The 144,179-nt window shown below is 35.1% G+C and overlaps 1 protein-coding gene across 1 annotated transcript; it reads left to right on the top strand.

Moving 5' to 3' along the window:
* The first annotated feature begins 37,906 nt into the window (after positions 1-37,906).
* Positions 37,907-140,753, top strand: Cdh19 (cadherin 19). Its single transcript, XM_057770503.1, has 13 exons — positions 37,907-38,022; positions 47,812-47,860; positions 52,467-52,689; positions 64,352-64,643; positions 78,341-78,460; positions 80,300-80,464; positions 81,644-81,828; positions 82,303-82,556; positions 83,615-83,736; positions 108,243-108,364; positions 116,281-116,398; positions 135,267-135,518; positions 140,046-140,753. The coding sequence occupies exons 3-13, from the start codon at positions 52,498-52,500 to the stop codon at positions 140,534-140,536; spliced, it is 2,313 nt and encodes a 770-aa protein (XP_057626486.1). The 5' UTR covers positions 37,907-38,022; positions 47,812-47,860; positions 52,467-52,497; the 3' UTR covers positions 140,537-140,753.
* The last annotated feature ends 3,426 nt before the right edge of the window (positions 140,754-144,179 follow it).

The raw sequence follows: 144,179 nt of genomic DNA, 5'->3' as shown, positions 1-144,179 counted from the left end.
GGAAGAGTCACCTCAGATAAGGCCAGTTTTGCCAGTTACTGTGGATTAGCATTTTTAGCATTGGGAGAGACAGAACAGGAATGATAAAAGGAATAGGAGCTAGAAAATAAGCACTTACAGGCAGGTGGGGGTGGTGCTTCCCAGTGGAAGGAAAAGAAGATGGGCATGGAGTGCAGGCAGGGCATCGACAGTGCAGAGTATGATTGAAAAGAAACTTTATAATTAGCCTGTTTGCTGATAGAAATTTAAAAACTCCCACTTTAGGTTAAGGGATATGTAGGTCATTTGTTAATGCAAAGACAAGTAAGGTTAGAAAAGTATAAGTAAGCAAGAGGTTTTGGGGTCTGCAAAAGATATACTGGGGGAGGTTGGACTGATAGTTTTAGGTCTTTTCCCCAAGGAAAGAGCATGAGGAACACAAGGATTCAATGGTTATGTTTTCATGAACATCTTCAGGATAGAATGAGTCAAGAGATAGGTCAAGGCCACCATAAGACTTGTCAGCTCAGAGGGTGGGGACTGGGGACCACTTTGACCAGATGAGGAACTACAGTCTGGGAATGATGAGGACTACATCTAAAAATGAGAAGCCAAATCTTAGTATCAGCCATGGGGAATAACCAAAGATGAATGTCAGCATGAACTGACTTGGAAAAAGGGGACCTTAACAGTTGAAGTAATAGAGTCATCACAAGATGTTGAAAAAGGGTCCATGTCCATGGTCCCCATGTGTCCACAGCTGGCCAACTTGCAAGTGGTAGGGAATGTGGAGAGAAGCTGGCTGAGACACAGAACCAATGTTATCATTTATAAATGTGACGCAGGTGACTTGAGGTCGGTCCCAAGAGGGGCAGCAACAGGTCACTCAACGCTTCGGCAGTGGCAGCATGTGGGAGACCACATCCATTCAAAGACAGACAGACAGATATGACATTTAGAGAGAGCATGGGTATAGAGCTTATTTAGTGGGTTATGGAGGGAAAAGGGAACAAGACAATAGGAGAATAAGGGGAGAAGATGAAGAAGGGAAGACACACACACACACACACACACAGAGAGAGAGAGAGAGAGAGAGAGAGAGAGAAAGAGAGAGAAAGAGAGAGAGAGAGGAGATCACCACTGTAGAAGAGTCAGGAGAACTACTTGCCTTTGAAGAAGTGGTGAGGTTGGGAGTGAGTGGAGCTTGTCTCTTAAAATAACAGGGTACCCCAGCAACAGATCAGGCCAGTAGATTACAACAAGTGTAAATCTAACCCTTAGAGCTTTTCTAGGTATTATGTGTAAGATAGATAATAATGACAGTTCTTTATTTTTACTCTTTCTATAGCACTTGACATTTATATAACTGGTAGACTAGAAATCAAGAAAATATCTTGATTCACACGGGCTTAAAAGTGTAGGAGTTCCTTCTGTGTATTTGTTCCTTTCATTGGTTAATCAATAAAGAAATTGCTTGGCCTGAAATGGCAGAACTTATGTAGGTGGAGAAGACAGAACTGAATGCTGGGGAAAAGGGCAGAAAAGGAGAAGCCATGGATTTCCTGACTGAGATGGATGCTGGTTAGAATCTTGCTGGTAAGCCATAGTCACATGGCAATACATAGATTAATAGAAATGGGTTAAATTAAGATGTAAGAAAAGACAATAAGAAGTTAGAGCTAGAGTCCCTGTTCCTGTGCTGAGGAGATCCATCTAGATGGCATGCCCTATTGTCTCCAAAGTCCTTAACAGAACACCTGAAATCTCTAGAAAAAAAAAAAAAGAAGCAGACTCACCCAGGATGCATAGAAGACTGGAAATAATCAAACTGAGGCCCGAAATCAACAAAATAGAAACAAAACAAAACAAAACAAAAAAAACAATCCAAATAGTCAATGAAACAAAAAGCTGATTCTTGGAGAATATCAACAAGATTGACAAACACCTATCCAAACTAATCAAATGGCAGAGAAAGAACACTAAAATTAACAAGATCAGAAATAAAAAGGGGGACATAATCACAGACATAGAGGCAATTCGAAGAAGCATTAGATCTTACTACAAAAGCTTGTATGCTACAAAATTGGAAAATGTGAAAGAAATAGACATTTTTTAGATAAGTAGAATATACCAAAATTAAATTAACACCAAGTAAAAAATTTAAATAGACCTGTATGTTGTGAGGATTAGAAACTCTCATCAAAAACCTCCCAACGAAAATAAGCCCAAGACCTGATGGTTTCAATACAGAATTCTACCAGAACTTCCAAGAAGAGCTAATACCTATACTCCTTAATGTGTTTTACAAAATAGAAACAGAAGAGTCATTGCCAAACTCCTTTTATGAAGCTACAGTTACCCTGATACAAAAACCATACAAAGAATCAACCAAGAAAGAAAATTACAGACCAATCTCACTCATGAATATTGATGCAAAACATCTCAATAAAATACTAGCAAACTGAATCCAAGAACACATCAAAAAAAAATTATCCACTATGATCAAGTAGACTTCATCCCAGAGAGGCAGGGCTGGTTCAACATATGAAAATCTATCAATGTAATCTATCATATAAATAAACTGAAAGGAAAAAAAATGTAATCATTTCATTAGATGCTGAAAAAGCATTTGACAAAATTCAACACTGCTTTATGATAAAGGTCTTGGAGAGAAATGGGATACAAGGTTTATATCTAAATATAATAAAAGCAATATACAGCAAGCCTACAGCTAGGATCAAATTAAAGGGAGAGAAACTCAAAGCTATCCCACAAAAATCAGGAACAAGACAAGGCTGTCCACATTCTCCATACCTCTTCAATATAGTGCTGAAAGTTCTAGCAATAACAATAAGACAACATAAGAAGATCAAGGGGATTCAATTTGGAAAAGAAGAAGTCAAACTTTCATTATTTGCAGATGATATGATAGTGTACATAAGCAACCCCAAAAATTCTACCAAAGAACTCCTATAGTTGATGAATACCTTTAGTAATGTGGCAGGGTATAAGATCAACTCCAAAAAATCAGGAGCCCTCCTATACACAAAGAAAAAAGAAGCAGAGAGGGAAATCAGAGAAACATCACCTTTCATGACAGCCACAAATAGCATAAAGTATCTTGAGGTAGTTCTAACCAAGGAAGTGAAAGGTCTATTTGACAAGAACTTTAAGTCTTTGAAGAAAAAAAAAACTGAAGAGGATACCAGAAAATAGAAGGACCTTCCATGCTCATGGATTGGTAGGATCAACCAATTCTACCCAAAGCAATCTATAGATTCAATGCAATCCACATCAAAATCCCAACAAAATTCTTCACAGACCTTAAGAGAACAATAATCAACTTTATATGGAAAAACAAAAAATCCAGGATAGCCAAAACAATCCTATACAAAAAAAGTACTTCCGGAGGCATTACCATCCCTGACTTCAAACTCTATTACAGAGCTACAGTAATGAAAACAGCTTGGTATTGGCATAAAAACAGAGGTGTTGACCAATAGAATCGAATCAAAGATATGGATATTAATCTACAAACTTATGAACACCTGATTTTTGACAAAGGAGCTAAAATTATACAAGGAAGCATCTTTAACAAATGGTGCCAGCATAACTGGATGTCAACCTGCAGAAGAATGAAAATACATCCATATCTATCACCATGCACAAAACTCAAGTCCAAATGGATCAAAGACCTCAATATCAATCTGACCACACTGAACCTGTTAGAAGAAAGTGGAAAGTATTCTGCAACACATGGGCACAGGAGACCACTTCATATGTATAACCCCAATAGCACAGACAATAAGAGTAAAAATGAATAAATGGGACCTCCTGAAAGTGAGAAGCTTCTGTAATGCAAAGGATGCCGTCATTAAGACAAAAGGGCAACCTACTGACTGGGAGAAGATCTTCACCAACCCTGTGTCAGAAAGGTCTGATCTCCAAAATGTATAAAGAACTCAAGAAACTAGACAATAAAACTCTAATTAACCCATATAAAAAATGGGGTACTGAACTGAACAGAGAATTCTCAACAGAAGATGTTCAAATGGCCTAAAGACAGTTAAGGTCTTCCTTAGCAATCAGGGAAATGCAAATCAAAACATCTTTGAGATACCATCTTACACTTGTCAGAAAGGCTAAAATCAAAAACACCAATGATGGCCTATGCTGGAGAGGATGTGGAGTAAACTTGTGCAACCGCTTTGGAAATCAGTGTGGCAGCTTCTCAAGAAACTGAGATTCAACCTACCTCAAGATGTAGCAATTCCACTCTTGGGAATATACCCAAGAGATGCCCAATCATACTACAAAAGTAATTGTCAAACTGTGTTTATAGCAGCACTATTTGTAATAGCCAGAACATGGAAACAACCAAGGTGCCACTCAATAGAAGAATAGATAAAGAAGGTGTGGCACATATACACATTAGAGTTCTACTCAGCAGTAAAAAACAGTGACATCCTGAATTTTGCATGCAAATGGATGGAAATAGAAAACACTTTACTGAGTGTGATAACCCAGACCCCAAAAAAGATTAATATGGTATGTACTCACTCATAAGTGGATTCTGGCTATAAACAAAGGACATTGAGCCTATAAGTCATGATCCTAGAGGAGTTAATAAGAAGCTGAACCCAAAGAAAAACATATATTTATACTCCTGGATATTGGAAGTAGATAAGATCGCTCAGCAAAAGTTGGAAGCACAGGGCTAGGGGTGAGATGGGGGAAGGGGTGATAGGGAGAGAGAAGGGAGTAGGGGAGGATTGGGGAGTCCTTGGGGAGTCCTCGGGGAAATGGGATGGTTGAGATTGAGGAGGGGTAGATCTGGGTGCAGGCAAGAAGATATCTTAATTAAGGGAGCCATTTTAGAGTTAGCAAGAGACTTGGTTCTAGAGGGGTTCCCAAATGTCCAAGGAGGTGTCCACAGCTAGGTCCTTGGGCAGCAGAGGAGAGGGTGACTGAACTGGCCTTATCCTATAGCCACACTGATGAATATCTTGCATATCACCATAGAACCTTCATCTGGCGATGGATGGAGATAGAGACAGAGACCCACATTGGAGTACTGGATTCATCTCCCAAGGTTTAGATGAAGAGCAGGAGGGAGAACATGAGCAAGGAAGTCAGTGCTTTGAGGGGTGCGTCCATCCATGGAGACATTGTGACTGATCTAATGGAAACTCACCAAGTCCAGCTGGACTGAAACTGATAGAGCATGTGATCAGACTGGACTCGCTGAATGTGACTGACAATAAAGGCTGACTAAGAAGCCAATAATAATGGTACTTGGTTTTAATTCTACTGCATGTACTGGGTTTTTGGGAACCTCCTCTTTTTGGAGGAACACCTTCCTAGACCTGGATGGAGGGTGGAGGGCCTTGGACTTCCCACAGGGAAGGGCACCTTGACTGCTCTTAGGACTGGAGAGGGAGGGGGGTGTGGGAAGTGTGAGGGAAATGGGATGAGGGGAGGAGGAGGAAATTTTTAATAAATAAATAAATTTAAAAAATCCAAAAAGGATAAAAAAACTGACAAAAAACTAAACATAAAAAATTATGTTATAAAGTCACTCTAATTTTAAATTATAAGTTAAGTAATAACAACTGGTTTGATAGACAACAGGTAAATGACTGATGTACAAACTGAAAAATAAAAAGGATTTGAATTAAAGAAAAAGAAGTTAGAGCTAATGAACCAGGCAGTGTTTAAATGAATACAGTTTCTGTGTGATTATTTTGGGTGTAAGATAGCTGGGCAGCCGGAAACACAAGCAGCCCGCTCTTCCCGCTACAGCTTAATAGCAATAGTATTACATATTTAATGTTTGTCACTGAAGATTTTTGAGAACTTGTTATAAAATTTTGAGGTTGGTCATTCTAGCAGTAATAAGCATGCTATTATTGAATATATCATGCCGATAGCTGCAACCATTATATCTTTTAGTCCATGTTTAAGAGAAGTCCATGATTTCTTACAATGTTGCCAACCGTGGAATTACAACAGATGCTATAGTTCTTCCTCATGTAAAACTAAGTTTACATTATAATATCTTTTGATTTAAAGATCTTCTATCTGTTCAACAAAACTTACACAGAGTGATGTCATAATGTTGTATTCTTCCTGCCTACTATTCCTACCATTCCTTCCTCTATGAACATGTTTTGGCATTGTTCCCAATTCTCCTCTCTACCTCCTTTTGTAAACAATTATTTTGAAGAAACTTCCTACTGTGAACTTCTTGGTCATTTATTCCTCTTTAGGAATACAAACCTATGTAGCTGTTAAATTGCTTGATCAGGAGTCAAGTTATTAGTAGTGAATATTTTAAATATCAGTTCATAAATCAGTAATTTGGATATATTCAGTTTTTAAAACTACTTTCAAAGAAACACACATTCATGAGGTGTTCACAAAGAGTACATTAATCAAGCACTGTTGCTTAATCCTTATGCCAGATTTTAACTGTTTGCAAGGCCAAATGAAATAATCTTTCTATGATTTAAAATTAAGTTATATCCAAGGAATATGGTTTACTTTAAGGAATTGCATACCAGTATATTGATCTTTGTACTGACTAGATATAGTATTCTCATATATTAACCAGATTTATGAAATATTATTTAGTCTTAATTTAAAACTAATTGGGAGAATTATATTTTGCTCCCATGCTGCCTACTTTACATGAATTTTTTAATAAATTCATGTGGCTATTAAGCCTTATTTAAAGTTATTGTATGGAGTACAAGAGACCACTGACAATGTTTGAATACAATATGAATTAAGAATAATTGTTTTCTATGGTTATAGTGCACAGCAATGGGAATGGGGGCTTGGAGTAATTTCCACAATTAATGTGGGAAATATTATGCTTAAATAAATTTTAAGCACTCCAGTCAAAGATCAATGAAATTATTCAGTAAAAGATTATAAAAAAGTAATATTACAATGTGTAGTAGGGCAGAGGTGATAAACTTTTTTAGTGATAGCTCACGGGAGGCAAAGGCAAGTCAGTCTCTGAGTTTAAGCTCAGCCTGTTTCACAATGCCTGGAAATCTACAAAGAAGGTTCCAGGATAATCAGGACTACACAAAGAAAGCCTCTTTCTTAAAACAAAATAAAAACAAAACACAAAAAGAAATGTGGATAATATAATGTTTAAAAACAAAAAAGTTATTAATTTTTTTTGAAATGGTAAGTTATAGTGTATAATGAATATCAAACTTAAATTTGAAAATGCTATTAAAGGAGGTAATTCCTATATACCAGTTTTATCTTTTGTAGAGTAGTAAAGCTGGGCAGTCTTCTTGGAGGAAACTAAAATTATAAGACACCAGTGTCTTTAAGTTCTGAGAGAAGACCCATGTTATTTAGATTAATGTATCTATCAGAAAAGGGTCATGCACAGAATATTCAGGGTTTTGAACTTTCCCTTTACCAGCAAGGGAAAACTTCTCATAGTGTGCAGAAGGTAGGTAGAAAAACAGATAGATTGCTGGCCAATCTGTATTATCAAAGTGGAGACTGAAGATGCTGCTCATAAATGATGCCTTAGAGCAGGAGTATTCAATGTGTGGATCATGTTCCTTTGGGGGGGTAAATGATTCTTTCATAGGTGACACATATCAGCTATCCTCTGTATATACTGTGAATATCAGATATTACATTATGACTCATTTATAGTAGCATAATTAAATAATAGAAAAAAAAAACGGTATGGCTAGGAGTCACCACAAAATGGGGAAGAAGAATTAAGTGTCACAGCAATAGGAAGTTGAGAATCACTGCTTCAGAAAATTTTGCTCATTCATAAATATATATTCAGGCAGAAAATCAGACATCTGTGGCTTTAAATATCAGGTAATAGGGATAGATTATAAGACTCAGAGTCACTATGATATAAGTAGATTTAAATATAGCCATTTGGATTAGACTCCATGACTCATGGGCAAAGTTGTGCAGTCAGTGAAGACACATAGAACCTTTCAGGATTCCCTAATACATGTAGATATATAAGCTACTCATTTCCCTCTTCCTGAGATAATGTGAAAATTGAAGTTTGGGCAACCAGAGATTGAAGTCTTTCAGAGTCTCATTCATTTATATTAATATAGGCAGGCTCTGTGAAGGGAGAATTTTACCAACCCATTCCTTCCTTCTTCTTTCACTGAAACATATTTGTCAAATATACCAGACTTTTGAGAAAAAATAGCTTAGGTTGAAATGAAGCACAGTCTCATTCTTTTTTTTTTTTCTTTTTTCTTTTTTGGTTTTTTAGAGACAGGGTCTCTCTGTAGCTTTGGTGCCTGTCCCAGAACTAGCTCTTGTAGACCCAGTCTCATTCTTTATCATACTAGGAGCAAAACATTAACTTGAACCTGAACAAAATCTGACACCTTATCATAATGAATAAAATGCCATAACAATTTTATTCATATTATGTAATCTAATATCCATGGTGATTCTATCCATTTTACAGATAGCAAAAACACTGAGTTATCTGCAGCCACTAATCTAGACCTGGAAGGAGGGAGGGGAGGCTTGGACTTCCCACAGGGCAGAGCACCCTAACTTTTCTTAGGACTGGAGAGGGAGGGGGAGTTGGGGGAGTGGGAGGGAAATGGGTGGAGGGAAGGAGGTAGAAATATTTTTATTGAAAAAATTTCTGCCTCCTCCCACCGCCCATTTTCTTCTCCCTCCCCCCACTCCTCTCCCCCTCCCCTCACTCCTCTCACCTGCCCCCCACTCCTCTCCCTCTTCCCCCACTCCTTTCCCCCTTCCCACAGGGTTCCTTGCCCTGTGGGAAGTCCAAGGTCCTCCCACCTCCATCCAGGTCTAGGGAGGTGAGCATCCAAACAGGCTAGGCTCCCACGAAGCCAGTTCATGCAGTAGGATCAAAACCCAGTGCCATTGTCCTTGGCTTCTCATCAGCCCTCATTGTCCGTCATGTTCAGAGAGTCCGGTTTGATCCCATGCTTTTTCAGTTCCAGACTAGCTGGCCTTGGTGAGCTCCCAATAGATCAGCCCCACTGTCTCAGTTGGTGGGTGCACCCCTCGTGGTCCTGACTTACTTGTTCATGTTCTCCCTCCTTCTGCTCCTCATTAGGACCTTGGGAGCTCAGTCCGGTGCTCCAATGTGGGTCTCTGTCTCTGTCTCCATCCATCGCCAGATGAAGGTACTATGGTGATATGCAAGATATTCATCAGTATGGCTATAGGATAGGGCCATTTCAGGTTCCCTCGCCTCAGGTGCCCAAGGAACTAACTGGGGATATCTCCCTGGACACCTGGGAGCCCCTCTAGAGTCAAGTCTCTTGCCAACCCTAAAATGGCTCCCTTAATTAGGATATATACTTCCCTGCTCCCATATCCACCCTTCCTTTATCCCAATCATCCATTCCCCCAAGCTCCCCCCATCCTCCCCTTCTCACTTTTCTCTCCCCATTCCCCTTACCCCATCCCACCCCACGCCCAAATTCCCAATTTTTGCCCTGCAATCTTGTCCACTTCTAATATCCAGGAGGCTGACTATATGTTTTTCTTTGGGTTCACCTTTTTATTTAGCTCCTCTAGGATCAGAAATTATAGGCTCAATGTCCTTTATTTATGGCTAGAAACCAATGATGAGTGAGTACATCCCATGTCCATCTTTTTGGGTCTGGGTTAACTCATTCAGGATTGTGTTTTCTATTTACATCCATTTCCATGCAAAATTCAATATATCATTGTTTTCTTCCACTGAGTAGTACTCTAGTATGTATATATTCCACACTTTCTTCATCCATTCTTCCATTGAAGGGCATCTAGGTTGTTTCCAGGTATTGGCTTTTCCAAAGAATGCTGCTATGAACATAGTTGAATAAACGCTTTTGTAATATTATAGGGCATGTCTTGGGTATATTCCCAAGAGTGGTATTGCTGGATCCTGGGGTAGGTTGATCCCAAATTTCCTGAAAAACCGCCACACTGATTTCCAAAGTGGTTGCACAAGTTTGCATTCCCACCAGCAATGGATGAGAGTACCCCTTTCTCCACAACCTCTCTAGCAATTGCTACCCTTGGTGTTTTTGATTTTAGCCATTCTGACAGGTGTAAGATGGTATCTCAAAGTTGTTCTGACTTGCATTTCCCTGATCACTAAGGAGGCTGAGCATGTCCTTAAGTGTCTTTTGGCCATTTGAACTTCTTCTGTTGAGAATTCCCTGCCCCATTTTTTAATTGGGTTAATTAGCATTTTAAAGTCTAGTTTCTTGAGTTCTTTATATAATTTGGAGATCAGACCTTTGTCTGTTGCGGGGTTGGTGAATATCTTCTCCCAGTTAGTAGGTTGCCTTTTTGTCTTAGTGACAGTGTCGTTTGCTTTACAGAAGCTTCTCAGTTTCAGGAGATCCCATTTATTCAATGTTGCCCTTAATGTCTGTGCTGCTGGGCTTATACATAGGAATTGATCTTCTGTACCCATATGTTGTAGAGTACTTCCCACTTTCTCTTCTATCAGGTTCAGTGTGTTCAGATTGATATTGAGTTCTTTGATCCATTTGAACTTGAGTTTTGTGCATGGTGATAGATATGGATCTATTTTTATTCTTCTAGATGTTGACATCCAGTTATGCCCGCACTATTTGTTGAAGATGCTTTCTTTCTTCCATTGTATACTTTTAGTTCCTTTATCAAAATCAGGTGTTCTTAGTTTTGTGGGTTAAAATCTGGGTCTTCTATTCAATTTCATTGGTCGACTTCTCTGTTTTTATGCCAATACCAAGCTGTTTTCAATACTGTAGCTCTGTAATAGAGTTTGAAGTCAGTGATGGTAATGCCTTCAGAAGTTCCTTTATTGTGTAAGATTTTTTTTCTATCCTGGGTTTTTTTGTTTTTCCATATAAAGTTGATTATTTTCCTCTCAAGGTCTTTGAAGAATTTTGATGGGACGTTGATGGGGATTGCATTGAATCTATAAATTGCCTTTGGTAGAATTGCCATTTTTACTATGCTGATCTTCCCAATCCAAGAGCAAGGGAGATCCTTGCATTTTCTGGTATCCTTTTCAATTTCTTTCTTCAAAGATTTAAAGTTCTTGTCAAATAGATCTTTCACTTCCTTGGTTAGAGTTACCCAAAGATATTTTATGCTATTTGTGGCTATCATGAAAGGTAATGTTTCTCTGATTTCCCTCTCTGCTTCCTTTTCCTTTGTGTATAGGAGGGCAACTGATTATTTGGAATTGATCTTGTATCCTGCCAAGTTACTAAAGGTGTTCATCAGCTGTAGGAGTTCTTTGTTGGATTTTTTCGGGTCGCTTATGTACACTTTCATATCATCTGCAAATAATGAAAATTTAACTTCTTCCTTTCCAATTCTAATCCCCTTGATCCCATTATGTTGTCTTTTTGCTATTGCTAGAACTTCAAGCACCCTATTGAAGAGGTATGGAGAGAGTGGACAGCCTTGTTGTGTTCCTGATTATAGTGGGAAGGCTTTGAGTTTCTCTCCCCTTAATTTGATGTTAGCTGTTGGCTTGCCATAAATAGCTTTTATTATATTTCGGTATGACACTGTATCCCTAATCTCTCCAAGACATTTATCATAAAAGGATGTTGAATTTTGTCAAATGCTTTTCAGCATCTAATGAAATGTTCATGTGTTTTTTTTTTTTTTTTTTTTGCTTTCAGTTTATTTGTATGATGGATTACATTGATAGATTGTCATATGGTGAACCAGCCCTGCATCTCTGGGATGAAGCCTAATTGATCATAATGGATAATTTTTCTAATGTGTTCTTGGATTTGATTTGCCAGTATTTTATTGAGGATTTTTGCATCGATGTTCATGAGTGAAATTGGCCTATAATTCTATTTCTTGGTTGAGTCTTTGTGTGGTTTTTGTATCAGCGTAACTGTAGCTTCATAAAAGGAATTTGGCAATGACTCTTCTGTTTCTATATTGTGAAGGATTATAGGTATTAGCTCTTCTTGGAAGTTCTGGTAGAATTCTCCTTGGAAAACATGTGGACCTGGACTTTTTTGGTAGGGAGGTTTTTGATAACAGCTTCTAATTCTTCATGACTAACAGGTCTATTTAGATTGTTCACCTGGCCCTGGTTCATCTTTGGTCTATGGTACTTTCTTAAAAAAAATGTCCATTTCTTTTACATTTTCCATTTTTGTGGCATACTATTGATACCGTAGGTGATTTATGTTGCACTAATAATTCCTAAGACTGATTAATTTGTAATTAATAGAAAATTATTAACAGTCTAAGATCAAACTTCCAATATGCAGAGTATCTGGTGAAAGATGCTTCCTGCTTACACAATGGTGCTTTATCTGCAGCTAATTCCAAAGGTGCTGTGATCTACATGGAAAAAGAAATGACAAGGGTAAACCTGACCCTGAAACATTTATTTTTCTTGAAAAATGACTTACAATGACTTACCTAAATATATTCACATATTAATACTATCACTCCAAGATTAAAATTCAGTGTAATTTTGGGAAAACAAAATCATTCAAAGCCTGAGTAGGAACAATTCCCTTTTAAGATGATACACTTGTTTTTCATGGGACTCATATCTTTAAGGACTGTTAGATTAAGCCTTTCATTATTCCATAGCATGTGACAAGGAATTATATTCATATTCCTCATCATAGACTTTTAATAATTTTTTAGAACAAGAACAAGAGAGTAATTCCTAAAAGAGATGAATACAGATAAATCAGTTCTATCAAAAGAAAAAAAAATCAGTGTTTTGAAACTTATTAATTAAAGTGGTTCCCCCATTAATAAAATTAATCATTTTTAACTTACCACATTTTAATTATTAGATATAGCCTACACTTAAAAATTAGTAGTTTTATATGAAAAGAATGAACAATAAAACCTGAAATACAATTGAAAGACACTAATTTGAATTATTATAAAAGAATACAAATTTTCTGAGCAATTACTATATGTAGTTTCTTATAATAGCTATCTTACTGATTTTATGATCACTAAATATTAGTTAGATATATTAAATGATAACAAAATAATGCAAGTGATAGCAAAAAGGCATGTATCATACTCATTCCATTACATAAAAAGTGACTGAAATGAACTGTCATTGCAAGAAAAAAGTACCACAATGTGACTTTTCAGCAATAGTGTATAAAAATAATTACCAGTTATAGTATATTTTTCATATGAGGACAGTAATACAACTTTTGAGCAATGTTCAATGATAACATAAAGGGGAATGACTTCTTATCATCAGACAGATTTGCATAGTCACTAAAATAAAGGAGAATTGTCTCTTTGTCCTGTGTTGTTTAAGAAATCAAATTTTCCAGTAGTACCATGTCTTATTCAATGATATGTACCACACTTAGCTCTTTTTTATGGTTCTACAGTTTCTATGCAGTTTTTTTGCACAGATCTTCTCATTTATTGAAAATTAAGAAATCATTGCTGAACTTCTATTTCATTATGGAGCATGCATATATAGTGTACATAGTAAACACTTGTTTCTCTGATTCCATATGTGTGTATGTGTGTTGCTGGGTCCAATACCTTTTCAGAGGAGGGAGTGAAAGAGCACAACATCAGTGATCACAGATGCTGGGAGTCAGGTAGAAGGTTTACAGCAGACTCATTTATTTAACAGCAAAGAAAAACTTATACACCCTCCCTGTACCTAGGTGTTCTGATCCATTGAGAGTTGACATTTCATGTTAATCTCTCATTGAGTACACATGATTAGGATCTCTGACAATGCCTGTTGCTAGGCACTCCGGGAGGAGGGCTTAACCAATAAGGAGCAATCAAGCTCCTTATTGGTTAAGCAAAGACTGGAACTTTGACAGTTCCAAACAGGCTACAGGTTGGCTCCTTTTGGCCTTGTGGGCATTAACTTCTTACTTATTTACCCTTTATTATTTATTACATGGAGCACTCAGTGGGACCTATAGTTCTTTGCTCAGGCCTTATTTATCCTGCCTCAGGAAGGCTCAGAAACTGCACAGTGCCTGTCTTATGTGGGCCTACCAAACAATTTTGGACCAGTCTTTGACTACCAGCCCTTGAGGAGCATTCAGTCCTGGAGAGCTGCAAAGGTGTGTGTGTGTGTGGGGGGGTGTACTAGGTAAAAATAGTGTTTTGAATTACAAATAACCAGGCATATATAACCTCCTGTGGGGGATTTTTAGAAGGATTCCTAAGAGCCATTAAAACCTGAAGACTCACCTTAGCTGCTGTCTACTTGTGTTGAATCTGCTGCATGAGACATTAAAGGAGAATAAGGGTTAACAAGACCACCCTACCAATTAATGCATATGGATACATCCATTAGGGATTCAATAGCCTTGTTATATTATGCCAAACATTTTTAAAATGAGGAATCATATTAATTAACCTCTGTCCTTACTAAATCAATTTTTAGGGGGACAATGAGAGCAAGTAAGGTGAGTATATACACTACCCATCTTAGGTTACTCCCTCCTTGGGGGAAGCAAGTGGATCCACAGCTGGATATACATGTCTTACTGGGACCCACATTGGCATTGTGGCAGTCTGAAGAAAAACACAAGCATACCTTCTCCCACAAATTAGTAGGGATCTGGAGGCTGCCATTGGAGCAAAATAGGATCTCTTCAGGGATAGGTGTGTGTTTCTTGGAAGGGATATCCAGTTATTGAATGCTGGACTGGACATTTGTCATCACACTAAGGAAGTTCATATGGAAAAGGACCTCTGTTAAGGCAGATGAGGATCTCTCCTAGTCTATGGTGAGATAGTACTGGCCAACAGCTCCTTATAGACTCTGGTCCTCTCCACAATGGCTTGTCCATGTGGATTATAGGGTATGTCAGTGGTATGGGAAATCTTTCAAGAGCCCAGAATGTCATTGAATTGTTGAGAGAAATAGGCAGGGCCATTATCATTGTTAAGTGCCCAAGGTACCCCACAACTACCATAGGTGACTTAGGCCCTTGATAGTATTGACAACTTTCTCTCCAGAAAGGGTAAGGGCATAGACAAAGGAGAAACACATATCTCTTATCACATGAACATATTTAAGATTGTCAAAGGTGGCATAGTGCATAACATCCATCTACAAGATGGCATTAGGCAACAAGCCCTAGGCACTAATCCCTGATCATTGAAGTGGTCCTAAAGGAGTAAGAGGGGCACACGTGGCACATTTTGTGGACAAATGTTAAATTGGGAAACTGGTAATCTTGGAAGAAGTCTATGCAAGTTTTGCAGAGATAGATGAAACTGCTGTTGTAGAGTCCTGACATGCTCTAGGAGATCCATACTGGCTGTTAATATGATTCTATCTCTGATCTCATTTCCTCGAGTCACTATTCATGGTAGTTTGGAATGAGATCTAATATATGACAGGTACGAGGACTCATTTTTAAGACATCTTGTATAAATAACATAATGCTCACATAAGTGAGACTTTGATTCCAGAAAAGGCCAGCACATGAAATGTCTGTACAGCATTCAGGCTGTCAGAAAAATATGCTAATAGGCTCAGTCTGACACTAAAATAAAATTTTGAGGAGGGCAAATATCTCACCCAGGTGAACAGAACTAGGGTTAGGGATAAAATATGTAACATCTTTGGAACTGGAAAGCTAGATAAGAACACCATATTTGTTTTTATTGGAATCTGGAAAGGCCAGGGTGACATGAGGGATGAGAATGGTACTGCATGGGGCTGTATTTATATTGGAAGTGTAAGGAGCTTTCTTAAGAACTTGTTTTTTGGCAAGTGATTGTCAATTGTTTCTGTGAATTCTGCAACCATATCCTGGAATGAGATAGTCTGCCCAGAGAGACTGGTTATTCTTTAAAGAAAAGGGGAAGAAAAGTTTATCTGGTTCTTATCCTCTGTTCCAACATCCATGCTTAAGGCCAAGATAGGATTGTTCAAACTTAGAGGTGGTTTCACACAGATTAGAATGCACTTGATATATCCATTTTGTTATAATACTCCCCCCCCCAAAAAAAAACCTGGGTGTCTAGAACATCATTGTCAACAGGGGCTTCTGAAGGTCGTGGTGTTGCAGGCTGGAGGTAGTTAAAATGGCCATACCCAGTACTTGTTGTAGTAGATCTCTAACCTCATGAGTAAGCCTAACTTTGATAGATGGGCAGGTAAGGCACTCCAACAATGAGGTGTCTCATCTCTTGATTGGAAATGGGTAGAAATGACTTAAGCCAATTAACTGTGCCACATAATTGTAATTCTGATAATGAATATAATTCCTTCCTTTACAATTTAAAGGAAAAAGTGTAAACATGCATAGAAATGACAAATCCAAAAAACTCAAAGGAAGGTACCATTTGAACATTATCTGGCACCACCATCAGATGTAATGATGCAAGGTCTTTTAACACATTTTAGCAGTCCTTTGCCAATAGACTACATCTGGATGTGCCAGAAGGAGATCACCCGTGTAATGGATTAAGAAGATGTCTTTGGGAACATTCACCAAGGCCTGAGAAACCTATAACTGTCATATTGTGGGGGATATTTTTCATTCCCTGGGGTAATATAGTCCATTGATATCTCTTGGTTGCCTTATGTATATTAGGCCCCCATACTGTAAAGGCAAAGTGATCTCTATTCTGTGGTGCTATGGGAATTAGAGAAAAGCAATCCTTAATATCTAAAACTAAAATATAATAGAATGGAAAATAGCACTAGGGTGTGTGAGGCCTGGTTGTGTGAACTCCATTTGTTTTCCATTTGATCATTAAATTCACAGATATCTTGCAGGAGGCAGTAGCATCCTGATCTCTTTGGAATAACAAATACGTGAGTATTATGTTTACTAGTAGGTAGTTCTATGTGTCCTGTAGATTTTTTGATTATCAGAGTCTTCCCTTTCTTAACGGTGGGTCTGAGGAGTGCCCTGCCTGGAATTTAAAAAAAGAGGTACTTCAGCAGATTGCCCAATAAAATGCCTTAGTGCAACTGGGGTATTGGTTCCTAGGTTTTCCTCCAGGGGCAGTTACACCACAGAGGGCCTGGTTTTCCATACCCCCAACAAGATCTATCTACTTGGGGGCCCTTGGGTGTATTGTAGGTGTGCTGCCTGTCTGCAAGGAGGGTATCCAGGGAAGCAGTGAGGGCAGCGATGGGACTGCTGCTAGGATCAAGATCTCTTGCGGCCAATACCCACTTGTGAATGTCCTCATTGCTGACCACTGCAACAGCATTGTGGGTTGGGGCTTCCCAAACAAATTGTTTAATTAACATTTCCCTAGTGGGGCCTGGGCCTACTCTCTACTCCACTGCCTCATTGAGATATGTGAGAAAATCAGTAAAAAGTTCCTCTGGTTGTTGCATAAGATTGTAGAATTACAACAGGCATCTGTCTCTAGCAGCAGCTCCATGGCTTCTTCCTGTTTTCACCTTCTTACTTCCAGCCTTCAGTGTAGTTTTCTTCTTCTAGCTTTATTATTTTGCCCTATCAAAGAGACTAAGACAGTTAATTAATCAATGGTATTCACAGCTTACAGAAGGGGAATCCCACATCACTGTGCTATACTGTTAATGATGCTTCAATGAGATTGGTATTAAAAGAAGACAGTTTAAAATATCATAGAGAATTTATAATAATAAATTCCATGAATAAATATTTAAGTAAACATAAAATATGAAACATGCTAAAAGTAGCATAGAAATTTAATTTTGTCCTCATATGTAGTTTTTTGTTTTATCAGAATAAAGAATATACAAACACTGCTTCAAGATACTTTTTCCTTTAGCTTTTTATTTATACCAAGTATTCCATTTTCTAGATTATGCTGTGGTAACATATTAAGTTTCTTTCACACTTTATTTTTTCCTATTTTGCTTAATATAAATTATTTTTTCACCAGATTTAATCTGAACAGAATTTTCCCTCTCTTTCTGCTTCCAGATTTTCCCCACCTTCTATTCCATTCATTTTCAACCAATTTCTTTCTCTCATCAGAAAAATACATGCTTCAAAAAGATAACAATTACTTTTTAATATATAGCTTCATTAATTTACTCTCCCACAGATGAATTCCAAGTATTACCATACTAAATTTTGGCATATTTGTTTACTTCTGACTTTTTGACACAAATTTTCTTGATTTGAGGTGCTATATTACTCTTTTCTTAATTTGCATTCTTTTGACAACAGTGATGTTTAACACTTTTATATTTTGCTGAAAATACTATGCACATCAGACACAAGGAACCCCTAAGCTGGAATGACTTTAGAACCTATTTGGAGGGTGTTGAGCCAAAATTATCTCAGGGCCTGTACCTTGAGTCCTATAGGGCAGAAAAAAAGCCTGGCTCAAGTTTGAGTGAGGATGAGACAGCAAAAATTAGGGAGATGTCCCACTAGGCAAAGAGAGGGTTTGGCTGCCTCTCATTGGATGGAGGTACCCCCACATCATACCATATCACTTAAGCTACATAAGCTGATTCTCACAGTAATAAACTGAATTCCTGCTTTGACTTGGCTCTCTATCACATCTGATTGTCCTATGTCATGGGGATGCCAAACAAGAGTCATGTATAGTGGGCCTATGGGATGGGCAAAGAGTGCACACACCTTTCCCTGGGAAAAAAGAAGGCTCAAGAAGCCTAGTAAGAGGGGCCTAATTTTTACTAAAGCAAAAGATATTATGCATGCTTCAAAGGATGAGAGCACCTAACAGTTATACATAGCTGTGGTGCCTATAAATCATATCAATGTTCTGAATGACATCAAACGATTAGGGTGCAGTAGTGGTTCACAAAATTTAGTGGCAACCAACAGCCTTTCAATTAGACATATGAAATTTTAAAAATGAGGTAAACTGTACCTGCTACTGAAACCCTAGCTAACTACTTTATGAAATGATGTCATGGATATTGGAGAGCTTGCAACAAATAATTTACTAGACCAGCATAATCTCTCATAAAAGTCTAGACATTTGTACTTATATCCATAGATAAGTATAGTCTTCACCCCTCATTAAGTAAACTTCTCTACAACCAATAAGAACCATTATAGAAAATTACAACTAATCAAGCATAAAATGTGGAATCCAGTGGTTGCGGCTCTACCTCGTCCCGCAAGGATGACGCGACCACCGGAGCTCTTCTCACTGCAGTTTTATTCAGGACCTTTTGACAATTGTAAAATATCTCTATCTCACATACTCTCTCTCTCTCTCTCTCTCTCTCTCTCTCTCTCTCTCTCTCTTCCTCTCTCTCTTCCTCTCTCCCAGGGCAAACCTCTCTCTACCCTTAAGTAGGCATGGGCTACCAATCCTGGATTGCCAGGTGGGCACTACTCATAGGTGCACGCATATGCAAGCAGCTGATAATCATTGCGTGATAATAGCATAAGTCAGGCCTAGTTGATATTAGGAGTTGATTATCACAGAGAGCACTCGCTTTCGGGATCGCGGAGGGCAGGAGCCAGCGCCATCAGGTGCAGCTCCATTCAGCTCTCTACACATAGCAATCAGGTGTGACTCCACACGGCTCTCTACATCCAGTCCCAGTGGATATATTTGCAAACTGGGCAAAGACCTAGGTTTCAGGGATGATTGTTTAAGTACAAGTGAAAAGATTCTCAAGCAAGAAAATTAGAAATTTTTTTGTTAAGTTGCTTCTCAAAGAATGTCAGAAGCCACAACCAAAAGTCTTACCAACATGATTCTCTGAAGACTAGCTGAACAAGGCGACATCAACAAACATGTCAAAATAGATGGAGAAAAGCCCATAAGAACTCAATTCCACACAAAGCCCTGTAGGCAACTAAGGAAAGTTAAGAGTGGAAGGAATAGCTGTTTTCAAGAAAGAACACATGAACTAGTAAGTTAGCATTAAATGTGAAAATACACATACAACTAACATATAACTACCATACTGAGGAGTTTTCATCAAGGAAAAATATGTATATACACATGATAAAATATACATTTATGCATATAATAACTATAAAAGGGGTGGTTATTTTGAAATATAATAAGGACCCTGTATGGGAAGTTTTTGAAGGAGGAAATGGGAGAGAGAATGTTTTAATAATATATCAAAAGTAAAAATAAAATATTTTTATAAGTAAGTCATTAACAATTTCTTGAATTAATATTATTAGATTGTATTTTATAACATAGTGTTTCACAGATTTAATGCAATTCCTTACAAATTCCAATAATTTTTACAGAAAAACAGGAAGTCTAAATTTTACATGACCAAGTCTTAGAGGTCTCCAAATAGTGAAAAAAATTAAGCAAAAGAACAATATTAAGTGAATCATAATAATTGTTTTTCAAATACACTACAAATTTAACAATCTGAACAACAGGGTACTAGCCTGAAAAGTAAATGGGCAACTCAGTAGAGCAAAAAAGAAGATAGAATATAAACCTATATATAAGTATTTATGTTCAATTTATCTTCAACAGGGATAGCAGCATCTCATTTGGGTAAAAGACACCTACAAAATTAAACTCAAGTGTGATAAGTTTTAGTATAAAATAAATTAATAATACAGGAATAATATTTTACTTAACTTAAAATTTCTCATCCAACCTGATAGTCTTATTGTAACTTATTCACACTATGTTTGGTTGAAACCCCGTGAGGCCTGCTCTTTTCTGAAGGGAAATGGACAAAGAGTAATCTGGCAGAGAAGGGAAATTGGGTGCTAGGAAGAGTGGTGCCACAGAAGGTGGGGTGTAAAATGAACTATAGAAGAAAGTAAATATAAGAAAATATTTTCTGGCATTCGCATAGAACTAATATACTTTTTTTTTTTTTTCAGAAAAGTTCGTGGAAGATGTCAGCTACATAGCAAACTTAAGAACAGTTCAGGGCACTTAGGAACCTTTATCAAAAGAAAAAGTCAATATGAAAATTCATCTGTATGAAGGTTCTATGGTAATATTTAAGAGTCACATCAGTCTCACTACAGAGCAAGGCCATTGCAGGAACACTCTCCTTTATTGCTTAGGGTCTTAGCTGGGGTTTTCTTTGTGGATTCCTGGGAATTTCTCCAGAGCCAAGTTTCTTGCTAACCCCAGAATGTCTCCCTCAATCCTTGCTCTCATCTCTGTCTTTCCTACAACTTGACTATCCTGTTCCCTCAAGTTCTCTCCAACCCTCCCCTTCTCTCCTCTTCTTCCCCTTCCACCCTCCTTTCTGTCCTCACCCCCACGCTCCCAATTTCATCAGGTGATCTTTTTTATATAAAATTTCCAGGGATATATATATATATATATATAATTGTCTTAGGGTTCATCTTGTTATTTATCATTCATCCCTCTTTTTGACTGGTCTCTAGCAGCTCAGCTCAGCTCATGGATGTGGATCTCTGCATATGCTTACAATAGATACTGGGTGAATATTCTCTGATGACAATTTGACTAGTTATCAATCTTATTATAGGCGAAGGCATTGTCTTCACTATTGTTTGAAGTTTTAGCGTACTTACTTTTTTTTTTTTTTTTTTTTTTTTTGGTTTTTCGAGACAGGGTTTCTCTGTGGTTTTGGAGCCTGTCCTGGAACTAGCTCTTGTAGACCAGGCTGGTCTCGAACTCACAGAGATCCGCCTGCCTCTGCCTCCCAAGTGCTGGGATTAAAGGCGTGCGCCACCACCGCCCGGCTTAGCGTACTTACTTTTAAGATAACAAAGAAAGGAGTTGATAGTGGACAATGAATGGTATTTGAACCTAACTAATCAGGTGACATGACTTATCCTCTTTAATTTCATGTTTATGTATACCATTTCAAAAGCTTTTTTAAAAAAAACTTTTATTTTTCTTGGCTTTTTTTTAAATCAGGTTGATAATCAAAAAATTCTTGTTATAGTGACATGTGGTTAATACTGTAGTAGGAGCTGAGGGCCGCTTCCCACCACCTGTCTCCCAGTCACTGGTTAGTTTTAACCAAAATAATTACACAGAAATTGTATTCTTTTAAACACTGCCTGCCCCATTAGTTCTAGCCTCTTATTGGCTAATTCTCACATCTTGATTAACCCATTTCTAATAATCTGTGTAGCACCATGAGGTGGTGGCTTACCAGGAAAGATTCTAGCCTACATTCATCTCGAGTCAAAGAATCATGGTGACTGCCTGAATCTGCTTCTTTCTCCCAGCATTCTGTTCTGTCTACTCTGCCTATCTAAGCTGCTGTCCTATCAAAGGCCAAGGCAGTTTCTTTATTAACCAATGAAAGTAACACATAGACAGAAGACCCTCCTCCATCATAATACACTTAAAAATGGAGCTTACAATAATTCATTTTGTAACATAGATCTTGAATTATATTGGTTTGACTGACACCGATAAGTATAAGTCCCAATTTATTATTAAGGACATTCAGTCTGCTTATGAAGGAACATAAACAGATAGTACCTTGCTGAATAAAATGCCTATTTTCAGGAAGACAGACTCTATTTTGTTTGCCAAAATAGTTCAGGACCTCAGTAGTTATGTCTGTCTCTAGTTTGCATTACAATTTAAGAAAATGTAGTGCTTTTAGGATATTGATTAATTTTAATGTTTTGTTTTTCTAATTGATATTATTTCAAAATTTAGGCTACCCAATTTTCACAGTCAATTCATATTAATACAGATTCCCTAAATAAATATGAAAACAGCCAAGCAATATTTGCCAGAATGTTCAATGAGTTATGAAACACTATTGTGATAGAGGAATTGTCTGCATTCTTTTGTGTTTTTGTCATGACATAGTGCCCTCAAATAAAGCTCAGAGTGAAAGTTGTATTTTTCATATGGACAGAAGCACGACTGGAAACAAGTCTCTCCATTCTGAGAGACATGTTCTACTACTCAATTATTTTGTTCTCTCCCATACTGGGATAGTGCTTTTTTTTTCCCAAATGATATGTGATAAATAATCATTAAACTCATTGAAAAATTTCTTCCATCCAAACTATGGAGTTTAAATTCTTGGTTGTTGATCACTAAAAAAAAAAAAAGTACATGTTAGTCCACCCACCATTACCAATACTCCACTTGCTTTGGGAAGGACATATAGCTGTGTGTTTAGGAGAATTCAAATTGATTTCTTTTCATCATTTTATAGTTGTGTCCTAATAGATCTCACACCAAATATAAATATTTGCATAGTTACAATTCACATATACTTTACATCTACCCTGAGTCTTGCTTTGTCTTCTACATTCCAACTTCTTCATGGATCAGTGATTTAGTAATCAGTGACAAAATTAACCACATCTGCTCCTAACCATCTTGAGGCACATAGTCACATATTGAATTGTGAACAGGAAAGACATAGGTTCAATTAAAGGTCAGCATGATATTATATAACTATAAAGGTCAAAATGGTATTTCATGAAACATTATTCCTAAAATAAATATCAGAATATAATACAACAGTGAAATAGTTACAGAGAAATTTTCTCAGCATAATGTTTGTTTATTGAAAATCAGCAAATAATGAAGAAAATATCTAAAACTTGCTGATATTCTTAGTAATGTTTATTGTCTTTTTCCTACCAACAAATGTTCTAAATAATGTTGAAATAATTAATACTCTTTAAGGTAGCATTTTTGTATATTTCATTGTGTTGCTCTCTTTATTTCTGTATTCTCAGAGACACATCTGTAAGGATAGTTCATAGGGGGTGCTGGACTACATCAGCACACCTTTTAGAAGTCTCCAAATCCAGCACTGCTCTGTCCATCTTACTCCATCATACCCAGATCTATTTGACACCAACATGGTCTGATCAGTTTCTCCCATCTCACAATTATCACTGTGCCCATGTGAAGAAGGGGAATGCTATCTCATAGAAGTGGTGATTCTAGCACACCAGACAGAAAATCACAAAATCAAACAGACAGAAGGGGTTGCTAGCAATTCACAGAATAAGATTTTAATAGAAGGTGGAATCATATATTCCTCAGCAGGTCATATACTTTGACATTTTTCAAATTACTCATGTCCTAACCATGTTCTTTGAAGACATATTCATAAAACTAGAAACAATACTATTTCCCTTATCTTTCTCATACTTTATTAATTTATAATATTTTAAGAGTTTCTAAATTTTGATATCTCAGATGTTTGCCTGTATTAATTTAGCTAACATCTCACATAAGTTTAAGATATTCTTTCCTTCCATTGAGGCTAACCAAAATAATTTAAGACATCAAAGGGAACTTTAAGATAATGAAGAAAATACCAGGAGATAGAAAAATTCACACACATTCAGACTGCTTTGAAAATGGTTATATTGTTGCAAACACTCTATATCCTCAATAAAATCTCCATCTAAATCTCAATGAGTTTCTTCACAGAACAAGGTAAAAAAAAATCCATACATAGATATTAAAACATAAATGAATATGACTAGCCATGGAAAGATTTTAGTACAAGAACAATGATGGTGACTCTAAATACCTGGTGCCAAAATATATTTCAGAATTATAGTGAAAAACAGTAACAATAACAAAACACACACACAAACAAAATCTCATATCTGGCATAGAAACAAACATGAAGACAAATGGAAAGCAAGACCCCCTCCAGTTGACATATCTACTCACAGTTATTTTGACCTTATATTAATGTATAAGTAGTGTATGTGTGTGTGTGTGTGTGTATGTGTGTGTGTGTCAGTATAAGCCAAAATAAACATTAGGTGCTGTCCTAAGGGATACTATACACGTGGCTTTTGTTTATCTCTGTGTTTGTTTGCTATGCTTTTGAGATAAGGGATTTTATTTTCCCTTAAATTAGCCACTTGGGCTAGCAAACCTTCGAAGTTTACATGTTCTAACTCCTCGAAATTAGGACACCATGCCTACTTTTTTCTCTCATTTTTTAATGGTTTCTAGGGATATGTACTCGGGTTCTCACATGTAAAATTATAGCAATTTTTGGACAGAGCATATCTTAGGCTGTAATGTTGGGCAATAATAAAAACGTATATTTGCAAAGGAGTTAAAAAGGTTTCTGGTGGAACAGATTGCTTATATGTATATGAAGTAAATTAAAGTCATATATATCACCACATGCAAAATTCAAAATGGAGCTTCTTCCTCCTGTCCCCTTTCCTCTTTGGCCACATAACACCATCCAGCTCAGTCTGTCTGGCGCTGGGGGCAAATCCTCAGGGCAAGCAGGCAGGCGAGACCTCCTTTGTCTCACTGGCCCGCCTGCACCAACCAAGGTAGGCGCTTTGTTTACAAACTACCCAACCTGCATGGAGATCTGATCTCGGCACCAGGAGAGACACCAGTGCGGTGAGTTTGTGACCAGCGGAGGCGGAAGCAGCCCTGGACAGGGAACTCTGAAGTTCCTCATCCCCCTCCCTATACTCCCCGGGCTCCCTGCAGGGGCTCTACCCCCCCATACTGCCTCTCTCTTCTTGTCCCACCCAGCTTGCATCCAGAACCCTTCTTCCTTCTGTCCCCTTTCCTCTTTGGGCACATAACACCATCCAGCTCAGTCTGTCTGGCGCTGGGGGCAAATCCTCAGGGCAAGTAGGCAGGCGAGACCTCCTTTGTCTCACTGGCCTGCCTGCACCAACCAAGGTAGGCGCTTTGTTTACGAACTACCCAACCTGCATGGAGATCTGATCTCGGCACCAGGAGAGACAGCAGTGCGGTGAGTTTGTGACTGGACAAGGAACTCTGAAGTTCCTCATCCCCCTCCCTATACTCCCCGGGCTCCCTGCAGGGGCTCTACCCCCCCATACTGCCTCTCTCTTCTTGTCCCACCCAGCTTGCATCCAGAACCCTTCTTCCTTCTGTCCCCTTTCCTCTTTGGGCACATAACATCATCCAGCTCAGTCTGTCTGGCGCTGGGGGCAAATCCTCAGGGCAAGCAGGCAGGCGAGACCTCCTTTGTCTCACTGGCCCGCCTGTACCAACCAAGGTAGGCGCTTTGTTTACAAACTACCCAACCTGCACGGAGATCTGATCTCGGCACCAGGAGAGACACCAGTGTGGTGACTTTGTGAACAGCGGAGGCCGAAGCAGCCCTGGACAGGGAACTCTGAAGTTCCTCATCCCCCTCCCTATACTCCCCGGGCTCCCTGCAGGGGCTCTACCCCCCCATACTGCCTCTCTCTTCTTGTCCCACCCAGCTTGCATCCAGAACCCTTCTTCCTTCTGTCCCCTTTCCTCTTTGGGCACATAACACCATCCAGCTCAGTCTGTCTGGCGCTGGGGGCAAATCCTCAGGGCAAGCAGGCAGGCGAGACCTCCTTTGTCTCACTGGCCCGCCTGTACCAACCAAGGTAGGCGCTTTGTTTACAAACTACCCAACCTGCACGGAGATCTGATCTCGGCACCAGGAGAGACACCAGTGCGGTGACTTTGTGAACAGCGGAGGCCGAAGCAGCCCTGGACAGGGAACTCTGAAGTTCCTCATCCCCCTCCCTATACTCCCCGGGCTCCCTGCAGGGGCTCTACCCCCCATACTGCCTCTCTCTTCTTGTCCCACCCAGCTTGCATCCAGAACCCTTCTTCCTTCTGTCCCCTTTCCTCTTTGGGCACATAACACCATCCAGCTCAGTCTGTCTGGCGCTGGGGGCAATTCTTCAGGGCAAGTAGGCAGGCGAGACCTCCTTTGTCTCACTGGCCCGCCTGCACCAACCAAGGTAGGCGCTTTGTTTACGAACTACCCAACCTGCATGGAGATCTGATCTCGGCACCAGGAGAGACAGCAGTGCGGTGAGTTTGTGACCAGTGGCAGCGGAAGCAGCCCTGGAAAGGGAACTCTGAAGTTCCTCATCCCCCTCCCTATACTCCCTGGGCTCCCTGCAGGGGCTCTACCCCCCCATACTGCCTCTCTCTTCTTGTCCCACCCAGCTTGCATCCAGAACCCTTCTTCCTTCTGTCCCCTTTCCTCTTTGGGCACATAACACCATCCAGCTCAGTCTGTCTGGCGCTGGGGGCAATTCTTCAGGGCAAGTAGGCAGGCGAGACCTCCTTTGTCTCACTGGCCCGCCTGCACCAACCAAGGTAGGCGCTTTGTTTACGAACTACCCAACCTGCATGGAGATCTGATCTCGGGACCAGGAGAGACAGAAGTGCGGTGAGTTTGTGACCAGCGGCAGCGGAAGCAGCCCTGGAAAGGGAACTCTGAAGTTCCTCATCCCCCTCCCTATACTCCCTGGGCTCCCTGCAGGGGCTCTATACCCCCCATACTGACTCTCTCTTCTTGTCCCACACAGCTTGCATCCAGAACCCTTCTTCCTTCTGCCCCCTTTCCTCTTTGGGCACATAACACCATCCAGCTCAGTCTGTCTGGCGCTGGGGGCAAATCCTCAAGGCAAGTAGGCAGGCGAGACTTCCTTTGTTTCACTGGCCTGTCTGCAACAAGCAAGGAGAGACATCACTAGAACAACAGGAGAGCTAGCACTGCAGAGAGCCATCACTGGGAAGGTACATCAGTAGGCAAGGAGACCTGATCCGGTAAAAGAACATCCAGAGGGGAGCATTTGGAGAAAGAGATGGGCAGGCGCCAATGCAAGAATTCACCTAACAATCTGAAAAACTATATGAAACCACCAGAACCCAGCGACCTCCGAACAGGTGGACATGAACACCTTAATCATGAAGAAGTAGATAAAATTGACTTTATGAAAGTGATTGACGCCCTTAAACAACATGTAAAAAATGCCCTTATAGAAATGGATGAGAAGTATAACAGAAAGTTTGAAGAATTGAGTAAATCAGTGAATGATACCCTAGGAAACCAAGGAAAAACAATCAAACAGATAATGGAAACAGTTCAAGACTTAAAAACTGAAATGGAGGCAAAGAAGAAAACACAAACAGAAGGCCAGCTGGACAGGGAAAATCTAGGTAAACGAATAGAGACTACAGAAGCAAGCATAACCAACAGAATACAAGAGATAGAAGAAAGAATCTCAGATTCTGAAGATACCATAGAGAAAATAAACACGCTGATCAAAGAAAACAGCAAGGCCAACAAATTCTCATCACAAAACATTCAGGAAATATGGGACACAATAAAAAGACCAAACCTAAGAATAATAGGAATAGAAGAAGGAGAAGAAGCGCAGCTCAATAGTCCAGAAAATATATTTAATAAAATTATAGAAGAAAATTTTCCCAACCTAAAGAAAGATATACCTATGAAGGTTCAAGAAGCATACAGAACACCGAATAGGCTGGATCAAAAAAAAACATCCTCTCGCCATATAATAATCAAAACACAAAGCATACAGAATAAAGAAAGAATACTAAGAGCAGCAAAGGAAAAAGGCCAAGTTACTTATAAAGGTAAACCTATCAGACTTACACCTGACTTCTCTATGGAAACCATGAAAGCCAGAAGGTCCTGGATAGATGTACTGCAGAAACTAAGAGACCATGGATGCAAGCCCAGACTACTATACCCAGCCAAGCTTTCGTTCACTATAAATGGAGAAAACAAAATTTTCCAGGATAAAAACAAATTTAAACAATACGTAGCCACAAATCCAGCCTTACAGAAAGTAATAGAAGGAAAATCACTAACCAAGGAGTCCAACAATGACCACCATATCTCAGACAACTAGAGACCCTTCACCAGCGCAACACAAAGAAGGGGAACACACAAAATTTACAACTTAAAAAATGACCAGAGTTAACAACCACTGGTCATTAATATCACTTAATGTCAATGGACTCAACTCTCCTATAAAAAGGCACAGACTAAGAGATTGGATATGAAAACAGGATCCAACATTCTGCTGTTTACAAGAAACACACCTCAACCACAAAGACAGCCACTTACTCAGAGTAAAGGGTTGGGATAAGGCTTTTCAAGTAAATGGACCTAAGAAACAAGCAGGGGTGGCCATACTAATTTCTAACAAAGTTGACTTCAAACTTAAATCAATCAGGAGAGATGGAGAGGGACATTTTCTACTCATAACAGGAACAATTCATCAGGATGAAGTCTCAATCCTGAATATCTATGCCCCTAATATAAAAGCACCCACGTACGTAAAAGAAACATTGTTAAAACTCAAGGCAGCCATCAAACCACACACATTAATAGTAGGAGACTTTAATACTCCTCTCTCACCAATGGACAGGTCAAGTAGACAGAAACCTAACAGAGAAATAAGAGAATTAATGGAGGTAATGAATCAAATGGACTTAACAGACATCTATAGAATATTCCACACAAATAGGAAAGAATATACCTTCTTCTCTGCAGCTCATGGAACCTTCTCAAAAATCGACCACATACTCGGTAACAAAGCAAACATCCACAGTTACAAAAAAATATTAATAACCACCTGTATCTTATCAGATCACCATGGATTTAAGCTAGAATTCAGCAACAATGCTACCCCCAGAAAGCCTACAAACTCATGGAAACTGAATAGTCAACTACTGAACCATACCTGGATTAAGGAAGAAATAAAGAAAGAAATTAAACTCTTCCTTGAAGACAATGAAAATAAAGAAACAACATACTCAAACCTATGGGACACTATGAAAGCAGTTCTGAGAGGAAAGTTCATAGCACTAACTGCCCACTTAAAGAAAACAGAGAAAGCACACATTGGAGACTTAACAGCCCACCTGAAAGCTCTAGAAAAAAAAGAAGCAGACTCACCTAGAAGGGGTAGAAGACTGGAAATAATCAAACTGAGGGCTGAAATCAACAAAATAGAAACACAGAAAACAATTGAAAGAATCAATGAATCAAAAAGCTGGTTCCTGGAGAAAATCAACAAGATTGATAAACCCCTATCCAAACTAATCAAACGGCAGAGAGAGAATTTGCAAATTAATAAGATCAGAAATGAAAAGGGAGACATAACCACAGACACAGAGGAAATTCAGAGAATCATTAGATCTTACTACAAAAGCCTGTATGCCACAAAACTGGAAAATGTAAAAGAAATGGACGCTTTTTTAGATAAATACCATTTACCAAAGTTAAACCAGGACCAGGTGAACAACCTAAATAGACCTGTTAGTCGTGAAGAATTAGAAGCTGTTATCAAAAACCTCCCTTCCAAAAAAAGTCCAGGACCAGATGGTTTCAATGCGGAATTCTACCAGAACTTCCAAGAAGACCTAATACCTATTCTCCTTAATGTATTTCACAATATAGAAACAGAAGAGTCATTGCCAAATTCCTTTTATGAAGCTACAGTAACTCTGATACCAAAACCACACAAAGACCCAACCAAGAAAGAGAATTACAGGCCAATCTCACTCATGAACATCGACGCAAAAATCCTCAACAAAATTCTGGCAAACCGAATCCAAGAACACATTAGAAAAATTATCCATTATGATCAAGTAGGCTTCATACCAGAGATGCAGGGCTGGTTTAACATACGCAAATCTATCAATGTAATCCATCATATAAATAAACTGAAAGAAAAAAACCATATGATCGTTTCATTAGATGCTGAAAAAGCATTTGACAAAATTCAACATCCCTTTATGATAAAAGTCTTGGAGAGATTAGGGATACAAGGGTCATACCTAAATATAATTAAAGCTATATACAGCAAGCCGACAGCTAATATCAAATTCAATGGAGAGAAACTTAAAGCCATTCCACTAAAATCAGGAACACGACAAGGCTGTCCACTCTCTCCATACCTCTTCAATATAGTTCTCGAAGTTTTAGCAATAACAATAAGACAACATAAGGGGATAAAGGGGATTCAAATTGGAAAGGAAGAAGTTAAACTTGCATTATTTGCAGATGATATGATAGTGTACATGAGCGACCCCAAAAACTCCTCCAAAGAACTCCTACAGCTGATAAACGCCTTTAGTAATGTGGCAGGATACAAGATCCACTCCAAAAAATCAGTCGCCCTCTTATACACAAAGGATCTGGAAGCAGAGAGAGAAATAAGAGAATCATCACCTTTCACGATAGCCACAAACAGCATAAAATATCTTGGGGTAACTCTAACCAAGGAAGTGAAAGATCTATTTGACAAAAACTTTAAGGCATTGAAGAAAGAAATTGAAGAGGATACCAGAAAATGGAAGGATCTCCCTTGCTCTTGGATTGGGAGAATCAACATAGTAAAAATGGCAATTCTACCAAGGGCAATTTATAGATTCAATGCAATCCCCATTAAAATCCCATCAAAATTCTTCACAGATCTTGAAAGGACAATAATCAACTTTATATGGAGAAACAAAAAACCCAGGATAGCCAAAACAATCTTATACAATAAAGGAACTTCTGGAGGCATTACCATCCCTGACTTCAAACTCTATTACAGAGCTACAGTAATGAAAACAGCGTGGTACTGGCATAAAAACAGAGAAGTCGACCAATGGAATCGTATAGAAGACCCGGATTTTAACCCACAAACCTATGAACAACTGATTTTTGATAAAGGAGCTAAAAGTATACAATGGAAGAAAGAAAGCATCTTCAACAAATGGTGCTGGCACAATTGGATGTCAACCTGTAGAAGAATGAAAATAGACCCATATCTATCACCATGCACAAAACTCAAGTCCAAATGGATCAAAGACCTCAATATCAATCTGAACACACTGAACCTGATAGAAGAGAAAATGGGAAGTACCCTACAACATATGGGCACTGGAGATCGCTTCCTATGTATAACCCCAGCAGCACAGACATTAAGGGCAACACTGAATAAATGGGACCTCCTGAAACTGAGAAGCTTCTGTAAAGCAAAGGACACTGTCATTAAGACAAAAAGGCAGCCTACTGACTGGGAGAAGATCTTCACCAACCCCGCAACAGACAAAGGTCTGATCTCCAAAATATATAAAGAACTCAAGAAACTAGACTTTAAAAGGATAATTAACCCAATTAAAAAATGGGGCACTGAACTGAACAGAAAATTCTCAACAGAAGAAGTTAAAATGGCCAAAAGATACTTAAGGTCATGCTCAACCTCCTTAGCGATCAGAGAAATGCAAATCAAAACAACTTTGAGATATCATCTTACACCTGTCAGAATGGCTAAAATCAAAAACACCAAGGATAGCCTTTGCTGGAGAGGTTGTGGAGAAAGGGGTACCCTCATCCATTGCTGGTGGGACTGCAAACTTGTGCAACCACTTTGGAAATCAGTGTGGCGGTTTCTCAGAAAAATTGGGATCAACCTACCCCTGGACCCAGCAATGCCACTCTTGGGAATATACCCAAGAGATGCCTTATCATATGACAAAAGCATTTGTCCAACTATGTTCATAGCAGCATTATTTGTAATAGCCAGAACCTGGAAGCAACCTAGATGCCCTTCAATGGAAGAATGGATGAAGAAAGTGTGGAATATATACACATTAGAGTACTACTCTGCGGTAAAAAACAATGACTTCTCGAATTTTGCATGCAAATGGATGGAAATAGAAAATACGATCCTTAGTGAGGTAACCCAGACCCAAAAAGAAGAACATGGGATGTACTCACTCATAATTGGTTTCTAGCCATGGATAGGGGCCACTGAGTCTATAATTTGTGATCCTAAAGAAGCTAAACAAGAGGGTAAACCCAAGGAAAAACATATAGATATCCTCCCAGCTATGGGAAATAGACATGACTGATGGGCAAAAAATTGGAATCTTGGGGGTGGGGTGGGATGGGGATGAGGGGTGATGGGGAGAGAAAAGTGTGAAGGAGAGGATGAGGGGAACTGGGGGAATTGGGGTGATTGGGGATAAAGGAAGATTGGATAGGGGAGAAGGGAAACTCATACCTTAGGTAAGGGAGCCACCTAAGGGGTGGCAAGAGACTTGAACTTGGAATGGCTACCAGGTGCCCAGGGCAATGTCCCCAGTTAGTTCATTGGGGCACCTGAGGATAGGGAACCTGAAATGAACCTATCCTATAATCATACTGATGAATATCTTGCATATCGCCATAGAACCTTCATCTAGCGATGGATGGAGATAGAGCCAGAGACCCACACTGGAGCACCGGACTGAGCTCCCAAGGTTATAATGAGGAGCAGAAGGAGAGAGAACATGAACAAGGAAGTCAGGACCATGAGGGGTGCACCCAACCACTGAGACAGTGGGGCCGATCTATTGGGAGCTCACCAAGGTCAGCTGGACTGCTATTGAAAAAAAACATGGGATAAAACTGGACTCTCGGAATGTGGCGGACAATGAGAGCTGACGAGAGGCCAAGGAGAATGGCACAGGAACTTTCAACTGGCGATAGATCGAGAGAGAGACAGAGACCCAAATTGGAGCAACGGTCTGAGCTCTTAAGGTCCAAATGAGGAGCAAAAGGAGAGAGAACATGAGCAAGGAAATCAGGACCACGAGGCGTGCACCCACCCACTGTGACAGTGGAACTGATCTATTGGGAGCTCTTCAAGGCCAGCTGGACTGGGACTGAATAAGCATGGGTTGAAACTGGACTCTCTGAACATGGCGGACAATGAAGGCTGATGAGAAGCCAAGGACAATGGCACTAGGTTTCGATCCTAATACATGAACTGGCTTTGTGGGAGCTTAGCCTGTTTTGATGCTCACCTTCCTGGGCCTGGATGGAAGTGGGAGGACCTTGGTCTTCCTGTAGGGCAGGGAATTTGGACTGCTCTTCAGTATCGAGAGGGAGGGGGAATGGACTGGGGGGAGGAGAAGAGGAGTGGGGATGGGGGAGGGGAGTGGGGAGAGGGGGCAATGTGTGGGAGGAGGGGAGGGAAATGGGAAACGGGGAGCAGTTGGAAATTTTAATTTAAAAAGAATAAAAAAAGAAAAGAAAAAAAAGAAAAAAAAAGGTAAAAAAAAAAGAAAAAAAAATTCAAAATCGATCAAAGACATCAATGTAGTACCTACATTTTGAGAGTTATAAAAATTCAGAATGGAAAACTCTACAGTTATAGTCATGGGCAAGGACTTTTTGAACATTACTCCAGTAGTGCACTGAATAATCTGGTGAAATGACAAAAATATTTATATTAAATTTAAAAGCATATTAATACATAAATGAACCTATAGACAGCATTATCAGACAGCTGAATTGATGAAAAAATATTTCCAAGCAATAGGTTGGAAATATTTTCAAAATTATTTTATATTCTAATTATTAAGCCCTCACACAAAGGATTAATATTTAGAATATAAAATATTTCAAAAAACCGCACAGTAATGTAAGCAAATCTTTTAGACAAAAAGTCCACCATCATGTGCTAGGCAGTTTTCTAAGGAAGAACTAAAATGGGCCAATAAATATGTGATAAAATGCCAGCATCTTTAGCATTGGGAAATACAGATTAAAACTGTTTTGAGTTTACATGTCACCTCATAAGAATGGATTTGAAGACACAAATGATAACAGTGCTTGTAGAAATGTGTAAATAAAAGGAGCCTTTAGTCACCACTAGTGAGGAAATAAACAACAGAGCCACTAATGACATCAGTGAGTTTTCTCAGATGACTAAAGTTATAATTATCATAAGACCTAGCTATTAGAATGCTGACTGTTACTCAGTAACTTTGAAATCTTGGTGTAATTTTCCTTAAAATTCTGTTTCTTGTTCTAATACAAAACCAATCAATGGAACCAATTTTGAAGCCCATCAATAGATGAATATACAAGCATTAATTTATAAGTATACATATTGTATACAAAATACAATTTTATTCATTCTAAACAATAAAATCTTTGGCAAAATATATCTACATTTATCAAATTAAACTTTAAGACTCAAAAAATCAAAATGCACAAGTTTCTCTCTTATCAGAACTTGAAATTAAATATGTGTGCAGGATGTATGTGTGTGTGTGGTGTGTGTGTGTGTGTGTGTGTGTGAGTGACTGTGTAGTTCATAACCTCGAAAGACCCTCATAAATGGGGGGAATGAGATTTAAGTAAAGAATGATTGGGGTGATTGAGAACAAAAGTCTTGGAATACATGTCATGTGTCAGTAAAAGGGAACTATTGAAGAAAGATGGGAGAAAATGGGCTAGTAAGAGTTAACATGAATGGTGAAAGTTCAATGTTGAAATGATAAAAAAGAACATCTATAATGATACATGTATGAAAATACCATAGTTAAATCCATTAATATTATGATAACTTATTTCTTAGAAAGACAGTTCACAATCCTAATTACTTTACGCCATTAGTGAATTTCCACTTAAATGCTATTTTGAACATTCTGAAGGTGAGAAATATGTTCTTAGATACTTGAATAATGTTTGGTTATGTACTTTATATAGTACAACATTGAAAGTTTGTCTTTGCTTTCTGTGAGATAATTTCAATACAGTTAAATATAAATATAATTTTGAGGTTTATATGCCACATTTGACATTTAATAAAATATTACAGAAAATGCTCCCTTAGATTTAGAAAAATATTAGCACCTAATAAATTCCTAATAATGAGAATCTGGCTATTGGGTAATTTCTAAGTGCTGTTTGGAATATGTTTAGAAATGACCAGATCAAACAGCAAAGACATGAAGAGGAAGAGGTGTAGACAGGTCTGAAAAAGACATAAATAAAGATTAAATAGCAATAATCACTAAAATTAAAGTGAAAATATCATCCCTATTTAAACACCTACACTGTGTCTAATGCAAGCAATAGACTGGGATGTATGTTACATATTCATGAATTAGCAGATGGCTAACAAAAAAACATAAGCACTTGAGCAAATTTCCAAGCTAAAAATAACCACAGAAAAGCAATCAACAGAGTTATCAGAAAAGAGAAAACATGGGCAGAGACTTGGAAAATATGACTGATGAGCCAAGATCCATTACATTAGTATAGAATGTTCAACAGTTCCTTGAACAAAAGTTGAAATGTTTTTAAGCTTGTAATACACACTGGATAATTTGATGTATATTTGAAATTTTATTTAATTTTTCTTGATGGATATCATCTACATCCTCTGTGACATCTCTCCTAAAGAGGCAGGTGAATTAAATCAAAACAAAACACTTGTGGCAAAATCAAATGTTGTTTGAAATGAATATCAAAATCAGTGGTTTTGTTTGTCTGTCTTTAAGCCAATGATTTTGATTTACCATCATTCAGCTTCAAGAGACATACTACAAGTTATACTCATATAATGTTTGTTGGCTTTGCTTTCACATCTATGAAAGATGTGAAGTGTGGAATTTATAATTTTGTGCAGATCACACTTTACATTTAGGAGAAAAGTAAAGCATAAATGAGTGCAGGGATTAAAACTGATGTTTGGTGATACCAACACTAGAACCCAGATGACATTGTTAGGTAGACTGGATAAAATGTGAAGTAATGTGTGAATGGTACTCAGATGAAAAGTGGCATTTTTTTCTCCTAAACTCTCTTAGTCAGTCTTAACTGTGTTAAATGACTATAATTATTTTGGGTTTGGTTAGCATGTTCAGAAAGCCAGAAATATTGCCGAGTCGTAGACTAAGGAAATACGCTGAGGCTTCAAGAGAATCCTTGTGGGCATTATAACTACTAATTCTGAGTAAAAAGATTATTTAGGGACATTTGTGAATAGATTCATGACTGTATTGTCTGGGATAACCAGCTTAAAATCTATCGACATTCTAAATCCTAAGCATTTAAAACTGACCAAAAGCACATTTGTGACTGCAGGCTGGCCAGAACTGAAGAAGAAAGCTGTTTATTCCAGCAACTGTCTCTTTCATAACAGCACTATTCATAGGAAACACTGCCAAGGGCACCCAGCATTAAAAAAAAAACAGTTTCTGCACAGAGAAGACCCATCACCACCATTAGACGTTGGCACGTTGGATTCTAGTATGGCAGGGCAAAAATGAAATGGCCATAGATACTCTGAAAATCCCTAGGGAGAAAAAAATGAGACTATTTGATTTTTAGCGTGATACCCCAGTAAAGATTTGAAAAACTGTCATCAGTAAAAGTAAGGACTCCTGAGTTGATGGGTGTTCCTTATTATGTGTATTAAAAACCAAGTGTTTTCATGTGTATTTACATAAATGCATATAAACATTTTAGACTGCTGTTGCTTTGTAAATTTATTCAGTTAACCATCAGGAATTAATAAATACTCATTCAGTTGTGATTGTATATTTTTCAATAATGTCTGCAATATGTCAAATGTACTTGTCATAAAAGTATAAGATAATCAGTAAGTACATGAGTACTACTATTTGCATAAATGCACAGAACTTAGTTTTGCTTAATGTTAATAAGGCACATAACATTTTTGTCTAATCAAAACTAATAAACTTTGTTTTTCACATTTACAATATGAAAGTGTAAATTGATAAGCATATACTTTCTTACATTAATAAACTACTAGCTCTCTTCTACTACATTTGCTGCTGTATTTTCATGGTTATGATAAAAATGAACCTGCATGCAACACAAATTAATTTCATGTCTTAAATGTTGGTCCTGAAATTGAAGGTTGTTTAATAAATAAGCCAAGGGAAATAAAAGTATTAAAATTTAAAGAATGTCTTCTCCTTATGCAATATATATGATTCCTAAGTAAAAATGGTTTAATTAAAAAGAATCTAGAACCCTAGACATAGAGTTCAGGATTCTTCTTCTTTTAGTAATTTTTTTCACAGCATTAAAATGATCATTTGTTTGCTGGGGTAATCCTCAAGGAGAGGGTGTGTCTTCTCCATTTGTGGAATTCTGTTACATAAGTTCCCTCATGTCATCTTAAGCAAGTTTTCTTTTGCTTGTTTTTAGCAAAGATTCAAAACAGGAAAGATATAAAGAGATGGGGGTGGGGAGAAAATGTTGCCTCAGACTACTTGTTTTGTTGTCTCCATTTTAGCCTCAGACTAAGAAATGACATCAGAATGCCCTTATGGTATTTTGCACAAAAGACTCAGTGTCCATTGCTCTACTTGGAGAAGCAGAAATAGCATTGAATTTGCAGTAACATACTGAGAGTTGTTGTGCTACTAAAAGAGCAGCAACCCTAACTCAGAGCACATTGAACAATGAAGATTTTTCTGTGAAGCCTGAAAATCTAAGATAGAAGATCTTTCCGTTCTTTCTTCTGTAACTGCTACCAAGTTGTAATACCCACTTCTTCAGGTGCCCTGGGCTTTGCATCTGAGCAGGTGAGACTCTGAACATCTGTTATAGATTGAAATGTATAAGATATACATTTATATATATTCAATAAACCAATTCAGGAAGAAGTTGAAAAATGATGGCTAATCAGCATTTGCTAAAGAAATTCAATCTAGAAATAATTAAAGTGAATAAATTTTTGGATATTTCCTAAAACTATTCCACATAATCAAACTTCTATTATCTTAACACTAATTCAGAAAAAAATTCTTAAATATTAAAAAATTAGAAAGCTAGGTTTCTTCTATAAATAGGTAAGTCTGGACTTTATTTTAAATTGTCATACATTTGCTTTTTAACATTATGAAATATGGATAATGAAGTTGTGCTCCTATAAATCATGAAAAATAAACTTCATTTCAAAATAAATATTTAATATGACAATTTATTCTTGTTTAATACTTTCAGATTAAAATTTTCACATATTTCTATAGCATTGTTTATTAGAAGATTAAGAATTATCAAAATCAAGGAATAATTATATAATTTGTTATTCTATATTTTTCAATTTTTAAAAAAATTATCAAAAGAAATTAAGCAGTAAATATTATTATGTTTATATTAAAATAAAGATATTGAGTAGCAAGAAGATACATTTTTGAATTCACGTATTTTCAAAGGCATTTATATATCTCAAATTAAATGTTAGACAAAAGATAATGAAGCAAGCAGAAAATTAAAAAGTCAAAATTAATAGTGAAGGTTATTTAACATCTTCTGAATAAAATTAATTCATAAATTTTAATTATGATTGAATTATTATTTTAAAAATATCCTAAAATAAATTTCAAAAGTTATAAAATCTAGAATATTACATGTAAATGAAATGCTTCGTACCAAAAACATTTTCTGCATATAAATTTACATGTTAACTTTATAATCAAATTATAGTTAAGATAAGAAACATTGATGTAAGTTTATAGCATATTTTATTTGAATGTATTTATAACTAATAAAAGTTTATGTAACTTATATAATAGATGTATTATTATTAATATAAGCTTCATTATGAGATTCAACTTTGAAGAAAAATATTGTTTCATTTTGAAATTTGACACACATAATATGAGTATATATAAGGCTTGAATTTAATAACCAGCAAAATAAGTTTTTAAATAGAAAAATGATTCTAAATTACATATGTAGGATCATTTAAAATTAAGTATTTTATTTGTATTTCAATAATTACACAATTACTTGTTCTTTAAATGAGTTTACTTTTTTATCAAGACTTCTTTAACACTTAATGTAGTATATCTTTCATTGTATGAATAAGATCTACATTTTTAGCTTAACACTTGGGTAAGCTTTGTTCTTTATTACGTCCGAATATTTTTCTACCTACAAGCACACAGTCTCATGCACACACATACACATACACCCTCCTATAAACATTCCTTTTTTTTTCAATTTCTATAACTATTAAAGTAGTCCTTCTGTTTACAGTGTTGGTGTTGTTAGTTTGTCTTTTTCCCATGTTGGAATCTTTAGAATGGTTATCCAAAGAAATTTTACAAATTGATTTAACAATGACTTAAGATGATATATCTTTTTAAGGTTTCCAATATCAGAAGACATTTGAAGTTAATATATAATTGTAACTGAATTTAAATATTATGCTGTGTGTATATTACCTTGTTTATATGTACAATTTTATGTTTCACATAAGAGAAAATAATTTTAACTTACATAAAATGTAAAGCATGCATAAAAGTCTCCATGTATTTTTCAGAAATTATTTTTTATTATATTCTATTAATAAATATTAACTGAAACTGGTTTTACCTTTTATCATTTTAGAATGCATCTATTAAAGATCTTACACATTGCAAGTTATGGTTAGTAATGAACACTTCACTGAGTCTGAAGAAACTAATAACAGTTGGTTTAATCCTAAAAAGAGTATGTTTGTTGTCTTTTCATCCACCTTCCTTTGGAATTATTACTGCCAGCCGGTTAATATTGAGACCCAAACATGCAAATAAATACAAGAAAGAAAATACACCTTTTAAATGTTCTAGTGATACTCTTTTAAGATTATGATCTTCCAGCTTGTTTACTCACTTTTGTATAACAGATTAAGGCTGGAATAAAGCTGCAAGGAGCCTCCTAATATCTTTAAAGGAATCATTTTATGACTCCAACAACAGCTCACAGAAATGAGAGATGATGTTTCCAAACTGGCTGGGAAGATGTTTGACCTGGGAAATCAAAACAAAACCAGACACAAGGGGAGATTTACTAACTGCAGTAAACACTCAAGAGAGCAAATGCGGATCAATAATAATAAATTTAAAAATCATTAGCCAATTAATTCTTTCTTTCAAATACACATATTTTGTTGAATATGTTGGCATGGTCCTTTAAGAAGGTGTTTGTCTCATCTTAGACAGTGTTTACAATTGTAAAACACTCAAATTTTTACTGAATTTTCCAAACTAATTATTAAAGTATATATAAAAGCAGTGATAAATGACTTAATAGTGAAGGAAAAATATGATGTTGATGTTCAAATGCTCTACTTTGATATGGAAAATGAAATTTAAAGAGTTATTGAGTACAGTAAATTATTGATGAACTATCAATACTTGATCTGTGCTTTACTTGTACCTTATATTATGAATGAATTGTGTGCTTTACAATATGGTATATTAAACTGAGAATACTTTTAACTCATTATTATGCCTTAAAATGAGAAAGTTAAATTTTTTCTATGAATTAAATAAAAATCATACTTCTTTGGGAATGAACAAACTATACATAAGTTACAGGGATATAAATATTTCTGTTTTTGTCATATTGTAGTTAAACAGTCTCAACATTTCTATTATCTATTTTGTTATTAAAATATGTACTTAAAAATACGTAAACTCCCTTAATAAAATGTTAGCACTCTCAAAATATACAAATAAATAATGAAATGTGACTAAACCATTCAAACATTAACAGGGAAATGATATAGTCTTTGCTCTGTAAAACTGAAGTAGAGCATTGTCGATTATCCCTAAGAAAACACTCACTGACAGTAATAAAATAATTTTTAACTGATAAAGATAATGCTGCCCTTTTTGCACAGTGTTTGAAAAAAATGTAGCCAGGCTACAATAATCTTTTAGTTCCATACAAATAATCCTTTCTAAATAATGCTTCCCATGGAAAATGTTAGACATGAGCATTACTTTATGTATTTTCACTCTTAAGTGCTTATAGATTACATCAACTATAGAGGCATATAAGGTTTTTTAGCTAATAATAAAGAAACATTCATAGATACAAAAACATATGTCTAAATATATGTCTAAGAATGATTATTTTAAGTTGTATTCATAATACTTTTATAAGTTCAATTTTATGGTTACTGTTATTACTAAAATACTATTTCATAGAATGCATACTTTAGCATTAATTATGGTAAATACTGCTTAAATTATATGAATAAATATTAACCAAGGTTGTTATTATTACTAAGAACATGAGTGTTCCTGTTTATGTATCTGTCTAGGACACTTTTTCAAATTAGACTCAAATACAAATAATATTTATACTTTTATTATACAGTTTGTGAGCTATCATGACACTATTATCCATGTATTGGTTGCAAAAAGTAGTCTGTATCACTGTTATACTTTTTACATATACTTCTAATAGAAAATGATAATATACACCTCTCTAATCACACTCTTATTCTTTTATTTCTAACTTTTTTCCATAAATGTTTAATGTTGCTATTACACCCATGTATTCTCTTTTTCTGAACTTCTCATATGAGAGAAAATATCTCCCAACCATCCTTTTCCTTGGGTTTATTTCACTTTATATGATGACCTCCATTTTCACCCACTTTTCTGAGAATGACATTATTATAGTCATTGAATATTGAATACAAACCTGAAGTTATATTCTAATGCTAATGTTTGCATGGATATACAAATCTTAGCAAACCAGTAATAGTTATCTAAAAGTTTAAACTTTTATAAAATATTGTTAATGTATTGTACTCAAAATATAAGTGGAAAAGAATGATATAAAGCATAAATAATGGGAAAAATCTCATAGTTTTCCTTAAGTCTTTTCTGTCACTTATGGGGTTTGGAAATGAACACAGAGTAGGAAAAAGCATAACATAGTCAATGTACTCATAAGCAAAATAAGACTTACTTAAGATATCATATTTCCTGAGATCAAATTATAATCCTCATAATAGTAACATAATAACAAACAATGGACCAGAAGGCATGCTGAAAATAAAAACCATCATAAATAGTTTATTATTGTTTAGTTACCTCCTCTTATTAGAGATGACCATTTTACTTGACTTAAATGCTAATCACTAATTAATGACTAATTCAAATTATCTGAATTCAGCATGCCACTTTTGTACACTTACAATGGTAACCTATGCCATGGTATCAGTGCTTTCATTAATTCTTTTTATTTAAACTATAGTTTTAATTGACCTCACTTTCCAACAACCCCAACTATATATTCTTCAATTCTTAAAAAATACACCATGTCAGATGATGGTGACGCATAACTTTATTCCTAGCATTCAGGAAGCAGAGGCAGGTGTATCTCTGTGAGTTTGGGCCCAGCCTAGGTTACAGAAGCTATTTTCCCAAAGCTACATAGAAATCTTGATTCAACAAAATAAATGCCCCAAAAGAAAATATTATAAAATAAAAATAAAAAAGCAAAATATAAAGAAGATAAAATAATTTAAAAGTACAAAAAATTATGGAATTAATATTGCATTGGACAACCAATCTTGGAATGCAGTTGATATATACCAGCAAAATCTTATTTGAGATAATTGGTTTTCACTTTGCCATCAGCTATCAATTATGAATAGCTTCTTGGTTATAGTTGAGATTTTTTTGGTAATGGTATGTACTCCTTGTATGTACATATGCTGTTGCTGTATGCTGCCATAGTTTCTGTGAGGTCATGTCTTCCATTATTTACTGTATATTCCATTGACAGATTAAGTTTTTTTTTGACAGATACTAGGTTTCCCTTTAGGCCCAGGACATATCTAGCTTAAGGTGGTTGGCCACTTGATTAATGTTAATTATGGGGTCCATCTCATGAAGTTAGCCTTAAATACAATAAAAAAGAAAGCTTACATGCAAAATGTATGGGGGAACGCACATGAGGCTACAACCCTACCCAAAGAGCTATTGGCAACTGAAGATAGCAGGGACCTGGAGAATTTGCCTTCCCTAGGAAAGAGCACATCAATTGGCAATCCAGAATGAACACATACAAGTAACATTATACACTCTGAGCTTTTTATATTAAGATCTCTCTCTCTCTCTCTCTCTCTCTCTCTCTCTCTCTCTCTCTCTCTCTCTCTGTGTGGGGGGGTGAAAGAGAGAGAGTGAGAGACAATCCTGCAAAACCTTGCAGTATTTTTACTCTAAACACTTAGATTTTAATATAACACCTTTGAATTTTAGAGAAACTTTTCATGATCTTTTCTGAACATATTTTGAAGAGTATTCTTAATATTTTAAGTTTTAGAAATTCCTTCCTGGGTCATATCATATTATAAGTCTTATAACAGATCATTTTTGTCAAGCCTTCTCAATAGTTTTCCAGGAATAGACTCTTTGCTTTAAACACTATCTTATTTTCTTCACCAGAAACTGGGTTTAGTGGACTTAGAATTTCATGTTTCACAAGCCTTTCAGAATGTCATAATTTTATATTTACCTAATAAATATTTAGGTAATCAAAATGGGTCAAAGAAATTACAATTACTAATAAAATTCAGTTTGAAACTGTATAAGTGAATGTATAAAAATATTTTTTCATTCCTAAACTCATGATTAATCTTTTTTTGAAAACACTTTTTTTTACTTTTCAGAGTCACGTTGCAATCATTTTCTACTTATATATGTCTATGCAATATCATGTATTGCTTCAAGCATGATTGCATCATTTGTCATAGTCACTTAAGCATGCTTATCACAAAAGAATGAATTCAACTATCATAAACTATATTTGCTGCTGGCACTTATAAAGGGGTGTGTGTGTTGCAGAAAATAATGATTGCTAATTCAAAATTGAGAACATGAAAATTGCTAGAAATTTACTGTTTATATGTGATTTGCTGTATTTAAGTATTTGTTTAAATATACAAATGTACAAATCAATACCTACCCACACTTATGAAATGTAAAATAGGCCAGTTAAAATTCTGAGTATAACAGCTCACATAATGAACCCATTGCCTGTCTTTGCTCCCAAGAAAGCAGTTTGTGACACTTGAACCTTTCCAGATCTGCATTTGAAAGAACATTTTCACTTTGATGAGGTTGAATAACAATCCTATCATCAATAGAAGTTACATAAAATCATTTGCATATATGTATTATGGAAATAGATATTATAATATAAAAAAATACCATGGGTAAACATTCTTTCATTTTAAAATTTCTGAATATATATATATATATACATACATACATACATACATACATACATACATATGTGTGTGTTCTGATCATATGCACCTCAGTTACCCTCTTATTATATTCCCAACTAGCAAGATAGTGTCCTCCTCATTAGTGTGTATGTGTCTGTGTGTCTCTGTGTGTGGTTTTGTATGTTCATGCCTCATAGATGCAGCTGTAAATTTTATATGTCCCTGATTAAAGTCATTTTCCTAATTCAGACATAATTCCCTATATCATAAAGTCATAGTATTTCATCAATTCCTTTCAGAATGTAAATAAAATTCCTCCTTTAAAATAAATATATTATTTGTTCTTATTTTCTCTTTCATTCATCTTACAAAGTATTTCCATGGACCAGACTTAATGGATGAATGATATTAATTTTATCTTTAAATGTTTTATATGCTGGCTTTCTGCTCAATTGTTATACCAATCTTATTTATCCTTACAGATGGATAAATGTGATATATTAAGGGAGATATGTGTTTTTGAGAGCTTGTAGAAGGCAAGAAAAATGAGAGATAGATTTAAGAAAATTAGACTGTTTCATTGTATGTTATATCCACTGCATTCTGTGTTGCAATTTTAGACATATTTTTCACCATCAAAATCGACCATGTGTAGTGCCTCAAATGCACTGCTCATTCTTCCAGCATTCATCCTCACTGAACAAGCATTGAGGGAGTAAATTACACACTAAGAATGGATGGCACTATGAGTCCCATTATTTTCTATGACATCACTCATACAGTTAACGGATGGGATGCAATGTCAAAAAAGGCATCACAACCCTAATGAAGCAATTATGACTCTGCATGACTTATTATACACATGAGTAGTAAATAATAAAACATAGATGGCTCATCCACCCTCTTGTTCTGTTTAATGGGTATTTTAGGACCTGAAGATGATGTGTGAGCAATGACAATACAGAGTCCAGAGACACTGTTTCCCTCTTATGAACAAGAGCTCATTCCAACACATTTTCCCCATTTTCTTCTATGGTCATTTAAGGGCTGTATTACAGTGCCATTCTGTGATACTGCCAAGTTTCTCTTGATTTTTAAGAGATCACAAGTAGTATTGAGTTTCTATATTTATCCCTCCTACTTTCACCAGTTTCAGCTTTTTTTTCATATTGCCACCACATCCATCATTCTGACTTTTCTTTTCCCTCAAGACTTCAATCTCAGTATTTAAAAACTGTCTTATGTGAGGTAACAGGAAATACTTTACCATGTCTTCTTTAAGAATGGTCTAGAGGATAAAATAAAACTTATAGAATTTTATTCAGTGTAAAAAACACAAAACATCAGCTGGAAGTGTCACATTATTAAATACTGTCTTTTTCATTTTTCCATCCAGGAAAACACAGGAATGGCTTTTACACATGTGTGACTACAAATAAATACTTAATAGTTGATCAGACATTCAAAATTTCTGGACATAGTTTTTTTTCTGCATGGTATAATATTGGATAAAATGTGGTTTTTATACAATGTTTTTATGATGCTTTTATATTTTTTAATATTTAACATTTATGGTGTTTTAATATTATTTAATATTCTGTATAATATTTAAAAATCTAAATCACATTTTACTTACAAGCATAAATATCATGAAATGTATATTATATTCTGGAACCTAATTAATAAATACAAATAGGCCTATATACATTTGGGGATAAACTTAAACACATTGAAATACCAGATTCTCATGTTTTCCTCACATAATATATTCTGGAGTTTATTCTAATATATTCACAGGAATGTAAAATATAAGCAGGATTGCAAATGCAGAGCAGAGATGCTCCTCTTAGCTGGTATTTTATTGATATAACTAATTGTTATGTTTTTTTTTTTTTGCCTGGATTGCACTAGTGACAGATGCCATCATCTTCAGTCACAACTGGACAATTATTTGAAAAGTTTTACCATTCTCCTGAAAAACATAAAAACTTTAAACATAGCAGAGAGTATACGAAGAAACATTTCACAATTCAGATACAACTATTGTAAACTTTCTACACCACATACTAATAATTAACAATTTGTTCAGAACTGTATTGCTAGATTTTGAATTCTAAAGTGGTAATATTTTAAGTATCTGTTACTATAAAATTGACAATATCTGGTATTATATATTTTTCTTTTTAAACATTCAAAATTTACATGTAAATGTACATATACAATCTACATTACTTTCATCAAGTTTTATATGCTCAGTATAAAAATTTTGAAATAATATTTGCATCATAAATTAATTTATTTAAGAATGGAATGACAGCACAGTAGATAAAATTTTTGTAATCAAAGCATAAGTACTTGATTTTAAATTCCAACCACCTGTGAAAAAGATTGGGGTGTAATAGGTGGTAGAGAAAAGAAGAATCCTAAGGATTTCTGTCCACCAGACTTGGCTCAAGTTCATTGAGGTATCTATCTAAAGAGAATATATGGAGAGTGAAAAGGCAGGCCACTAATAGTCATATTCTAACTTCTGTTCTAGCATACAAAGTGCACATACACACTACACACATGAACCACACATTCTCTCACACACACAAAATATTTTTAAAGACAAACTAGTACTCCAACCTAGTTATGAAAGTATAGATTTACAATCTGACCTGGCTGCAAGATGCTCTGTGTGCAGTGATGACAACGATGATACAGACTTTGTGGGAATTAATGACAAAAGGTTCGTTTAACTTAAGGACACTGCTAGTAGAGAATCCCACACCACATATACTCTGGAATTCAAGGAACTAAAGCCTTGAATAGCCTGAAAAAAATGTAGAAGTAAACACAACATTACTGGCAAAAGAAGAAAAAAAGAAATTATATCCTGCTATGTTCGTAGATTGATGTCTTGTCCACTGGTCCAATAACAATTAGAGTTATTTCTTCCTGAAACATGGGGGAGCAGGTACGGAGACCAATATCCAGATCTTATGAAGCAGAGTCTAAAGTGGTAGTCTGCCCTGAGTCCTTCCACTTGTCCATATAGGAACACCTAGAAAGAGGGCAAGGAAAGACTACAGGAGTCAGAGGAAATGGAAGTTAAACAGACTCATATGTTCTCAAAGTGACCGCACTGGCAAACATGAGGCTGGCATGAGTCTGCCCATGCACCTTTGTAAATATATTGTGGTTGTCTAGCTTGTTTTTTCTAATGGGACTCCTAACAGTAGGAGTGAGTGTGTCTTTGACTCTTTTGGATGCTTTTGAAACTCTTTTTAGCGTATTTATATGTGCTGTCCAACCTTGATATGAAGGCTTTTGCCTTGTCTTATTTTATCTCCATTTTCTTTTGCAGTTTTAGTGATAGTCTCTTTGAGGACTGCTCCTTTCTGAAGAGCAAGCAGGTGAGTGGATTTTTGGGAGAGGTGAGGTATGTAGGGAAAGTTAGGAGGACTGGAGGGTGGAAAATATGGTTGGAATATAATGTGTGAGAAAAGAAGAAATCAGTTAAAAAATCATTCCTCCTATAATACTGAATTTTATTACAAGATCAAAAAACACTGTAATGCTCATTACATGCTTTTTACCTCAGAAGAGTTGCTCTTTTAATTGTTACTGTTCTAACTGCAATAGTATGAAATGCAACTAAATTTACAATACTATTGCAAGACAAAATACTTACTATTGTATAACACATTGCCCTTTGGTATTTTCATGAAAATTCATTCCAATGCTCATACATACTGCATTTCATAATGACAATTATTGTTGCATTTTCAACATTCTCTAATATCTTACAGTACTTTTAATAGATATAATCGACAATCATTTGCTCTAAGTCTGTGTCTTGTCTTCTTGTTTTCTTATTAGTTTCTTATAGGCTCTGTAATGGTGATGAAAATTCCTGAATTCTATGAATATTGCATTATGGTACAAGAAAAGACTTTGCTCAGAATGCTTCCATAGGGATTTGAATGCAATATTTCACTGAAAGATAAAGGCAGAAAAAATTCACATAATGTGAGAAAGCAATGTCCCAATAGATCAAAGAGAGTTCTAATGAGTTCTGATGGTGCCATGCTGTGGGTTTGAAGATGCACATGAGTCACAGAAGGCAATCAGTGACATGCACACCTACCACCCACCCACCAACCCCCCGACAGAAACAAACAACCACATGAAATACTATAAATAATAAGTAAAAATTCAATTAACACAATGTATCAAACTATAGACTTAAGAGAAAAAAGTTTACACAAATATTATAATTTAGTTTTCATATTAACTCTTTGGATACTTTTCCAAATTAAACAAAATATAATTCTTGTGTTCATATCATATCCACCACTTACCTATAATTATTCTTTTTATCAGATCTATTGCATCTAGCATCTATCTATCTGTCTGTCTATCTATGCATTGTTCATTCAGCTAGGGACTGGATTGTACCTCAGTAGTAGCAATTCAATTATTTATGAAGCAAAACAAATCTTATTGATAATTTTTGGTAGTAGTGTTTGTGTGTTTCCTTTCTTTGGGTTTTGTTGGTGAGGTGTTATCTGTTTTTGTATGGGTGCTGTTAGCTTCCTTGGGTTGGTATTTTCCTTCTAGTGCTTTCTATAGGGCTGTGTTTGTGATACATATTAAGTCTGTTTTTGTCATAGAATAGCTTGTTTTCTCCATCAATGTAATTCAAAGCTTTGCTGTGGATAGTCATCTGGGATTGCATTTGTAGTCTCTTAGTGTCTGCAGGACATCTGCCCAGGACCTCCTGTATTTCATGGTTTCCACTAATAATTCAAGTGTAATTCTGACAGATCTACCTTTATATGTTACTTGACCTGTTTCCTTTGCAGATCTTAAAATTCTTTCTTTATTCTGTGTATTTTGAGTTTTGATTATTATATAGCTAGGGGACTTTTTTTGATCCAGTCTATTTTGTGTTCTGTAAGTTTCTTGTACTTTCATAGGGATATCTTTTATTAGGTGGGGAAAGTTTTATTGTATGATTTTGTTAAATATATTTTCTGTGCCTTTAAGCTGGAGTTCTTCTCCTTCTTCTACCCCTATTAATTTTAGGTTTGGTCTTTGTGTCATGTCCCAGATTTCCTGGATGTTTTGTTTTAAAAATTGGTTGGATTTAATATTTGCTTTGACCAATGAGTCTATTTCTTCTATAGTATCTTCAACACACTTCAGATTCTTTCTTTTCTCTTTCTTCTCTCTGTTGCTTATATTTGTCTCTGTAGTTTTTGTTCATTTTCCCAGATTTTCCATATCCTGAGGATATTGAGCCTATAGTTCATTATCCTAGAAAAGCTACATAATAAGGTAAAACCTAAGAAAAAAATATACAGACTCACCTGAAAAGTGGAAACAGACAAGGTTGCCTGAAAAAAAAAATGGAAGTATGGTGGTGGGGAAAGAAGGGAAGGTAGAATGGGGAAAAGAGAGGAAAGGGGGAGGGTTGAGAGGAGAACTTGAGGGAATGGGACAGTCAAGAAGGAGGAAGGACAGAGATGAGAGCAAAGAAAGAGATATCTTGACTGAGGTAGTCATTGTAGGGTTGGCAAGAAACCTGGCTCTGGAGAAATTCTCAGGAATCCAAAGGATGACCTAAGCTAAGGCCATAAGCAATGGAAGATTGAGGGCCTAATCTTGATTTGCCCTGTAGTCAGAATGATGAATATCTTAGTATCACCATAGAATCTTCATCCAGCAACTGATGGAAACAGCGGCAGAGACCTGCATCGAAGCACTGGACTTAGCTCCCAAAGCCCAGTTGAAGAGTGGAGAAATGAGACTATGAACAAAAGGATCAAGTATACCCACTGAAAGAGTTTATTTGAACTAATGGGAACTCACCAACTCCAGTTGGACTGGGAAAGAACAAGCATAGGACCAAACTAGTCCCTCTGAATGCGGTTGACAGTTGCATGGCTGGGGTAGACTGGCGGTCACTAATTGTGACACCAGAAGTTATCCCTACTGCATGTAGTAGCATTTTGGGAACTGCGTCTCTTTGAATGATACTTTGCTCTCTCTCTCTCTCTCTCTCTCTCTCTCTCTCTCTATATATATATATATATATATATATATATATATATATATATATATATATATATATTAGAGGGCTTTGAATCTTTCCCAAAGCAATATGCCTTACCCTCTTTGAGGATTGGATGAGGGTAGGGGTGGAGGGTATGTAGAGAGAATGAGAGGAGGGGACAGAGTGGCAAGTTAAATTGTTATGTATAATAAAAAAAGATTGTTTTCTTTTTAGAAAATTAAAAATAAAAAATAAATTTAAAAAATAAAAATAAATTCTTATTGAATCTCTCTCTCTGTTTCTCTCTCTCTCTCTTTCACACACACACACACACACGTATAAACACTCACACACACATAGTCATGCAATTTTCAACAAAATGGAACACAAATTTTGAAACTTCAATCTAAGGGTGAAATTCATACTATTTTTACTCAAGCTGAATATCTTTGTTTATCTTCATTAAGTAAATATGTAGCAAAAATACAGCTGCTTGGAAGAAATACATAAAAATCACAGAATTCGTAATTTCTCAATTAAATGTTTTGTAACAACCTTTCTTAACTAAAGTCAAAAATAAAAGTAGTCTCTCCGGAGCAGTTCAAAAATAAATTTTTACAGGCACCAAAGCTACAGAGAAACCTTGTCTTGAAAAACCAAAAATAAATAAATAAATAAATAAAATAAAATAAAAAAGTAAATTTTGAGTATTCAGAGCAAAATCATTCAAAAAAATCTTGTAACCTGAGATGCTGTGACTTTTCTCAATATTATCATGTTAAACTCTTATGAGAATTCACTAGACTATTTTTCTTCAAGAAAATGATTAAGTCTGAGTTTGATTCCTCAATGTACTGTGCAGATATTGCGCATAGGTGGAGAAGGTGAGAGTGGCTGCTGTCTCAGAGTGGAGGAGGGTAGCCTAAGATCTATGAGGTTCTGAATAGAGGAAGTAGGCCTGAGTTTGTGCTATTAGTTAATGGGCAATAACATTCATATCCAATTTTCAGTTTATATATTTCCCTGGTTCCATCTGCTTGCATTTTTGTTTAAAAATATCATTTATTTAATATTATAATAATGAAAATTTCCCTTATTATTCCATTTTGAACCATAGCTGTCTTTATAAGCTATAATTATTAAATTTTTAACAATAAATAATTTTTCATTGATTTTTTTAGTTGAGGTTATCTGTAACATCAATCTCACTAATTATTAAGTTTCTCAGTTATAGGTAAAAATTAATTTGTACTACAAATATTTCGCATACTATTATAATGAGAAATTGTAAGGTAAAACTTATTTCTAGCAAGCAAAAGGAGGAGGTTTTTTTTTAATATCTTGACTTGTGTTTTCCTGAGATAGAAATAAAAAAGGAAGTAAAGCAGTTAAATGATAATAAAATTGGATATATTTCAATGTCAGCTGTCAGGCAAAGAGATTATTATTTTTTTTTTTTTGATTTTTTGAGACAGGGTTCCTCCATAGCTTTTTTTGGTTCCTATCCTGGAACTAGCTCTTCTAGACCAGGCTGGCCTCGAACTCACAGAGATCCGCCTGCCTCTGCCTCCCGAGTGCTGGGATTAAAGGCTGTGCCACCACCGCCCGGCTCAGTCAAAGAGATTCTTAAAGAAATCCTAAAACCTTCGGGCTGATTTATGATTGCAGTTTAAAACAAATGATACTTAACCTAAAATCTTTATCATTACTATCAGATCATTGCTGAGCCATAAAATACAAATAACTAATTTAATTGAAAGATAAATAAAATGTCTGTTTTATTTCCTTACTCCCAGCTGCAAATGTTATAATCAGTCTTTATTAATTATATGATAATTTTTTTGGTAAATGTCAGTTTTTGTTCTGTTTTTTTTTTATGTTTTAGGAATATACATGATACGATTGAAAAAGAGTACTGAGAAACAGCACAATTTGTTTACATCATTCCTATTCTTCTTTAGAATTACAGGTGGAATTCAAATAAACACCAAAATGAATAGCTGCTTCCTGAAACACTGGATATTGGTCATTCTTCTCCTCTGGCCTTTCATTAAAGTTACAGAGAACTTCCAAGCTAGGATGACTCAGAGATCAGCATCATCTACTGGGAGAGCTAAGCGTGGCTGGGTGTGGAACCAATTTGCTGTACCAGAGGAAATGGATACTAGACAACATGTTGGAAGGGTACTTATTTTCTGAAAGGATTATAGTAGATGACTTTATAAAGATGTAATGTGAATGTGTATTAAAGTCTAATGACTTTCATATGTTTAAGGAGCAAGTAGAAAATATTAAACACAGGAATAATTATTAATTGAATTTGCAACAACCACTCTGAACTTGAAGAAGTAACTCCAGATTTTAAATTTTTCTTTCTCTCTTTTCAAACAATTGTTATGTCCTTTCACTAGCCTTTAGAAATGTAATGATGTTATTTTAGAAATTGATCAAAGCAGTCAGAGTCAATTATCACTTATCAGCAGTACTCAACTTGGTATACTGCTATGTTAAGTAACTGATGGTTTACCTTCATTTATTTTTAATTATGCATACTAACTCCATCCCTTTTACAAACTTGGAAACTTAAGGATCCTACACATGCCATGTAATTAGTGAAGTTCATGTCCATGGAATGATTATATATCAATGTATATATATTCAGCCATCTATTTTAAAAGTCTCCCCATGTGTGCCTGTGTATCTGGCCACAAAGGATAACTTTTTGTCATTTTGTTTTCTAAGATGTCTGCAGGCAAATCACATATATAGGTATGGCACATAAATGAAAGATTCTGTATGTTATATTCTTAGTTCATTTTTTAGTGATATGTACAAATGTTTGCATGAATGTGCTTGTAAAACATGTATGCATGATGAATGTACATGCTATAAGTCATCAAAACCCCTGGAACTGATGTTAAAGACTACTTTAAGACACCTGGTGGTTTTTGTAAAATGAAAAGAGATCCTCCCAATGAGAAAAAGCACTTAAACCTTGAGCTATGAATGTAGACCTTATTGTTTTAATCCTATATAATTAAAAAACAGTTTAAAAATTTCCAAAGCATTTTAACATGATTTCTTTCTAAATAATTTTACAAAGTTCCTGAAACATGCAAAATTGTTTTAGTATAATACTATACTCATTCCAAATGCTTGTAATTGAAGAACTAGTAAAGATAAGATATAGTGAGGATGTCCTGTATTTGATAGACATTAAAGGATAGGAAATCATTCAGTTCAATTAGGTAAATTTTTACATTGATATTGGATTGCCAACATGACAAAATCTACCTCCTACACACAATATTTTTGCTCAAATAAACTATATTTTACAACATACCTGTTTGCCCATAGGCTGGAATTTGCTTAACTTGATTTGGGGAATATTATAAGGCAAAAGATCCAACCAAACTTTTGGGTGTGTACTTACTCTGTGAAGTGGCATGTTTGATCGGTATTTAGAATTAACCAGACCAGTTTAATATAATAGATTCAGCTTTTAATAAACAGAAGAGAGAGAACTTATAAACCCAGGGTTCCAGCGATCCAGGAGCACAGGGAACAAAATGGAAGGAGACAAGCATACCTGGATGTTTTTTCTGTGTTTCTGCGGCCCCAAGGAGACACACCCTAAACAGAATGTGATTGGCTAAAGTTCCCCATCATCTCCCCCTTTGTCTAAACAAGATCGAACCAAACCCAATACAACTATATACAATAGGAATAAATACCAAATAAAAAATTACAAACAACAAACAATATTAAGCAAGAAACATATAACAAAAGTTTTACTAAGCATTCTATTTCAAGGAGTCTAAATAATGTAGATGGTAACTACAATTATCTAATCTTCAATTCCATCAAAGATCTGAGAAGGGAAGTAATATTACTCGAGCAACCAGGAAGTACAAATGAGAAACTTCCAAAATGTGCAACAAATGACAGAGACAACTGACTACCTGGGCAATCACCCAAAGTCTCGTATGCAATGTTGAGGCAACCAACTTTGGTTGAGGCCTAACATAACTGACATACCATTATCAAAGGCAAGCAACTTTTTTAGAACTATCTTACCCTGTCTTCGCAATATAAGACAATCCTGTTTTTATCAATTTACGGATACTCTGTATCTTTGTCAGTAGTCGAGGTATGGGCTTTTATTTGCCCAAAGGCCAGTTCTGCCAAGAAGAAGACAAGCTCCAAGTGGAGTGTCTTTGGTGCTCAACGTTCTCTCGGGAGTAGAGCGGTGTTGCCAGGAGTAATCGTGTCTTGTTAGCACGGAACTCTAGATTAGATTAACGGCCATTTTCAACAGCTGTTCAAAGAGGTTGAAGATTATACTATCTATACTACATATAATCTCTATGTATCTAAAGAACCTGCTTAGCCTAAATATAAATATGACAAACATATAAATAATGTATGACTATTGATTTATAATTCTCGATACTTATCTAACTTGAAGACTAAGAGAATAAACAACTGTACAATAAATGAGGACAATGACCTCCAAATGTAAAGAATGTATATCATTATATAAATAATATCAAAGGTAGAAATATGCACTGTAATATGGTAAATATATGTGTATATATATATATCAATACAATATATATCAATACATAACAAATGTTTTATACAGAGGTAGAAGCATACTCACATACAATATTCAATATACTTTAACTTTTGTGTCAATATACAAGAATCAATACCAATATAATTTATTAAAAAATAACTCACAAATACCATTTATCCCATTAAACCAGTTAATACCCCTCTTTTTTTTCAATAAACACCCTGAGCCTATAAAATACCTCCCCCATCCCCTCAACCCTATACCAACCCCTAAATGATGTCCCTAAACCTGAGGGCAAACTCTGCTGGGAGAGAGGATGTCATCCTCTAAGATTGCTTCCAGCTGTCATGGGGGCTATGTTCTTCTTAGGGGGTCCTGTAAAAGTAAATGATGGTAAAATTCCCAGATTAATATTTGATTTGAGTAAAATTGCAAATAGTCTCTGAGTGTTTTGAGGAGCCCAGAGTGTTGCCAAAAATGTGCACTATTTGGAACTGTCTTGTGCAGCTGGTACCAAAAACAGGTCTAAAATTAGCGCTATCAATATCATGATGTCATAGTAACCAGGTGGAGTTGATGTTGTGGGGCCCCATCTTCATCCTGGATACTTTAAAGATTACTGCAGGAAAATTTATTGTTAGTTATGGGAAAGTTAAACATTATCAACAAAGACATATACAGACATATATATTCAATGAAAGGTGTAATAAAGACAGAAACAGATACGAGGAGAGGAAAGTTTGTCTATTTATTATTATTATTATTATTATTATTATTATTATTATTATTATTCTGTCCCATATCATGGCTCCTGACATGAGACAGAAACTCTGAGATATCTCTTATCAACAGGCATGGAATTGGAGAGGGACTGAACCAGAGTCCAACTCCAAAACCAGTTCTATATATTTATAAATAAATGCACATTAATACACATTTTTAAAAAAATGTTCATACTTACTGAACCTATTTAGTTTTATTGCTGAACCATATTGGGTTGTAACTAGTTTCCATCCATCAGTATTCAAATATCCAGGGTCCCTTAAATTCTTTGAAGATGAGTGTTTTCCTGTGGGGAAAAGAAGAGAACCCTGCCCCCAACCTATATGTTTTTCTGACCATTGGTATGATTAGTATCCTTGTGAATGAATTGTTATTTATCTTTTCTGAAAGGCTTCTCTTCTTCAAACTGAACCTTTATTAATTTTGATGGTATCCATAATTTTTCCTCTCCTGTGGAGACAAGAACAAAACCCCTTCCCCAACGCAGTACATCTCCTGGCTTCCATTGTGAGGTCAGTACATCCTTGAAATAAGCTGGTTGATTTAATTCAGCAGACTTTTCCACTATCCAATGTCTGTCTGTACCTGTTGTTCCCTTCTCATTAGTGCTGAAAAAATTCAACCTTAATAAAGCATTATGTAACCTATTTCTGGGGGTATTTTCCACCCCTTTTTGTTTGTTTAGTATATCTTTCTATGACTGCTTGACCTGTAGGATTGTAACATGTTTAATATTGTAATAAGCAAAAAAAACTTGTCATTTTCCTAGAGACATAAGCTGGACCATTATCCGTCTTTATTTGTGAGGTATACCCATGATGTCCATAACTTCTAATAAATGAGTGATTATTGAATCAGCCTTTTATGAGCTTAAAGCAGTTGCCCATTGAAAACCTGAATAGGTATCAATGGTGTGGTGTACATATTTTAATTTGCCAAATTCTGCAAAGTGGAACACATCTATCTGTCAGATTTTGTTCCTTTGAGTACTCTTTGGATTAGTCCCTGCAGGCAGTGGCGTTTGGTTATAGAAAGAGCAAGCAGGGCACTTCCATACAATCTTCTTAGCTTGCTGTCATGTAATAGAAAACTCTTTCTTCAAGCCTTTGCTATTGATGTGATTTTTTTAATGAAATTCAGAGGCCTGCAGAACACTATCAATCAACAGTTGATCAATGTCTGCATTACCTTGTTCTAGAGCACCTGGCAGACCCGTATGGGATTGGATGTGTGTTATGTACATAGGGCAAAGCCTGTTCCTGATCATGTCTTGTACTTGGATAAACAATGAAGTCAGTTCTGTATCATCTGGTATAAATTCAGCAGTTTCAATATGCAAGATAACTCTTTCTGCATATTGCAAGTCAGTAACTACATTAAGAGGTTATTTAAAGTCTCTTAGCACCATAATAATTGTATATAATTCTGCCTTCTGGACAGAATCATAGGGACTTTGCTCCACCTTACTCAATTCTTCTGATTTGTAACCTGCCTTCCCTGATTTATTATCATCAGTATAAAATGTATGGACTCTGGTTATTGGAGCATCATGGATGATTTGAGGAGGAATCCAAGAAGTTCTCTTTATAAAGTTAAGCCTATTGCTTTTGGGATATTTGTTATTAATTTCTCCTAAGAAATTAGCACAAGCTCTTTGCCATGGTTGATTGTCTTCCCATAACTTTTTTATCTCATCAGTAGTGAAAGGTACTATAATTTCTGCTGGGTCTATGCCTGCTAATTGATGAAGTCTCAATTTACATTTTATAACTATTTCAGAGACTTTTTCCTTGGTTTATGTGGTAAAAAGATCCATTCTAAGATAATATCATCTCTCTGCATTAGAATACCTGTAGGAGAGATTCTGGAAGGCAATATGACAAGAATACCACTAAGCTTTGGATTCACCATATCCACATGTGCCTCTTGTAATTTTTCCTCAATCATTGTCAGCTCCTTTTCTGCTTCAGCTGTTAATTCTCTGGAACTGTTTAGTCTTTATCATCATCCACGGTTTTGTTTAAATGAACTATTAGATCAGGTGTTATCCCAACAGCTGGTCATAGGAAATGTCTCCTAACAATTTGAAAGTCATTAAGAGTCCATAACCAATGTCTACTAATTTGTGCCTTTTGTGTCCTAATTTTTTGTAAATCTATTTTATACCCTAGACAATTGACAGACTCTTCTCTCTGTATTTTTTAGGAGCAATCTGCAATCCCCATTTAGGTAAAACTATCTTCACTTCTTCAAACAGTCTTTCTAAGGTATCTCTGTTTGAATCAGACAACAAAATATCATCCATGTAATGGTAAATGATAGACTTAGGAAATTGTGTATTATTTCCGATAGTTGACTTACAAAAATATTGACACAAGGTGGGGCTGTTTAACATGTCCTGTGGGAGGATAGTCCACTGGTACCTCCTAGAAGGCTAAGCGTTATTATAAGTAGGCAATGTAAAGTCAAACTTTTATCTATCTTTTTCTTGTAAAGGTATAGTGAAGAAATAATCCTTTAAATCAATAACTATGAGAGGCCATCCCTTTGGAAATAGAGAGGGCAAAGGAATTCCAGATTGCAGAGGACCCATAGGTTGAATGACCTTGTTGATAGCCCTAAGATCTGTCACCATTCTCCATTTACCAGATTTTTTTCTTAGCAACAAATACAGGAGAATTCCAAGGGCTGGTAGATTTTTCTAATTGCTCTTGTACCAATTGTTCTAAAGCCTGCAACTTTTCCTCAGCTAAAGGCCATTGATTGGTCCATATTGGTTTCTCAGTCAACCATTTTAGAGGCAGGCCTGTTGGAAACTCTGAAGGGCCATCAATTGCTTTGTGTACTTGTACAGCCCGAATGGCCAGTTTCCACCACCTGTAATATCTTTTAATATTTTCCTCAGAAATGTAGGCTCTAAAAGCAGCAGGAATGTTAATTTGGGTATTCCATTGCTGCAATAGGTCACGACCCCATAAATTCACTGCAATATTGGCTACAAATGGCCTTAATTTTCCTATTTGTCCTTCTAGCCCTATGCATTCAACCCATCTCTTGCTTTGTCTTACTCGAGATGTGGTTCCAATTCACAGGAACGGAATATCTACCTCCTGAAGAGGCCTCTTTGGATGCTTACATCTGCACTTGTACAGTAAGCCAGTAATAAAAATACCATTTACACACACTCTTAGCTTTGGTCTTTGTTCATTTATAGAAGTCTGCAAAAATATATGTTTACTCTGTCCTACCAGATTTCTTGATTCATTCTCCACATTTTACTCATCCTTCAGGCTGTTATTGCTTCTAACAGCAGGCGTGGGGATTTCTAATTTTCCTGATGAGGCATATTCTCTGCAGTAACCAGAAATGCCTGGACCACATTCGCCATGTGGGCCTGCTAGAGGCCTCTCATTGTGTTTCCCAATGGTAACAGGTTGCCTTGTTTATCTCTTGTTGATCTACATCCATTCGTCCAATGCCTGCCTTTGCCACATCTCCTACATAAACCTGAAGGCTGAGTCCTCCTATTCCTGTTATTTCTAGAAGAGGCATTATTATTATTTCTGGAAATCCGTTGTCTGGAATTCCTTTTCATATGTCCCATTTTACCACAATTAAAACATTTGGTATCTTGATGCCTTCTTTTACAATTAGAAATTGCTTCTTCTACCCATGCTTCAGTGCCATAGTCAAATGTATCAACATTCATTGTATACAAGACCCATTTGTTCAAGGGCGCTGATCTGATATTTAAAGGCCCCAGAATCCTTTTGTACTCTACATTAGCATTCTCATAAGCCAAAGATTCAATTGTTATACATCTTGTTTCTGGGTCAGGTATCCCTATTTGTACAGCTTCAGTTAGTTTTTGCAAAAAGTCACTAAAGGGTTCTGTCTGACCCTGTTTAACCCTGAGGTATGATTCCACTCTCTGTCCTGGGTCTTGAATCCTGTCCCAAGCCTTCAAGGCTCCTGTGGCATATATGGATAAGATGTGGTCATTATAAAGAGCTTGTTCCTGAGGATCAGAGTAAAGTGCTTCACCTAGAATTTGATCTAGGGAAATCTCAGTTCCTTTCGCTCTTTCCTGCTGTTCTAAAACTCTGGCCTCTTGTTTGAAAAGACATTTCCAATGTAATAGAGGTCGACTTTCTAACACAGCAGAGGTTAATGGAGCCCAATCGTGAGATATGGCCTTGTTACTGAGAGCCCAGGTTTTGAGCATCTCTCTAACAATGGACGAATGTAGTCCATAATTCACGATTGCTTGTTTAATTTCTTTCAGATCACTCATAGTACAGGCTCCCATATATGTTCCTTAATGATCCTAGGGTTTTTGGAGCTGGTCACCTTTTCAAATGTTATTACTGGAAAGGCAGTTAGAACTCTGGGGAAACTATCCTGGAGAGTTTTATTCACTGACTAAGTTAAAATTTGCCTTTCTACCTTTGTCTCCTCTTTATCAGAGTCTATAATTTCCTCAAACTTTTTAATCTGTTTACCATTGCCTTCTATAAGGTATGAATTTCCTGTCCAGTATTATGCTCCAAAGCCTTCATTGAGGATTCTAAGGTATGAAGTTTGTCCTTTAGAGATAATATCTCATCCTTGGACATAATCCTCATGGCATGGATTGTGCCTTCTTGTATGGAAATTCTGTCCATTAATTTTTCATACCCCTTTGATAAAGTCCTATTAATATATTTAGTGGTTTGAATCCTTTCAGATAATGTTTCAGCACCTACAGACAGGGACTGAAGTTTACCAGCCAAATCAGCTGTTCCCTCCTCCAGAGCAGCAAAGCTCTCTTTAAATGAATTAATATTAGACTGCACCTTCTTAGAATTTTGCTCAGTTGACCAAGTCATATCAGACAAAGATCTAGTCTCCACCGTGAGAACTCCAAACTCTTTCTTGAGGAGGTTAGTGTCAGTCTGAATTGTTTTTTAAATTACCTCAACCGACTGGAACTTACCATTCAAATCAGTCGTGTCCTTCCTTAAGGTTTCAACCTCTGTCCTAAGAATCCTGGATTTAGTCTGTAAGTACTCCATCATTTTTCTATTATCAAACCATATTATAAAGAAGCTGGCAAAAACATTTAAAATGATAAGGCCCAGAAATAGTCAAACGAGTGGAATATCGTAGACATCTTGTAAAATCTCAGACATGGTACAATTAAAGAAAACCTTCAAGAGTTATGTTGTCTGACATTTTTAATCAAACCTTATGTATTTTTATTCATTTATTTATTTAATCAAAAGAAATCTTACCTGTAATGACCGTTGCCTGCTAATAGGTGGTTGGGTGCACCTGAATCCACGTGGCCAGGGAGTCAGAACCGGAAAAAAAATTCTGAAATATTTATACTCAAATCTAGAGGTTAAACTCACAGACCATATGCTGTGTGAATTATTTAACTACAGGAGGGCAGCAGCTTAGGTCAGACTCAGCCAGGGAGGCAGGGAGGGGACGCAGAGTAGTAGCATGCATGGAGGACAGCTAACAATGGTGCTGTGTGCACAGGCCGTGCTGCTGCTGCTGCTGCTGCTGCTGGGTGCAGGCGAGTATGGCGGGCGGTCTGGAAGCCAGGCGAGGCCCAAAGCCGGGGCCGGGGCAGTGGCAGGCTGGCGGGGCATGGACGGGGTGCAAGATGCAAGGTGCAAGGGAACAGGAGTGTGCAAGGTGCAGGGGAGGGCAGCCTAAAAGCCCAACACTGAATCCCCGTGGAAATTAGGTCAAAGGGCCCCTCGTTGGAGCGCCAAAATGAAGGGATCGGTATTTAGAATTAACCAGACCAGTTTATTATAATAGTTTCAGCTTTTAATAAACAGATGAAAGAGAACTTACAAACCCAGGGTTCCAGTGATCCAGGAGTGCAGGTAACGAAAAGGAAGGAGGCAATTGTACCTGGATGTTTTATCTGTTTTTCTGTGGCCCCAGGGGGACACACCCTAAACAGAATGTGATTGTCTGAATTTCCCCATAAACTCTGTTCAAAGGTCTTTGGAAATTATTTCGCAAATGGAATACATTCATTCATTTCTAAATTTAATTAATCTTCTATTAGTTATTGAATAAAGTCTCAAGTTACAAAAATGAAACTTTTTATCATTTTTATCATTTGCCACATTGGTTGTTATATAAATTTATTTCTATTAATTTACCACACTATGAAATAGAAAACTCCATTCATTTATAAATATTTTTTATGCTTAAGTGATGTAGCCAGAAATAAAATCTGTTTGGTAGTTTCTTTATTTCATTACATAAAAGTGATATGAATTTTATTACTAAAACAATATACTGATTGTTTAAGCAATGCAATGGTTTTTCTCATAGTCACATATAATATTAATTAACACAGAACAATAATTTACAACTTGTAAAATCAGAATCACTGTGAAATGTGCTTCATGGTTGAATGTAATGACTTGGAAATTTTTCTCAGAGGAAGAGAATACACAAAAATGGTGACCCACAGACAGACATTTGCTCAATAATAATAATATCTTTGAATTACAATGCAATGACATCTTCATTTTAGAATAATTTCAATATGAAAAGTCCTGTAGCCAATTTACTTGTATAAAATAACACTTGTATTTTTGCATAGAAATTTGAAATTCATATTAATTCCTTAACTGTATAGATTTTGACAAGTGAGATTTAAACAGAATGGCAGAATAATCATAAGAAGGAAATGTGCATGTGAGGATTTTGTATGTAGTGCAGTGAAATGATTTTTAATTCTTAGCTGGATTTCTATTTTTTTAGGTTTTTAACTTATTTATTGATTTTCTCTTTGACATATTATCTAGAGACAGGCTATTCTTGGAAGAATATGGAAAAGAGGGTGATCTTAAATTTCTGATATCCTGTTGCTCCTGTGCTGTAGTTAGAAGGCCTCCATTGCTGTCCTTTAATTTAAGTGATGCTAGTGATTAAACTCAGGGAAGTGTGTTTGCTACACAAGTGTTGGGTGGTCTAAGTATAGTCCCCAGCCCCTTGAGGTTTAAATATTTGTAATATAGTGGTCCTTAGGAGAAGACATTGGCCCATACAGGGTATTTTTGTTTAGTTTTAAGTATACAAAAATTAATGCAACACCAAAAAAGTATAAATTGTTTTGCTATTTCCTTCTCTATAAAGCAGGTGAGGATGTACAGTGGATAAATGTCCAAGAATTAAAGTCTGAAAACCTAAATTTGATCACTGATACCTAAATAGTGAAATGAGAGAACTGACTTTCACTGCTGTCATTTAATGGGCTACACAAAGCACTATGAACAATCTCCACACACAAACAATCACACAAACACACATACATATGCGAAGAATAGAGAAAATATTTTAAGAGATGCAATGATCACAAAGATAACATTTATAATGATTATAATAATTTTTTATAAAAGTATAATGATGCTCGAGATTTCAAAATAAGCAATAAATGTTTTGATATAATTATTCTGTCTTTTGCTTCTTAATTATATATATATGATTATATATGTGTATATATATACAAAATATTTGAGATAATCTTTTTTACTAAGACTACATTATAAATAATTGAAATAAGTTTGACTTAGTTAACTCAATGAATAATTTTACAGCAATCTTATTTCCTTTTTGCTGTTTCTTAATTTGTTTTAATTTCATGTGCTTTGGTGATTTGCCCCATGTATGTCTGCATGAGGTTGTTGGATCCTTTATAACAGTAGTGAAAGAGAGTTGAAAGTTACAGTGTTAGTCCTGAGACTTGAACCTGGTCCCCTATAAGAGCAGTTCAGTGCTCTCAAGCACTGAGCCTTCTCTTCAGTCTAAAAACCCTATGTTAATTGGTCTAAACTAATTAGAAGTATTTATAAGTATAATATAAATATATACTTATTATAATATAATAAGTATAAGTTTAATTATAAATTATACTAAGTTATAATTAGACTAGCTACAAATAGTATAATTATAATTAGTTGAGTTATATTTATTCTAATTATAAATAGACTATAATTAGTCAAATTATAAATAACTCTAATTAGACTTATTTGTTTAAAACAATGAAATTTTGGTACGTCATTATATGGGAAATTTGGAACCACTCCAGTGCTTGACATGGATGTAAATATTACATTAGTATTTTTTCTCATTTGATATTATGAAGAATTATAAACTGTGGTGGTGGTTCAAGCTTGTAATCCTAGCACTTGGGAAGTAGAGGCAGGTGGTTCTTTAAGTTCAAAGCCAGCATGACCTACAGAATGAGTTAAAGGACAGCCAGGACTACACAGAGAAACCCTGTCTCAAAACACACACACACAATAATAATAATAATAATAATAATAATAATAATAATAATAATAATAATAATAATAAAGAACTATATAAGATTGTTTAATTGATAGTGATTAAAATAAACGAAAACAGTGAACACTAAGTAAAATTTTCCATATGTAAGAAAACTCACTTGTCTATTTTTACTTTCAGCTAATATCTGAATTAGACAATGGAAATCACACTTTCCAGTACAAGCTACTGGAAACTGGAGCTGGAAGTTTCAGCATTGATGAAAGAACAGGTGACATATTTGCTATACGGAAGCTCAATAGAGAAGAACAATCTCTCTACATCCTGAGAGCCCAGGTAATAGACACCACCACTGGAAAGGCTGTGGAACCCGAGTCTGAGTTTGTCATCAGAGTTTTGGATATCAATGATAATGAACCCAAATTCCTAGATGAACCTTATGAGGCCACTGTACCAGAGATGTCTCCAGAAGGTATTGAATATTAATTTACATCAGAGCTTTATTAACATGACAATATATTTAAAATTTTGAGTATATGATTGGCAAAACATTGATTTACTTTCCTTATTAATTCTTCCTGTGACAAAATTTTAAGTAAAATATTTGCAGAATCATCAAATATAATAACATTGTATAAGGTAAATTTAGAAGAAAAATTACAAAACAATTTCTAGTGAGCTCAATTTAGTTAGTACTTTATTATTGTTTCAAAATGGCTTTTTCTCTATGGGATAATGTGATGGATTTATTTTTCTATACACTGTATGAAATACAAACTTCTTTACATATAATGCTCTTTTTGTTAGTTTTATTTATATCTGAAGTGAATTTGATTTCAATTTGAACATTCAAGTGGAAGTGAGCTAAAATTTATATGTTTATCATTTGCAACTCCATATTACAAAGTAATTTTTCTATAATTCTTCAAATCATGTTTAAAAGGTTTAGATATATATTTAATATATTAACAAATCTATAAGATATGCATGACAACTTAAAGAAAATAATCCACAGAACTGAAACTAGTACAATCATCAAAAACAAGGAACACAAAGATAAAAGAGTGCTTAAACATTTACATGTGTCTTTGCTCATTTCAAGTTATTTTCCAACATGATTTACATTAAAGTTTAAATTGAGAAGATTAGTAAGAGATGGTTTCAAAGGGACAAAGCTGTCATCTTCTTTGCAAATCAAAATAACTGAAGCCAAGGAAATTTACGTTTATGAAAAAATTTTGTCTTAAGTTAGCCAAAATAATGATATCACAATATACAGGAGAATTTAATTCAAAATTTTGCTTAAAATGATATACAAATGCTTTAGCTATCATCATGTTAAAATTGGCTAACTTATTTTGAAGCTCATTTATGGAAAATTTGCATAATTATCCATTGATTATAAAATGTATTTCTCATTGTATTTTTCTTTTTAGATTTTTTTATGTTAGGCTTACCAGGTATAAATTAATGGTGTCATCTTGAATTGATTGTAAGATACTATTTTTATTTGGATGAACATAATTACAACATAAATGACACATAAATTACATAATATGTGTCAAAAACAAATTTTATTAAAATATTTTAAAACTCCTTTAAATTTGTTATTATGATAGCTCAACAAACAAATTTCTTGTACTTCTTATTTGATTCTCCCCTTCCCATATTCCTTCCTATGTTCTAATTTATTTATCTCTTTCTTCTAGTCTCTTATCTAATAAAGTTTGTAGTATTATCATGTACTGAGAACATTTTGTTTAAAAGTAAAAAATAGAATCATAAAGGAATATTATTAGTTAATTTCTAGAATGGCATTTATGCCAGTTAAACACACATCAATGAAATATTTTAAATAAGAATGACTTACAATTAGTATGGGATAAAAATGATAAGTATGGGAGAAGTATGACAGTCATTATGCATCTGGAGAAGTGGAGTAGATTTTCTAGAGGGAAAAAGTGAAGGAAATGATAAAGAGAGGCCAATCATGTGTTCTCGGTGAAGACCTCCATAGAAAAGTGACCACAACCACATGTGTGAATAATTCCATAACATGCAAAATGCATACATCTTAGACATATACACAAGCACATACACAAAGATAGTATGTGAAATTATTTAAATATAAGTAATTAGAATCTAATATAATCATATTTAGGGAGTGCCAGAGAAACAATGTAACTGTTACCAAACTATTCTTAGAAAAAAAGGTTTTCCTCTGAATATGTTTAGAAAATTCATAAAAGCTAAAGGATTCCTTATAAGTCAAATAATGTGTCGTTGTTTATCTTTAATATTTCTGTGATACTTAACACACAGAGTAGAATTTGGAAAATGGTCTAATACTTTATATGGAGATGAGGAGAAATGAAATGAATAGTTACTTACAGAATTTGAAAGCATATAGTGATTAAATGTGTTTTGTTAATAGTATTACTGCATAACTAATAACATTTTTTTTCATGCTGTTTATGTTGTCCTAAATTTTCTATTTTTATGATACTCATCATGACAAAAATGTAACAATAATGTGGGGTGAAAAGATTATTTCACTTTATAATTTCATCAGTGAGTGAAGTCATAGAAGAAACACAAAGTATGGCTGAAACTTAAGGGTATGAATTCAAGCAGGAGCCATGGAGCCAGGCTTGCTTGCTTCTGGTTTCTTTCTTATGTCTTACTCTTCATTCTAACTGATTACCCAGGAGAACCTCCTGAGTGGAGGAATCACTTTCCTACAAGGCACTATTATAGAGGCATTTTATCAATGTATATACCCTCTTCTCAGATATGTCTGTGCTTGTGTCAAATTGACAAAAAATACAACACATTTGGTGACTGTGTATCTTTGTTCATCATATTTTTTTCTTTTTTTATATTAAAAATTTCCACCTTCTCCCCTCTTCCCATTTCCCTCCCCATCCCCTCACTTCCCCTCCTCCTCCCTCTCCAGTCCAAAGAGCAGTCAGGGTTACCTGCCCTGTGTGAATTCCAAGGTCTTCCCCCCTCCATCCAGGTCTAGGAAGGTGAGCATCCAAACAGACTAGTTCATCATATTTTAAAGTTAATTTACAAACTATTCAGTTAATCTGTGTGATACAGTAGATATTTTAGGGTATCAAACAGAGTTAAAATTTATGTGGAGTCCAAATATTAACAACTAGAAATTTACATTTTTGGAGAGGGCACCAAAGGAATGAACAAAAGTTTTTATTAAGCTGGTTACTATTGAAGTCAGGGATTTTAACACTGTTTTGTTCTTTTAACAATGATTCCTTTCGGAAGCAGTAGTACATAGCTGTAACATTACACGGTATGTAAAGAAATCAACTAGTGAGATAATGTAGGTAGAGGCTACTCGTTCATTCCCGGCCACCCAGACCTGAATAATCACACAAAAACTGTATTAATTACAATACTGTTTGGGCTCCTTATTAATTAACTCTTACATCTTAAAACATTCCTACTATTTTATATTTTACTGCGAGTCTCAAGGTTTACTGATAAGGTTCTGGGGTATCTGTCTCCTTTGGCAGCTACATGCCATCTCTCTGATTCTGCCTACTTCCTCTATATATCTCAGTTAAGATTTCATGTCTGGTGATTTTCTGCTCTTCCATAGGCCAAAAGCAGTTTCTTTATTAACCAACGGTAATAAAAAGTATTCACAGAATAAAGAGGGGAATCCCACATCACCTCCCATTTTCTTTCTAATTCAAAAGGCAAGTTTCAACTTTATCATAGTAAAATTACGTATAAAACAGTTATCAATTAAGAATTACAGTTATGCTATTTATATGTACTTTATCTTTTATCATGACAAATGAAAACTATATCTATTCTTCAACTACTTCAAAGAAGTCAAAAGGACATAATAATATCTAAGTTTACAGGAAGTGCATTGTAAAGAACTTCCAAAACTCTACCATTAACAGAGACATCCACTGCCTGGATTGTCACCCAAAGCTCTTCTGTAACATCAGGGCATCCATATTTAGCCTACAGGCCCATAGTATAAAGCAGACTTTGCCATGAAGCAGGGAGATTTATAAGACTGTTTTGTCTCTATTGGCAGTTTCTCAGTCACTCTCTTCTCTATCCTGAAGAATGTTTGACAAATTCTTTAATGAAGCAGGAACCCTGAAGGACTGGCCTCACCTTTAGGCAAGTTGAGCAGTCACTTTGCTATGGGTACTTCATGTCCATTTCATATAGCATACCATCAAGCCATCAAGGCAATAGCAGTTTCTTGACCAAATGACTAAAAATTCCAGATGAAGCCTCTTTGCTGTCCATCATTCTCTTGAAGTAGATTGCTGCTTTCAGGAACAGATGTGTTTAATTGTCATGAAAAGTCCTAAGTTCTTAAACCATTTTACATGCCATATTCTATTAGTCTTTGAAAAGTTTGAATAATTCCTATTCATCCAAAATATATTTCTGTACATCTAGAAAACCTAATTAACATGATTACTAACTTGACTATTATAGATAACTATCTATTAACCTGTATTTCTTAATTATAAATTATAGTTTTAAATAAGTTGCACAAACACATTAATCAAAACAGAAAAATACATATAACAAAGTTGACCTTGAATTTGTATCAATAAACCAAGATCTATACTAATACAACATCTTCATCTCTATAGCATATTCCCCTTTAAATATAAGAAAACATTTATAGACAATCATTTAGGGAATTAGAGCATTGCTCTCTAGAATATTTCCTGCAGATTTGGGTCAATGCTAATCAGGTTTTTCACAGGGTATCTTTTTGTTAGATCCTCCTCAGCCTGCCATCTTGAAGTTGTTGTGGCTGTTGGACCATTTGGGTCATTGCTTCAGGCAGTCTTGTTTGATAAAACCATATTATCTGGTAAAAAAAAAAAAAAAAAAGAAGAACCTCTTTTCCAGAGCAACATATTCTTAGGCCCATATTTGTAGTCAAGATACTTTAAAAATATATATGTCAGTTTAGTTTAGCAGCCCATACAATGGGCTTAGCTCATTTACAGTAAAAAAATTAAATAAAACACAATAATATACATAATCTAGACTCTCTGTGTATTTTCCATCTTTTTATGTTTTAGTTTCTTTATTCCTTTGATTTACGACTGCCTGTATTCTGTCTCTTTAAAGACTTTGTTTTATTTTGTAAAATTAATTATTTCTTTTTATAAAAGTCTATACTTTTTTCTTTTCTCTCTAAAGTCTATGTACATTTATCAAAACACATTTGTGACACTCTGAGTGGTTTATTTATTTCTGAATATACCTTTATTGCATATCTGTAATCATTTTTTAACCAGGAGCACTATTAAAATGTTAAACAGCTTGGTTGCAGTGTGTGTGAATGCTGACTCTGCCTCTGTTAAACTTTTTATATGGCTGAGGTACCTTTTTACCAACTCTGGGACTGAGGGGTGGGAGCCTTACTCATCACCTCAACTCTTGGAAATAATTACCCATTCTGCCACTAAGTACTTGCAGCATGCTGCCCACAAACCCACTTCAAGTGCTTAGCCTCCTGATAGAGCCAGAGCTGTGTACGCAGTTAGCACAAACCAGGAAGCCTTCTTAAAGAAATTGCTCAGCTTCTGCTCCACGAAGTCTTCTCATAAAGGAATCATACCTCTTATTGCTTCTAGCAAACAGAGTCAAATTGAGAAAATTCTGCGGCCATGAAGCCATGCTTAAAGTCCACTCATGCGTGTGTGTGTGTGTGTGTGTGTGTGCAGAATCACTTCCCAAACTCTCTCAGGTTTTATGTCATTCTAGTCACCCCACAGTGGGTGCCTTTTTGTAGGAAGAGGCTGCTCATTCATTCTCAGCCATCCACATAATCACACAAAACTATATTACTTATAATACTGACTGGCTAATAGCTTAGGCTTCTTTTTAACTAACTCGTACATATTAAATTAACACATTCCTATTATTTTATATTTTACCAAGAGGCTCATGTCTACTGGTAAAGTTCCAGGGCATCTGTCTACTTTGGGAGCTCCACAGTATCTCTCTGACTGCCCCTAATTCAGAATTCCTGCATGGATTTACTCTGTCCTGCCATAGACCCAAAGCAGCTTCTTTATTAAGCAATCATAAGAAAACATATTCGCAGCATTCAGAAAGAAATCCCACATCAAGAAAATACAAGTTTTAATTTGTTTTTCTAACTATATCTTTATTACGTGTTGTGAATTATTTTTGTAAATACATAGTTAAATTATCCTTTAACTCATCTTATATTCATTATCAGAAGATGGTTCTTGCTCCCGGTTTTTGTGTTGCCATTTTACAAGAAGGCGTGCTTCCATATTCACTTTTTATTAATTAGACATCAGTTACTGTCAAAGCCTTAGTTCATGTTTCTTAAATGTATTTGTTGTATTAGAATCAATTGCCAACTGCTTTATTTGTATTTGTACTTTTAACTAAAATTTGACTTAGATCGCTATAGCAAATTACCACTATATATATTACCAAAAAGTATAAATAAATTACAAATTAATTTCTAGTTAGTTATTTAGTTACATAGAAACTTAGTAATAATATTTAGTGTGCCTTATTATAAAAAAAGTATAAATAATTCTAAAACACAATGTGTGTATTAATCACTCACTTCTTTATATACAATGTTGTATTTTAATTGATTGCATCTACACATAAAACGGTTTCTTTCAAGCTTGGACTCTCAAATGGAATTGAGCTAAAATTGTATGTGTGTGTGCGTGTGTTCTCATTTCTTCAGCTGTACTTCAAAGTATTTTTTCTTCTTTCTATACATAAATAAAATTCATAAGATTCACAAATGCAGAGTTATTGAGGTTCAAAATGATCAAATAAATGTACAGAAATGTTCATGTTTGTATGAAAGTGCAACACTAACCATGAGATTTATTTGAATGGTGATCAATTTATATGTAAGTGAGACTCCATGACTGTGTATGAAAATAAGCAGTGACTCAAGAGATTGCAAATTGCTATTAATTAGTCAATACTTATTCTGGAATATTTTGTTCATGAAGTTGTATTTATTTGTATAACTTTGGGATTGACCTGAATAACAACTTATTTTGGCTGTCTTTACTTTTTAAGATTGCTGTAAGTTTTTATCCAAAATGTAATGCAGAGAGAGAGAAATAAAAGTAAAACTTTTCCTAAGATAAAAATATTATCTCAAAACTCATTATATATGTATGTATACACACACACACACACACACACACACACACACACACATATATATATATATATATACATATAATATATTTTTTTCTGGAAATAACCTTTTCTACCTTCCTGAACATGATTTTGGATTTGAGACTCTATGAGTTTTATGCAATAAATCATGACCATGCCTAACAGTTACTTTTTAAGGCTCTGATATGATGAAGTAACCCAATAACAGTGAATTCCTCCCATGAGAGTGATAATATCACTAAGCTGAAAAACACCACCTAATTACCTGCTTTGGACTAAAACTTGCTCGGGACAATTTTGAAGTGGTTAGCTGAAATGATTCAGCCTCACAGACTACTCTAGCCAGAACTTGAGATAAGTGCTGCACTTTCACAGTACAGAGAGACTGGATAACAAATCATACAGCTACCTCTCCCAGAACTTGACAATTTACCAAGATTATTCTTTATGTTTGAGTACAGGATGCCTAAATTTCCAAGAAGTGAGGTGGATGGTTTTGGGTGCAATGAATTATGGGTATTCATCATAGTTTAGAGTGGCTTGTTACAACTGTTTCCTGGTAATGGTCAGGAAAAAAGCTGAACAGAGAACTTTAGATTAAGGATTCTTAATTTGTAAACCAAAACTGGATATTGATATAACAGGATATTATAAAAGTATGTTATTAAATCTACTCTGAAAACAAATATCACATATAGAAATAGGATAAAAGGTAGTTAATTGAATCTACCTTTAAACAAAAAAATCAGCTACTAATTGAAAGTATTTTGTATTAATATGGATTATTGTATATTAATACAAATTTAAGGTTATTTTGATAGAAAATACTCTGCATACATTTCTACTTTGTTCAAAGGGTTGCAACTATACAGCTCATTTAACAATGTAATACAAATTACTAGTTATTGAAAGTTATTATTATAAACTCCTTAGGGTAATAATGAAATGAAGCTTAGGAATTAGTCACCTATTACATTCAACATGTAGTCATATTAGGTATCCTTAAAAGGTCAAACAGAGTTATAGTTTAGACAGATAGATCACCTTCAAACACTTCAGAGATGTACAGATTTTTGGCACTCAAGGTGTTTTAATAACATAAGGTATTTTTATGAAAATGAGACTTGTCTGCTCCTGAAAATGCCAATCTACTTTGGAGAAGATGATGGCATCAAACAAACTCCATATGAAGTTTGCTTTCTTTGTGACAAAAGCTAGCCACTAGGTAAAAAGGGTGCTCTTGCCTTGACTGCTGACAGTATGTTCTACAAATTGCGTGAACAGGACCCAAAAGACAATGACTGTCAAACTTTGCCAAGTTTGACAAAGTAGAAAAGTAGATATGGTAGGACAGTAGGTGTAATATGTATGCTCCAATCTTAGGTGACTTGAGATTTCTCCAGGTCATCAGTTGTAATTTCTCACATTTTTTTGGAAGTAGCTTGCTTGTACTTCCTGCTTACCTAGAAAATATTATTTCCTTCTCAGGTATCTGATGGAGTTGAATACTTTATAATTATAGTTACATTTATAGTTTTTCTTTTCATCAGATTCAGAAAAGAAATTTACTAATGAAATGTAAAGTGTATGAGGTTGAGAGACATAAAGGGATAGTTTTGGTAATGCAATATGAAATAGAAAGTGAATTACGTGTGACCTTTAAGACTCAACAAAATAAGATAGATAATGGAGTATTTTCATTGAAATTCTCAAATATTTATGGGCTTGATATTGTTGATGTATTTTGGCCTTTATTCATTGCTACATATTTATTGTATTTGTTTTACATAGTTTTCTTATATTACTTATAACTATTTTTTATTTTAGACAAAAACAATGGAAATGTGATGGTATGATTTTTGTGCTCTAACAACTAAAGTTAACCTAGATATCAGAGTGCAGAGATAGACAAGAGTTAGCCATAGAGACCAGGCAGTGCTGAGCCACACCTTTAATCCTAGAAATCAGGAGACAGAGGCAGACAACTCTCTGCAAATTCATGGCCACTCTGGTCTACACAAGATTGTTCCAGACTCATCCACCCCCAAGAAAAAAAACATAGCCATGCAATAGTAGCTCACACATTTAATCCCTGAATCTGGGTGTCACATGCCTTAAATCCCAATGCTCGGGAGGTGGAAAAAGGAAGGGATATGTATGGATGGATAGGGGAATATAAAGCAGAAAGAGGAGCTCAAAACATTCAGTCTGAGGATTTGGTAGAGACAAGATTTTGCCCTCTTGGCTGTGAAGATTTTGAAGAGGTACAAAGTAGTGCCTTGTTGCTCTGCCTCTCTGATCTTTAAGCATTCAATTCCTAATATCTGACTCTGAGTTTTTATTAGTACTTGAGAAAGTGTCCTTGTGGTGGGATTGAGCATCCTTTCCATATATGCCCAAGAGTAGTATCTCTGGGTCTTGAGGTAAACTGGTTCTTAATTTTCTAAGAAAGTGCCTAGCTTGTTTCAGAAGTAGCTGTACAGGTTTTCACTTGTGCCAGCATTAGAGGAGTGTTTATCTTACTCACCTTATTCCATATCTTCTCCAACAGAATCTACCATCAGTGTTTTTAATCTACCCCATTCGGATAGGTGTAAGATGGTATCTCAGAGTCGTTATGATTTGCATATCCCTGATGACTAAGGATGTTGAGCAAATTCTCAAATGTCTTTTTGCCATTTGAGAGTCTTCTGCTGAGAATTCTCTTTTTAGAACTATATCCATTTTTCAATTGAATTATTTGGTATTTTTATGTCTAGTTCCCTGAATTCTTTATATATTTTTGAGATCAGCCTTCTGTCAGATGTAGGGTTGGTAAAGATCTTTTTCCATTCTTTAGTCTGGTGTTTTGACTTATCTACCATGTCCTTTGCTTTAGAGAAGCTTTTCTATTTTAGAAGGTACAATTTATTAGTTGTTGATCTCACTGTCTGTGCTACTGCTATTAAAATCAGGAATCAAGTAGTCCTGTGTGTCAATGAGTTCAAGGCCATTTTACACTTTCTCTTCTATCAGGTTAAGTGTGGTAGGATTTATGTTCAGGTCTTTAATCCACTTGGAGTTGAATTTTGTGCATGGTATCAGATATAGATCTATTCTATATAGAACATCCAGTTATGACATTAGTTGAGGATGTATTCTTTGAATAATTTTGAATTCTTTGTCAAAATTCAGATGTTCATATGAGAGTGGATTTATGGCAGGATCTTTGATTCAATTCAATTGATTCATGCTTTTGTTTTTATGCCAATACCAAGCTGCTTATATTATTATAAGTCTATAGACTTATAAGAGTGTTTGAAATTATAAGTCTATAGACTCTTATAAGGGTGTTTGAAATCACAGACAGTGATGCCTCTGGAAGTTCATCTGTTGTACTAGATTCGTTTTAGCTGTCCATTTCCCTCCCCCATGAATTTGAGTATTGCTGTTTTGAGGTCTGTGAAAAATTGTGTTGGGATTTTGGGGTGTTACATTGAATGTGTCAATTGCTTTTGTAAGACTGTCATTTTTACTCTGTTAATCCTACCTCTCCAAGAGTATGGGAGATCTTTTAATTTTGCTATATTTTGTTCTTTTTCTTTTTTAAATGGCTTAGCATTCTTTTCATGCAAGTCTTTCACTTGTTTGATTAAATTTAATTCACAATATTTTGTATTATTTGTGGATATTAAAAAGGCTGTTGTCTCTCAAATTTCTTTCTTAGATATAGGAGAGCAACTGAATATTTTAGCTCATTTTATATTCAGTTACTTCCCTAAAGGCATTTACAAACTATAGGAGTTCCCTAGTAACATTTTGTTGGTTTTGTAAACTATGATATCATTTGTGAATCAAGTTTCTTTGCAATATCCCTTTCTAATTTCTATCCCATTGACCTCCTTAAGTCATCTTATTGATCTATCTACAACTTCTAGTACTATATTTAATAGGTAAGGAGTAAGGTGACAACTTGTTTTGTACCCAATTTTACTAAAATTGCTTTGAGTTTCTCTCCATATAATTTTATGTTGGGTATTGGTTTGCTGTATCTTGCCTTTATTATATTTAGATATGCTCCATGTATCCCAGATTTCTCGAATTCTTTTATCATTAAGGAATCTTTGATTTTGTCAAAGGCTTTTTTTCAGTATAGAATGAGATAATATTTTTTTTGTCTTTCAGTTTGTTTATGTGGTGAAACACATTGGAAGGTTTTTATGTTTTGAATCATACCTGCATCTCTATAATGATGTGTACTTGTTCATAAAAGATCATTTTTATATCTTTTTGGATTCCATTTGAGAGTATTTTATTAAATATTTCTGCATCTATATTCATAATATAAATTGTTCTATAATTCTCTACATGTGGTCTGGGTATCAGGGTGACTATCACCTTATAAAATAAATTGAACACAGTTCCTTATTTTTCTATTTTAAGAGTTTTAAGAGAAATTTCTTTGAAATTTCAGCAAAATTCTGCACTAAAAGCAACTGACCCTGGGCTTTTTTGGTTTTGAGAATTTCAGTGAGTGCTTCTATTTCCTTGGAAGTTATAGGTCTATTGAAATTGTGCTTTTTGATTTTCTATTAAAAATGGCAAATGCTATCTGGTGAGATAAATGTTTAGTTCTTTTAGATTTTCTGATTTTGTGGATTATATATTTTTAAAGAATAACAAAATGAGTAGGACCTGTTCCTGGACCTCACAGCCAATAGGGAGGGGATGTGTGAAACAAAGAAGCCCCTGCAGCAGGAGCTGAAGGGGCCCAATGTGGGAGCTCACCAAGGCTGGACTGGGTCTGAATGAGCATGTGATCAAACTGGACTCTCTGAATGTGGCTGACAATGAGGGTGGACTGAGAAGATAATGATAATAACACTGGATTTTGATTCTACTGCATGTACTGGCTTTTTGGGAGCCTAGTCTGTTTGGATGCACACCTTCCTAGACCTGGATGGAGGGTGGTCTTGGACTTCCCACAAGGCAGGGTACCCTGAAATCTCTTAGGACTAGAGAGCGAAGGGGAGAGGGGGGGAAAGGGGAGGGAAAAGGAAGGATGGGAGGAGGTGGAAATTTTAAATAAATAAATTAAAAAAAATAAAATAAAAAGAGAATAACAAAATGATTTCTTGTGTTTTCTTGGTGTCTCTCCTATGTACTTATTTTTTATTTCTGATTTTCTTAAATTGCATATTATGCCTCTGCCTTTTAGTTAGATTTAGTGGGATTTGTCCGTCTTGTTTATTTTTCTCAAAGAACCAACTTTTTCTTTCATTGACTGTTTGTATGATTTTCTTAATTTCTGTTTATTGCTTTCATTTCTGTGTTTATTTTTTTTTACCCTCAACTCCTCTTGAATGTGTTTACTTCTTTTAGCTCTAGAGGTTTCAGGCAACTGATATATCACTTGTATGAGGTCATTCTAATTGCCTCATGAAGAAAATAAGTGTTTTGAATTTTTCTCTTAGTACTATTCTAGTTGTGTCCCATAAATCTGGATTTGTTGTGTATCCATTTTCTTTGTATTTCAGGACATCTTTAACTTCTGTCTATATTTCTACCTTAACCAAGTGGTAACTCAGTAGAGAGTTGATTAGTTTTTATTAGTTTGTAGCCTTTTTTTTTCTGTTGTTGAAATTCAACTTTAATGCTCTGAGAAAATACAGGGGATTATTTCAATATTGTTGTATTTGGTGAGATTTACTATGTGTCTAAGTATGTGGTGAGTTTTGTAGAAAGTTCTATGAAGGGCTGAGAAGCTATATTTTTTTTTCATTTAGGTGAAATGTTCTGTACGTATCTTTTAGAAATATTTGAGTCCTAATTTCTGTTCATTTCATTTTATCTTTGTTAAGTTTATGGTTGGACTACCTGTCCATTTGTGAGAGTTGGGTATTGAAGTCTTTTACCATTAATGTATATGGTTAAATAGTTTATTAAACTTTAATAATGTCTTTACTGCAAATGTGGGTGATATTGCACTGGGCATAAATGTGAAGAACTGGGGTATCATTCTGGTCAATTTATACTTTAATAAGTATTAAATGTCTTTCTCCTTGTCTTTTGATTAAAATTTGACATCTATTTTATTAGATATTACCTTAGCTAAACCAGCTTGGTTCTTAAGTTCATTTGATTGAAAAGTCCTTTTCAATTAATTTACTCTGAAACAACATCTATCTTAATTTTGAGGTTTGTTTCTTGTATAAAGCAGGATAGATGCTGTTTTCATATCTATTCTATTAACCTGTTACTTTTTACTTGTGAATTGAGTCCATTGATATTGAGAGATTATAATGATGTGTGTGTGTGTGTGTGCATGTGCATGCATGCCTCTGTGTGTGTGTGTTTGAGTGTTTTCCTTCTCTTAATTTTGGTTATGTGAGAATATCTATTGCATATGTTTTCAAGTGTTGCTAATTTGCTTGGGTTATAGTTTTCCTTTTCATACCTTTTGGATGGCTAGTTGTTTAAATTTGAATTTGTCATGAAATATACTGTTTTCTCCATCTATGGTTACTAAAAAATTTACTGGGTATAGTAAAGAGACTTTAACCCATACTTTTTTCTTCAACGTAGAGTCCTTTAAGCTCATTTCAATAATGATAACAAATTTTTTCAACATTACTTATTTCTTTGATCTTTAGGCTGTTTTTACATATTTGATCATTTTTTTCAAGTTCCTACAGTGAATAGGCATCTTGGAAATATCATAAACAGTATGTGTCAATGTATTATGTAGCATTTCATTTCATTAATTAGAGACTGCAATCTTTTAGTTCTCAGTCCTTTTGGAAATGAGGCATATTTATAGAGCTATATTTTTTATATGTTCACAACAAAAGTTGTGATTTGAAAAATAAAGAACAGTATGATTTTCTTTAATATGGACATTTTGCTTCTTTTACTGAACTGAATTGTTTATTGAGTAAGACTCAACTCTAAATTTATTCTTAATGTATCTTTTCTCTTTAGGAACATTTGTCATTAAGGTGACAGCCAATGATGCTGATGACCCTACAACTGGCTATCATGCTCGAATCCTCTACAACTTAGTACAAGGCCAACCATATTTTTCTGTTGAACCTACAACAGGTATTTGTGAATTAAAAAAAAAAATGTAACCCTCTCTGTCTCCTAAGAAGAAAATGAGAGCACATATCACCTAGGTACAAACATGTTCTACAGAAGATGCCATATTTCATCATTAGTTATGATGCCATTTCCCTAATTGCTTAATTTCACTGACACGTAAGCAGTGTTTCCATGATTCAGAGATTGGGCTATCTATATCATAGATATGGATATTTGCATGTTTGATATAACATATTTGTAATGATTCTTATAAATGTATCAGAGAAAATGGGCAGAACAATTTAAAAACATGAGAATTAGACATTACAGATAATTGACCAGATGACATTTGCCAAAAGTCTGAAAGCACCTTAAAAATTTCCAACTGCAATAAACTCTAGGAAACTGGGGATAAATTCTCAAAGACACATTTACATGACTAATCAGATATCTATGAATCACTGTATAATATTAAATATGTGGTATCATATGATAAAGAAATTGCTTAAAACACATTTGGCACATTTTTTGTCTTTGGGACAGGCTCTTTTTACATTTTATTAAACAAAGATTATCATTGAATTTCCTGATTATATTAATCACTTGAATATCCTTAAAATCAAAGTGGAGTTCATGTGTTTCTTTTTTAAGTACGTATATAAAACAATTAGTAGTTATTTTAAAAATATTGCAAATGGTCCTTACACATGCTAAACAGAAACTTTACCCAAAACTCTATTATCAGTTGCAAACATATCCACTGGCTTCTAAATGTTTATATGACTCTGCTTGTTCAATGAGTATTAACTATTACCTAGCAATTCAAAGCAAAACCTTTTTAAATCTTCCTCTTCAGAACTTAGAGGCTTTAAAGACTCAATATCCTAGCTAATTATTCTGAAATTTTCAAAGTAAACAAATGAACAAACTTCTGGTTATTATTAAAATAAAGACTTAAGTTTAAAAATATGCTGTATTTTGCTAACCAATATTTTGTATGAATTTATTTGGAATATGTTGGTATTTCTCTCTACCCTGTATTCTTGATACTAAAAAAAGTATGGAATATGATGTTTTGTTGTATTGTGGTGGTAATTGTCTTACTTCTCTAAAATATTATTTTTATAGCTTATTATTTGGATTACTGAAAAGAGATGCTGATTTATTTTGTATAATACCTCATTTTAAAGACATTTCTATTTTAATAATATGTTTTGCTATGTATTTTGATTGTGTTTCTTCTCTCTCATGGTTCTAGAAAATCCAGATTTCATTGCTATCCTAACCCCTAGCTTTATTCTCTCTCTCTCTCTCTCTCTCTCTCTCTCTCTCTCTCTCTCTCTCTGTCTTTCTTCAAAACAAAAATAAAAGTAAAAACTAAGAAAACAAAAACAAACAAACAAAATACATGAAAATGAAAACACATTAGTAGGCTCAGGTACAGCCCATGCTAGTCAGAAGAATGGTGGTAAGAGGAGCACCTACCCCTCCTTAAGTTTACAAACCCAAAAACCCAACCCACTGTTACCCTTTTTTGACAAATGGACTTCTGGAGGCCTTCCCTTGATATCAGCAGTTGTAAATACTCACTTCTCAGATTTAGATCACATAAATTAGAAGAAGAGATACAGGCCATTTCACTGAGAACAACTGGAGTCAGTACCAGTACCATTTTACTGAGAATATGTGTTTATGATAAGAATCATAAACAAAATTGGTGTTTAATTTTACTATTACTACAATTCTTTTAGTTAGCAGCTAGCATATAGCAGAATAACAGTTACAGCATGGAATGCTTACAAAGTCAGATATGAAGGGGTCATGGATAATAACAATAGAAATTGTATTACTGTTTTAAAGGAGTCATAAGAATATCTTCTAAAATGGATAGAGAATTACAAGATACATATTGTGTAATTATCCAAGCCAGAGACATGCTTGGTCAGCCTGGAGCCTTGTCTGGAACAACAACCGTATCAATAATACTGTCAGATATTAATGACAACAAACCAATATTCAAAGAAAGTAAGTAGAAAGTTTCTTGGATTTCCATTATAATTTAAATCATTGTAATATACACAGATGCTAAAATTGGCTCTCTATATAGAACATTGAAGCAGTATGAAATTTACATAAAATAAATGTGCTAATTATATATAGTAGAATTTTTCTAATTTAATATAAGAACACAAAATAGAGAAAGAGTATTCTACTGTTGTACTTACAAAATGCCACAAACTGACTACTTATCGATCATTTTTATACATTTTGGCTAGGTCACACTAGGCTATAATCAAACACCACAGAACATTTTCTTATATCTTTTGGGCATGATCCTTTACCGTGTTCATGACAGTGATGTTGACATTGTTCAGTTGTCTGTCTAGCTAGCACTAGACTCTTTTTTTTTCCTTAATGGTTGTTAGCTGAAAGACTAACCTAGGTTGTCTGCTAATTCTTGATTGACCAAATATCTCAGAGCATGTATTAAATATTTTTCACACTAGCATATCTAAGCACAATATTTTTGCCTATACTCCTACTTCAGTGGGTTCACATGGTAAATTGTATTTGTCAGCATCACATTATTAGCAGATTAACTCTTTCTGTAAGCCTGCTTCCTGTGACAGTCTCACTCAACCATTCTTGGCATCATAGACAGTTGACATGAATACACCTTTGGAACTGTTTTTCTGCACAGACAAATGAAAATTTAACTTGAAGTATTAGTTTTTCTTCTTTAGGAATAGAAGGTTACATTTTCTCTGATTTTTTTTTATTGCAAATGCTCAATCATTTAAAGTTTCTTTAGTTTTCTTTTCTTAGGAAGTCTCTCCTTAGTAACAAAACTTCATTTAAAAACACTTTTAAAAGAATGGACAATTGTCAATTGCCATAATAAAATGATGTTTAGCAAGAACAAAACAAAGAAGGGAGAGAATAGCAGATATATTTGTAGGATGTTTTTTGAGAAAATTCTGATAATTAAAGTAGATTCTACAAATATCTCCAATTTCCAATAAGAGAGAAAATAATAAGTGTATATGCACATATCTAAGAGAGAGAGAGAGAGAAAGAAATATTAAAACCTAAAGCACATAGCTTTCAGGAAAGGCACGAATTTTCCTAGGAGTAGAAATAATATGATAAAGTCATGAGATTCATATGATTAAAAACTTATCCTAAATAACTGGAATGTTAAAGGTTTCTACCGATTCACGGTATTGGAATCTGCACCCAGTGGAACATCTATTGGAAAAATTATGGCATATGATGATGACATAGGAGAGAATGCAGAAATGGAATATTTCATTGAAGAGGATGATTCACAAACATTTGATATCATCACTGATAATGAGACCCAAGAAGGTGTAATTATACTAAAAAAGGTACATATATTTAAATAAGAGTACAAAATCTCATAAAATACATATAATTATTTTGAGTTGTTGATTAGTGTTTGCATCACTGATAATTGAACTCAGAGATCATGAAATATATCTTGGAAATTTAATTAATTTAGAGATGAGAAATGTAGACACTTAAAGAACTTCTTAATTTTAATTTGTTCTTTAAATTATTTTAGAAAAAAATTTAAAAAAGAACATTTAACTAACAAGAGAGTGATTCTTAGTTTTTCAAACTTATTTTTCATTTTTTTCAAACTTTTAAGTTCTTAATTATAGAATTTTGGTTCTATTTTAAATAATAGTTATTTCAAATATGCTTAATGATCATAACCAATGACTTTTCAAACAAAATCAAACCTAGATGAAAAAGTGGGACATGAATAATTAATATTTCAAAGTAAAAATTTGGTTAACTAAAGTTATTTCTTCTAAACATCTTATATTTATTTGTAGAAAGTTGATTTTGAGCACCAGAGCCACTATGGCTTTAGAATTAAAGTTAAAAATTGCCATGTGGATGAGGAACTTGCATCAGCCCATGTAAATTCCTCCTCAACGTATATTAAAGTTCACGTGGAAGATGAAGATGAACCTCCAGTTTTCCTCTTACCATATTATGTGTTTGGAATTCCTGAAGAAAAGCCATATGGATCAATTGTTGGAACAGTATCTGCTATAGATATGGATCGAAAACAATCTCCTATAAGGTAGGTTTTTAGATTTACTCACATTAGCATTTTGTAAATAAATGACTGAACAGGCTTGTATCAACTAATGTCCATTGAAAATGCAAAACAAAATTTTTCTAACTAGATCTTTATATATAAAAATAAGGGACTTGTAAAAAATATGAAAAGGAAGTTTAAATACCATGTGTTGTTCCAAATATATTGAAACAGTCAAGGTGAAAATATTCAAGAATAGAAAAGTCCTCACCTAAAATTCATCACAATACACTATGAATATGTCTTGGGGGGGTGCATGTGTCCTGCTTTACCTTTTTCTGAATTATTTCTATGAAACATATTCTTTCACTGAACATGAGACTAAGTTGGAAGCCAGCAGGCATTATAAGTACTTATGTCATCCATAATCTGCAGTACTAGAATTACAGACTCATAAAATGAAAACCCTATATTTGAAAATCTAGGTCATTATGGTTGAACAGTTTGTGCTTTAATCCACTGATACATCTCCTGGCTCTAGGAATGAAATATGCTTGCTGGTGTGTGTGTGTGTGTGTGTGTGTGTGTGTGTGTGTGTGTGTTTGTGTGTGTGTGTATGCAACTGTGTGTGTATATATTTTTGCTTGTTCTTGTTAGGTATGTGTTCAAGTCAGAAATAAAATTTTGCGAGTTTTTTTTCTTTTTCCATTTCTGTCCTAGAGATAGAACTCAGATTTCCAATGTTTTGAATAAAAGCTTTTCAAAAATTATTTATATTAATTTTGGATATTATAATATAATTACATCATTTGTTTCTTCTCCTTCCTACAAATCTTCCCATATAAGCTTCATGCTTTCTTTCAAATTAAAAGAATGTTTGTTTTTCAATAATTGTTATTTTGTGACTGATGTGAAAAGGCCTCTATTCTGCCCAGAATCTTAATTTTGTGAATGTAATTTATTGGAATTATTTACCATTCTTTGCTAAATAAAATATATACTTAATAATTTGACTTAAAACTTTGAAATTTGTTGCTCCCTATAAAATTGCTTTAAAATATATAATACTATATGTTTTATCTCTTTTCCTTTTGGTGCAGATATTCACTCACTGGAAGCAAAATGTTCGATATCAATGACAATGGAACAATAATTACTACTAACGTGCTTGACAGGGAGGTCAGTGCTTGGTTCAACCTGAGTGTCCTAGCTACAGAAACATGTAAGTCCTGACTGACCAAACCCACACTTATTTAGTATATTCTCTAAACAACTAGATAAATTTTAAAACAGAGATTAATATATGTTAAATGTTTTAGAAATTACTTAAATTTAAAAATCTATATGTAACTTAATATATATAGGGCATTTTACTTTAAGTTATTAACTTTCTCACCACAACTCATGCTTCCTATGATATCATTACTAATTTTTGAGTTTTTCTTACTAGTGATTATGGGTTCTATATAAAATAAAGATATAATAAAATATAATAAAAATGCTCTTTTAATTAAAATGTGTCATTCTGCATTTTGATGGCTGACAATAAAATGAATGGATGTTTCATAGCTTTTAGCATATGAATATATGTCTACTATATATATGAATATGTCCATGTCTATTCTTAAATGGAATGTTTAATGAAAAACTATGGAAATTTAAAAATCAGGTACATTTAAAAACACAGTTGAAATGCTACTGACTAGGCATTGCCTCCTAAATTCTCCACTTACTAAAATGGTATCTTTACTTTGCTTCACTATTGTGCTGATAGTTAAGGCAATGAGTGGAGTTTTAGGTTATTATCTTATAACCTTCACAGATTAGACTAAACATTTGTAGATAAAATGAAGAAACTGAACATGAATGCCTCTACCTTATCCTATTTTTAGAATAAAATATTTGAACTAATTTTGTATATTAGTACTAAATCACATATAATGTAAAGCATACTTCATTCTGATATTTTGTGAAATATGAGAGATTCACTGAATATTTATTGGTTATCCATATAGCATCCATATATCATCACAAAATCATAAAGTCATTTTGAAATAGTGCTTATAGTTCCTGTTTCAGACTGTCAAATTTTAAATATTAGCAGTGACCACTTATTTGTACACTTGCTTTTCTTATTGTTTACATGTAGCAGAATATGTCTTTTCAAATTATGAAAAAATAAACCTAATCATAACTATATGTTGTTTGTTATTGTCATTTAAATTGTGAATTAATCACTAATTTGATCAGTTATATTAAAGTTAAAAGTTATATATATGTAAAAATTGTCAAAAATTATTCTATTTTGTCATTGAACATAGAATATCACAGTAAAAGATTAAAATTAAGGATAGAAAATATTGTATCTTCCTTATCACTGATTTTTATAGAGAATTATAAAAATGTGACTTTCTTAACTTTTTCTGAAGCTCAAAGTATATGTTTGTCTTATTATATACTGTAACCTTTTAGATTAGAGTATAATTATTATATTCTGTAACCTTTTAGATTAGAGTATTATTTTATCCTGTTTGTTCAAGTCCTTATGATTATGTTTATTTACATTAAAGTAAGACAGATGACCTTGGTCTTAAATTTTAAATTTTCTGGCTAATTAAATAGCAAATGATAGTTATAATGACGCTTTGTGGCAGACAGAATATCCAAACTTTTTAGTGTTAGAATCATGGAGATTTGGTGACACTTTGCTGAAGAAGGATGCTTTAAAAAAGTCCACACTAGCTCAGAATTGAGAATTAGACAGTTATTTATTTAGGGGTAAACTCACAAGTCAGAATCCTCTGCTTGAATGGAGATTGGAAACCAATCCTGCAGTTGGAAAAGAGTGATGCTGGATGCATGCTCTACATTGGCATATATAGTATAAGAGGCCACGACCCAGTGGGCAGGTAATTACTGGCTGTAACACTTCCTACAGCACCTCCCCTTTTGTTTAAATAAGAGAGTTCTAAGCTTCATGCAAAATTATATACAATAAGAACAAACATATTAAATAATTATTCTATCCTAACTAATTTAAGTCTTGTATAATAAATAACTTGCCAAATTCATGAGAGGAAAATAACTACAACTATCTAGTCTTCAACCCCATCAATGATCCAAGAAGGGAAATAATATTACTTGAGTAAGCAGGAAGTGCAATCAAACAAAGTCTCAAATGTACAACAAATGATAGAGGCAACTGGCTACCTGGGCAATCACCCAAAGTCTCATTTGCAACATTGAAGTAACCAACTTTGGCTAAGTCCTAAAATAATTGACAGATCAGTTTCAGAGGCATGAAATTTTTTAAAACAGTCTTACCTTGTCTTTTTCCTTGTATCCTGCTTATCCATTTCTGGATACCATGTACCTTGTCAGTCAGTGATTGAGGCATGGGAGTTCCTTGTCCAAAGACCAGTTTTGCCAAGAAGAAAACAAGCTCCAAGTGGAGTGTTTTTGGTATTCAACATTCTCTCAGGAATAGATTGGTACTGTCAGCAGCAATTGTGTCTCACTTCAACAAAACCCTAAATTTTTTAAATGGCATATTCTACAGCTCTTTAAAGTTGTTGGAGATGAACTATCTATGCAGAATATAATCTCTATGTATCTAAAGAACCTGATTAGTTTATTTATATGTATGACAAACATTGATCTATAATTCTTAATACTTGAATAACTTAAAGACTATGAATTCATATTGAAATATTATACAATAAACAACTCTGCAACAAAAGAGGACAATGATCTCAAAATGTAAACAATATATAAGTATCTTGATCAGAGGTAGAAATGTACATTGCCAAAATAGATGTAAATATTTAACTGTAATTCTTGCTTGATAACTGTTTTGTTATATGTAATTTTGCTATGTTAAAGCTTTTCCTTTTCATTTAAACAGAAAAAGGGAAAATGATGCAGGAAGGTCATTGGCTAATAAAGACACTGCCTTGGCCCATCTGATAGGGCAGAATTTAGATAGGCGGCGTAAACAGAACAGAATGCTGGGAGGAAGAGGAAGTGAGCTCAGATGCAGGGCAGCTCCTCTCAGGGCCAGATGAGATGAAGCAAGTCTCCAGGTCAGACATGCTGAATCTTTCCCAGGAAGACTGGTGCTACACAGATTATTAGAGATGGGTTGATTGGGATATGAGAATTAACCAGTAAGGGCTAGAGCTAATGGGCCAAGCAGTGTATAAAAGAAAAAAAAAAAAAAGAAAGAAATGTACATTGCCATATGATAAGTATATATCAATATATAAAAATGTTTTAAGCAGAGGTAGAAGCATGTATGCATACAATATTCAATATAATTTTACTTTGCATCAGTATATAAGAATTGCCTATAAATAATAACTCAAAAGTATTCACTCTATTACTTACTATTACTATTAGTGTGAGTAGTTCATACTAATCTAATATCCCATCCAATTTTCTCCCCATTTTTTAAAGAGTTCCCTAAGCCTATAAAATTTTTCCCCAACCCCAAACCCTATACCAATTATAATCAACCCCTAAATGATGGCCATAACTCTGAGGACAAAGTTTGTTGGGAGAGGGGATGTCATCTTCTAGAATTACTTCCAGCTGTCATGGAGGTGTTTTTTCTATGAGATCCTGTGAAAATAAAATGATGGTTAATTTTAAATATTACCGTCTGATATAATTGCAAATATTCTCTGAGTGATTGGTAATTTTTTCTCTAAACTTCCTATTTGGACATGTGGTCAGAATGTTTTAAAAATGCACCATTTTAGCTAACCAAGGTGAAACCATATTGAGCAGCTGGTACCCAAGACTGGTTTTATAGTAGTGCTATTAGCATAATGACATCATATAAACCAGGTGGAGTTGTTGTTGTGGGGCCCCATCTTCTTCCTGGAAACTTCAAAGATGACTGTAGGAAAATATATTGTTCATTGTGGAAAATTTAAACATTATTTATATAGGCATATACAGACATATATATTCAATGTAAGGTACAATAGTGACAAAACTATATGAAGAAAAGTAAACTTTTTTCTTAATTCTTTTTTCTTTCTGCTCCAAACCAAATGACTCTTGACATAAGACAAAAACTCTTAATTTTGTCTTTTAACACCATGCTTGGATTTAGAGAAGGACAGAACCATTGTCCAACTCCAAAATTAGCTCTTTATATTCTTATATATATATATATGTATATATATATATAAATGTATAAAATTTATCACCTGAACTTACAAGTCATATTTGTTTTTCTTGATGATTCTTATTTGATAGTTATTTTTCCTTCTGTCAACATCCAAACATCCAGAGTCTCTTGAATTTTTGAAGAGGAGTATTTTTCTGCAAAGACAAGAACAGAACACTGCCCCAATTCTATATGCTTTCCTTATCACCTGTATGGCTGTCATCATTGTGAATGAACTGTCATTTCTCTTTTTCAGGAGGTTTAAACTTTTAAAACTGAATCTTTATTAATTTTTATGGTATCCATAGTTTTGTTCTCCTGTGGAAACAAGAGCAAAACTTTTTCCCTAATGTAACACATCTCCTGGCTTTCACAGGTCAGCGCATACTACTTTTTCCCCAATGTAGCACATCTCCTGGATTTCATTGTTACGTCAGCACATCCTTGAAATAAACCATCTGATTTAATTCAGAAGACTTTTCTATTATCCAATGTCTCTCTGTAGCTGTTGTCCCTTTCTCAATAGCTTTAAGAAAATTCAAGTAAATAAAGCATTATGTAATCTATTTCTGGGGATATGTTCCACCCCTTTCTGTTTCTTTAACATGTCCTTTATAGTTTGATTTGATGTTTTTATAACTGCCTGACCTGTACGATTGTGTGACACACATGTAATACGCTTAATATTATAGTAAGGAAAAAGCTGTTTCATTTTCCTAGAGACATATGCTGGACCATTGTCTGTCTGTCTTTATTTGTGCAGTTTTACCTATAATGATAAATATGTGATTACTGAATCATCCTTTTCTAAGATTAAAGCAGTTGCCCACTAAAGTTTGAATAAGTGTCAATAGTGTGGTGTACATATTTTAATTTTCCAAATTTTTTATAAAGTAGAGCACATCCATGTGCCAGATTTCATTCCTTTGAGAGACCTTTGCGTTAGTCCCTGCATATATCAGAGTTTGGTTATAGAAAGAGAAGGAAAGCATCTCTTCCTAATTACCTTAGCTTGTTTTCATGTAGTAGAAAACTCTTTCTTTAAAACTTTTTTATTGACATGATTTTTTTTATGAAACTCTAAAGGCTGCAACATGCTTTCAATCAATAATTGATCAATTTCTGCATTACCTTGTGCTAGAGAACCTGGAAGACCCATATGGGATTGGATGTGTGTTATGTATATAGGACAAAACCTATTCCTGATTATGTCTTGCACCTGGATAAATTATGAAGTAAATTCTGTATCATCTGGTACAAATTCAGTGGTTCAATATGCAGGATAACTCTTTATGCATATTGTGAATCAGTAACTATTTTAAGAAGTTCTTTACAATCCCTTCCTTAGCACTGTGAGAATAGCAATTCTGTCTTCTGAACAGAATTATGAGGGATATGGTCCACCTTACTTAATTCTTCTGATTTGTAATTACCTTCCTTGATTTATTAGCATCAGTATAAAATATATGGGTCCCAGTTATTGGAACATCACATAAAATTTGGGAAAGAATCCAAGAAGTTTTCTTTATAAGGATAAATCTATTGCTTTGGGGATAATTGCAATTAATTTCTCCAAAAAAAATTAGAACAAGCACTTTGACATGGTTCATTGTCTTCACATACCTTTTTATTTCATCAGTAGTGAAAGGCACTATCATCTCCACTGGGTCTATACCTGCTAATTGACAAAGTCTCAATTTTTTTATAATTAATTCAGAGAATTTTCCACATAAGTTTTTAATTTTTACATGGTTTATGTGGCAATAGATCTATTCTAAGATAAAATCATCTCTCTGCATTAAATTCCTGTAGAAGAAATTCTGGAAGGCAATATAACTAGAATACAATTAAGACTTGATTTCACCCTATCCACATGTTCCTCCTATAATTTTATGAATTACTTTTCTGCTTCAGCTTTAATTTCTCTGGGACTATTCAAGTCTATCACCATGTAAGGTTTTATTCAAATAAATTATTACATTAGGTATTATCCCAAAAGCCAGTCATAGACTGGAAATGTCTCCTAACAATTTTTTAAAGTCATTAAGAATCCACAACCTATCTCTCCTAATTAGTGCCTTTTGTATCCTAATTTTATGCAAACATATTTTACAACCTAGATAAGTGACAGAATCTCCTTTCTGTATTTTTTCAAGAGCAATTTGTAATCCCCATTTTGACAAAACTTTCTTTACTCTTTCAAACGTTCTTTCTAAAGTATTGATGTTTGAATTAGATAGCAAAATATCATCCATGTAATGGTAAATTATAGACTTAGGATGTTGTCTTATATATTATTTACAATGGCTGACTTACAAAGTTTTGGCACAGTGTTGGGCTTTTGAGCATTCCTTGTGGAAGTATAGTCCATTGATATCTCCTAGTAGGCTGAGAATTATTAAAAAAAGGCACTGTGAAGGCAAATTTTTTCTCTATCCTTTCCTTGTAAAGGTATAGTGATGAAACAATCTTTCAAATCTATAACTATAAGAGGCCATCCTTTTGATAATAGAGAACACAGAGGAATTCCAGATTGTAGAGGGCCAATAAGTTGAATTACTTTATTGACAACTCTTAGATCTGTCACCTTTCTCCATTTAGCAGATTTACTTTTTACAAAAAATACAGGAGAATTAAAAGGGCTAGTTGATTCTTGAATATGGTAAACATCTAGTTGTTCTTGTTGTACCAGCTGCTCTAAAACCTGCAACATATCTTCAGCTAGAGGCCACTGCTTATCCCATATAGGCTTCTTGTCAGGTTCCATGGCCCCAAGATAGAAACTATTTCCCCCTAACTAGACCTGTACAGAGGCATGAGAAATGAGACAGTTCACATGGCAATCTCAGAAGGGCTTCTCAGGCTTCATCCATTTCTGAAGATCTACCTGCTTTTATTATTCAAAACACCTTTTACCCCCCAGGTAAATACTCATTAATATTTTCTTCCTGGGAACCACAAAAGACACATATACCTTAGGTCACCAGCTTTGGAATCAACACCTCTCCCCAGGTGATTTATGTAATAACAAAAGAGAAGGATCCATACATCCTGAGTCTTTGTCAGGTGGCTAGCTTTTTTGACAGGATTGTAGCTGCCCTGGAAATTAAGCATGACCAGAGAGCCTGGCTGCAAATATCTTGTATAAAATATGGGCCCACCATCCACTCTCTCTTATTAGATTTTAATAACCCCTGTGCTTCTGCAACAGGACAGATATATCATGCCTGCTTGGGCAAAGTCTTCTTCCTTTACCCAAATTTTTCTGTCTTTGGAGCAGAAACACGAGTTTCTGTCTTGGGCATCTGGGGAGACAAAGCTTTAAACCCATCATTGAACGTGGATCGCTTTAAAGAAAAGAGATTAGTGGAGAGAAATATACTTTCAGGCCATGTCTCAATATCTATACCTTTTTTCAGGATAAATCATAACGCTTTATGAATAATTATGTTCCCAAAGGCTATAGTCTCCTATTTAAAGGAGAAGAGAATCACCTGAGTTGAAAATGTTTCCTCTGCTGGTTCAGAGCACCAGCAGATCTAAAATTCTCAGTATATACATCAACTCCCAACACTTACAGTGCCACAACCTCTTTTTAGTAATTGTCAATAACAGCAAGTCAAAATTATTAATTTTTGTATCATCAGTCAATATCAACCTCTAATATTTTTTTTTGGATCATGATTTTATATTTTGTTGGTCATACCAACTTTTTAATTTTTTTTTGGTCAGTACCATTGTTTTTAGAACCATTGGTCAATATCAAATTCTTTTTATCATCTTATATGCAGTTGTAAATATCAGGTCATTACCAGTAAGAGTACAATACCATTTGCTGTTATCAAATACCACTTTTAGTCTCTGAGCAGCTGTGAAGCCCTTAGTCTGTCCCCTTCTTAAGTGAAGAGGGGTTTTAGTTATTTTTCATTTTGAGTCTTTTTTTTCTTCTGAGGGGAAAGGTTAGGTCTTAGATTTTAGGTATAATATTTTATTTAAAATGAGTTTTGTGTCCCAGAAATTGAGAACACTTAAAGGTTTAGTCTGTATCTTAGTTCTAAATCAAACAGATTATAAATCACAGCAAGCTGTAGACATCATAGTCAGCTCATCTCAGTAGGGTCTCTTTGTTCGAAGTCTTTGGAGGCAGAATGGCATCCTTCAGTGTACAGTGGCAGTAGCTGCAGGTCCACAACAGGCACCCCTCTCTGTGGGGGCTGGGAAAGCTGGATCACTGGTTCCTCTTTGAGCTCTTTTTATTTATTTATTTATTTATTTATTTGTTTGTTTGTTTGTTTATTGCTGGGTCATTATTTAGCTAAGCTGTTTTTAAGTATGTTGTCCTTTTGTTGAATGTACTGAATCAGTCACTCTGGAATCCATCTTGTTTGGTTTTTATCCTGGGAAAAAAACATAGATATGTCCTCGACCCCATATTATTATGGGATCTGGCCCTTTTTATATTCCAGTGTAAGGGTCCCTGCACTTTGCTTTGCAAAGGTGGTCTTTGTACTATCATGTCACAATCTGTCTGCAGCTGATTGATCATAGACATCTGTATTTAGAAAGTTTAACCTAAACAATGCATGATTTAAGGCATTGTTTGGTGTCTGAGGATACAACTCCCCTATCTTTATTTTTTAGAGTTGTGTTTTCAAGGAGCTATGTACATGCATCACAATTCCTTGTCTTTGAGGATTATATGGAATACCAGTCTTATGAACCATATTTCATTGAGTACAAAATTTTTGAAAAGTTTTGTTAACATATTCAGGTGCACTGTCCTTTTTTATTACTTTTGGGATTTTTGTGCATGAAAAGTATTTCAAGCAATGAGTTGTTATATTCTTGGTGGCTTTTCCAGTTTATATTGTGGCCATCATGAATCCTGAATACGTATCAATTGTCCCATGTACATATCTCAATTTTTTAAACTCAGTAACATGGGTTACATCCATCTGCCATATATGATTAGGAAACAGTACTTGTGGATTTACCCCCAAATGAGGCACAGGTAGATATTGTAGGCATCTTTTACATTGTTTAGCAATTTGATGATCAGCTTTTGTTGCCAGCTTAAATCATTCATTTTTATTTTATGGTGTATAGCATGTGATTGTTGAGCAAGTTTAAACTGAGACAGAGCAGTTATTTTTGTAAGTTTGTCAGCTAGAGCATTATCTTTATCTAATGGACCAGTAAGACTTAAATGTGCTTTGATATGTCCCATAAAACATGGTAATTTTTTATGTTGTGTTGCTTTCTGAATCTGTTGAAATAATATCTTAACTTGTTTATTAGTTTTTATATATGTCACTGTTTCCAACACTTGAAACACATTATAAATAAACTGACTATCAGTATATAGATTAAAAGTCTTATTAGCAAAATTTTTAAACACTAGAGCTACAGCTCACAGCTCAACTATTTGAGCTGAAACTGGTTTTGTCTGTACCATGTGTTTTTTTTGTCATTGACTACATAAGCAGCTTTTCCATTAGATGAGTCATCAGTGAGTATCAACAAAGCATCCTTTATGGGAACCTTTACTACTCTTTTAGGAAAAATTAATGAATGTTGTTGAGATAAACTGCAGTAACTGATCAGCTGGGAAAAGGTTATTAATTTGACCTTGAAGCTGAGCAAATGCAATTGCCCAGGAATCACTATTTTGAAATAACTATTTAATTTGCTGTTTAGTGTAAGAAACATTTATACAGCTGGTTCTTTGCCAAAATATTTTCTAGATTTTATTCTGCTCTTTTGTGCCAAGCATGTTACTGCTTTAAAATAAGGATTTAATACTTTAACTGGTGATACAGGAAGTTATAGCCACAGAAGTGATCCATTCTGTCATAAAACTACTGTAGGAGCTAGACTTGTAGGTAAAATACGTGCCTGCCATGATTGACTCTAATCAATATAGCACACATGCTGTTCCTGTATAGCCTATTCTATCTGTGAGATAGTCTGTCTGACTGCTTTTAAAAGCTGTGTGCTGGAATTTGGATCATTGCCTCTTTTAAGGATTTTAATTAGAGGCTCGAGGTCTCCTATAGGAAACCTTAAAGAAGGCCTTAGTCATTGCACATCTTTTTAATAACCTTTGAATGTCATTAAGAGTTTTTAAGTCATCCTTTCTAAATTTTATAATAACAAAAATTGGAGAATTCCATGGTAAATTAGAGGATGAAATATGTCCACTCTCCAGCTGATCCTGCACTAACTGCTGGGCAGCTTGTAGTTTTTCTTGTGTTAGAGGCCACTGACTCACCCATAAGGTTCATCACTTTTCCATATTACTGGGTCTGTATGGAGTGCAGGTCTTTCATTGACCTCTCCTAAAAATACCCTAATCCTACTCTAGGAGGTCTACTGTCTGTACAACAGGATCAACATTTTCTCTATTATCCTTGCCTAGACCTTGATTAGGTAATAATTCTTGTTGAAACAGCCATGTTGGGAGAATATAAATATACTCCCATTCTGGACATAATATCTCGGCCCCATAAATTCACAGGTAAATAAGGAATAATATACATCTTAAAAGTCCTTCATGGCCTTCCTCATCTTTACAATGTAGTTCATTACTACTCTGTTTAGGATTTCTAGTCTGACCAATTTCTTATAGCTGTATAATTGTCTCCATTTTTGGCCACTTAGAAGGCCTATTGTTGGCTGTTATAACTGAAATATCTGCACCAGTATCTAGAAGACCAGAAAAATCTTTTTCCATTTAAAAACAAAGTGAGCTCTGGTCTCTGAGGACCTATTGTCTGTACCTAAAATGCATCAGATGAACCAAATTTGTCGTTTTCTCTCTTTCTTTTTAACTCTGATTATTGGTCTGTACAGCCAGAAATAATATTAATTGTGCAAGCATCTGATCTGCTTTTACTACAGAAACTCCATTTGGTGAATGAATCATCATCTTGATCTCTCCCTCAAAGTCAGTATTTATAACTCCAGGAGCCACAAAGATTTCTTACATAGTTGAGCTACTTTTTCCTAGCAGTAGTCCTACAGAGCCTTTTGGTAAAGGCCCGTAGATCCCTGTGGGGAGAGCTTGCATCCCCATCTCAGGTGTTAGAACCATGTATATGGATGAACTGAGGTCAAGCCCTGTGCTACCTGAGGTGGTTCTGTAAAAGTGTCCTATAGATTTTCTTGTTGGGGTGCAGATTGCTGGATTGCCACATAAATTTTTCTCAGAACCTGAGGTTGGTCCCTGAATTTGTTTTCCAAAAGGGGATTTCCTAGATCATCTCTTTTTGATCTGCACTCCCTAGTCCAATGCCTCCCTCTCCTGTATCTCCTGCACAATCCCAGTTCTTTTCTAGTCCTAGGGCTTACTCTCCTATCAGCACATCATCTGACCTGATGTCCCATGAGACCACATCTAAAACAGCCTCCAGGCATTTTTATAACATGTGTTCTCTCTGGGACTATGTCTCCCTGCTGGGATAGGACATCGTTAATTGTCTTTCCCTGTAAGACAGCAGCTAATGTCATTCATTGTGTATATGATTGGCCAATATCCAAGTAAATTCGGATATAATCTGCAACATTACCATGTTTCTTAAAAGCTCTTATATCTGCCTTGCATATAACATTGGTGTTTTCAAATGCTGTTTAATTATTTTCTGTCCTGCTTCTGAGTCTCCAATCAACCTATTAGATGCCTGTGTTAGTCTGGAAACAAAGTCCTGAAATAACTCATCTGGTCCCTGTTTTATACTAAATAACTCCTCAGTCTGTTCTTTTGAAGATGGAAGCTTATTCCAGGCCTTCTTGGCCACTGCATTGATCTGTACATATGTTACCATATCATATTCTAACTGCTGATTTGCTACATGTAGGCTCCTTCACCTGCCAGCATCTCATATGAAATAGGAACCAGCTGAGTTTGGTTTCTCTCAGCTGTGGCCTGACATTGTTTTGTAAATTTGGTTTAACACAATAGATAATCTCCTCCTGACAGGTAAGCCTTGGTGATCTGCTTCCAATCCACTGGTGGCAGAGCTTCTACAGCTATATTCTCCATCAATGTCTGAGTAAAAGATGCCATGGCACCATATTGAGTGCAAGCAGTTTTTAATTCTTTGAGTAACCTAAATGATATAGGAGTATGTATCCTTGCACATCTCTCTACTCCATTATTGGTAACAATTAAAATTCTTGCATATTTTCCCCTCTGCTAGCAGCTTCTCTGATACAAGCTTGTAGAGGAAATTTACTGCTCTTGTTATGCTTCTGCTTCACTTTTAGTATACTCTGAACTGTCTGAGGATCTAAGCCTGCCATTGCTATGGGAAGACTATCATTCCTCTGACAAGAATCCTGTATCTGCATAGTTCCTAATTTGTGCGATAGCAAGGTTCCCATCATTCTCAAGCCTTTTATTTCTTTCTGAATCCTGTCCTTGTGTCTCTGTTTCTCAGTGCTGCTGTTTGCTAGTGAGAGAGATGAAGACTCCCTTTCATGGTCTGAATCATTAGTCTCTGACCTGTTGTAACTGCTCTGTTCTGAAAGAGTATCTAGCTACTCCTCAGATGGTGTGGATGGAACTATCTCCTGCTGGTCAGGATTTAAGTCCAACCTTTCCTGTATTAGCTTCCAGAAATAAGGAATATCTTCAGGGATGCTTTCTGGTCCATAATTACAATAATGTTGTTTGATTCTAATTTCCACTTCTTTCCATATGGTTCTGTCTAAGGTCCTATGCTGGAAAAACTGAGGGCATATCTCCTCTATAAATTTTAAAAATTCTTGTATCTGATGCTGCTGTACTCTTACTCTTCTGTCTTTTAATATATCTTTAATCAACTGCATAGTCACTTGATTGTTTTTTCCTTGTCCCATATATTTATATTTACAAATTTTACTCCTAATATTACTGTCCCATTTTGTTATCTAAGTGCACATTACTCACATATCCACTGATGTTTTTTCTCACGAGTTTCTCACATCTGGTCACTTCTTTCTTGTTTTTTGTGGTTTGCAGATCAACCTCATGTTTTCCTCAGTACTTCTGTTCCTTTCTCTGGTTTTTCTCGGGGTTTAGCGGTCAGCACCACATTTTCTTTTAACTTCTTGTTCTTTCTCTGGCTTTTCTCAGGGTTTAGTGGTCAGCCCCATATTGGGCATCATTATGTCAGGATCTGTGGCCCCAAGATAGAAACTATTTTCCCCTAACTAGACTGATACAGAGGCACAGGAAATAATGAGACATAGTTCACATGGCAATCTCAGAAGGGCTTCTCAGGCTTCATCCATTCCTGAAAATCTACCTGCATTTATTATTCAAAATACCTTTTATCCCCCAGGTAAACGAAGGTGGATACTCATTAATATTCTCTTCCTGGGGACCATGATACTATCAAAAACACCTACCCCTTAAGTCACCAGCTTTGGAATCAACACCTCTCCCTAGGCAATCTACATAATAACAAAAGAGAAGGAGTCATACATCCTGAGTCTTTGTCAGGTGGTTAGTTTGTTTGACAGGAATGCAGCTGCCTTGGAAATTAAGCATGGCCAGAGAGCCTGGCTGCAAATATCTTGTATAAAATATGGGTTCACAGCTTCTCAGTTAACCATTTGAATTGTAGGGCTGTTTATACCTTTAAAGGCTTACTAGTTGCTTTATGTTCATATACAGCCTGAGTGACTGGTGACCTTTATGGATAGTAACTTATAATATCCTTCCCAGAGTTATGAGTTCCTGTGACTGCAGGAATGTTAATCTGGGTATTCTATTGCTGCAGAAGGTCAAAATCCCATAAATTTACTGCAGTATTAGCCACATATGGCATCAGATTCTCACTTTAACCTTCTGGCCCAATAAAGTCAACCCATATTATAATTTGTTTAATTTTGAGATATGGTTCCATTTCTAGTAATTAAACATCTGCCTCTTGAAGAGGCCAATTTGGATGCCAAGATTCTGGAGTAATGACTCTCACATCTGCACCTGTGTCCAACGAACCTACAATTACAATGCCATTTATACACACTCAGCTTTAATTTTAATCATTTATAGAAGTCTGCCAGAATATGTTTCCTGTTTCCTATTGAAATTTTTTACTTATGCTCCATGTTTATGCCATCATCTATAACAATAAGGTCTTTTCCAGAGCTTCGGATTTTTTTTTTTAATTTTCGTGGTTAGACATAGCCTCTATGGTTACTGGGAATGACTGGGCCACTTTTGACTTGGGGGCCTGCAAGAGGCCCCTCAAGGACTTTCCCAATGGTATTGGGTTTTCTTGTCTGTTTTTGATTGATCTGAATTCATTGGTACAATATCAGCTACAATGTCAGCTTTTGACACACCTTCTCCATATACCTGAAGGTTGAGTCCTCCTATTTTTGCCATTCCCAGAGGAGAAATTATTCCTAGGAATTACTTGTCTACTATCCCTTCTCAGATGTCCCATTCTAACACAATTTAAACATTTGGCATTTTCATGTCTCCTCATTCCTTTGGAAATTGCTTCTCTTAGCCAAGAATCAGTATTATAGTCAAATGTCTCAGTGTTCGTTGTATGCAGGATTCATTCATTGGTGCTGATCTAACCTTTAAAGGCCCAACTATCTTTTTGCATTCTAAATTGGCATTTCCAAAGCCAGAGATTCAATAAGTACTCATCTAGCATTGGGTCTTCTGTTCTATTTGTAAAGCCTTAGTTAATCTCTGACCCTGTTTAACCCAGGTATATCATTCAATTCTTTTTCCCTATTTTTGAATCCTGTCCCAAGCATTTAAGGCTGCTTTGTAGCATAAGGATAAGATTTGTTCATCATAAAGAACTTGAACCTGTGGGTCAGCATAATGGCCTTCACCAAGAATTTGATCCTGGGAAGTCTCAAGGCCTTTTGCTTTTCCCCATTGTTCCAAAATTTTTGCCTCTTCTCTGAAATAAATTCTAAACCTTAATTGAGGCCATTCATAAAGAACTGTTGAAACTAACTTAATCCAATCATATGGTGAAGCTTAAATGCTAGAAGATCATGTTTTTGTCATCTCCCTAACAGATGTGGAATGCAAACCATAAGTTACAAAATCATGCTTAATTTTTTTTTAGACCATTCATTCCTATAGGTATCCATCTACCTTCTTTGGATCCTATTGGGCCTGTAGAACTTGATGCTTTGTCAGAGTATATTATAGGAAAAAAAACTAAAACCTTGGGTAAGTCATCTCTGGCAGCTACTGCTGATGTTGAATTCTAAACTTGTGCCTTCTTTCCCTGTTCATCAACTCCAATAATTTCCTCAGTTATTTCAAATCTTTTTACTATTTTCTTCTATAAAGCCTGAGTCTCCTGGCCTATATATATTTGTAAAGATTTCATTGAGGCAGCTAGCCTCTTGTCCTCATTCTGCCCATGTGATTCTAAGAGATGAAATTTCTCTTTTAAAGATAATCTTTCCTTGGACATTACTTGAATAGTATGCAGATTGTCATATTGGAGAGATACTCCATCTGCTAACTTATCGTAACTTTTTATCAAATTTTGATTGTCAAAATCAACAGCATGAATATTTTTAGATAACTTCTTATTACCCTTAGATATGGATTCAATTTGTCTGTCAAATTAATGTTATCATTTTAATGGTATTAATTCTGTCTACTATCTGTTCATTATTAGTCTGTAAAGAGTGTATGATTCCTAAAAGTGCCATATTATTTCTTAATGGTAGAATATCAAGAAGAAAACCAAGTCCCAATCCCCAATAAATAAGCCTTGCACAATACAATCCAAAGTATCAGCAAAAAAGTTACTAAAAGTTAATGTAGTCTGCCATATTGATTTATTAATTACCTGTTATGTGATCTGGTAAACTGTAATCCTTTTTGTCAAATAGATGTTGTGCTTGCAGAGTTGAGACTGGAAACAATGCAACTGATGTCAACAGAATTGGTCCTACGCTGCTTTCATTTCTGAGCCACTTTAGTTTTTCACCTTCATACAGGTTAAATACTAAGAAACATGCTTTGCTTGACAAATTAAAAGCAATTAAATTAATTCCATACATGGAACAAGAAAACCAGAACTCATGGGCAGGAAGCAGAAATCTGGAGCTGCACAAGTCACCACTCGGCAAGGAACCATGCCAGGGAATGCAGCAATCATACATATGCTTGGGAAATTTAAAAGTTGCCACAAACAATAAACTCTGCTCTTGTGCGGGTTCTACAAAAAAACAGCTTAGGTAAAAGAAAGCCAAGTGGGCAGGGTTGGGATACAGTCTGGACCTTGGACTAACTAGACCATTAGTCCATTAGTCTCTCCACCCATTTAAGCATGGAGTCCAGATCTACATGAGTGCCAAATGAAGAAGGACACTTAAAAGAAATCCCACACTAGCTCAGAATTGAGAAATAGATGATTATTTATTTAGGGGTAGACTCACAAATCAGGATCCTCTGCTAAAATCGAGATCAGAAACAAAATCCCATAGCTGGAAAAGACTCCAGATACATGCTCTATATTGGCATATATAGTATAAGAGGCCATGCCCCAGTGGGTGGATAACCACTGGCTGTAAGACTTCCTGCAATAGTCTGAATAGCTATTGTGAAAAATAACGTAACTAAGCTAAAGAGAAAAATTTAAAATTGAAAAAATAAATTATCTGTGAAATAATTTTCAGGTTGTAAGGATTGAAATTTGTCAAAACTCTAGAAATAAATTATTTCAAGCTTTTGTCATACCTAAGGAGAATAAAATAATTTGCTTTCTTCCAACAAATGTGCTAAAAATAAGTGATTAGGAAGAAACTTTAAAAAGTGTAGAGTGGCCGGGCAGTGGTGGCACATGCCTTTAATCCCAGCACTCGGGAGGCAGAGGCAGGTGGATCTCTGTGAGTTCGAGACCAGCCTGGTCTATAAGAGCTAGTTCCAGGACAGGAACCAAAAGCTACAGAGAAACCCTGTCTTGGGGGAAAAAAAGTGTAGAGTGTATTTTATGTATATTTGTTTATTTGTGGTACATGTATAAGTAAGTGTGGGTGCATATATACTCATATATTGTTATGTATTTGGAGGTCAAGGGTAACTTGAGTGTGTTGATTCTTTCTTACTACTAAGTGAGGTCCAAAGAGCGATATCAGGTCTTCAAACACAGTGGATTGATTATGTATTTACTAAACAGTGTAACTGGCCCTATAATCAGTATTTGAAGTCTCAAAATGCTCTAATCTTTAAGAGAGAATAAAACTAACAAAAACATATTTCATAAAAATATACTAGATCATTGAATTAGTAATTTTAATTTTTTTCATCTAAGGGTTGTTGATAATGAGGGGAAAGAGCTAGTAAAATTGTTTTTATGTCTTTTTTAATTTAAGGATTGGATCAATGTAAAAGGAAATTTTAGTGATTTAATTAATACAGTTTCTGTGTGGTTATGTAAAAGTAAGTTTAGTAAACTATAATCAACATTAATAGAAATCATTAATTTGTAAGAAAATCACTGCCCATTAAATTAATTAATTCAAAATTTATATATTTGAAATATTTACTATCCATTCTTTATCAATAAAAACTCAGAAATCAGATAATAAGAACCTGGTTTATAGTGAAATAGTGGAGAAGCAACCAGTGATTCTAATGTCTCCTTTTCTATTCAAAATGACTGAGAAAATTTAAGCCCTTCTAAATGCTCAGTCCTCCAAACCATATGTCTATTGAAATATAACTATATTTGGATTTAAAAGCAAGTGTAAAATGGCCACAGATTTGAGTATTATAGATGGCTAACTGCTAACATACATTTTTTAACCAACTTAAACTGTGTGATAAGAGCCTTTAAGGACTAAAATTTTACTTGACATTTTAAAATTAGCTGCATATATACAATGCTTTAAACAATGGTAGAAACATATATACAGTATATTAAAACAAAAATAAGCAAAAATTTTTATTATTACAAAAAATAGCATAAATAAAAGTAGAAGCATATAAACCTATTTACAGTATAAAATAAACTAAAATTTGTGTCAGCATATAAAATACTAAAAATGAGAGAAGAAGCAAATATACAGTATAACAAAAATAACCAAATTGTTTATTATATACAAAAATCCATACCAATATAAAATATTCAAGACAAGCCATTGATTTATTAGTTTGAATACAGATTAATAATCTACCCATTTATCCTTTCATTACTATATTCCCCTATTTCTTTCCACAATGAGTTCCCTGAGTCTAATCTCCTCTGAAAGTTTTCTTACTGATATGACCAATAACAACTTTTAAACAACCCCCAAACTATGATAATTATCTTTAATCTACAGGTCAGTAGAAAAAAAAAAAAAACTTTCCACTTCTTGAAAATGTGAATGTCATCTTTTTATAATTGCTTCCTGTTGTCTGGGCATGAAAATTTCTTACGGAGACCCTAAAAAATTTGAGTTAATGGTCAATTCCTTGGAGACATAGGTGATCTCCTGTTTCTGTGTGATGGGAAAGTGCAGGGCTTATCTGAAATACTGGCTGGAGTAGTCTAAGAAGCTGAACCATCTCAGATAATTGTCTTCACATTTTCTTGAGCAGTTTGTAGTCACATGATCTTTGAATGACATTTTCAGGTTAATGATATTGATATTTTGAGTGTAATGTGCAGAAGATCTCAGAGAGATTAGAACACCAAAATCTATTAAATACATCCTTGATATTCAAGTTTAATTCTGAGCTATCTAATTCAGACTCAGGCATAAAATTATGTACCTAAAGTCAGATAAAGCCTATTTCTAGAATTAGTTAGTACTCTGTGTGACCATTAATATTTCAAAAGAGAGCTTAAATATACAAGTTACAAATTTTGAAATTTTTACATCTTTGTAGTGATGAGGTGAGCAGGCCTGCTTTTTATCCCACCCAGCTCCCACATGGCTAGCTTAGCCCCAGAATAATTACACGGAAACTGTATTCATTTAAACACTGCCTGGCCCATTAGTTCTAGCCTCTGACTGGTTAATTTTCACATCTTGGTTAACCCATTTCTCTTAATGTGTGTAGCACCATGAGGCGGTGGCTTACCGATTAAGATCCTAACCCACAACCTTCTCAGAACAGAGAATCATTGCATCTGCCTCACTTTCCTTCTTCCCAGCATTCTGTTCTGTCTACTCCACCTATTTATATTCTGCCCTATCAAAAAGCCAAGGCAGTTTCTTTATTAACCAATGAAAGTAACACATAGACAGATAACCCTCCTACATCACATCTTAAGACAGGTTTTAAGGAGTCAAAATAAATTCAAGATTATGAGATTGGGGTCAATAGAATAGAATCTTTGTTTTGGTTTTGATCTTGTCCAATTCCAGTTGACTCTCCTTACATGAGATAGAGATTTTGAACTTTCCATTAATAATCATGTTTCCATTTATTGAAGGAGAGAGACACAATTGAACTTCAAATCAAGCTTTAATTTTTAGTTAGATTGAAATTATAGAAAGATAATGTATTTTATATTTAGAGAACAACAGAAACAAACATTTGGGAAGATGTATAAAATTTTATCCTTTTAGAAATGTGATATATCATTAGGCCAACTCCTTTTTCTTGGAACATTTTCTCTGGATGATTCACCCTTTGTCTTCAGATGTCTCATTTGTCCAGTCATTCTCAGATTACTTATTTGGATTCTTTTATTCTCTTAGCAAGACAGAAACAAACCACACCTCAATCCTAATTATCGGGAGTTTCCAATTGAGGCAGGTTATATCTGATTAAATGAAAGGCGTTTGTTAGTTTTAAACATTTAGAGTAAATGGCCAGGCGGTTTGATGAATTATCACCTCTCCTAATCTAGTCTCTAGTATTTTATTCTAATCTTTATCAGTTCTGCTGGTGTTCATAGCTTTTCTTTTCCTATAGAAACAAATCAAACCCTCTTCCTCAATGTAACACATATCAAGCTCTTCATTGTGAAATCAATACAAGTTTAAATTATACATGGTGATTTAATTTGGCAATTTTTTTTCCTACTATCCAATGTCTCTCCTCAGCTGTCATTCCTTTCTCATTATCATTATAATAATAAAAGTTAGTCAAACATTGTGCATTCTATCTCTGAAGAAAATTATAATAATTTTCTGTTTATTAGTCATATTTTAAATTATGATTAAATCTTTATATAAATTCTTATCAAGTAGAATTGTGTAGTATACCTGAAACATATTTTATAGTGAAATATGCAAAAAGACTGTTTCATTTTACTAGATTCATATGCTGGAACATTTGTACAAGTATCCCCATGTTGGCCATAACTACTCATAATTCTATAATAACAGAATTAGATTTTTTATTACTTTATTAATAATACCATTTAAAATTTCCACTTCCTTCCCTCCTCACATTTCCCTCCAACTCTCCCACTTACCCTTCTCTCCTCCTTTTCCAGTCCTAAGAGAGGGCAGTGTACCCTGCCCTGTGGGAAGTCCAAGGTCCTCCCCCCTCAATCCAAGCCTAGGAAGACACGCATCCAAATAGACTAGAATCCCAAAAAGCCAGTACATGAAGTAGAGATAAATCCCAGTGCCATTATCATTGGCTTCTCAGTCTGCCCCAATTGTCAGCCACATTCAGAGGGTCCAGTATGATGCCATGCTCATTCAGTCCTAGTACAGCTGGATTTGGTGAGCTCCCATTAGATCAGGCATATTGTCTCAGTGGGTTGACCAACCTTTTGTGGTCCTGACTTCCTTGCTCATATTCTCCATCCTTCTGCTCTTGAACTGGACCTGGGGAACTCAGTCCAATGCTCCAAAGTGGGTCTCTGTTTCTATCTCCATCTATCGCCAGGTGAAGATTCTATGGTAATATCCAAGATAGTCATCAGTAAGGTGCATATATTTTAATTTTCTAAACTCTGTAAAATGAAACACATATATTTACCAAATATCATTTCTATTAGAACAATTTAAGTTACTTCCTGCAGGTTTGTTAATACAAACTGCAATTAGCACATTTCCTTGGCTTATTATTAAGTGATTAAAAAATCTTTTCTACATAATTTTAAAATAATATTATGTTTCTTAGGAAATTCTGAGGCTAGGAGCACATTTTCTACAAATATCTGATCAACTTTATCATTATGCTATGCTAGACAGCCTATTGAACCTGTATAGAATCTGATAAGTGTTACATAAATGGGGTAATTTTCATTTCTGATTGTTTCATATAACTGAATATATTGTAAAAATAATTCTGAATCAACTTCAGAATAACTCTAGTGGTTTCAATATGTAAAACAATTCTGTTTATAAAATCTAGTAATACCATGAGAATGAAATATAATACTTTTGAAAAGAATTATCTGGGTTTTGAGCCACTTTTTCCTAAATTTCCTGACTTATGACCTATCTTTCCTGAACTCCTTGCATCAATATGAAATGTGGAAGTTCCAGCAATTATTGTTCCTAATGGTATGTGAAGAAGAATCCAATCATTTTTATATAAATATAAGTCCTTTAATTCTGCAATACTTCTTGCTAATATTTAACAAGAAGTTACTGCAAGCTGTGTGACAATATTTGTTTTCTGTCTTGAAGGCAATTTCAACATTTGTAAATGGCACTACAATTTCTGCTGACTCTATTTCTGCCAATTGATGAAGTCTTTATTTTACTTTCAGAATCAATTTGGAAGCATTTATTTAGAGCTTTTTAATATTCTTACTATGTTTTTTATGACAAAAATAACTGTTCAAAGATCTTATCATCTCTCTGCATAAGAATTTCTTTGGGGAATGTATAGAAGGTAAAATAACCAGAATACAAACAAACTCTAGATCCAAAGGATCCAGATGTGTATTCTGTAACTTATTTTCTACTAAAGTCAATCATTTCCGAGATTCAACTTATTATTTTATTGGACAATTTAGACCCTTCTCTCCATTTAATGGTTGAAATAAATTACTTAATTCTTGAGTAGTTAACACAATTATAGGTAGTAGTCAGTTAATATTTCCCAGAAAATCTTAAAGTTATTAATACTTCAAAATAGATCTCTCAAGCTTTGCACTCTCTGTGGTTGAATCCTTTTAAAACTATCTTATTTCCTAGGTAGTTCATATAATCTCTTAATTCTATTTCTCGAAGCAATTTGTAATCCCATATAAATTAAGAGTTCTTTGACTCTTCTATCATGTATGTAAGGTATATGAGTTTGATCTCTAGAAATAAATCATCCATATAGTTATACAGTGAAGAGACTGTTTGCAAATTATTTTCAATGATAGTACAAAATAATGACAAAACCTAGGCCTGGTTAACATCTCTTTAAGAAGAATTTTCCAATGATACCTCTTAATAGGCTAGGAATTACTGTAAGTAGGCACTCTGAGGTCAATTTTTTCTCTAACCTGTTCATGTAAAGTTAAAAAAAACCATTGTTTTAAGTCAATCAACACAATAGATTATACTTTAAGTAATAAAGATTTCAAGGGAATTCTAACATGCAATGAGACCATTTTCTGAATCTCCTTATTTATGTGGTTCTTAGTTCTGTTAACATTATCAATTTTCCAGATTTTTTGAAATGACAAATAGACTAGTCAAGGAACTAGTCTATTCCTCAATACATTGAATATTTATCTGCTCCTGTTTCAACTGTTATGATTCCTATAATTTTTCTGTGGTCAAAGGCTGTTTCTCAACCAGATAGGCTTCTCAGTTAGCCATTTTAAAGGTAATGATATAAGCTGCTTTGCCCTGCTTATATACAGCCTGAAATGTTGGTCGTTTTTCTTTCTTTTTGTTTAAAGATGCATTTATTATGTATTCAGCATTTTGCCTGCATGTATGCCGGCACACCAGAAGAGGGCACCATATTTTATCATAGATGGCTGTGAGCCACCATGTGGTTGCTGGGAATTGAACTCAGGACAACTGGAAGAGCAGACAGTGCTCTTAACCTCTGAACCATCTCTCCAGCCCAGTCATTTTTTTTTTGATAATACCTTTTAATATTTTTCTCAGAAGTATGTATTAGTTTATGGTTTGTTTCTGAGATTGAAGGAATGTTAATTTGGGCTTTTCATTTATGTAACAAATCATATCTTCATAAATTTATTGCTACTTAAGCAACCTATGTCCTTAATTTCCCTACCTATGCTTCTAGTCTTATAATGTCAATTCTTTTTGCATGTTATTTTACCTGAGACAAAGTTTCTCTCCCCAGAAACAGAATATTTATCTCCTGAAGAGACCAAATTTTTGCTAAGATACTGATGTTATTGTTTTTACAATTGAAACTATTTCTACTAAACTATCAATTTAAATGCAATTTATTTGTATTATTAGCTTTGATCTTTGATTATTTATAACAGTTTGCTCAGATAATTTTTTTCCATTCTTTCCTTAATAATTTGTTTTATCTAATAAAACTGTTATATTATCTAGATCAGTATGGTTAAAACAAGAGGCATTAAGTTCTTTTAAAATTATTCTGAGGAGGGACTCCCCAGTGCTGATAGGAACTTATTAATCAAATTTGAAATTATAGCATGCAAGAGGCTTACCAAAACATTTTCCGATGTCAAACTGTTACCTTGTCTGTCCCTTTTTTATCTTCATTTATTAGTTCAATGACATTCTTTGTCACACCTTCTGCTTATTCCAGAAGGCTGTAGATTTCTGTTTGTATTGTCTCTAGAATAAATATTGTTTCTAGTAACACCTTGCCTATAATCCCTTTTCAGAGTCTCTCTGTATATCCTCAGTCCACCAAAATTTCTATGGCTAATTTTGTTCATCTAGTAGCTAGCTCTTCCCTCTGGTTCAAAGTAAACTTTATTTTTAGTCTCAGCCATATCAGAATGCAATTAAAATACTCCAAAACACATACTTATTAAGTATTGTTATAAAGAATAATTGTATACCTTGCCATATAATAATGATATTATTATATTTATTCTGATCATGGTAATTATCTAATATTTATTTAATAACATAACTTGAACAGCAAGACAAGCCTTCAGCTTGTATTCTTTACTTTCACTTTACATCTGAACAACAAATTTGGGGTATTTAAGAAGGACATGGCTTGAAGCATTCTTTATAATGAACATTTTATCAGTTATGGCTTAATTTTAGTGTTTCAGAGAGTGGTTTCACTGTGATTATATAAAGCAATTTTAGTTATTTAAGGACTTCAGGAAATAATTTAATTCTGAGTGGGTTCCAAGTGCCAGTATGACTATAAGAGAAATTTACAAAAGTAGAAATTTCTATTCTTAGTAAAATTCACTGGACTGATACAAACAAATCTTCTAGGTCCTGAGTGGAAGCACAGTGATCATAGAACAATTTTTTTGTCTACTTTCACTTATCAAGGGCAAAAACCAGAACCTGTAGAAGAAAACAATAGGTGGTGCTAGAACTAAGCATTGATTTCTGATAAGTGTATGAAATGCATAGTTCCCATACTTAGGTTTCCTTAAGTAAATAGACCAATATACAGAAAACCTCTAATCCAATTTATTGCATGACTTTTAATAGAGATGTAATTAATTCCATTCTCTATGTTTAATTTGCAGACAATGTCCAACAGATTTCTTCAGTTCCTGTGTATGTACAAGTTTTTAATATTAACGATCATGCTCCTGAGTTCTATCAATACTATGAGACTTATGTTTGTGAAAATGCTGAATTTGGTGAGGTAAGATAAGAAATCACAATAAATCACCAAATAATGAGTAACTGAGCATATTTTATATTTTCTAAATATATATTAATTGGTAGTATAAGGCACGATACTCTATATTACATAAAGTAAATATTTTGAGTTATATTCATTTTATTACAAATGTACATATATTCTATGCAATTTTATTTTCCTTTTTGGAAATACTATAGAATATAATACTCTATTTTATGCCTCTCCTATGATGTTTACTTCATAAAACCTTAGATTATTATCATGAACCAAACAATTTATTTTAAGACAGGCAGATACAAGTGTTTGATCAATTTCCTTAGTCATCCTTTTAATCTCAAGTTAAAAATGTTTCATTCTATTATCTTAAAATATTTTATTTAAAGAAACTAACACAGTATTGTAAATAAAGTGAAATATGCCACATATAATTGTTAGAGAAAAACTTGTTTATAAAGATGTCCTTAATTATACATATTATATATATCATATATATATTGCTATACTATATGTATCTATATAGTTATATGTTACATATAATACATGGTTAAATATTGTGTATTAGTATATATACTTATCATGCATAAGTAGTAAGTATACACATTTTTTTTTTTGGTTTTTCGAGACAGGGTTTCTCTGTAGCTTTGGTGCCTGTCCCAGAACTAGCTCTTGTAGGACAAGCTGACCTCGAACTCCCAGAGATCTGCCTGCCTCTGCATCCCGATACATCTTAATACACACATCAACATAGGATAGTTGAATCCAACAACAATGTTTTCACCCAAACTTACTAGTGAGATAACTAAGGGGCAAACATATTACTTTGCTTTCTAGAGTTCTATTTCTCAGGATACCATACTAGAAAATGTGTGATGAATATAAAGAAGAAAGGAGAGATGCATTGGCATGGCAAATTTTTAATATTTAAATGTTTTAATTAAATTCTAGTAATCAAAAGTCAGGTAAATGATGTGTACAAAAAGGTATGTTGATGGTCAGAATAAAAGTACGATTTTTGTAGCATGTGATACATGACTTGAACTGGAGAAAAGAAAATGAATTTATACTCTGAACACACATGATGAATGAACATCAACATCAACAGGTATTAAAAGACAATGAGTTTGTTAGAAATCATGGCCTAGGAGTTATCAAAGAATGATAGAGACCAGTAGAGACAGAATAAGAATCATGGAGAAATAACTGTAGCCAAGAAAATGACTTACTATGCTTTATATGAAAGAAGAAAGCAAAGAATAGATACACAGAAATTTGATTTATGATTTTGTGTTTAAAGTTTAATACAGGATTATTAAATTCTATGATTATGTCATTTAATCATAAATCATACTTTTTGTAATTTATATTTTATGAATGTTGAATTAAGAACCCTTTCTGATATAAAACTAGCAGTGCAATAAGATAAAAACAGTTGTTAAGTAGTTCATACATTATTTTCAAAAGTATTAAGCTTTTGTGGTGGAAAGAAGAAACAAAGAGACCAATGAAATGTGGACAATGACATTAAGGAGGATGTGAATAGAATATTCAGGGGAAATCCCATTAGAATGTGACAGTTTTAATGAATTCCTGAAATGGAAAGGGAAAGCAGTGAATGTATCAAACTTTACATTATCCAGGAGACTGGTAGGGTATGTGCCCTTCATTTGACACTGGTAGTGGCTAGAGCAAATAAGCTGTGATAGCAGGGGACTGCCCCATATGTATAGAGAAGGACCAATACTAAATAGAATGGTTCATGGATTTCAGGGAAATAGTACAGTCCAAGTCATGGTAGTTTATGAACTAAAGACTTGGAATTACATTTTCTCTCTCTTAGAATAAAGTCTTAATTTAGTGAACAGTTTAAACAAGAATAAATGGAAAGATTTTATATGGCTTTCTGGACACATACTTACATATTGACATACAGTGGAGCTCTTCTATAGGAAGACATGCCCTCCAGTTATCATAGTACAAAGCAAGGGACAACGAGTTCTCACAATGTGAAAGTATTGAAGGTAGTGGTTGAAGCCACCATATCTTTCATATAACATGAGAGTACAGATGTTGTAAAAGAATGGAATCATGATAAAACTAGAAAAGGTGACTCATGAATAAATTCCAATGGATCAGTCATTATATCTGAAAATAAAAAGATGTTTTGCCTTGTTAAAATAATATTTGGGAGAAGAAAAGTAAAGAAATGAACATTTCATCTGTAAACTTTAAAATTGTTATGTAGGCTCATGGACATCAATATAGCATTAAAAGGAAAAGCCCCTAATTGACAAAATAAACTTGAATATAACAATCACCTGTGAGATATGATAAGCAACGTCAACTAGAGACTGAGACAGAGAAGAAAATATTTGAAAACCTTAGGTAAATAGAAAATGTTATTATCTAGAAAGGAAATATAATTTAAATTTCCTTCTCATAGGTTGGAGAGTGATGTGGGATGTCCTTCTGTATATGTGTTGTTTTTAATTGGTTCATGAATAAAGCTTTATTGACCTACAGCAGGGCAGAAAAAAAGCCAGTCGGGAAATCCTGAAAAAAGATATTAAAAAAAAAAGATTAGGTACAGTCAAGGAGATGCCATGTGACTGCTGAAGGAAAAGGATACCAAAATTTAGAGGAAGGCCATGAGACAGATTAATATAAATAGGTTAATTTAAGATGTAAAAGTTAGCTAAGACAAGGGTGATGGTGGTGCATGCCTTTAATCCAGCACTTGGGAGGCAGAGGCAGGCAGATCTCTTTAAGTTTGAGACCAGCCTGGTCTACAAGAGCTAGATCCAGGACAGCCTCCAAAGCTGCAGGGAAACCCTGTCTCAAAAAATAAACAAAAAACCAAAAGAGTTAACTACAATATACCTAAGCTATTGACCAAAACAGCTTTAATCATCAGGCAATAAAATCAACACATTTAGAGAAGGACATACCATATCAGGGAAGAGCAGAAAAGTTCCTTTTGAGTTGAAATTTCAAATTTTACAAATTTCAAAAATTATTTTGAATAAAATATTTTATATAATTTTACTATATATGTTATTAACAGTGGATACTGTCTGATAAGGAAATAAAGAATATGGAGCTAGCTAGATAGATTTTTATGAGTGTGTAATAGAGTTATACCAAAGACAAACAAAATACATGAGCATATGTGTGTACAAAATATGTGTAAACACATTCACCTCAAAGTGTATGTCATGACACATGCATATTCCACACAAATAATATTGTGAAGATTATTTTGCTTTAAAGAAGCCATCATTATTGATCAAATAAAGGAATCATTGTAAAAAAAACTGAAGTGAGACAACTTGTCGGGGTACTTAAGTCTTTTACACCCATACATCTCACAAACTCGAATGCATGAATGTGAGCTGACAAGGAAAATAGCAACAGGCTTGCTGACACAGAGAGGGGAGAAAGGACTAGAGTTAATAAAGAAATGCTGGGAGAGGGAAAATAGTTGTCTTCAGTGAAGAGCATTCTACTCTACTACGTGATTCTGTAGTTGTTACCAAAAGACATTGTACTTAAGCATTCCCAAACTAGTACACATCAAAATATATGTCTGTAACAGCAAAGATCGAAAGTGAAAGCCATAAATTTGTAGTTATATAGAAGAGTTTGGAGGGAGGAAATGATAAAAATATGTATATATTATAACTTTTTTGTACCATTGGCTTCTTGGCCCTTTCACTTGTTTTTTTCTTTCCTCCCACTGTCCACCTATCATAGCTCAGCTTGGTCAAGTCCCCTCTGTGGTGTTCTACCAGGTGTCCATGCCTCTGGCTATTCTTCTTCTTCTTCTTCTTCTTCTTCTTCTTCTTCTTCTTCTTCTTCTTCTTCTTCTTCTTCTTCTTCTTCTTCTTCTTCTTCTTCTTCTTCTTCTTCTTCTTTTTCAAGGCAGGGTTTCTCTGAAGCTTTGGTGCCCGTCCCGGAAATAGCTCTTGTAGACCAGGCTGGCCTCGAACTCCCAGAGATCCGCCTGCCTCTGCCTCACGAGTGCTGGGATTAAAGGCGTGCGTCACCACCGCCAGGCTGGCTATTCTCCTCTTGTTATCTACAATAAACAGTCTCTTTCACCATTCCCAGAAACAGTCATATCTTTTCTTTCCTTTTTAATTTTTTATTTTCATTGTTTTTTTAAAATTTCTAAAGTTGCATATTAATTCATATGTGTTGGCCAAATTTACGAAGTATAAACTCTTGAACAACAGGAATTTAGCATTTTCTTGTAATAAACTAGTTTCAAAGCTCACTGATAACAAGTGATTTACAGGATAATCACCAGAATTTTTACCTTATTTGTGTGAGTATAGTGTTCAAACATTAATTTTTGATGTCAGGAAATTTAACTGATGGGGGTTTGAATAAGAATGATATCATTTGAATGCTTTGTTCCCATGTGCTGAATTGTTGCAAAATATTAGGAAGTGTTGTGTACTTTGAGTAGATGTATCCTTCTTGAAGAATGTGGGTCACTAGAAGTAATGAGGTAAGAACAAGTAAAACTTAGTCTTGCTCTCTGTCTGCCTGTGGATTGGAATATAGTTCTCTGTTCCTTCTCCAGCACCATGCTTGCCTACGTGCTTCCATTCTTCCTGCAATGCTGGGAATGTTCTAAACTTCTGAAGTTGTAAGCAAGCCCCTCAGAAACGTTTTCCTCTAAAGTGTTGTCTTGTTCATGGTGTTTGTTCACAGCAGCAGAAGCGTAATTAAAACACCTCCTTCATCTGCTCAGTCTCCACCTTTATTAGTATGATAAATATGACCAGAGCCCCGCATCTGTCACATGTTCTGCTTTTCATGTTGATTGTCTGCATGCTCTAAATTTTGTGAAATGATTTTTATGGTCAGATTTATTTTTACTGGCATTGTAAATATAAAACAGATAAATACATATAAATTTGAATTATAAACTACACTCAGGTTATTTTGTCGTAGAAAATTGGAATAGTGACTGCTTGGAATAAAATTTTAAAAGTACCCAAACTTGGATACTTTTTCTTTTTTATAGCATTCATCATAGAGAGTTTTGAATTACAAAAAGTTTTGCAGACTCATTAAAAATAAGAAAATATGGAAGAACTTTGGTAGTGAAATCACATCTGTGTTCAATATATCGACTATATGAAGGATATAAACATGATATCACTCATTGAGTATTTTAGATTCAAAGTCATTGAAAATAGAATCATTTTTAATATCAAGTTAGGCCACATTAAATTTCCTTTTTTGAATTGCATCAAAGTGTGTCTTTCAAACATATATATTACATTTTATGTACAGCATATTAATATACATATAAACTAGTATATAAAATAATTATATAATTAATAATGAATACCCATTTCTATAGTAGGCAGAGTAGCTCTAAGAGACATTCAAAGTACAATATATAGTGAATTCTTATTTTGATTGATTACAACATTCACTTGAAATGTAATATAAGTATTTATAAAATTAAATAACTAACAATTTATTTCAAAAATTACTTTGAATATTAGCTAAGATAATATATATCAGTGAATAAGTTATAGGTAAGTTTGTATTAAAGTTTATTTTCAAATTGTGTAAGTTGAAAGAATGTATTTTCATTCTGGAGTTTACAGATAATTCTAGATAGAAAATCCAATGTACTATGTAAAAGGAACTTAGACAAAATCATACACATAGAGCAAACAAATACCAAAAACAGAGCTATCAAAATTGGCTATAATCTTGGAAAATTCCTATCATTTTTTCCTAAGTTCATTATTAGTTTATCCTTACATTTTAAATCTTTTAATTCATTAATGATATCATTAATATTAAAGAGCTCAGTAGGCTGGAGTTAGCGAAATATAATAGTTTAGATAAGTAATCAACTCTATACATAGTTTTAGATTTATTTGCACAATGAAATACATGATTTCTATTGTTGAATTTTAAGGAAATTAATATCAATTAATTAATATTAATATCCATTTCTTAAAGATTTGTTTTTACTTAAAATGTATATGTACTTGAGGTTGAATGCATTATTTTGATAGTACCTCACCGATAGATTAAGAATTGATTATGTCTATGGGTCCTTTATTAAAATTAATGGAATTAGTTTGTTTTACTTCAAATCCAGCTATGAATCAAATAGAAGTGTATCTATATTTTTTAAACTGATCTATTCCATTTATTTCTAATATAAACACTGTATTTTGGCTCATTTTAATTAAGCATTTTAGAAAACACACACAAAAAAAACAAAGGATTTCATCTTCTGAAGCCTTCCTTTATTAAAGGAAATTTTTTTTCAATAAAGTTTACATTTATCACACAACTTCAAATGAAATGATTAACTATATTCATGTCACCAAGGTAAATGTGACAGTTATGATTTGTTACAAATATTGCTTTAGTTAGACAAATAAATCCAAAACTGTGTGATCAGTAACAATCTAAAACATTACCTTATACTGTCTGATGTGGGAATTCCCTTTGTGTGCTGTGATTACCATTAATGAATAAAGAAACTGCTTTGGACCTATATCAAGGTAGCATGTATGTAGGCAAGGAAAACTAAGCTGAATGCTGAGAGAAAAGAGGGTGAAGTCAGAGAGAAGTCATGGAGCCTTCGCTGGAGACAGATATGCTGAAAATTTGCTTGTAGGCCATGACCTCGTGATGATGCACAGATTAATGGAGATGGGTTAAATTTATATGTAAGAGTGAGCCAATAAGAAGCTAGAGCTAATGGGCTAAACAGTGATTTAATGAATACAGTTTATGTATGGTCATTTGTGGGCTAAGCTAGCTGGATGGCCAGGAACCAACAAGCAGTCTCCCACTACAACTAACCTCACCAGAAAAAGTTTTCTTGGTGAGGCCATTGCATAACTGTAGTGATGTATAAAGGCTTTTTAAAAGCATATTCAAGTGAACCTATGAAGGAATCTTAAAACTTTATGTACAAACATAGCCTAGTGTCTGACTTTAGATAACTTGTATGTGACATAATATGGATCAAGAATACTATAATCCTAAAATCCTGCCCTCACTCATCAAGATAAAAAAAACAATCTATTTTAAAATAAAAATACTGTCTTGAAATCATGTGATACTTTCTTATTACTACTATCATAAGTTGAATAAAACTTTTCTTTCTGTATTTTCTTTTAAAAATTTAGAATTTAGTTAAAAGCAAATATTTTTGTGAAAACATAACTCAATATGGACATGTAATGTACAGATTGTTTCTGTTTTATAAGTCTGTTCTGCATTCATGTAGGAAAATAACTGTTCATTGAAGTATAACTTATCAATTTGGATATTTCATCTTACAGTCAAGTGAAGATTTAATTGAAACACTGTTAAAGGCATTTTGATTTTAGAGAATAGAAAATGCTAACTACTACAATCAATTTAATTTAATTTTGGGAATTAATCACTATCTTACTGTGTGATAGTGTCTAGTTTATCTTTTCCCTCATTAAAATGAGCAGACTTATGACTTGACATGAAAGAATTAATTGAGAACTGATTTGATTACATCTGCATTTCTTTACAATTTTATGATTTGAGATAAAGAGACATTTATTTGATGGTAAAGATTTGTCTATCATCTTTGTGAGTCAAAAGCCTGAAAGCTTTAAATGTGTCATTTCTGAAAACTAATTACAAAATTAATTACTTTAACAAAAAGATGATTCCTCTAAATATGTGTATAACTGGAAAGTCAACATCATCATGACTTAATCTACAAATAATAATGACTGCATAGCAGATGAAGATCAGGAATAAAAATTGAAGTATTGAAGATATAGAGATTTTGCTAAAGTAATTTTAAGAAATATTATATATAATAACTGCATTGACAAATTTATTATTCCCAATAATCACAATCGAATTTCTTAATAATTTTCTAGATAATTCAGACCATAAGTGCAATAGACAGAGATGAATCCATTGAATATCACCATTTTTACTTCAATCACTCTATGGAAGACAGAAATAATTCAAGTTTTATACTAAGAGACAATCAAGGTAACTGCTCATCTAAAAGTGTGTTCAGTGGAATCTATTATCTTTTACATCAATGGATTTAGTGAACTGATTATTTAACAGTCTTGCAATATGAAAAATGGAACAAGATCAATGGCTAAAATGGAAAATAATACAAATTCAATTTTGAAGGCCACTGATTCTGTTACTCCTCATATTTCTTCAAATTAGAAGCACATTTAGAAGTCATTAGTGAGGGGTTATAGATTTAATTTTTTCTGTACTATACATATACAAGTCTATGAGTTTGTTTAATAGCATCTTGATATTAAATTTTAAATAGAATGCTATTCTTGGTTATGGGATACTATAAAGACTTACAGGCAACCAAATATCCTTATGGTGGTGACATCACAGCTCTTTAACCATCGTGGACTCTATCCATTATCAGTGTAATGATGAAGAGCCAATAACCTATACTTAAAGATACAATGAGTGTGCGTTAACTTAATTATGAATATCTGAGAACACTAATTAACTTACACAAACATAGTGTTTAAATCTGTTCATTATCTTAAAACACAAAGACGTTATTAATGGAAGAATAATTATTTTGAAGTTAGGATTTTGTTTCAAAAGGCAAACTTTCTTTAACTTCTCTGTAAAGATAATACTTCTAAAATTATTTTTTCCTTTTTTATTAAATATTTTTTAATTAAAAAATTCCCTCCTCCTCCCTGCCTCCCTTTTCCTTCCCCCTCCCCCCACTCCACATGCCCCACTCCCTTCCCCCTCCCTCTCCAGTCCAAAAAGCAGTCAGGGTTCCCTACCCTGTGGGAAGTCCAAGGTCTAGGAAGGTGAGCATCCAAACAGGGTAGACTCTCACAAAGCCAGTACATGCAGTAGGAACAAAACTCAGTGCCATTGTCCTTGGCTTCCCAGCAGGCCTCATTTTCCACCATATTCAGAGAGTTCCATTTTATCCCATGCATTTTCAGTCCCAGTCCAGATGGCTTGGTGAGCTCCCAATAGATCAACCCCACCATCTCAGTAGGTGGGTGCCCCCCTTGTGGTCTTGACTTCCTTGCTCATGTTCTCACTCCTTCTGTTCCTCATTTGGACCTTGGGAGCTCAGTCCATTGCTCCAATGTGGGTCTCGGTCTCTATCTCCATCCATCGCCAGAAGAAGGTTCTATGGTAATATGCAAGATATTCATTAGTATGGCTATAGGATCGGGCCATTTCAGGCTCTCTCTCCTCAGCAGCCCAAGGACCTAGCTGGGTACATCTCTCTGGACCCCTGGGAACCCCTCTAGAGTCAAGGCTCTTGCCAACCCTAAAATGGCTCCCTTAATTAAGATAAATACTTCCCTGCTTCCATATTTATCCTTCCATTATCCCTACCATCCCATTCCCCCAAGCTCTCCCCATCCTCCACTTCTCACTTATCACTCCCAATCTCCCCTTTCCCCCCTCCCACCCCACCCCCAGTTCCCAATATTTACCCAGCAGTCTTGTCTACTTCCAATATCCAGGAGGATAACTGTATGTTTTTCTTTGGGTTCACCTTCTTATTTAGCTTCTCTAGGATCACAAATTATAGGCTCAATGTCCTATATTAATGGCTAAAATTCAATTATGAGTGAGTACATCCCATGTTCATCTTTTTGGGTCTGGGTTACCTCACTCAGGATAGTGTTTTCTATTTCCATCCATTTGCATGCAAAATTAAAGAAGTCATTGTGTTTTACTGCTGAGTAGTACTCATATATATATATATATATATATATATATATATATATATATATATATATATATATATGTATGTATGTATAATATACATACATATATATATGTATGTATATATTGCAGACTTTCTTCATCCATTCTTCCATGGAAGGGCATCAAGGTTGTTTCCAGGTTCCGGCTATTACAAATAATGCTGCTATGTACATAGCTGAACAAATACTTTTATAGTGTGATAGGGCATCTCTTGGGTATATTCCCAAGAGTGGTATTGCTGGGTCCTGGGGTAGGTTGATCTCAAATATCCTGAGAAACTGCCACACTGCTTTACATAGTGATTGCACAAGTTTGCACTCCCACCAGCAGTGGATGAGTGTACCCCTTACTCCACATCCTCTCCAGCAAAGGCTATCCTTAGTGTTTTTGATTTTAGCCATTCTGACAGGTGTAAGATGCTATCTCAAAGTCGTTCTGATTTGCATTTCCCTGATCACTAAGGAGGTTGAGCATGCCCTTAAGAGTGTTTTTGGCCATTAGACCTTCTTCTGTTGAGAATTCTCTGTTCATTTCAGTGCCCCATTTTTTAGTTGGGTTAATTAGCTATTAAAGTCTAGTTTATTGAGTTCTTTATATTTTTTGGAGATCAGACCTTTGTCTCTTGCCGGGTTGGTGAAAATCTTCTCTCAGTCAGTGGGTTGCCTTTTTGTCTTAGTGACAGTGTCCTTTGCTTTACAGAATCTTCTCAGTTCCAGGAGGTCCCATTTATTCAATGTTGCCCTTAATGTCTGTGCTGCTGGGGTTATACATAGGAATTGATCTTCTGTGCCTATATGTTGTAGAGTACTTCCCACTTTCTCTTCCATCAGCTTCAGTGTGTTCAGACTGATATAGAGGTCTTTAATCCATTTGGACTTGAGTTTTGTGCATGATGATAGATATGGATCTATTTTCATTCTTCTACAGGTTGACAACCAGTTCTGCCAGCACCATTTGTTGAAGATGCTTTCTTTATTCCATTGAATACTTTTAGCTCCTTTATCAAAAATCAGGTGTTCATAGGTTTGTGGGTTAAAATCCAGGTTTTCTACTCGATTCCATTGATGGACTTCTCTGTTTTTATGCCAGTACCAAGCTGTTTTCAATACTGAAGCTCTGTAATAGAGTTTGAAGTCAGGGATGGTAATGCCTCCAGAAGTTTCTTTATTGTATAAGGTTGTTTTGGCTATCCTGGGTATTTTGTTTTTCCATATAAAGTTGATTATTGTCCTCTCAAGGTCTGTGAAGAATTTTGATGGGATTTTGATGGGGATTGCATTGAATCTATAGATTGCTTTTGGGGGAAATGCCATTTTTACTTTGTTGATCCTTCCAATCCAAGAGCAAGGGAGATCCTTCCATTTTCTGGTATCCTCTTCAATTTCTTTCTTCAAAGACTTGAAGTTCTTGTCAAATAGATCTTTCACTTCCTTGGTTAGAGTTACCACAAGATATTTTATGCTATTTGTGGCTATCATGTAAGGTGATGCTTCTCTGAATTTCCTCTCTGCATCCTTATCCTTAGTGTATAGGAGGGCAACTGGTTTTTTCGAGTTGATCTTGTATCCTGCCACATTACTAAAGGTGTTTATCAGCTGTAGAAGTTCTTTGGTAGAGTTCTTGGGGTCACTTATGTACACTATCATATCATCTGCAAATAATGAAAGTTAACTTCTTCCTTTCCAATTTGAATCCCCTTGATCCCCTTATGTTGTCTTATTGCTATTGCTAGAACTTCAAGCACTTTATTGAAGAGGTATGGAGAGAGTGGAGAACCTTGTTGTGTTACTGATTTTAGTGGGAAGGCTTCGAGTTTTTCTACATTTAATTTGATGTTAGCTGTTGGCTTGCTGTAAATAGCTTTTATTATATTTAGATATGACCCTTGTATCCCTAATCTCTCTAAGACCTTTATCGTAAAGGGATGTTGAATTTTGTCAATGCTTTTTCAGCATCTAATGAAATGATCATATGGTTTTTTCTTTCAGTTTATTTACATGGTGGATTACATTGATGGATTTTCATATGTTGAACCAGCCCTGCATCTCTGGGTTGGAGCCTACTTGATAATAATGCATAATTTTTCTAATGTGTTCTTGGATTCGGTTTGCCAGTATTTTATTGACAATTTTTTTGTTGATGTTCATGAGTGTGATAGGCCTGTAATTCTCTTTCTTGATTGGGTCTTTGTGTGGTTTTGGTATCAGGGTAACTGTAGCTTCATAAAAGGAATTTGGCAATGACTCTTCTGATTCTATATTGTAAAATAAATTATGGAATATTGGTATTAGCTCTTCTTGGAAGTTCTGGTAACATTCTGCATTGAAACCATCTGGTCCTGGGCTTTTTTTGGAAGGGATGTTTTTGATAACAGTTTTTAATTCTTTGCGACTAACAAGTCTATTTAGATTGTTCACCTGGTCTTGGTTTAACTTTGGTACATGGTACTTATCTAAAAAATATCAATTTCTTTTGCGTTTTCCAGTTTTGTGGCATACAGTCTTTTGTAGTAAGATCTAATGATACTCTTAATTTCCTCTGTGTCTGTGGTTATGTCCCTCTTTTCATTTCTGATCTTATTAATTTGCATGTTCTCTCTCTGCTGTTTGATTAGTTTGCATAGGGGTTTGTCTATCTTGTTGATTTTTCCAATAACCAACTTTTTTTTTTAATTTTTTTTTTATTCTTTTTTAATTAAAATTTCCAACTGCTCCCCGTTTCCCATTTCCCTCCCCTCCTCCCACACATTGCCCCCTCCCCCCACTCCCCTCCCCCATCCCCACTCCTCTTCTCCTCCACCCAGTCCATTCCCCCTCCCTCTCGATACTGAAGAGCAGTCCAAATTCCCTGCCCTACAGGAAGACCAAGGTCCTCCCACTTCCATCCAGGCCCAGGAAGGTGAGCATCAAAACAGGCTAAGCTCCCACAAAGCCAGTTCATGTATTAGGATCGAAACCTAGTGCCATTGTCCTTGGCTTCTCATCAGCCTTCATTGTCCACCATGTTCAGAGAGTCCAGTTTCAACCCATGCTTATTCAGTCCCAGTCCAGCTGGCCTTGAAGAGCTCCCAATAGATCAGTTCCACTGTCACAGTGGGTGGGTGCACGCCTCGTGGTCCTGATTTCCTTGCTCATGTTCTCCCTCCTTCTGCTCCTCATTTGGACCTTAAGAGCTCAGACCGTTGCTCCAATTTGGGTCTCTGTCTCTCTCTCGATCTATCGCCAGTTGAAAGTTCCTGTGCCATTTTCCTTGGCCTCTCGTCAGCTCTCATTGTCCGCCACATTCCGAGAGTCCGGTTTTATCCCATGTTTTTTCAGTAGCAGTCCAGCTGACCTTGGTGAGCTCCCAAGAGATCGGCCCCACTGTCTCAGTGGTTGGGTGCACCCCTCATGGTCCTGACTTCCTTGTTCATGTTCTCTCTCCTTCTGCTCCTCTTTATAACCTTGGGAGCTCAGTCCGGTGCTCCAGTGTGGGTCTCTGGCTCTATCTCCATCCATCGCTAGATGAAGGTTCTATGGCGATATGCAAGATATTCATCAGTATGATTATAGGATAGGTTCATTTCAGGTTCCCTATCCTCAGGTGCCCCAATGAACTAACTGGGGGCATTGCCCTGGGCATCTGGTAGCCATTCCAGGTTCAAGTCTCTTGCCACCCCTTAGGTGGCTCCCTTACCTAAGGTATGAGTTTCCCTGCTCCCCTATCCAACCTTCCTTTATCCCCAATCACCCCGATTCCCCCAGTTCCCCTCATCCTCTCCTTCACACTCTTCTCTCCCCATCACCCCTCATCCCCATCCCACCCCACCCCCAAGATTCCAATTTTTTGCCCATCAGTCATGTCTATTTCCCATAGCTGGGAGGATATCTATATGTTTTTCCTTGGGTTTACCCTCTTGTTTAGCTTCTTTAGGATCACAAATTATAGACTCAGTGGCCCCTATCCATGGCTAGAAACCAATTATGAGTGAGTACATCCCATGTTCTTCTTTTTGGGTCTGGGTTACCTCACTAAGGATCGTATTTTCTATTTCCATCCATTTGCATGCAAAATTCGAGAAGTCATTGTTTTTTACCGCAGAGTAGTACTCTAATGTGTATATATTCCACACTTTCTTCATCCATTCTTCCATTGAAGGGCATCTAGGTTGCTTCCAGGTTCTGGCTATTACAAATAATGCTGCTATGAACATAGTTGGACAAATGCTTTTGTCATATGATAGGGCATCTCTTGGGTATATTCCCAAGAGTGGTATTGCTGGGTCCAGGGGTAGGTTGATCCCACTTTTTCTGAGAAACCGCCACACTGATTTCCAAAGTGGTTGCACAAGTTTGCAGTCCCACCAGCAATGGATGAGGGTAACCCTTTCTCCACAACCTCTCCAGCAAAGGCTATCCTTGGTGTTTTTGATTTTAGCCATTTTGACAGGTGTAAGATGATATCTCAAAGTTGTTTTGATTTGCATTTCTCTGATCGCTAAGGAGGTTGAGCATGACCTTAAGTATCTTTTGGCCATTTTAACTTCTTCTGTTGAAAATTCTCTGTTCAGTTCAGTGCCCCATTTTTTAATTGGGTTAATTACCCTTTTAAAGTCTAGTTTCTTGAGTTCTTTATATATTTTGGAGATCAGACCTTTGTCTGTTGCGGGGTTGGTGAAGATCTTCTCCCAGTCAGTAGGCTGCCTTTTTGTCTTAATGGCAGTGTCCTTTGCTTTACAGAAGCTTCTCAGTTTCAGGAGGTCCCATTTATTCAATGTTGCCCTTAATGTCTGTGCTGCTGGGGTTATACATAGGAAGCGATCTCCAGTGCCCATATGTTGTAGGGTACTTCCCATTTTTTCTTCAATCAGGTTCAGTGTGTTCAGATTGATATTGTGGCCTTTGATCCATTTGGACTTGAGTTTTGTGCATGGTGATAGATATGGGTCTATTTTCATTCTTCTACAGGTTGACATCCAATTGTGCCAGCACCATTTGTTGAAGATGCTTTCTTTCTTCCATTGTATACTTTTAGCTCCTTTATCAAAAATCAGTTGTTCATAGGTTTGTGGGTTAAAATCCGGGTCTTCTATACGATTCCATTGGTCGACTTCTCTGTTTTTATGCCAGTACCACGCTGTTTTCATTACTGTAGCTCTGTAATAGAGTTTGAAGTCAGGGATGGTAATGCCTCCAGAAGTTCCTTTATTGTATAAGATTGTTTTGGCTATCCTGGGTTTTTTGTTTCTCCATATAAAGTTGATTATTGTCCTTTCAAGATCTGTGAAGAATTTTGATGGGATTTTAATGGGGATTGCATTGAATCTATAAATTGCCCTTGGTAGAATTGCCATTTTTACTATGTTGATTCTCCCAATCCAAGAGCAAGGGAGATCCTTCCATTTTCTGGTATCCTCTTCAATTTCTTTCTTCAATGCCTTAAAGTTTTTGTCAAATAGATCTTTCACTTCCTTGGTTAGAGTTACCCCAAGATATTTTATGCTGTTTGTGGCTATCGTGAAAGGTGATGATTCTCTTATTTCTCTCTCTGCTTCCAGATCCTTTGTGTATAAGAGGGCGACTGATTTTTTGGAGTTGATCTTGTATCCTGCCACATTACTAAAGGCGTTTATCAGCTGTAGGAGTTCTTTGGATGAGTTTTTGGGGTCGCTCATGTACACTATCATATCATCTGCAAATAATGCAAGTTTAACTTCTTCCTTTCCAATAACCAACTTTTTGTTTCATTGAATTTATGGATTATTTTCTGTGTTTCTATTTTGTTGATTTCAGCGCTCAGTTTGATTATTTCCAGTCTTCTACTCTTTCTGGGTGAGTCTGCTTCTTTTTTTCTAGAGCTTTCAGGTGTGCTGTTAAGTCTCTAATGTATGCTTTCTCCGTTTTCTTTAAGTGGACGCTTGGTGCTATGAACTTTCCTCTCAGGACTGCTTTCATCTTGTCCCATAGGTTTGAGTATATTGTTTCTTTATTTTCATTAAATTCAAGGAAGACTTTATTTTCTTTCTTTATTTCTTCCTTGACCCAAGTGTGGTTCAGTAGTTGACTGTTCAGTTTCCATGAGTTTGTCACCTTTCTGGGGGTAGCCTCATTGTTGAATTCTAACTTTAATCCGTGGTGATCCGATAAAAAACAGGTGGTCACTAAATTTTTTTTTGTATCTGTGGAGGTTTGCTTTATTACTGAGTATGTGGTCAATTTTTGAGAAGGTTCCATGAGCTGCAGAGAAGAAGGTATATTCTTTCCTATTTGTGTAGAATGTCCTATAGATGTCTGTTAAGTCCGTGTGCTTCCTTACCTCCATTAATTCTTTTATTTCTCTATTAGGTTTCTGTCTGATTGACCTGTCCATTAGTGAGAGAGGTGTGTTGAAGTCTCCTAATATTAGTGTGTGTGGTTTGATGTCTTCCTTGAGTTCTAGTAATACTTCCATGTTTCTTTTACATAAGTGGGTGCTTTTATATTAGGGGCATAGATATTCAGGACTGAGACTTCATCTTGATGAATTGTTTCTGTTATGAGTATAAAATGACCATCTCTATCTTTTCTGGTTGATTTTAGTTTGATGTCAGATTTGTTAGAAATTAGTATGGCCACACCCGCTTTTTTCTTAGGTCCATTTTCTTGAAAGACATTTTCCCAACCCTTTACTCTGAGTAGCTTTCTGTCTTTGTGGTTGAAGTGTGTTTCTTGTAAACAGCAGAATGTTGGATCCTGTTTTTGTATCCAATCTCTTAGCCTGTGCCTTTTTATTGGTGAATTGAGTCCATTGATATTAAGTGATATTAATGACCAGTGGTTGTTGACTCCAGTTGTTATTATTTTTTTGGTAGTAGAGTTTGTGTGTTTCCCTTCCTTGGGTTGTGCTGATGAAGGGACGCTAGTTGTTTGAGTTATTATAGGCAGTATTGGCAATGTTGGATTCTTTGGGTTGTGATTTTCCTTCTATTACTTTCTGTAAGGCTGAATTTGTGGCTACATATTGTTTAAATTTGTTCTTATCCTGGAATATTTTGTTTTCTCCATTGATAGTTAATGAAATCTTGACTGGGTATAGTAGTCTGGGCTTCCATCCATGGTCTCCTAGTTTCTGCAGTACCTGTATCCAGGATCTTCTGGTTTTCATGGTTTCTATAGAGAAGTCCGGTGTAAGTCTGATAGGTTTACCTTTATAACTTACTTGACCTTTTTCCTTTGCAGCTCTTAATATCGTTTCTTTAATCTGGATGTTTTTGTGTTTTGATTATTATATGGCAAGGGGATTTTTTTTTTGATTCAGTCTATTTGGTGTTCTTATGCTTCTTGAATATTCATTGGAATATCTTTCTTTTTTTTTAATTTTTTTTATTTTTTTTATTTTTTATTTTTATTCTTTTTTACTTAAAATTTCCAACTGCTCCCCTTTTCCCATTTCCCTCCCCCTCCTCCCACATATTGCCCCCTCCACCCGCTCCCCTCCCCCTATCCCCACTCCACTTCTCCTCCTCCTAGTCCACTCCCCCTCCTTCTCGATACTGAAGAGCAGTCCAAATTCCCTGCTCTACAGGAAGACCAAGGTCCTCCCACTTCTATCTAGGTCCAGGAAGGTGAGCATCCAAACAGGCTATGCTCCCACAAAGCCAGTTCATGTATTAGGATCGAAACCTAATGCCATTGTCCTTGGCTTCTCATCAGCCTTCATTGTCCGCCTTGTTCAGAGAATCCAGTTTCAACCCATGCTTATTCAGTCCCAGTCCAGCTGGCCTTGGAGAGCTCCCAATAGATCAGTTCCACTGTCACAGTGGGTGGGTGCACGCCTCGTGGTCCTGATTTCCTTGCTCATGTTCTCCCTCCTTCTGCTCCTCATTTGGACCTTAAGAGCTCAGACAGTTGATCCAAATTGGGTCTCTGTCTCTCTCTTGATCCATCGCCAGATGAAAGTTCCTGTGCCATTCTCCTTGGCCTCTCGTCAGCTCTCATTGTCCACCACATTCAGAGAGTCCGGTTTTATCCCATGTTTTTTTCAGTAGCAGTCCACCTGGCCTTGGTGAGCTCCCAATAGATCGGCCCCTCTGTCTTAGTGGTTGGGTGCACCCCTCATGGTCCTGACTTCCTTGTTCATGTTCTCTCTCCTTCTGCTCCTCATTATAACCTTGGGAGCTCAGTCCAGTGCTCCAGTGTGGGTCTCTGTCTCTATCTCCATCCATCGCTAGATAAAGGTTCTATGGCGATATGCAAGATATTCATCAGTATGATTATAGGATAGGTTCATTTCAGGTTCCCTATCCTCAGGTGCCCCAATGAACTAACTAGGGACATTGCCCTGGGCTTCTGGTAGCCATTCCAGGTTCAAGTCTTGCCAACCCTTAGGTGGCTCCCTTAATTAAGGTATGAGTTTCCCTGCTCCCCCATCCAACCTTCCTTTACCCCCAATCACCCCGATTCCCCCAGTTCCCCACATCCTCTCCTTCACACTTTTCTCTCCCCATCTCCCCTCATCACCATCCCACCCCATCCCCCAAGATTCCCATTTTTTGCCCATCAATCTTGTCTATTTCCCATAGCTGGGAGGATATCTATATGTTTTTCCTTGGGTTTACCCTCTTGTTTAGCTTCTTTAGGATCACAAATTATAGACTCAGTGGCCCCTATCCATGGCTAGAAACCAATTATGAGTGAGTACATCCCATGATCTTCTTTTTGGGTCTGGGTTACCTCACTCAGGATCGTATTTTCTATTTCCATCCATTTGCATGCAAAATTTGAGAAGTCATTGTTTTTTACCGCAGAGTAGTACTCTAATGTGTATATATTCCACACTTTCTTCATCCATTCTTCTATTGAAGGGCATCTAGGTTGCTTCCAGGTTCTGGTTATTACAAATAATGCTGCTATGAACATAGTTGGACAAATGCTTTTGTCATATGCTAGGGCATCTCTTGGGTATATTCCCAAAAGTGCTATTGCTGGGTCCAGGGGTAGGTTGATCCCAATTTTTCTGAGAAACTACCACACTGATTTCCAAAGTGGTTGCACAAGTTTGCAGTCCCACCAGCAATGGATGAGGGTACCCCTTTCTCCACAACCTCTCCAGCAAAGGCTATCCTTGGTGTTTTTGATTTTAGCCATTTTGACAGGTGTAAGATGATATCTCAAAGTTGTTTTGATTTGCATTTCTCTGATCGCTAAGGAGGTTGAGCATGACCTTAAGTATCTTTTGGCCATTTTAACTTCTTCTGATGAGAATTCTCTGTTCAGTTCAGTGCCCCATTTTTAATTGGGTTAATTATCCTTTTAACGTCTAGTTTCTTGAGTTCTTTATATATTTTGGAGATCAGACCTTTTTCTGTAGCGGGGTTGGTGATGATCTTCTCCCAGTCAGTAGGCTGCCTTTTTGTCTTAATGGCAGTGTCCTTTGCTTTACAGAAGCTTCTCAGTTTCAGGAGGTCCCATTTATTCAATGTTGCCCTTAATGTCTGTGCTGCTGGGGTTATACATAGGAAGCGATCTCCTGTGACCACATGTTGTAGGGTACTTCCCATTTTCTCTTCTATCAGGTTCAGTGTGTTCAGATTGATATTGAGGTCTTTGATCCATTTATACTTGAGTTTTGTGCATGGTGATAGATATGGGTCTATTTTCATTATTCTACAGGTTGACATCCAATTGTGCCAGCACCATTTGTTGAAGATGCTTTCTTTCTTCCATTGTATACTTTTAGCTCCTTTATCGAAAATTAGTTGTTCATAGGTTTGTGGGTTAAAATCCGGGTCTTCTATACGATTCCATTGGTCGACTGCTCAGTTTTTATGCCAGTACCACGCTGTTTTCATTACTGTAGCTCTGTAATAGAGTTTGAAGTCAGGGATGGTAATGCCTCCAGAAGTTCCTTTATTATATAAGATTGTTTTGGCTATCCTGGGTTTTTTGTTTCTCCATATAAAGTTGATTATTGTCCTTTCAAGATCTGTGAAGAATTTTGATGGGATTTTAATGGGGATTGCATTGAATCTATAAATTGCCCTTGGTAGAATTGCCATTTTTACTATGTTGATCCTCCCAATCCAGGAGCAAGGGAGATCCTTCCATTTTCTGGTATCCTCTTCAATTTCTTTCTTCAATGCCTTAAAGTTCTTGTCAAATAGATCTTTCACTTCCTTGGTTAGAGTTACCCCAAGATATTTTATGCTTTTTGTGGCTATCGAGAAAGGTGATGATTCTCTTATTTCCCTCTCTGCTTCCATATCCTTTGTGTATAAGAGGGCGACTGATTTTTTGGAGTTGATCTTGTATCCTGCCACATTACTAAAGGCATTTATCAGCTGTAGGAGTTCTTTGGTGGAGTTTTTGGGGTCGCTCATGTACACTATCATATCATCTGCAAATAATGCAAGTTTAACTTCTTCCTTTCCAATTTGAATCCCCTTTATCCCCTTATGTTGTCTTATTGCTATTGCTAAAACTTCGAGAACTATATTGAAGAGGTATGGAGAGAGTGGACAGCCTTGGCGTGTTCCTGATTTTAGTGGGATGGCTTTAAGTTTCTCTCCATTTAATTTGATATTAGCTGTTGCTTGCTGTATATAGCTTTAATTAAAATTAGGTATGACCCTTGTATCCCTAATCTCTCCAAGACTTTTATCACAAAGGGATGTTGAATTTTGTCAAATGCTTTTTCAGCGTCTAATGAAACGATCATATGGTTTTTTTCTTTCAGTTTATTTATATGATGGATTACATTGATAGAATTGCGTATGTTAAACCAGCCCCGCATCTCTGGTATGAAGCCTACTTGATCATAAGGGATAATTTTTCTAATGTGTTCTTGGATTCGGTTTGCCAGAATTTTGTTGAGGATTTTTGCGTCGATGTTCATGAGTGAGATTGGCCTGTAATTTTCTTTCTTGGTTGGGTCTTTGTGTGGTTTTGGTATCAGAGTTACTGTAGCTTCATAAAAGGAATTTGGCAATGACTCTTCTGTTTCTATATTGTGAAATACCTTAAGGAGTATAGGTATTAGGTCTTCTTGGAAGTTCTGGTAGAATTCCACATTGAAACCATCTGGTCCTGGACTCTTTTTGGAAGGGAGGTTTTTGATAACCGCTTCTAATTCTTCACGACTAACAGGTCTATTTAGGTTGTTCACCTGGTCCTGGTTTAACTTTGGTATATGGTATTTATCTAAAAAAGTGTCCATTTCTTTTACATTTTCCAGTTTTGTGGCATACAGGCTTTTGTAGTAAGATCTAATGATTCTCTGAATTTCCTCTGTGTCTGTGGTTATGTCTCCCTTTTCATTTCTGATCTTATTAATTTGCAAATTCTCTCTCTGCTGTTTGATTAGTTTGGATAGGGGTTTATCAATCTTGTTGATTTTCTCCAGGAACCAGCTTTTTGATTTATTGATTCTTTCAATTGTTTTCTGTGTCTCTATTTTGTTGATTATTTCCAGCCTTCTACCCCTTCTAGGTGAGTCTGCTTCTTTTTTTTCTAGAGCTTTCAGGTGGGCTGTTAAGTCTCCAATGTGTGCTTTCTCTGTTTTCTTTAAGTGGGCAGTTAGTGCTATGAACTTTCCTCTCAGGACTGCTTTCATAGTGTCCCATAGGTTTGAGTATGTTGTTTCTTTATTTTCATTGTCATCAAGGAAGACTTTAATTTCTTTCTTTATTTCTTCCTTAATCCAGGTATGGTTCAGTAGTTGACTATTCATTTTCCATGAGTTTGTAGGCTTTCTGGGGGTAGCATTGTTGCTGAATTCTAGCTTTAATCCATGGTGATCTGATAAGATACAGGTGGTTATTAATATTTTTTTGTAAATGTGAATGTTTGCTTTGTTACCGAGTATGTGGTAGATTTTTGAGAAGGTTCCCTGAGCTGCAGAGAAGAAGGTATATTCTTTCCTATTTGGGTGGAATATTCTATAGATGTCTGTTAAGTCCATTTGATTCATTACCTCCATTAATTCTCTTATTTCTCTGTTAGGTTTCTGTCTAATTGACCTGTCCATTGGTGAGAGAGGAGTATTCAAGTCTCCTACTATTAATGTGTGCGGTTTGATGGCTGCCTTGAGTTTTAACAATGTTTCTTTTACGTACGTGGGTGCTTTTATATTAGGGGCATAGATATTCAGGATTGAGATTTCATCCTGATGAATTGTTCCTGTTATGAGTAGAAAATGTCCCTCTCCATCTCTTCTGATTGATTTAAGTTTGAAGTCAACTTTGTTAGAAATTAGTATGGCCACACTTGCTTGTTTCCTAGGTCCATTTACTTGATAAGCCTTATCCCAGCCCTTTACTCTGAGTAGGTGCCTGTCTTTGTGGTTGAGGTGTGTTTCTTGTAAACAGCAGAATGTTGGATCCTGTTTTTGTATCCAATCTCTTAGTCTGTGCCTTTTTATAGGTGAGTTGAGTCCATTGACATTAAGTGATATTAATGACCAGTGTTTGTTAACTCCGGTCATTTTTTTTAGTAGTAGATTTTGTGTGTTTCCCTTCTTTGAGATGTGCTGGTAAAGGGTCTCTAGATGTCTGAGTTACTGTGGTCATTGTTGGACTCCTTGATTAGTGATTTTCCTCCTATTACTTTCTGTAAGGCTGGATTTGTGGCTACGTATTGTTTAAATTTGTTTTTATCCTGGAAAATTTTGTTTTCTCCATTTATAGTGAACGAAAGCTTGGCTGGGTATTGTAGTCTGGGCTTGCATCCATGGTCTCTTAGTTTCTGCAGTACATCTATCCAGGACCTTCTGGCTTTCATGGTTTCCATAGAGAAGTCAGGTGTAAGTCTGATAGGTTTACCTTTATAAGTAACTTGGCCTTTTTCCTTTGCTGCTCTTAGTATTCTTTCTTTATTCTGTATGCTTTGTGTTTTGATTATTATATGGCGAGAGGATGTTTTTTTTTGATCCATCCTATTTGGTGTTCTGTATGCTTCTTTAACCTTCATAGGTATATCTTTCTTTAGGTTGGGAAAGTTTTCTTCTATAATTTTATTAAATATATTTTCTGGACCGTTGAGCTGCGCTTCTTCTCCTTCTATTCCTATTATTCTTAGGTTTGGTCTTTTTATTGTGTCCCATATTTCCTGAATGTTTTGTGATGAGAATTTGTTGGCCTTGCTGTTTTCTTTGATCCGCGTGTTTATTTTCTCTATGGTGTCTTCAGAATCTGAGATTCTTTCTTCTATCTCTTGTATTCTGTTGGTTATGCTTGCTTCTTTAGTCTCTATTCGTTTACCTAGATTTTCCCTGTCCAGCTGGCCTTCTGTTTGTGTTTTCTTCTTTGCCTCCATTTCAGTTTTTAAGTCTTGAACTGTTTCCATTATTTGTTTGATTGTTTTTCCTTGGTTTCCTAGGGTATCATTCACTGATTTACTCAATTCTTCAAACTTTCTGTTATACTTCTCATCCATTTCTATAAGGGCATTTTTTACATGCTGTTTAAGGGCATCAATCACTTTCATAAAGTCAATTTTATCTACTTCTTCATGATTAAGGTGTTCATGTCCTCCTGTTGTGAGGTCGCTGGGTTCTGGTGGTTTCATATAGTTTTTCAGATTGTTGGGTGAATTCTTGCATTGGCGCCTGCCCATCTCTTTCTCCGAATTCTCCCCTATGGATCTTCTTTTAACGGATCAGGTCTCCTTGCCTACTGATGTACTTTCCCAGTGATGGCACCCTGCAGTGATAGCTCTCCTGGTGCTCCAGTGATGTCTCTCCTGGTACCAATATCAGATCTCCGTGCCCAAAGACGGCTCTCCTGGTACCCAGATTAGCTCTCCCACTGATGGCTCTCCTGGTGCCAAGATCAGATCTCCGTGCAGGTTGGGTAGTTTGTAAACAAAGCTCCTACCTTGCTTGGTGCAGGCAGGCCAGTGAACCAAAGGAAGTCTCGCCTGCCTACTTGCCCTGAGGATTTGCCCCCAGTGCCAGACAGACTGAGCTGGATGGTGTTATGTGCCCAAAGAGGAAAGGGGGCAGAAGGAAGAAGGGTTCTGGATGCAAGCTGGGTGGGACAAGAAGAGTTAGGCAGTATGCAGGGTGTAGAGCCCCTGCAGCGAGCCCAGGGAGTATAGGGTGGGGGATGAGGAACTTCAGAGTTCCCTGTCCAGGGCTGCTTCCGCCGCCGCTGGTCAGGTCACAAACTCACCCCACTGCTGTCTCTCCTGGTGCCTAGATCAGATCTCCGTGCAGGTTGGGTAGTTTGTAAACAAAGGCCTTACCTTGCTTGGTGCGGGCAGGCTGGAGAAACAAAGGAAGTCTCGCCTGCCTACTTGCCCTGAGGATTTGCCCCCAGCACCAGACAGACTGAGCTGGATGGTGTTATGTGCCCAAAGAGGAAAGGGGGCAGAAGGAAGAAGGGTTCTGGATGCAAGCTGGGTGGGACAAGAAGAGAGAGGCAGTATGCAGTGTGTAGAGCCCCTGCAGGTAGCCCAGGGAGTATAGGGTGGGGGATGAGGAACTTCAGAGTTCCCTGTCCAGGGCTGCTTCCGCTGCTGCTGGTCAGGTCACAAACTCCTGGAATATCTTTCTTTATGTTGGGAAAGTTTTTTTCCATAATTTTGTTAAATAAATTTTCTGGGCCTTTGAGCTGTAATTCTTCTCCTCTATCCCTATTATTCTTAGGTTTGATCTTTTTATTGTGTCCCATATTTTCTGAATGTTTTGTGATGAGAATTTGTTGGATTTGCTGTTTTCTTTGATCAGGGTGTTTATTTTCTCAATGGTGTCTACAGAGTCTGACATTCTTTTTTCTATCTCTTGTATTCTATTAGTTATGCTTGTTTCTGTAGACTCTGTTCGTTGACCTAGATTTTCCATATCCAGTCGGCCCTCGGTTTGTGTTTTCTTCTTTGCTTCCATTTCAGTTTTCAATTCTTGAACTGTTTCCATTACTTGTTTGATTGTTTTTTCTTGGTTTCCCATGGTATCATTTACATATTTATTCATTTCTTCAAACTTTTTGTTATACTTCTCATCCATTTCTATAAGGGCATTTTTTACATGCTTTTTAAGGGACTCTATCACTTTCATAAAGTCAATTTTTTCCTCTTCTTCTGGATTAGGGTGTTCAAGACCTTCTGTTTTCAGATCCCTGGGTTCTGGTGTTTTCATGTTGTTTTTCAGATTGGTGGAGGAATTCTTGCCTTGGCGCCTGCCCATCTCTTCCTTCAAATGCTATCCGATGGATCTTATGGAACAGGATCTGGTTCCCTTGCTGGCCAGGGACCACGCTGACAAAGGGCCTACCTTGCTGCAGGAAGGCTATTGAAGCAAAGCAATTCTTGCTGGCCCCGTTGCCCTCAGCACCCCATCTCAGCATCCAAACAGGCTGAGCTGGCAGATCCCATTGGCCTGTGGAAGGGAGGAAGAAGGGAGGAGGTTCCTGGGTGAAAACTGGGATGGGTTAGGGAGAGAGAAGCCCCAGCAGAGGGGAGCAGCCCCTGCTAAATGAACGGGGAGTGAATGGTGTCCATAAAATTATTTTGTTCAGCTTTTTCACTAATCTGAAAAATATTTTGCCCCTCATATACATATATAAGTTTTTCTTTTACTGAAAATGTATGATTTAGGAAGAGACTTGGAATGAAATAAATGTTGATGTCTTGTGCCTCTCAAATTTATTTTGTGGATACAAATATCATTTATAGTAATGGAAATGTGCTCTGGTTTGTTTCTGTTGCTGTGTAAAATACTAGCTAAAACAAGCAAGAATTTGAAGCAGAAACCACAGAGGCATAATGTCATGTTTTTCTCTGGCTTGTTGAACTCTCCTTTTCTTATTTTTGTGTGATTTTATTTTTATTTATTTATTTATTTATTAAAGATTTCTGCCTCCTCCCTGCCACAGCTTCCCATTTCCTTCCCCCTCCCCCAATAAACTTCCCCACCCTCAGCAGCCTGAAGAGCAGTCAGGGTTCCCTGCTTTGTGGGAAGTCCAAGGATCTCCCACCTCCTTCCAGGTCTAGTAAGGTGAGCATCCAAACAGCCTAGACTCCCACAAACCCAGTACATGCAGTAAGATCAAAACCCAGTGCCATTGTTCTTGACTTCTCAGCAGCTCTCATTGTCCACTATGTTCAGCGAGTCCGGTTTTATCCCATGCTTTTTTTAGACCCAGTCCAGCTGGCCTTGGTGAGTTCCCGATAGAGCATCCCCATTGTCTCCGCGTGTGGGTGCACCCCTCGCGGTCCTGAGTTCCTTGTTCGTGCTCTCTCTCCTTCTGCTCCTCTTTTGGGCCTTGGGATTTCAGTCCAGTGATTTTTAAATTTTGTTTTGTTTTTGTTTTGTTTTCTCCCTTTTTTATAAAAGTCTAGGCCCATTTCTCTGAATGTGGCATTAAAGTCTGGGCCCTCCTATGTGTGCTTGAAATCAAGAAAGTATTTCACAGACATGTCCATAGTTGAGGCTAATTGAGGCATTCCCTGAGTGAGGGTACTTTTTCTCCTCATAAAAGTTTGAGAGAAGAAAATGGTGAAAATATAATTTTAATTATTTAAGATTTAGAAACAAGATTCAAATAAATGGAAGTACTCATGATTTTTTTCACTTATTCTTTCAAGTGTTTGTGAAACAATTCCCTGATTTTTGCCATATTATCATTTTGATTAATTAATTTAGTTACAAGTAGTGAACATATGTGTGGAATTTTATATGAAATATAATTTGGTAATGTCAAAGTAAAAGAATATTCTAATCAGATTTCTCTCCAAAATAGAATTATGCCTTTTTCTAAATAGAATGTATATTATTTAAAAGCACAAGCTGTAGTAGTTAGGTTACTGAATATCTTACACATGTCTAGTAACTTTGTAATTATTTTTTTAAGTTGCGCTGGACACTGTGAAAATAAAGTTTTAATCTATTGCTGAATAGCCATTTCAGTACTGAAATCAGTATACAGAAACATTATTTTATCTATGCACTGATCATTTATATTTCTCAAAACCTTTTAAATCTGGTTCAAATAATCATTCTTATTATGTAATTAATTTTTAGAATATTTTAAAATGATTTAGGGCTGGATATTTTAGTATAATATTTTTATTTAGACAGATATTATTATATTGAAATGTTTTTATCCCTAGTACTTACATTGTTCACATGTGATTTATATTGTTGAAAAAATTGTGAACTTGAATTTCTGTTTTAGATAACACAGCTGTAATTCTGACTAATAGAATGGGTTTCAGCCTTAAAGAAGAGCCTGTTCTCTCAATGATCATCTTAATTTCTGATAATGGAATCCCACCTCTTACAAGCACAAACACCCTCACTATACAAGTCTGTGACTGTGGAGAAAGTGCAAGCACAGAGATGTGCACTAAAAAGGGACTTCTGCTAATCATGAGATTCAAAACTGAAGTAATAATTGCTATCCTTGTATTCATTATGATAATATTTGGTAAGTAATATTGGATGGTAAAAACTTTCATTTGTAAAAGGAACACCAAGAATTTGTTAAAGAGGTAGTTATAAAATATTTTCTACATATTTTTATATTTTCTATTTATTTATATATTCTATTTATTTAAAACTAAATAGAATTTGTTTTGGGCTCTTTTTATTTATTGTGCAATTTGATATTTCACTAGAACTTGTTAAAATGGATGATTATCTCTATCTGATATAAGTGAATAAACCAAAAGTAATTATCAATCAGACAAATGAAGAAATTTAAACTCACTGTAAGAAATATGTATTTTCTCAAGGGTCTTGTAGCAATAAAGAATTTCTTGAAATTTTGTGACTTGAGAATACCAGTAATCAAATCTACTACATCTGAACAGGACACTATAAACAGTACTCTGAAGAGCCCATTTCTAAGCATGTGTTAAATTACTATTTCTAATGATCACTGTTGTATAATAGGTCACAAGGACTTATCTCTGCTGTTTTACAAGGTTTTTTTGGTTCTTCATCATACTGTGGTCATCCTTCACTTGTCTTTGAGTAGCTGCCTTTTGTCAATTGACCTAACGATTTCCAGGATCCTTCATTTTACTATAAATGGCAGAATGACTTGTGAAAACAAGGAAATAAAATCTATTTTTTTCATTTTATGAGATAATAATACAAATAAAACATTTTATTGAATTTTGTTCCACCCTTCATGTCTTTCCATTTACACTTTCTTGCTTTTGTTCAAATTATGACCTCTTTTACATTAATTTTCTTATATATTATATACATATATATCATCTGAAACATAAATATAACCTGCTCAATCTGTATAATTTTACATGCATGTGTACCTTTATGGGAAACTAGGTGGTATTTGATAACCAAATGGTGTAGATCTTCAACTTTAGAATTATTAAATATTACTATTCAGTTTAAAAATCTGAGATTATACATTAATTAATTTGATTTAATAATGATACAATGATTATATGTGTAACAAAATTTCAAAGTTTTGCCTGTCTTATTTTTATAAGGTATACTTCTTTGTTTGGTTTTTCAGATATACTCCTTGCTTTTTGTAATCCTCTATCAAAAAAAAAAAAAAAAAAAACAAACTATTTTACTCCATTAAAAAAAGGCAAGCTCTAGATCATAAATTTAAAGAAGTTGTATTTTTCAATTAAAAACTAAGGGGAATCATTTGTGGTATTAAAAAGAATAATGTGGAATGTAAAGTCTATATGTAAAGCATGGAATAGAAAGAAATCTCAGTCAATTCACTCTAATTTTATATATTGGTTTATTATTGTTGCTTTGGTGAGCAGACATATAGCACTCATTTGTTTATTTTTCACAGTCTAACATTATAACTTTATAAAATATGACAAATATATATGTTTCTTGAGCCTGGTTTAATTTTGCATATTATTTTTAGAGATGTTTATAAAAACAGAAAAATCCTAACATTCTTTATGAAGTAAGATGTATTCAGCTATAATTCAACAATATTACTAACCCAAACCTGGACTCCACCTCAACCACAGAAAGCTTCATGTCCAAAGACATGATATATATTTTGTTGATGGGAAGTATGGGTCAACTAAAATCTTTGGCAAAATTTTATGAATTTTTTAATTAAATTAAGAAAATTATTTATTGGAGGCAATTTTTATTCAACTTATTGTAGTATCAGGATTGAAATTATATGACTATATAAAAATTTCAATATTAATATGATACACATATTCATTTTTTACATTTGTTCTTCATTTTAAAGCATAATTATGATCATCATTTATAATTTAATATTATCATAAGCACATGAGTATTTTAACCACTTAAAATACTTCTAAATATACATTCCAATGCAACAAGGGTTCAAAACTTATTCTTCCTATCTCAACATTTGCATAATATAAAGCCTTATAGAATAATTCATGTTTTAGAGGGATTTTACCATTTTCTAAAGGATAGTGTTTCAGCCTGTCATTGCTGGTTTCAGTTAGCAAAATAAAATGAAAACAAATGAGACTGAAAACTCATATCAAATTGACATTCTGCATCAAAACTTTTAAAGAGTATGATTGTCAAATGTTTTATTGTCAGCAAATTAAAAAGTACAAATTGGAATAAATGTTTCTCAGTATAATTGAATCATTATTTCCCAAGGAAAACTGATTTTAATGAAACTCAACTCATAATACATGTCATTTCTTCCTAGTAGTTGGGTTCTCCAGATAGGCTATGTGTACTATCTAAAGGACTAGGGAAGTGTCTGACTTTTAACAATCTATGAATATGGTTATGGGATCTTGGGTCAGTATACCAAGACTGTAAGAGCCACTTAAATTACTAACTGAATCTGGTTTTGTTCCTGTCATAGAAGGTTGATATGGCCTGGACCAACATATAATACACGATGTTAATCATTTCAAATTCCTAGTTTTCCAGAAGAAAGAACATGGTTTACATCCTGTCCTTTGAGAAGAACATTCCATAGGCTTAACATTCTTGTATTTTTTCTGGATGTAACAAGTATCTTTGTGCTATGCTCCCAACAAGTAATATTCCACTATTAACACACACACACACACCATAACATCTTTAAATTTTTTTTTAAAACAAGAAAACAAATCATCTTCTTTCCTTTTACATACAAGTCCAAGTTCCCATTCTTTCCCTTCATTCCATCCCCTCCATATAAACCTCCACTACACCCCATTCCACTCCTCAGAGAGAGTTAGGCATATTGCTTTGGAGAAGGTCCAAGGCCTTCAATATTATATCTAGGCTTTACAATATATCCACCAAAAGCAAAAGTTTCCAAAAAGGCCAGTACTAGCAGTAGGAATAAATCCTGGTGCAACTACCAGGGACCTCAGAGTCTGCACCAGTCATACAACTGTCACCCACAGTCAGAGAGGCTATTTTGGATCTATGATGCTTTCTTCCCTTTCTGGCTACAGTTGGGGAGCTCCCATTAGATCAGATAAACTGTTTCAGTGGGTGTACCCATTGTGGTATGGACTTCTTTGCTCATATTCTCACTCCTCCCACTCTTCAACTGGACTTGGGAGCTCAGTTCAGTGCTCTGAAGTGAATCTCTGCCTCTGTTTCCATCAGTTGCTAAATGAATATTCTATGGTGACATTTAAGATATTTTTCAGTATGACTACAGAGCAAGTCTTCTTTAGGCATACCCTCATCTATTACTTTGGTCATCCTTTTGGATTCCTGGGAATTTCTCTAGAGCCATGTTTCTTGCTAGCCCCACAATAACTCCCTTGAACAAATACCTCTTTCCCTGCTCCCATCTGTGTCCTTCCTCTATCTCATGCATCTCCTTTCTTCAAGTTTTCCTCTCCCCTTCTCCCCTTCTGCCCTCCCTACTCCTCCCATCCCCATGCTCCCAATATTGTCAAGCAATCTTGTCTGTTTCCCCTTCCCAGGTGGATCTCTACAGGATTTTCTCAAGGTTTACCTTATTACTTAGCTTCTCTAGGATCATGAACTATATTCTCAATATCCACTTCTTAGTAAATACATATCATGTTCATATTTTTGGTCTGGGTTACCAAACCAAAAATATGTTATATATATGTAATTTTAGTAAGGTCACCTCATATTTATTTCAAATACTATAATAGAAAGTTCTAAGGAGACACATAAAATTGAAAGCTAAGAAAAAAATTGAAATTGATTATTATTGAGACACACACTATATTTAGTTATTCTTATTTTAAACTAAAACATATTTTGACCTTGTTCCATTTCTACCTGTTTTTAATTTTTTCTCCATATAGCTACTAATCACTGTATGTTTCAGATACCTGAGTTAATTTGGATTTTCTAAAATTGCTGTTATATCACAGAATTCAAATGAGAATGCCATTTGGATTGTTTTACACATGGGTGTCTTCTTTCATAGAGGAGATATGATATCATGTATATATATTTTCTGTTTCTCATTTGTCATAAATCATTAATAATAAATTATTTTCATAAGTATGAGATCTACCAGTAAATATTAAGTTTTTATAACAAGGTCTGGTATTATAAAACATTTTTAAGTATATACATATATACATATATTTTGTAGTCTACTCATACTATAAGTAAAATATACATAATAATGTATAAACACTTAAAAAATATCTATACCATGAGTTTGCCTCAAAGAATATCAAATGATTCCTTTTCTGAACATCAATTATCATGGATCATTGATGAGTAAACATATTCAGATTTCAAAATGTTTCATTGCTGTATTTGTTCTGTATAATATTAGAAGAATTAAATTACATTTTGAATTTTAAATTAAGAGAAAAAACAGTTCACTTTATTTTGTTTACTCATTCCTCTAAACCATCACACAGAATTATAACTCCAGATAACATTTTCCATAACCTACTAGTTTCCTTAGAGTCATCAAACTTGCAATGATTTCCTGAACTTCGGTTAAGGCAAAGAACTGCAAAATTTACACTATGCTATATGAACTAATTTATATTCATATGTCTTTCACCAGGGTTTATCTTTTTGATACTGGCTGTGAAACAACAAAGAAATCATATCCTATTTCCAAAGAAAAGTGAAGAATTTGGAGAGAATATATTTTGCTATGATGATGAAGGGGGTGGGGAAGAAGACTCAGAAGCCTTTGATATTACAGAGTTGAGAAGCAGCATAATCATGAGAGAAAGAAAGCCACGGAAGAGAAAGAGCATGGAGATCAGGAGCCTGTATAGGCAGTCTCTGGTAGTGGGCCCAGAAAGTGCCATATTCCGACAATTCATTCTAGAGAAGTTGGAGGAAGCCAATACAGATCCATGTGCTCCCCCCTTTGACTCACTGCAAACTTTTGCTTTTGAGGGCACAGGATCATCAGCTGGTTCTCTGAGCTCCTTGGAATCTATAGTCACTGATCAAGAAGATAATATTGACTATCTAAATGATTTGGGACCTCATTTTAAAAGATTGGCATACATGTTCGGTTCTGCAATGCAGATTAACAACTAAGATTTCCATATACCAACATGCAAGAATTAAAATATATTTACATGAAATTACAAGCCTTTGGTAAAATCGCATTCTCTGACTTTCTGTCCAGGAGGAGCCCCTGTCTGTAGAATTGATATTTTCAAATACATACTTATGGTTATTTCCAGTAAAACACAGAGTTTGAGAGAGGTAAAACCAATCATATTTCACATATGACTGCAAGCCACCCCTGCTGAATCACTAAGAATCACTAGAATTTTTTGATGTAATCCAACACAGACTCTCAACAATGCAGAAGGGCAAAATGAGAAACGTATCAGATAAAGACATCTGCATAGTTTTTAATCTAACCATTCCTGTGTAATGTAGCAATGATGCCTCTAAAAGTATAAATTCCTGATGTTGTGCAAAGATCAAATTTATGATCTCGAGAAACTTGAGTGATTTTATAGAGAATTAAAAATATTATTTTATATGTTAGAAGTTTTCTGTTTAAGATTATATGAATCATTTTGTTTTGATACTTTTGTCAAGTGTACCATTTAGTATTCTGAGTTTGACTATCTATTAAATACATGAAATAATGAGAGTTGTAAAGTAACTCACATTAATTCACTTATTATGAATTTGAATAACAAATGGAAACAGAAGGTATTCTTAGGAATTTTTCATAGATTAATTTCCTAGCAACTACAAGTACTTATTCTTTCATTGTAAAACTAAAATAAACAAATGCAAGTCACCATTTACTTGTCATTAAATTATTGCTTTTGTTACTGGTGGAAAGTATTTAAAAAGTTCAAGTATATTTTGGTTTATTTAGAAACTGTGATAGCCATATAATTGCAATACTGAATTCAAATTTGAATTACTATTTACCACAAATGTTACAATCACCTGCACTGAATTTCACTATTCATATAAGTAAAACATGATATCTGTCTTTGTATTTCTTATACTGTTAGGAGATTAGCATGTGAATGATCACTCAGTACCCTCAGATGCAATAGAGTCTTCTCTTTATAGTATTATGGAGGAGTAAATGATTAGCTGTCAGACATGTGACTTTAGGGTAAATAAAACATAAAATGTGATAATTTAATGTACTTTTCATGAATGTTTCTTATAATGTCAAAATCATAATGGAGTCAAAATTGGTATTTGAATAGGAATTAATGCAGTGAGTACAATGCTCTTCAAAATGTTTTTTATAATGATTTTTATTAATAATATATGACCTTGAACTAATATATATAGTATATATATATATATATATATATATATATATATATATATATATATATATATTATAGTATTGTATTATTGTATTATTAGGGTAGCCGAATAGTTCCATTTTTCTTTGTGTTCTGAAACTTAAACAACTATATCAAATAGTATAAAAAGAATGTAAATTTGAATTTAGAATTATTTCCTTCATGGAACAGATATTTTCTAACTTGTAAGATCATGAAACTATCACAAATGTAATATAATAGTTAATCCAGAGTTACACAGAGAAACACTGTCTTTAAAAATGTATAAAACAAAAGTCTTACCAAAATCCCCAAAAGTTTTAATTAGTATATTTAATTCATATTGAAATGTATGTATTGGAAGTTTGTTAGTCCTATCATATTGTACAACTGCCCAATTATATATTGTACAAATGTAATGAGTAAAATCAATCCAGTAATGGATATTTCATAAAATTTAAAATGATTGTTAGGGAACCTTTGCTGAAGAACTGAAAAGTATGATGAAAACTGATTAAATAGGGGGGCTGGAGAGATGGCTCAGAAGTTAAGAGCATTGCCTGCTCTTCCAAAGGTCCTGAGTTCAATTCCCAGCAACCACACAGCAACCACATGGTGGCTCACAACCATCTGTAATGAGGTCTGGTGCCCTCTTCTGGCCTGCAGGCATACACACAGACAGAATATTGTATACATAATAAATAAATAAATAGATAGATAAATAAATAAATAAATAGAAAACTGATTAAATACAAAGAAAATACAGTCAAAGAAAGATATTATATTTGGGGAATCACAGTAGGGATTTAATATATTAACCTCTTTGTCCATCTGTATGAACAACTTATATGCATGATATAAAATATGTAACAATTTGTTTATTATTCATAACCAGATACTCTTTGAAGATTTGTTTTAAACACATTGTGCCCATTATAACTATAGGGATGTCACATGCAGGATATATTTCAAAAAATAATAATTATACTCATAGTTGTCTGTAAAATACATTTCTTCTTTAGCCATCCCAGGAAACTTTCCTAATACTAGGGAATGAATAAACTTCTCACAAAATACTGTGCAGTATTTGTACTTGCTTATCTTTTGTTTAATCATGAATGCTGCACAATTTTAGCTATCTCCCATATTAATGCATTACATGAATTTAATGTTTTAATAAAATATAAATTAACATATATAATTAAGTAGATGTAAAAAATTTCACTTCATTCTCTCTATATTGTTTTAGTCTTTTATTTTATGTTACCTTTCATTGTTTTCTCCCAAACATTTCTCTTATTTCCTTCTTCTCACATTTGGTATCTTCTCAGATATGACTTCCTCAGGAAGCTACACTTTTTTACTTATTTACTCCTGGTAGTGGTTGCTTTGCATTAACAATTCCTTTAAAGCTTTCGAATGTCTATGACAATAATCTTCCATATCATGACCCATCCATAATTTGTTACTCTGTACTTAATTATTCATAATTTCATTTCTTTCTCTCTGTGTTATTTTAATTTCTCAGTTTCATTTTACCAATCACTCTCTTCTCCAAAGCATTTCTCTTATCTCTCTCTCCTCACTTTGGATCCCTTCTCAGGTATGACTTACTCTGGGAGATATACCTGACTACTAATTCACTCCTGATAATGCTTGCTTTCCAAATTTTAAATATTCACACCACGTAGCTGTTTACAATTAATAATAATTTAAACACATGTAGTATATCTTTTTCCCTGCTACAAGACCTATATGGTAAAAAAGTCTTGAACTTTATTGTTTTATATTTTTACTAATGGATTCCAGCACATAGAAATGAGCAACATTTTTTTCTATTTTTATTTTATTACAAACACTCTTTTTTCATTTGACATACAAATCCCAGTTCCCAATCCTTCCCCTCCCCCTCCTCCCATTCCTTCCATATCCCCTCTCTATTCATCAGAGAGGGTAAGGCATATTGCTTTGGGGATAGGCCAACGCCCTCTTTATTATATCTAGGCTGAGCAAGATATTCCTCCCAAAGAGAATTGGTAGAAAAAAACAAAAACAACAACAACAACAAGTAAAAGTAGTAGGGATAAATCCTGGCCCCACTGCCCTCGCTGTACAATTGTCACCCACATTCTGAGGGTCTAGTTTTGTCTTATTCTGGTTCCTTCCCTTGCAGTCAGAGTTGGTGAGATCCCCCTAACTTAGGTAAGCTGTTCCAATTGGTATCACCATCATGGTCTTGACCTCTTTGCTCATATTCTCACTTCTCCCACTCTTCAGCTAGACTTAGGGAGCTCAGCTTAGTAATACACTGTGACTCTCTGCTTCTATTTACATTAGTTGCTGGATCAAGGTTATATGGAGACATTTAAGATAGTCTCTAATCTGACTACTGGGCAAGGATAGCTAGA

Source organism: Chionomys nivalis, chromosome 5, assembly GCF_950005125.1.
Source record: "Chionomys nivalis chromosome 5, mChiNiv1.1, whole genome shotgun sequence".
NCBI lineage: Eukaryota > Metazoa > Chordata > Mammalia > Rodentia > Cricetidae > Chionomys > Chionomys nivalis.
The sequence above is the reverse complement of the archived record's forward strand: the minus strand, read 5'-3'. Positions and strand labels throughout refer to the sequence as shown.

Bases quoted from the DNA above. Each gene is read 5' to 3' on its own strand.
- Cdh19 (XM_057770503.1), top strand. From the start codon at position 52,498: ATGAATAGCTGCTTCCTGAAACACTGGATATTGGTCATTCTTCTCCTC. The intron at 52,690-64,351 runs GTACTTATTTTC...TTTTACTTTCAG, and splicing joins CTAGACAACATGTTGGAAGG to CTAATATCTGAATTAGACAA. The intron at 81,829-82,302 runs GTACATATATTT...ATTTATTTGTAG, and splicing joins GTGTAATTATACTAAAAAAG to AAAGTTGATTTTGAGCACCA.